At 36.6% G+C, this 144179-nt stretch overlaps 3 protein-coding genes across 5 annotated transcripts in view; 1 reads left to right on the forward strand and 2 right to left on the reverse strand.

Annotated features, from left to right (window-relative positions):
- Positions 1–2738, reverse strand: part of opn5 (opsin 5) — a 14184-nt gene extending 11446 nt beyond the window's left edge. The window contains exon 1 of the mRNA XM_084433289.1: positions 2384–2738. The gene's annotated coding sequence lies outside the window, so the exon portion shown is untranslated. The remainder of the gene's footprint in view (positions 1–2383) is intronic.
- Positions 2739–15547: 12809 nt separating this feature from the next.
- Positions 15548–80625, reverse strand: cd2ap (CD2-associated protein). Of its 2 annotated transcripts, none has more exons than XM_084431903.1 (19): positions 80305–80625; positions 64718–64878; positions 56520–56733; positions 54175–54275; positions 52053–52173; positions 50541–50707; positions 45785–45878; positions 45159–45253; positions 44042–44110; positions 43899–43952; positions 35283–35319; positions 33047–33109; positions 29970–30123; positions 29555–29661; positions 26295–26407; positions 25530–25616; positions 23542–23720; positions 21415–21478; positions 15548–17186 (listed from the first exon to the last, which is right to left on the reverse strand). In XM_084431903.1, the coding sequence occupies exons 1-19, from the start codon at positions 80306–80308 to the stop codon at positions 17145–17147; spliced, it is 1926 nt and encodes a 641-aa protein (XP_084288029.1). In that variant the 5' UTR covers positions 80309–80625; the 3' UTR covers positions 15548–17144. The 2 variants fall into 2 exon arrangements, with proteins under 2 accessions (XP_084288029.1, XP_084288028.1); XM_084431902.1 differs by lacking the exon at positions 44042–44110 and adding an exon at positions 44154–44252 and having other exon boundaries at positions 80305–80581.
- Positions 80626–84911: 4286 nt separating this feature from the next.
- On the forward strand, positions 84912–111943 carry tnfrsf21 (tumor necrosis factor receptor superfamily, member 21). Of its 2 annotated transcripts, XM_084433220.1 has the most exons (7): positions 84912–85283; positions 89692–89905; positions 90017–90322; positions 92562–93086; positions 104092–104357; positions 109337–109550; positions 110655–111943. In XM_084433220.1, the coding sequence occupies exons 1-7, from the start codon at positions 85203–85205 to the stop codon at positions 110882–110884; spliced, it is 1836 nt and encodes a 611-aa protein (XP_084289346.1). In that variant the 5' UTR covers positions 84912–85202; the 3' UTR covers positions 110885–111943. The 2 variants fall into 2 exon arrangements, with proteins under 2 accessions (XP_084289346.1, XP_084289345.1); XM_084433219.1 differs by having other exon boundaries at positions 89692–90322.
- The last annotated feature ends 32236 nt before the right edge of the window (positions 111944–144179 follow it).

Genomic DNA, 144179 nt, shown 5'->3' on the forward strand with positions numbered 1-144179 from the left:
GCGTGTATATATAGCCTATAGCCTACAGTATGTCAGGGTTCTGTCACTTCTGACTAGTGTATTTCTTGGTTCTGTTTTGTAATGTATTTGTGTGGGCGCGCGGCTTCGAGCGTGTCTTGTCTTGTCTTATGCCTTGTTACATGTGCGGGGAGTGGTGTTTCTGGACCCCGGCACAATCGTCTTGTCGTGTGTGCGTGCGGTTTCGAGTTCGCTCGGGCCATACGCTCTCCTGTCTGCATCTGTTGTGTTCTGTGTAGCACGCGGGTCATGTTTTCATCGGCCGCGTGCTTTCATGTCATGTGTAGTCTTGTACTGTGCAGCACACAGCTTGTGTTTTCCACTAGCTGTGTGCTTTCATGTTGTCATGTTTTGTGTGAACACGTGGCTTGGCTTGTCATGTGTTTCCTTTGTGCCATGTGCTCTCCTGTCGATTGTCTAACACCTGATTATTGATTAATTTGCCCCACCTGTCCTCCCTCGTCTCCCTATTTATTCTCCCCGTGTTTGCGGTCCTGTGCTGGTTCGTTGTCATACGCATGTCGTATGTTTACCCTTGTGTGTTCTTCGTCAAGTCCAAGTCCAAGTCTGTTTTGAAGGCTTTGGAAAGTATTAATTGCCACTCTGCCAAGTAATATCATTATTTTGATGTGTCTTCACCATTGACCCTGAGTCTACCCTGAGTTGTCCCCTTCAGGGTAGTTTTGTTTGTATTTTGTTTTATTTTTTGCTTAATAAAAGCCTTTATTTCTTCTGCGTTTGGGTCCTCATCTCATTTCCTCAACCCCAAACCGTGACACCTTATGTTCACATACATTCACTACTAAAGTCCCCATAGACTGCTTAAGGGTTGTCCTTGAGATGTTGACTTTTTTAGAATTTTATTTAACATTGTTAAAATCGTAATTTGGGAATAAATCAAAGACAAATGTCAATACATTTACATTTTCTTCAGAAGGGGGGTTTGAAGAAGTAGGCTACATCTGGGAACACAATTGCTTTGGTAGAGAAGACCTTTCCCACCAGGTATTTTAGGAGAAAAGCAGAACCAATTACTAGTACAAGACACACACTTCACAATAACTGCTTCCCAGTGCAGTAAAGGTACATTTGATTTTATAGCCATATTTTGTAAGTCTGGTACTTGCTTCCAATATATAGATTGTTTTTCCAGAATGGTGAAGACAAATCAAAATAAGGATATTGCTTGGCAGAGTGGCAAATAATACCTTCAAAACAAACCTTTATACAGCTGAAGACACTGAATCAGTCATCTAAAACTGAGAATGAGCTCAAAAGGACACAGTAAAGAATTGAGTTTCCTAACAACACACTGTTAGTCACTTTAACGCTTCTAGTGGATTTATGGATAACAAACATGGCTTAACTTAATGAGCATTCACTGTACTCTCTGGTGACACACAGCTTTTGAATTCATCTCCCGCGAGATCAGAGATGATGCTGCATCCTGCCACTTCATACTCGAGTTGTGAAAATGTGTGAGGTTACTAAACCATCAGTCTCCTCCCCCTGATAGGTTATCTAAATATGCAATTTCTAAAAATAGACTTAAGTTCTAAGAGTTGATCAGGACGCATGCAACAATCATTTCAATACTCTAGTCAGTTTTTGAAATCCATTCATTAAAAAAAAGAAAGAAAGAAAGAAAGAAAGAAAAAGAGTCAAATGTGAAATGCCCTAACAAGAGAAGTGTGACTTGCTATAAGAAGAATAACCATTCCTTTGTTGCAGTAATCAGAGTGGGTTGCAATAGCTGTGCACATCTGTCTGATGCAATGGCTAGTCCGGCAGCACGTCAAACGCTTTTATCAAAGTTGAAATAGAGAATATTTCAAGAACATTGAGACATTGTTAACAGATGTTGTTGATTTGATGTCGATGTCTTGCCCCTAAATATATTTCAAACTAATTGTAATGCAACGTAGCCTATTGTATTGAGCATCTCAAAACAGAATGTCTGGGGATCCATCTGTTACCAAACCAAAGCTGTCAGTCATCCAATCAGGTTTGTATAATTCTCCTTTATTAATAAACATGCACTATTTACTAATTACTATTACTAATACAACGAAGAACCCAATATTAAACATGACATTGTACAGGAGACTGTATAGCTAATTTGAAAAATAAAAACAAAATAAAAAAATAATTTTAATAATGGTATTATTTTAACAACAATGCTAAGGATTCATTTGCAACTTTTACAATTGTTTAGGGATTTTGTTTCACAACATTATTCAGTCCTCACCTACACACGATTGTAAGCTAATAAATAAACTACAACAGACGCAACATGTGCAGGCAACGTATTAACAAACCCACGGAAAGCGCTCATAATGATGTTTACTGAAAAACAAATGCTTACCTTGCTGTGATTCTTCAACCATCCCGAGGGATTTGAGCACTTTTCTCCCGTCTTGAAATGATCTTAAAATTGAGTTGGCAACTTCTCCATAATCCACGTTTGTAAACCACAGACTGCAACCGGTGTTGTTTCCATCTGTTATTAAACGCTTTAGTTGAGGTGCTGTCGTCTCTCTCTCTCTCTCTCTCTCTCTCTCTCTCTCTCTCTCTCTCTCTCTCTCTCTCTCTCTCTCTCTCTCTCTCTCTCTCTCTCTCAGGTTATTCAGATGGAGAGTGCTGGTCAAAGTAACTGACTGGCCATAACGCACTGACTGTTCTATTCGGTAAAGCTCCGCCCCTTTATCTGTCAATCAAGCAATCATGTGGTAATAACACACGTAGATAAATCATGCTATGGATTGGACACCAATATACCATAATTTATAGTGTCCATAATCATAATAGTAATGTCATTAATGTAATCATTACATTTCCAATAAATTCATATAGGCCTAATTAATTACAATAATAACAATGTGTAAGCAATAATTGGAGAACCATAAATTAATACTCATCTAATACAACAGAATAATAAAGCCTACCAATTCTCCTAACATTTTCACTTTTCTCAAAATACATGAATAATTCTGACGGTCAGGGGATCTCTGGATAATCCGTAATTCGTTTGTAATTATAAAACGAAAATACCGTTTTTCTGTTTTTTGTTTCAAAACGAAAAACCAAATAACCGTTTTTGGTGTCAGAATCAAAAAAAACGAAAAACCAATTAAAAACGGCCAGTTTTTCGTTTTTGGCGATCATTTTATCGTTATTCCTTTTTGAACAAAGAATGAAGAGAGTCTTTGAACTTCAGTCAATTCGTTTTTCGTTTATAAACCAAAAACGGAAGTCACCCCTTTATTCGTTTTTTCGTTTTTACAAAAAAACGAAAAAACGAGATTTCGGCTTGATTTTTCGTTTTTTAGTTCACAGGCAAAAAACGAATAAATAGGCTTGTTCGACTTGAACCGGCGCTGCACAGACCGATCGGTGAATGACATCAAAGTACCGCGAGAGCGAATAGAAAGTAGACGGATCCTTATGCTTTTGAATTTCTCTCGCGGTACTTTGATGTCATAAACCGATCGGTCTGTGCAGCGCCGGTTCAAGTCGAACAAGCCTAATGACTTCAAAATTCCTTTTCGGCCTGACACGCCCCCTTCCGCCGATTGGTCAAGCAAGTCTGATCATGTGACGTCATCAGTTGTCGCTCAGGTCTGTTCAACAAAATAATAGTCCTCTACTATGGCTACAGATTCTTAAACTGTACAGGGCAGGTCCTGTTGGGCTTTCATCTGTGCAACTTTACACAGAACAGAAATATTTACATCAGAAATATTAATTATTAGTCTGCCACCAGCCTGTTTTATTTAGCTGTGTGTGGTGAAGCTGCGGTGGGAGAGGCTCTGACCAATGTTCAGTCAGCAGTCTTTTCTTTTAGACGCTCCGTTTTGACACGGGATGGTGATTGCAAATACTGTAATGCGAATCGGCTGAGGGTGGGTACCAATGATGGTGAAATACATTTTTACTGAAACTGTAATCATATCCGCGACCCGCGAGAATGAGACAGATGATTGACAGGACGATAGCGGAGGCAATTAAAGGTGCTAGATAACTTCTGTTAACAAAAACATAAATAAAAAAGTGTTTAATATAAGTGACTTTGTCTTTGTTTTATTGTTTTTGTTGTTTTTAATCAAATAATTGTGAACCACAAACTGAGCCTTCCAAATATATTTTATTTATTTGTTATAATATGGGTATTTTATAATACAGCATAAATAAAAACAAACACACGTAATATGTATGCCTATAGGCAAAACACCACAGTTTCTTGGTTTTGTTTGTGTGAACTTTTATCCCCAACCATATTTCTTCATGGGCTCCACGCCAGGGGTCACGCTCAGCACCCCTACTTCCCATGGTAGGCTACTAACTGTAATTAACAGTATGCTGACCCAGTTTATATGTAAAATCTTTGGTATATGTAATCTATATGTAATATCTAAAAACACTTTACAGTGTGATGGAAATAAACTTTTCTTAAAGCGTCTTAGTTAAAACACCAGTAGTTGGTGGCAAGTCAGCCTGATAATGATTGAATACCAATTTACTAATTTAGGCTATAAGCAGATTACATAATTATACCATAAAAAAAAAAAATATATATATATATATATATCTATAATTATATATATATATATATATTGGTTGGTTTTTCGTTTTTTGATTCTGACACCAAAAACGGTTATTTGGTTTTTCATTTGAAACAAAAAACAGAAAAACGGTATTTTCGTTTTATAATTACAAACGAATTACGGATTATCCAGAGATCCCCTGACCTCTGACCTTTACTCTTCAAATTAAGTCTCATGCAAAACCTGTTGGGAACTGGAAATCCCCAGGCCAGATTTAAGCCTGAACAGCAATGAAATTGCATTTTGATTTCAAGCAAGTGGTTTAAATTAAACCAACAAGAAGTCATTTTAGTGTAAATTAAACATTCTTTAAGTTTAAACAGTCCTCAAATGATCAACTCATATGCACTGATGTGAGTGAACTAAACGCAAAATTACGGAAAAACATAGGCTACGGAGAGAGAGAAAGAGCCAAAGAAAGAGAGTGGTGTTAGAAATCAGGAATGGTGAGAGAACATTGTGCTTGGTGCGTTTTTCGCATTCAAACCAAACTTGGGTCCCCAGCCAGCAAGCGTGCTTCCCATAATGTTTATGCAATAAGTCAGTAGGCGGAGAGTAGGCGGTCTTTTGTGGCTGTTCTAATACATTCGACCACATGAGCGTCTACAAAAGCAATCCTGTCAAATGCGTTTTCGACTAGGGCTGCGTTCCAGTCCACTTTTAGACACGCACTTGCGAACTTCCCTAAGCACTTCCCCTCGGGGGAATCCCTGCCGCCATTTTGAAGTGCGTTCCACTTAGTGAAGTGGACGAGGGAAGTTTATATGGACAGACCCTCGTTTCCTCGATTTTGACCGATTTCGAGTCTACTTCATATGTAGGCTACACTTCAGGCACCTATATGTCCCACAATGCAGTACGATTGTGACGTCAACACAGATCTTGTCTAATCACCACCACCACAACAAACAACTCTTTGATATTAATTATATATATTTATTTAAAACGACCCAAACACACATATATACATTTGGATGCTGCATTAAACAAATTCTTAAAAGGAAATTTTTTTTAAATAATAAATCAACTCCATAGCTGATTACAAGTGATAAAGGACTTAGGACGTTCCAATTCAGCCCATTGCAGTTTCGGCCAGTAGTTGGCACTGGTGCAAGGTAAGCAATGACCTACATCCTTGTGAACGAGACGGAGGGAAGTTAGCGAGTGAATGGCATGACAATTTTGGACTGGAACGCAGCCTAGGCTACCTCTGGAAGTGGTTGAAAGTGGACAAGCTCAAAACCATTTAGACCCCGTTTACATCTGTATTTAGCATCGTCCACTTAAAACGCATCTTATAGCAGGTGTAAACAGGGCCTAAGCTCTGTTCAGGGACTCATTATTCTGTTTCTGTTTGTCAAATGTCTGTGAAACTTGTTTAGTTTATGTCTCAGTTGTTGAATCTTTTTGTGGACAAATATTTGCACATGTTAAGACATCTTTCTGGAAAAAATAAGAAAAAGAGAGAGAGGATTTATTTATTTATTTATTTATTTATTTATTTTATGCTGAGTGTAGCCTATATCCATTTAATCCTTTCATGCATGAATTATGACATCCTCAGTCAGGAATTTTTTCATATGTGTTTTTATTGTTCTTAGGGCATGAAAAACAATATTTAATTTTTTATTTTCTTTTAACACATTTTTCAAAAAGATTTATATATATATACGGCTTAAATTATTGCAAACACAATTAAGGAACACTCTATTTCACTCTTCTGTAGATTCAAAAGTCTCTCACAATCCATCACTCCCCCAGCACTAGATCCCATGCTGAATGATTTTGCTTAGCTTTACTGCAAACACTTTAACTTCTAAACACAACACAACTTCTTAATTTCAACAATAATTATGTAATGGCTGTGGAATGACAGTTTTCCACCCAAGCAAGCCCATTGACTGTCGAGACACTCTAGTTTCATTGTTGCTCTTTGCAGAGAGACTTCAAAAGAAAAGACTATTTTGTATGAAACCTGGAAAAGCACCCAGAGCACAAAGCCACAAGACACTGCATGCAGATGTACTTTGTTTTTTGGGTGCATGCAGCTTCATGGCACCTGTTTGCGTTTTTGGCTTCGATGAGTTGGGGCCAATGGTTCCCAGGGCCAAACCGGATCTCAGAGGGTACCTTGGACACTGCTCGGCGCTTCACTGGAGGTGTGGCATTGGGTCTTCCTCTTGTGCGTATCTTGGTAGAACTTGCATTCAGTAGTGCACAAGCTACTGATGCTTTGAAGTGCAGAAGGTCCTTATTTTCTAAGCCAGACATTCTGTAGAGGTGCCAGGCATTGACAATGGCAACATCCAAGAAGTGGAAGAACACTCGGATGTACCATTGTTTGTTCTTGCATCTGTGGGGGTGCATTGCCACACACTGATCCATGAGGTCCACTCCGCCCATGTGCTGATTGTACAGCTTTACAGAATATGGCCTCTCGATGTTGAGCATCCTCTTTTTTGCTCCATCTCTGGGCCACATCTATTGGGGACTTGCCAGTGCAGGACGAGGCCATGTGGATCACTGAACTATCTAGCCAACATGTGATGGTGATGTTTTGACCATTGCTGACAGCAGAGCAGGCTCCTCTTCCTTCTTTCTTGAGTTGCTTTTCACTCTTCAGTTTCTCTGGTGCTCCAAGGAGCCTGTTGATCCTGATTGTGCCGGTGCCATAGATGCCCCGATGTTGCAATGCCATGAGGAGAGGAATGGTGGAAAAGAAGTTGTCAAAAAACACCTTGTGGTTCTTGTGCTGTATGTCATTACAGAGGCGCAAAACTACATCTCCAGCCATTCATAGTTAACTGATCTGGCCACGTCCAGCTAAACCCTTGTAGACTTCAAACCTTTATCCTGAGGATCCTGCTCTCACCCACACTTTCAAACCTCAGGGTTTGGGTTTTTTGGGAATATACTGCTTAAAGGGGTCATATAATGCCATTTTTGTACAAGTTAATATGATTCTTTAGGGTCTAAATGAAAGTTTGTAATATACTTTAATTAAAAATTCTCATTAGTATTGTAAGAAAACACTCATTTTACCTGGTCAAAAACAGCTCTGTTTTCAGCACATGTGTCTTTAAATGATAATGAGCTTTGCTCACCCCGCCCCTCTATTCTGTGGCTGTTTTGACACAACACATGTGGAGTGTTGCCTTGACAACAGTTGAGGGTATATTTTGGAAAAAGAATGGCAGCGGGAGTCTCTGAGGACACATCTGTGCAACCGTCTCAATTTGAACCGGAGTCGGACCCGGAACAAGATGACGGCCCCGAAGAAGTTCGACAATTAAGGCTCGAACAGGACGTTTCTGAATGGTTGGTTAACGTAATGTCACTTTGATCTATCTTTGTATGTACTGGCAGGGTAGAGTAGTGAGATACGAACGTTATGTGTTTACTGATGTATACGTTAGTTCATTGACAGATTGATGTTACAGCTAATGGTCATGAAAAACCTTTTACTTTAGCTTTATACTGACCCTCGTTTATAAAGCAGTCTGGTGAGAAATGATTTGCGCAAACATGAAAGCATTGACGTTGATCGTGGGGAATATTCCCTTCGAAAACAAAACTCAGCCACTGCGTCTTCAGCGGTTCGGATTTAGGAACATCAAAATGACTGCTGTGTTCCTTATTACACCCAAGAACAGAACACCAAAATCGCTTAGACGCCATTCTGCTCCAGCGTATCAACAATGGCGGACTATGATGACAGCTCGCTCAGGGCGGGTCTGTGTTGAAACGCTGCTGTCAATTAACAATCGTGGGAAGGGCGTCCGACCGTGTGACGTCACACGGTCAGACGGCTCGATTTGAGACAGGGGAAAACATATAAGGAGATAAAAAAAAAACACTGGATGGATTTTTATCATTATATGTTGGTTGTGTACAGGCACTGCCAACACATTTTTCAGTACAATCAACTTGTAAAAGTGCATGTATCATTATATGACCCCTTTAAGAGACAGTCTGCCCTTGAAGGGAATGATTTGCTCATCTATTGAAATTCCTTCAGGCTCAACTGCTGAATGGAAGGTTTTCTCAAGAGCATCCAACACTGGTCTAATTTTGAACAGCTTATCAGCATTTCCGGCCTCCTGTGAACAGTAGTTATCAACAAAGTGAATGTACCTCAGAATCTCCTCAAATCTGTTCACTGGCTTGGCATTTTCTATCAAATAGACGAAGACCTTCCTCTGATGACCAGTACATTCTTGATCTTGGGTATCTGACGTATGACATCACCATTTTATTCCTAGGAAGATCTTCATTTCAGCATTTGTCAAGGCCAGATTTTCCTATCCTTTTTGGAGTGCATACAGGTTTGTATTGTGCACAATCTCATCAATCAGATCTTCTGGAAATAGGTGAATAAAAAAAAATCTATTGGTTCCGTTCCCTGGACATTCACTTTCCACTCTCCTAAAAAAGGAGGCAACTCTCCCTCAAACTGGTTGCCATAATTGGCTCCATCCTTGGCTCCTTCATCCTCATCTCCCTCATCCTCAGCATCCTTAGATCCCTCAGTCAGTACCCTCGTCTCAACTGTCACTACTGCTAGCATTAGCTAATCCTCCTCTTTCTGGCTGCCATTCCTCTTCACTAGCATCATCCTCACTTGACTCAGATGGTATTTCCTCCTCTATCCTGTGGGCCTTTCTATCATGCCCTGCTCTTGAGCTCTACACATATGCAAAAATATATATATACATTTATTTATAGCCAAAAAATAAAAAGTTACTGCAGATAGTATTTTCAAGAACAACAGTCACAGTAATAGTATGAATTGTAGCTGAAATATAGCTAGTGATGCATGATGTCCAATTTAGTGGACAGATGATTAATCAGAGTTTACCACAATCTAAAATCAATACTTGGAAAATGTAACAATGACAATTTTATCAATTTTTTTACTGTACCTGCATGAGTTTCCAAGAATAGAAGGATCTGACAGATATTCCAGAGGAACTTGGCATTTCTGGCTGGCTGTCAGCCATCTTGGTTTGGAGTTAAAAAAATCCACGTACAAGGGCTTGCCACTGGGTGGCAATGTATAGGATGATGCACAAGAGTCCACTGTAGAGGTTGATGTGCAACTTGCCATATAAAACCATGCATTTGCAAAAAAAAAAAATTTTGAATAGCTGTCCAGTGTCCACTGTAGTGAAACACTGTAGTGAAATGCGTGAAAGGGTTAATCATAAAATATTCTGCATCACTGAAACTTCATGTCCGTCCAGCTGCTGATAAAACGGAAACAACACATGGCTGCACACTGTGAAATGATGCATATTTCTGAACATGCTCAGGGGATTCAGGCCACAGATGCAGCGTCCTGTAAAATTTTACGCAAGCATCGGTCAGTTGCTGCCGTTCCTATTTTAGTTAGACTTATAAATTCACACAACCTTTGCTCTTTTTCCATGTTTAGCCAAAAATGATCTTAGAGCCAATAAAAACATGTTTTTCTTTCGGCTGCCTCTAAATAAACAGATTTTTTTTAATGTTTCTGGACCATGCATAATGATTAATTTTCAACTGTTAGAAAGGACTGAAATGCTTTATGTCTAGGAGAGCTTTTCCACTGATGAAAGTCTAAAAATGAATGCTGCATACACAGTTTATATTAAATAATTATATACATTTGTAGATAAAAGCAAATGTAAAATGTAAAAGCCTCTTATAGTTATATCTCAGAGGGGAAACAACTCCACACTCCTCTCATGCATTTTCACACTCTTTAAAGCACACATCCTGACATGAGCCCAAAGGAAAGTTTATCTAATTGAAATTTATATGTTTTAAATGTTAAATGTGCAAAATATAAATAGGCTATAAAATGTATTGTTTTAATTTGCTTCCTGACAGCCATAAACCCATTAAGTTTAGAAGAAAGCCCAAAAAATTCTGTTAATGTAAGCAATGCATTAGGGAATTGGATTAGGGTAATAATGGCTTCACATCCAGTTAGTTGATTCAGTGGCTACAGGCTGAGAGGATTTGACTTAGTGTGTTCAAGTTACTATCTCACTTACATGCGTATATAAATGAAAGCAATGTATGTCATTATATGTGTTAATTTGCATTATAATTGGCTGATGGTTTTATAAGGAAGGCAGTATTACATGAATAGCAATGAAAAGATGGAAACAGGGAGAAGATCAGAAAGACAGAACACATGCATGCATTATCAGAGAAAGATGTTGATAATCCCCACTTCAGAGGTCTGATGATCGGATGACTGATTGTTTTGATGATCTGGATGAAAATTCCTTGTCGCAACTGGAATGCAAAAATACATTTAACAGCTTACTGAGATCTTTTCCCTTACTTGGTGGGGCCGAAATTCAACTTCAGAGAAACAGCACTCATCTGTCAGCATGCACAACCATCTAAAGCCATAATCTACATGCTATACTGTAGTTTAAAGGAAGAGGATGAGTAGATTAACTTTTACCATACTAAAGGTAAACGTGGAGGACCACAACATTCTGTAAAAGTGAGATCAAATGCAAATATAGATCTGTCTGATTTTAGATCTGTCTGAAACTTAGACGCTTGACATCTCACCTTTGAAATGAGGTGAATTTACACAAACACTACTTCCTGCTTGCGCTGCTAGCCACATCTGGCGTATTAAATTGAAAAGCTGAGATGACAGGAAACACAAAAACATCTACAGCTGATATCTGAAATCAGTGTTTATCTATGTCAGTTAATATAGATATATCAGTGTTTATCTCTACACTGAAACATGTGACAACTAGCAAGTTTGGTGCAATTGATTATAAAATGTCAGAGCCAGAGGACAGAGTGCTTTTTGTGGAACAAGGTCCATTTGCACCTTTAATAGTGGCTTAGAAAGCCCCAAAACTGTTGGCAGCACATCAGAGAAATGCATTAGCAGATTCACACATATATTACAGCATTTTGAAGTAGTTGGCTGTAACGTCATCATGACACATGAAAAGGCAGAATAAAGAGCAGACCTGTAGCATTTCTCCACAAAAAGATGAAAATCACAACAATTTCCATGGGGGTAAAAGAGATTCACTCTTTAATGCTCTTTTAAACTTGACTTTCTTCACTAATGGATGAAACACAGAGATATCATTTCATATGTATAGGCTTGAAAATATAGTAGGACTAATGCACTATTACGCATGACTCCATTCAATCAGTGACTATTAAAAAGTATCTAGAACACAAAAACACATTCTTTTTTTTCTTTTTTTTAAACCTGGAAATAAATAGAACTGTTGATTTTTTTTTCAAACAAAGTAAAGTTATTGTGTACATGAAGAAAAACTAATTACTTTACTTCTTCCATTAAATTAAAAGTAGGACAAACCAAATTATGCTGTTGTGCTGATAATACATTTGTATTAGAAAAACTGAATTAATTTAGAAAAGTCTAGTGTTCTCAGACTGTGTTGAATAGTCACTTATCTACCAATTTAAAATGCATGTAATAAGGAATCCTGCCAAAATAATTAACTGATATGGATAAGACCCTGAAACCCAAGTTGCATAAATGAGAAATACGACATAACCAGCCAAAGAACAAGATGACCATACAACAATCTCTGTGGGTAAAAACAATAAGGCATTTTAGATATTACATATTGTACCTACCTGGCATCTTGTTTAAAAATATAAACTGGCTATTAAATGCCATCAAATTTTCATTTTAAAAGTCATTGCAAATAACTAATTATTGTTCAAATCACCAGGCATGATGGCCAGCATTGAATCATTTTATGGAAATAAGCAATAGGTCAGTAGGTTGATGCTTTTATTATACTGCATCTGTATGTGCTTGCTTTAGCATATTGTGTTCTCCAATATTTAAAGAATAGAAAAATGCATGACAATAAGCTTCAAGGTCAGCACCGCAGTCCATCTGGCAAAACATCTGAGAGTCCATGGATGAAAAACCTGTGCTTGCAATGTAATTTCTACCCCCAGTGTGAGGGGTTAATAAGCAAGACCTCATGAAAAAAAAGAAAAAGCAGTTACCTTTCAGGCACAGACAAATCATTTCTTTCCAACATTCAATTTTCAAAAGACCATTAAACCTCAAGCCACATTGTATTTCATTATCAGGTTACCTATAAACCTTCTTCAGAGCATCGCCATGACAGGTGGCTGTGAGGGATAGACTAGTTTTCAATGGCAAAAGATGTAAAAAACTCATACATCACTTATATATTAAACAAAATTATAAACGCAACACTTTTGTTTTTGCCCCCATTTTTCATGAGCTGAACTCATTGTTCACAAATCTGTCTAATTCAGTGTTAGTGAGCACTTCTCCTTTGCCGAGATAATCCATCCACCTCACAGGTGTGGCATATCAAGATGCTAGTAACCTGATAAGTTCTATAAGGGCCATTTCTGACGTGGTTTCTCAGAGTGACTGTGGATAAAGGGCTTTCGAAAGATTACAATAGTACAAATCACCGCGTTCAATTGTGACGGAAGCACTTTGAGGGTGCAATAATTTCACAGTAATGACTACAGATGACTGTGCATTATTCCTTTTATTTCATGCTAATAAAATCACCAAATAAAAAAATAAGTGGACATAAAATTCTGATTTGAGTCTAAATCATTTAATCTTACCCTGAATTGTCCGACAGATGGATTGCTCAAATTCCGGGTGTGGGTTACTTGGCCTTCATGTCACATTTAAAAACGTTTTGTAACTGTGCACCCAGCTTTTGCAGTGATCACTGCCCCAGAAAGGTTTCATTTTAGTTTACTGACAGCAGAGCTGTGATGTATGATCAGACACTTGAGTAGCAAGTGTGTAGTCAAGCATAATGAATAATGGATGAGCTTAATTCCATCCAGTACACTTAATAAAGTAGTACACAATCATCTCCTATCTATCAGCAACCTTCACTTGTTATAAACGACATAATTTGAAAATCCAATAATGTAATCATATGTTCCTGTTTCTGAGACTTTTAAATTGTGAAACAGAAAAAACAAAAAAAAACAAAAAAAACCCCAGCTAAATCCTTAACTATGGATGTGACCGTGACCATAGAATTTAAAAAAGGGTTTCACATTACCACACAAATTAATGGACACCATTGATAGTCACGAGTTTGGTTGAAGAAGGCTCTCTAGGAAAGAGTACAAAACAACTCTATGAGAATGACAAGACTCCGGTTAATGAGTTGTCAGCTGACTTATAAATGAAACTAGCTTTTCTGAATGTTCTGAGAACATTATTGCGTCAAAATGCACTCATTTGCCCCATTCTCGGGACCTCGGAATAAAAAAAATAAAAAAAAACCTTTTACTTACGATAAATGGCCAATGATCCTTCAGAAATCATTCTAAGATTTGGAGCTCAATAAACTTTTATTATTATTATTATTAACATTTTCAGGATTCTTTGATGCATATAATGTTCAAAAGAACATACTGTACAGCATGTATTTGTTGTTATAAAAAATATTTGTGAATTTTTTTGTAATCACTTTTGAAAATGGTGGATCCTTGGTGGATAATAATAATAAAACAATGTTAATGACTCCAAACTGTTGTATATTCTTATTGTATTAGATTATAACATCATATCATTAATTAATTACTTATAATGTTAGTTTCTACATAGTTGTGAAGTTGTATCAATTAAGTTAATGTTCCCAATCAAATAACAGTAACTGGTGTAGCTTCACTGATCCAGTGTTAGGAGGCTGCATCAAATATTAAATTAATAATATTTAAAAAGTTGTTTCTTTAAGGCAATAAGTAGATTTTAGTTGCTAAAGGCACAAAGGTCACATTCTCACAAATTGTGTGCATTACTGTAGTGGCAGCAGTTAAATTACAGGGCTGTCATTTATTTTATTTTTTTGGGCAAAAGTAAGTGCAAAGCCTGTAGTCTCATAAATAATAGTGCAGGCGTCTGAATAGCTGCAGCTTTTGAAGGGGGCATATTGTAGACCTGACAAAGACACGCGATTAAACATGATATTGACATCTGACTGGCTTTGTTAAGATCAGTGACGGATTGGATGGATCTGTGGTGAAAACACAGACTGAGCATCTCATGTGTTCTGGTAGGACACGTCATGGTGCTGCAGAGATGTACACTGGCTCTGAGCAGCTCAGCAGATGGAAAAGTGTGTCTCTCACAGCATGGCTCTGCGTATGGATCTGTCTGAGTCCAGCTCTGCTGATTGGAGACTTTCCAAGAGTTCCCTGCCTTTTGTAACTTGTTAAAGTGTATAATTATAACATCTCAAAATGCCCTCGTTCTCCGATTGAATTTGTCAATGCGAGAGCTAAAAGGCTGTATGCATATGACCTCCAGACATTAAGAATGGATCTGTAGATCTTCTAAAGGGGAAAGATTAATTGGCACCGAGTGAGATGTGAATTTAATCATCATTCTTTTAGTAAAACATTTCAATTCCTTAAGTGAATCATCATCCAATTTGCATGTCCTTATTTACCGCCATTATAATCAATGAGGGCTATATAGAATTAATTCTAACAAAATTGCAATCAAATTCAAATATGCTTTCATTTCACGTAGTGTTCTAAAATCATCTCAAGTGTAACTGTCACACACACACACACACACGTATTCATCACTGATGATAAGAAATGTTTCTTGAGCAGCAAATCAGCACATTAGAATAATTTCTGGAGTGGAGATGCTGAAAATTCAGCTTTGATCACAGGAAAATAGAAAACAGTTATTTTAAATTGTAATATTTAATAATATTACAATTTATTTTTTATAAAATAAAGCAGCCTTGGTATAGGCATAAGAGACTTATCCTTTAAAAAAAAAAAAAAAAAATTTCTTACTGACCCCAAAAAGAAAACAATTTCAGATATTTAAAAAAAAAAAAAAAAAAAAAAAAATCTTGACCAACTTAATAATCACAACAATCTCAGTAAATAAACATTTATTTCGTTTGGAAAAAAAATCTCAGCTCATGCAATTCAGTTTTAAATCATGTAAACAAGATCATTTTGATAGATGTTGTATGTCCACAACAGATCTTAAGAAATAAAATAATAAAATGGAATGTGTTCTACCCAATTTCAGACAACACAGATGACAAATTTCTCATGTACTTTCAAGGGAGATCCTGTAAAGTTGGAGCATCAGAACATGACCATATTCATTAAACATGAGGAAATGGAAACCAAAAAGATTTGTCTGTTTATTGCTTTAGAGATCAACCTGACATCCTACTGTATCAGCAACTCCCCGCACACTCTCACAGAGACAAACAAACAATCCCTGGTCAGGAATGCTTTTAAAAATTATGGAGGCCTGAGGAATTAAGAGGCCTGAGGAATGGGCACACTCCAGTGTACCTGAGAGTGTTTTATTGATTGCATAATTCTAGGATCGGAACCAATTCACTAAAATATCAATTTTGGTCAGCAGTACTTACTTCTACTGCACAGTTGTTATTAATGAGGTGAAAAAATACAAAAAAATACTCCTCAGAGAGCCACTCATTCCCTCTGTGCCAACCACCAGTCTATAACCTGAGGTGTTCATTGCTCAACATCTACATTTCCTCATGCCAGATGTTTTATCTAGCCAACCATCCATGTAGAAACAGCAGTCAGAGAGGTTTATGCCAAAAAAAGCCAAATGGATCTTTCCAATTTCAGCGTGGTTTTTGCAAGGGGGCGTTAAATGCAGAACAAAACCACCGGTATTCTATGCCATTAAACCGAAGCCTAAATTGCAAAATGGATTTCTGCCATTCGTATGGTGAAATGGCACCGCTTGTCGAAGCCACATTTTCTTGTGTTGGGTGTTTTAAACCAAAACACAGGTACACAATCCCAGTCAATCAGTAGACCATAAAAATATATCATGCTGTAGATCTAAGTATACACATATATATTTATATATATTTATATTGTATGAGAGCTCCCAGTATTAACACTTGTAAAAATCTTAACAGGCACGATAGTGTTACCCTGGATAGGAATGTTAGAGAAAAAACAAACAGAAATCTTCTCCCTTTTGAAACAACAACAGAATACATCATCACTAAGGAACCAAGAGTACGCCATACATTTGATAATCATCTAATGAGGCTAATATAGACAGAATGTTGCTGAGATCATGATAGTTTTCTTTAAAAACTAACCCGTCATAAAAAAACAAGGAAACAAGATAATCCCCCAACATTTATACAGACTCAGTAGTATTAAATGCATAATCTGCTGCACTTTTCAATAAGTGCCCAGAGTGCATATCCAGCACAGTAGTAAAGTAAGGCCTCAATCATGTTTTGTTGGCAAAAAGAAAAAAAGAGAGGAAAACAACCATATACATCTGTCATAATTACACTTTTCTAAACCTAGAAAAAACCTAATGTGCAAATATGTGAATCTTACAATTTGTGGAGTATGTCAGAGTGTAATGATGACGTGAATGATATCGTCCCTCCATCTGGAGGTCGCTTTCCACTCGTGACGTGACAGCGGAGCCATCAGTCCAGTTCAGGGAGTCAGATTTCATGTTGACTGTACAAGCTTCTTCAGTTTATCTATCTCCATCTGGAAATAAGCACACAAACATTTTAACATGGTGAAGTGTTGTTTGCATTATAAACCTGTTTTAACTCTTTTCCCGCCAGCGTTTCAGCACAAGCATTTTTTATAAATTTCACCAAAACTTTTATGTACCCAGAATATGTTGTTGTGTTCAAAGCTTGCAAAGTCCTACACCTCGTCCTGGGTCGACATTTCATTCGTTTACGTTAGGCAGTTTTAATTTATATGCTGTTTAATGTTTGATGATCACGTTAGCTTACATGTGCGTAAGCAATGCTTCTATCGCTTGTTTCTGCTTCTTCTTCACCTGTGTTTTGATCCAAAGATTCTGTACTATTTCAGAAGATGTATAATAGTGCAGCCTACCATATAAAAGTGAAAACATGGATTGCCGGAAAAGTTCGTCAATGGTGGGGAAGCGTTGTGTCATAAATTATAGTGGTGCACGATATATCGGCCGCCGATATAATATCGGCCGATATGGTCATTTTTTTACACATCGGTATCGTTCCGATGTCAAAATATGGGCGATGTGAACAGGCCGATATTTAACGTGTGAAGCTGAAGAGGTTGATGTGAGAGAAATACACATTTCATACAGATGACATAAGCAGAGAACAGTCTGTTTTCTTTCATTTTGAATTGTTCTGTTTAAAAATAGAAGTTTCAAGCTTTCTATATATGTCTCAGGTCTGTGAGGCAGGTAGGTTTCGGTTCATTTATGAGACGCGCTCCAGGTTCACGCGCCGTCGCCTCTGTCCTCCTGATTAAATATTTTCTAGTATATTTACTTTTTATTTATTAAATCCAATTCAATTCGTTGATGAAACATTGATCAAAATTAAGATACAATTAGGTTTCGGTTCATTTATGAGACGCGCTCCAGGTTCACGCGCCGTCGCCTCTGTCCTGATTAAATATTTTCTAGTATATATACTTTTTATTTATTAAATCCAATGCAATTCGTTGATGAAACATTGATCAAAATTAAGATACAATTAATACAAAACGAAATTAAATTTAAAGACAGGCTTTGTGCTTTCTGCTTGAGGTCTCTGTGAAAGTTTTAAAGCAGTTTTTAAGTGCCGAGAGCGCTCACGTCCGTAACATTGTTAATGCAGTCCAGTGCGACTTATGTTTTTTTCCTCCTCATGACACATTTTTGACTGATCGTTTTTTGACTCGTAGATATTTGAATATATTGCTTGATATATGATACCCATTCGAATTTGATTTTTCTCAAAAGTGACAGCGCGTGTGATTTGTGGATTCTGATAAGCGCGAGTGGAGAAACAGGCGTTTATTTATTCATTCTCAGTGTTGAGAAACGTAGCCTTCATGTGTTATTGTGTTAATAATAACTAAAGTAGCCTACCTAATTATGTTACATATTTAGTTTGTATGAAAACTATCGCGTTCGTTACTTATGGATTAAAAAAGTAGGCTACCGGTGCTGCGCGAGCTCTCTCTCACAAACACGGACGCGCGCACATAGAGAGAGAAGATAATTGTAAAATGAAAACGGGCTAAGTTTAAATTTTGTTCTTGCTTGTTTGTTTTTTTCTGTCAAAATGTCAGAAAGCATTTTGTATTATCCATCCGTGTTTTTAAAATTCGTTAAATGACGGACGTTTTACTGTTAACACAGCCCATATGTCGGATTCGTCTTATAGCCTACTTGTTATTATTTTTGACTCCTGTCTATTCATTGTCAACTGTTTTCTATAAATATGTTTGTATTGGCTAACATTTATTCAGCTGCGTGTCCTGTTTAAAATGTGCAATGTTCAAACGCAAAGACAGTCACAAGAAGCCCTTTTCCCTGTGGTATTTTTTAGAATAATATTTGGATATTGGAATAATAAATGAAGTAGCCTATCTTAATTGTACACATGTTCCTGTTTTTTTTGTTTTTTTTACTGTTTTCTAAGGGTTTCTTAATTTTAGACAAGTTGACCAGCACACATTATATGCAATGCAATGTGTGTATGTGTGACATATTTTGCACACAGGTAAAGGTGCCCAATATCAGTCATTTCTAAAGTAAAAAAAATGTGTTTTGGAAAATAGCTCTTTATTTGATAATCATTAAAATTTGTTTTCTATACAGAGATATCGACATCGGTAAATATCGGTATCGGCCATAACAGCAATATTAATATCGGTTATCGGTATCGGCCACAATTTTCACATCGGTGCATCCCTAATAAATTAGTTGATGTTTAACAGCAAGGTGAACATGATATTCAACATAAAATATCTATAAAAAACATAACGTAAAGTACAGATTACTTCTTATCCAAAATAATTAGTTAAAGAAGTCTTCCTTTTAAAGTTGTTAGCTTGTTCAAAGGCTGTTTCAGTTAAGGTAACTTGGATAAAGTGTCATATATCATTTTATAAAATGTCTAACATTGCATATTAAGCAAACAGATATGAAACAGAACATTTTACATTTTACAAAGCATTTCTTACAATGATCTTATAAAAAGCTCAATGAATTGCAAACATGTCAATTTTGACTCAAATTAAAATTTGACATTTTCTAAAGAAAATGATGAAAGCTTGCCTATGTCTTTGGTTACTTCAAATGAATTTAAATTCAAATTGTAAGTCTGATTGCTTAAAAAGTAATAGCACACAAACTGTGTGGGATACATAAGGTGGTTAAGAAAAATAATACAAAAAGTATGTTACAAGATGTCGCTATAGAGTATCTTCGCATTCCGTCGTTTTTATTTCCTTTCATAAATCAATACTATTGGTCAGCCTTCATATCTTTCTGTGGGTTTTGCAAAAACGTAACCAATGTAATCCAATATAAAAGAACTTGTGACTAAACCTCGTAACTCCGTTGGATCCTCAAACTGTCAGTCAAATCTCGTAACTCCACCCGCCCCTCTCATAAATGAAGTGCCATGCAGCTTCGTCTTTAATAACATGATATTTTGGCCAAATTACAGGAAAACCGATTGACCGCATAGCTACAGTAAACTTTATAACCTGTAAGTTGATGAATAAGCAATGCAATTAATCATATGTTGTTATACTATGGGGCTGTTGAATGCTTGATTCTGATTGGTTGACGAACAATCAAAGGTGTTCAGGGAAACGCACGGCTAAAGTAGATCCAGGCAGGTCTTGACCGCATTACAGTTCCATATAACTTCGCCAAATGATTTCAGTTGCACACCGACACTGACAAAGCAAATAAATATAGCAAACAATAGGATAAAACCGCAAATTATTCTTTGTTCTCTCTCTCTCTCCCACTCAAACACACATACATACAGTAAGGACACACACTCGTGTGCTGTCAGTGCTGCTCTGACGATTTTATCAGTAGAATATTAGCAATTTAAAATCTACATGACGTTTCTCACTAGCGAGCGCAGTTTCGCTATTAGTAGAGGCTGGTGCCGAACAATGTTGAGAGACGCACAGACTGAGGTAATTCACATATGCTTAATCTCTCTCTCTCTCTCTCTCTCATAACTGCATTAGTCTGCCATCAGTGGCTCAAGTATTTGTTACTAGCTCTAAAAAATTTTATGACAGATACCTGACAAACGTCTTGAAATACATCATCTGAACAATGTTTTGAGGTGTGGTAACCATAGTATAAGCAGAATAATTGATTGACTGTTGGATTATTAGAAAAATATTGCACACCCAAACGTGTAACGGCCAAACCGCTTCTTGGTCACATTACCGCCTCGGGTGTGCATTATGTTTCAAACAATTCAACGGCCCAGAGTCAATTATTTGTTACATGATATTATAATGACACATACAAGTGTCTGACTATTTATAAAGCCACAATATCAGCTTTGACAACAAGTGTTTTTTCCATTTCCTGAAAAGTAGCGTTTTTGGAGATTTTCACCAGACAGCGGCAAAGAGGTATATAACATTTTAAATCACCTCAATCACCTCTTGCCACAATCGATACCTTGTCCTAATTTGATGCCGTACCCCTTGGTGGCTAGTAGAGGTGGAATTCTGATTCAGTATAGTTAGTTTTGTGGTCAGTAAGTGGAAGAAACACTCAGCATGATCTCAGAGCCGAGTCCGACCCTTTGTGTTCACCCAGCTGAGTGTGGAGGCAAACTCATGGTATCCCGCCTACATTTCATTGCCCTCAGAAACCACACTCTTGACATCCATTCACATCAAACTAACAGAATCGGACAAGCCGTAAAGAGAAATTCTGATTTAAAGATCGCTTTACCTGCAGGGCCACCCGCTTGAGTCGCTCATCGTCCAGCTCTTTTCGGAGTTCGCTAAGCTCTCTCCTGCAAAGTTATGAAAGAAGTTACAGAATTACAAAAGAAAACAGAGGTTCTAAACATTAAGGTCGCGGGTGATTTCTATGTACTTTATCTTCACTGAGACGGAATGATCTTCCCAACCCTATCCAGACAGCAGAATCCCTGACAATATTCAAACAGCTGAAAACTCATCTCTTCTGAGAGCATTTATCTTCTTCTATGTTTTCACTACTTCTTGTATCCCTCCCTGTAGTGGTCGACCGATATATCGCCAAGGCCGATATAGCATTTTTTTTTTTAAATATCGGCATCAGCCGATAAGGTTTTCTGATTGGCCGACGTGTTGGAAGCGGGACTTTTATTTTGACGGGTGGCGCTGAGAACACCAGCGCCTAATCACACAGCGCTCACTCACATTCTCAGTCTTCATTAGTTTACGATCTCTGTTAGTCGTATCTAATACTTTGTTAGACAGAACTGGTAAACAAAGAAAGTAAATGGTATGCGAAAAAGTAAAGCGTTGCATTTATATTATTTGTAACAGAAAAGGCAAACAATCAGGCTAAAATTTACCGTCAACATTCAGCAAATGCGCATCTACATAATTTAAACAAATCTCTGAATATCTAATAAACATTTAATTTCACAAACCTTGCAGATTTAATCAAATCCAGCTGTGATATCTTGTGAAGTGTGCATTTGTAGCCTGCATAAACGTGTGACGGAAGTGCAAAGCGATCGAAAAACTTTAAATCCTGCATTTTAAAATATGCTGTGCTATATCCAGTTGCCCACTGTGTCATATTCATATCGTTTTCACTGTGTGCTGTATACAATTCTGTCAGGACCACTACTGTCAAATACGATTGACAATTAGCATACAGTTTGGATTGGCTCCGTTCTGGGCGAGAACTCCCTGCGCATCCATGCAGCCTAGCAGGGACAAGAGCAGGGAGAGCAGCAATAACCCCCCTTGGGGTAAACAGAACAGAACCAACATGAAAGTTTGCAAATATATTTAATTCAAGATTTTAACGTACAACATAATTCGAGAATTTTTTCTGATTCAAGGGGAATCAGAATGCCAAATCCTGACTGGGCGAGAGGAGGAGCTGGGGATGGAGGAGGGTAATTAGCTCCTGAGAAACGCGATAGCTTGAGGACCACAATGGAAATAAGTCCTGGACTTTATTGTGTTTTTATCCTCGATTGTATCTGATGCCTTTTTGTTTTATGTTTAAGGCTTCTTGATATAATTAAATAAATCAAATCAAATCAAATCAAAAAGCTGCTGATAATACCGAAGGAGCTTATATATGTATACGGTGATAGGCGTCGTATTCTTACAGGTAGATGTGGATCAGCTGAGGGTCAGCTGATGCGAGCTTGACTAACGTGACCTGCCAGAACTAACGCTACGCTTGATAATTAGCGTTACCTTGTCTTTATTTGAAAAAATATGATTACCAGTGCGCACAAAATTATCAGATTACTGAGTGCCCTGTTACAGTGTTTACTTCCTTTTTATTCACATATTCATATATTTTTAAACAATTACTTTATTTGTGAAAAATACTGTAATAGGATTGCAGATTCAAGAAGTTGCCATCTAAAGTATAAGCATGTTTATTTAACTTTATTTATATCATTTTTTATTTTTTATTTTTTTATATAAGGATTTGTTTTCTAATGTATTTCTAATGTATTAAATATTGATTAAAATAAATATAAAATAAATATATATATATATATATATATATATATATATATATATATATATATATATAAATGTCGGCTTTATATCGGCAGTCAATAAACCTGTTTTAGCTGCTACTTTTCTGGACAAGTGATACTTTTTTGATACTTGCATTGCTAGCATTTCTAAAGTTATTGCCTCTTTAAGATGAATCACTTTGATGAAGGTGCTTTGTATAAAAGCATCTGAAAAATGAATAAATGTAAACGTAGATTAAATTTTAAATGTGAATGAACAGCTTTTGTGCATTATAGACATAACTCGACCAGTAGAGAATACGAGAAACCAAGCAGCATGAAAAAAAAAACTAATACGCAGCGTTTCTACTTACGTCTGTTGTGTCTTTAGTAACCCTACAGACAGCATTAGCTCCTTCATCTGAGCCTTCAGGTCATCTAGTTCAGATCCTTTCTCCTCTTCCTTGTAAGGTTTTGGTTTGGGCTCAGGCATAACATGGATGGATGAAATTGCTTTAGGTGCCGTAGATGGTAAGGGCGATGAGACGGACGTCTGCAAGAAAAACAAAAAGTGTCTCAATAGTATGAAGTAGCAAAATAATTGTTTTTTTTTATGAATGCTTTTATGTGTGTTTAGTGGTGTACGCATTTCCTTTTCAAGCAATACAACTGTTACATCCTTTTACTGAAATACCCTTATCTTTTATCTGTTAAAATGTCTGAACTAGTTCCCTTATAGTCTGATGTACAAGGATGATTTCACTTGATTTGAGAACTTTACACAACGGCAGATGACTTTGAACCAACAAGCTGAGGTGTTTCCAGCTGAGAGGCTGATGTAATTTTCTAAATTGCAAGAAACCCCTGATTAGGAGGAACATTAATCACTACTCCACTTTAAATGTAATTAAATTAAATTACTAAAAATTAGATATGAACAAACCACAAGAAAAAGTCACACAAACTCAGAAGGTGGTCTGAGTTAATTTGTCCAAAGTTTGATTCGCTTATAATTCCCATTAATCAAAACGTTTAGATTTTTTAAGTTTAAGTTAAGTGCTGTCAAACAATAATAAAAAAATAAATTAATTGCAACTAACATTAAAGTTGATAAATTTTTATATTGTAATTATTTCACATTTAATCTCCATTTACATTTTAAATATTTATTTAATGGTATATTTTTATTAATTAATGCCAGTATAACTGATACCAATTCTGCAACTGATTTCATGTCAATTTTTTCAACATTACAGCATAACTGATGAACAGATTTCATTTAGGATTTTATTCACATATATTCATCAACTCACACACCAGTTGTGGTAAACGGGAGCTCAAGCATGTTCGTTTTATGCAGCAAGTTTGAGCTTCCGCAAGAACCAATGAGGTTCGTTCTCGCCTGTCAAGCAGGTTTGGTTGAGCTTCTGTTTATGTTCGCTGATCAATGTTTATATGTGAAAAAAAAAGTTATATATCTGAATTGTGTAACTGAATAGCTAACCAAAAGATCTGGTCTGATTATCTGTGGCTCCTTGAGAATAATACATCCCATGAAATTACGTTCTCAAGGGATTGTGAACAATCAACAACTCTGATACGATCTCGACTGAATGCCTGGCTCTTTATATGTTCATCATATAAAGCGATCGAGCCTCTTCAGTAAATCTGGACTAAACTGCTCAATTCAAATGGATTAGTTTAGCAGATAAATGGCAAATTAGGACAAAGCTGCAGTTTCAATTACATTTCTTTTAGCTTTTATACCTAAAAAGCTGCAATAACAACAAAACATATCACTGATCAAACTACAACCACATTATTTGCCAAAATTAATTTCAATATTAGTTTATTAGTTTTTTTGGTTTCATTCCAAAAACTACCAGGCACCCATTCACGACTACCGTACAATCAATAGTTCTCTTTTTTGACTGAGAGATTTTGACAGAATTACCAAATATGAGAACCATCTGTGTGAAACCAGACAGTGTTTCAGTCCACTTTACATAGGCTTAATGTAAAGAACACTACATACTAAAATACCAAGTCCTCAGGGCTGAAAAAGAAAAGCAAGGCATTCAGTCGAGATCGTATCAAGAGTTGTTGATTGTTCACAAACCCCTGAGAACGTAATTTCATGGGATGTATTATTCTCAAGGAGCCACAGATAATCAGACCAGATCTTTTGGCTAGCTATTCAATTACTTGACTCAGATATTACAGAAAGGCACATAAGATTCTTGCATTAAAGGGATAGTTCACCCAAAAATGAAAAATTCTGCTTTCATTCTAAACATGTATTTAATTGACAGAATCTTCTTTTTTTTGTGTACTATATATTCGAGGTAAAAACCTGATTTACCTTAAGCGAATTCTGTGCGGAAGGCACGGGGTCAACTTCATCCACTTCCTCGGTTTTCTCAGCTTTCTCGCCAATCTCCTTGATCGGCTGTAAGATGTTACAGAGTGTTTTAGAAAAACATGTGAAGAGCAAAGTGCAAATAGTGCTATACTTGACAAGCATCCCATCTGGGCTTTCATTAGTAAAGCTTTTTTTTATCCAGACTGGAGAACTGCATGATCCCTTCTCTATGCCACCCTTCAACATCACAAAAACTGCTCAAAATAGATGTATAAATCTAAAAACAAATTTGAGTGCTTATGGTAGCATAAAGAGATTTAGCAGATACTGGTTTGAGATTGTGGTCTATGTGACATCTGTGATTTCACCCATGACATTTATTGAACTCAAAAAAGAAAAAAAGAAAAAAAATACTAACACAAACTAGCACAACAATTTTGTGAACCAAGAACTTGAACATATATTTATTGAAGATTATAAAAATGCTGATTGGTTGATATAAATAATTATTTTGTGTTTTTCTTCTATCAAAACTGGCATTTAATGCATTTTCTTAATGAAATAATACAAATTACATCAATTTTAGTTCAGATAATCTCCAGGTGGAAGCATGGCACTTAATGAATGTGCTAAATAAAATAATGTCTTAATGAAATGTTATAAATAAAATGTTTTGCTTAAAAAAAAAAAAAACGTTTTATGTCATTTTCTATGACTTTTGCATTAGTATATTACTGAGAGACCAGAGCTCAAGCTTCTACTCACCGATTGGCCTCTGTGAGCAGGCGGTCTTCTCCCAGGCATCTTTGGTCGCTGTGCGGTAGGGTGGGTTAACTTCTCCGAGGTAGAGGAGACATCATCAAAACTCATGAGATTAACTATGGGAATAAGACACACAAAATATTTACTTCAAACGTGAGAACAGTCTTCAGTCACAAAAGTCAAACACGATCCATCTACGCTGAATTATAATTTAGAAGTTATATTTGAGCCAAAAAATGAGTTTGGAGCCAATTTAAAAGTCATATGAAGTAATAAAGTAAGTTTACACCCTGTCTAGATCAAAACCCAACAGAGCAGGAAATTACAATCATGACTGAGTGATGGGTATATAAAGACTGTGTCATGTTTGAATTTTTTTCAATCGATCATCTTGGTTTAGCTGTCAGTTTGATATCTTTAAATCTGGCACTTAAAATTCGGATTTTATATGCTCACCATTAACTACTTAACAATTGTATCACATCAGCCAGCCTCTGTATGGTATCTCAGAGATTAAAGACACAAATCACTTGCTTTTGTAAATACTGAAAAAAGCAGTGGCCATCTAACTAGATTTCCATGAAGTGGAAAGATGTCTTGTTTATTTTTCCTTATACAGAAAGTGACATAACCTGACTTTCTGATGGTCTGCTGCATTGAAATGCTCATGACCTTTTGTGAAGATGCGATTATACCAATTTTGGTGCTACTTTGGTCAACCTTTTAGAAAAAAAGAAGCTTTTATTCAAAAACAGTGAATTTGCTCAAACGTCATTTCTTTTTGATGTTATCATCTTTCTCATTGTTTCCTTTTCATCAATTGCCTACTTTGAAGCAATTTTTACAAATTTTTCAAGCAAAATATGGTGCCTTAGATTTAAAAAAAGTATTTAAACGCAGTGGCACACTGGAAGACTTTTAATTTTGAATCAAAATGAACTAGATATCAGAAAACCTCTCCCCTGTTGTCATCGGCCCTAAAACCAGTTCTCTTCAAAGGCTGTTATCACCTCGGCTCCACTGAACGATCTCAGCAAGAGACTGTGTCTACAAGCCTCAAAGACAGCACAGGAGACACTAGCCATTTGGTTAAAGACTATAGAGACAAACTCCAATACACAAAGGACATTTACTCCATTCTTACCCACAAACTTTTCCCAAATGTTTATAGTATTTCTCCTGTGTTGTATGCATGTCCCTATGTTTTATTAGCCTAGATGTGATTCTTTAGTTATGTTAGAGTAACTTCCAATGTATCACTGCTTTAATGTCTTCAAATCCCCTCTTTCTTAGTATCACAATAATCCCCTTTTTGATTTTATAATCAATAGTGTACAACATGTTTTGATAAATTGCATCATACATATTTGTACCATACTTTTGTGTAAGGACTGCACAAATTCTCCATGCCAGCATGAACATGCAAATGGATGGAACAAAGACTTTCTCCAGGTCATCTTAGATTGGTCACCTCAACAAATGGGTGTGAACTGATAGGACCTTTAAGAGTATCTGATTAGGTCAGATCTTTGCTCAATCTCTTCTTCCGGCAACTTCATCATCAAGTTAACTTCTTTGGATTCAACGTGGACCACCCCAAGAACACAAACGAACGCTTCAGCGCACTCCTGGCAAAATCATCAAGAATCTCAAGAATCTCCTGCATCTGGACTTGCTCAGCAACCAAAGTCAATGCAAGTACCTGTTCGCAGCCTTTAGATGCGTTCCTAAGTTATTGTGCCCCTTTAAGGTGACCCTGATTCTCTGATGTTTCTCGTAGGTTGTGGTTAACTGATTGTAATCTTGCCATTCTCTTTTCTTCTCTCTCTCTTTCTTCACTTTTCTTTACTTTCTTGATTTTGTATACAATCTTTGCTTAGTTCAGTTGTGTGTGTAGCCTACCCTAGTTTCATTTATTAAAACATTATATCAACGCTTTATTGTCTCTGTGTTTGCCACATATCGAAGTCACTTAAACATCTTGATCTAGTGATACCTATACTATTACCCTGCTAGAACTTTATTTACTTTAGCTGGAAAATGTTATTCTTTCTTGGCCAGGAAGATAATATATTTCCTAGGATTAATAACTGATTATGCTTTCTGTTCATTGGATGAACTGATTAAATAATTGTATTATTAATTCTGCTACCATCAATTCTAAAAAGAACTAAAATATTTATGATCAATTATAATCCGTTAAAATTAATTATAAATATAAATATATATTTTAAACTGTAACTCGTTACAACAGTATTACAAATTAATGCCAAAGAACTAATTTAATACAGACAGCTAGACTTAATTGAAACTTGTTATCAGAATAAGCATGAGCCGAGAGATTAGTTGCACTAATCAGCCAATTAAACACATTTTGATTACTCTGCAGTGATTATAATAGTTTATCAAATGCCTAAAATGTACCTCCAACTAAGATTCCTAAATTACCTCATCAAAAAAATAAGTAATTTAATTATATGAAATATTCTTTTTACAGCCAATATCTTTTAACAGCCGAAAAGACTATCATCTCCAGCTCAGGAAATGATTCAGAGTTAATTAATTTGTGATTATCACAAAGCAGAGACAAAGCATTCCAAGATTCAAAACTTGGTAAACCTTGAGAAATAACTTGCCAAAGACTTCTAAAGATATCCTTAAAAAAAAAAAAAAAAAAAATACACCCAAAGAGCCTACATAAATAATGACCAAGTCTCTTCTTTTATCTGTGGCTCCTTGAGAATAATAAATCCCATGAAATTATGTTCATGAATAAGGGTTTATCCCATGAATAAGGGTTTGTGAACAATCAACAACTCTGATACGATCTGGACTGAATGTGGCTCTTTACATGTTCATCATATAAAGCAATCGAGCCTCTTCAGTAAATTTGGACTAAACTGCTCAATTCATATGGATTAGATTTACGATCTCTTTATGAACTTTTTGAAGCGTCACAGGTCATTTTTAACATGAAACTAAAATCTTTGAAAAGGTGGCTGGTGCAGTATTAAGCACAAGATGGGGTGACAAATGGATAGAAGTAGGGCATGAAATCATAGAGATTACTAAGGATTTAGAACATGCCCTTTCAGTGCAAGAGGAATAATTCTGCTCCCATTTAGTGATCCGCAGTGCTTATCAACAAACAGAGCTAGGATTCACCCACACCACAGCAAAAAACACACTGAGCTGAGAAAAAAAAACACTGAGCGAGCCATGTTATGATCAATGAATATCAAAACCAGCAAAGAACAACTTACCCGTTTCTGAATTCTTCTCACCGCTGTCCACAACAGTGGATTTTGGCTTGATTGGTACAGGTTCGGTCTCTGACTTTGTTCGTGAGAGGGGAACTTCTCCATTGTGCCTGTGGGATTTAAGAAGCATCACAGTCACACTCTAAATGCAAAGCTATGTTGCCATATAGTCCTTATGCGATTATAATCATATTAAATCCTTATATGATATTAAATATTATAATATTTGGGTTAATAATAATAATAATAATAACAATAAATATTTGGCTTTTCAATATTTCAAATTAATAATTTTATACTTTTTATACAAAATTATACTTTAATATTTTATATAATACAAATATTAATATTCTAAAATATTCTGGGAATCTTCAAAAAAAAAAAAAAAATGCATTATAATAAAGCTTGTAACACTAACACTTGCTTGGCGGCTGGTGATGGAGTGAGAGGCAAGTCAGGTCGTTTTGTGTGGATGGAAGGACGCAGCAGTCCCTTGCTTGGAGGCACAGGCTTTTTCGGGGGGACGATGGGGCCAGCAGGTTTGGCTGGTTTCTCTGGCAAGGGCTTGACAACTTTAAAGACACAAATGACAAATATATATATATATATATATGTTTTGAGACAATAAATGTCTACCTAATCATTGTTCTAATTTGGATTATTAATTCATGTGTGTCTGATAGCTAAGAGATTTAATCATCTAAATGCAGGATATTACTATAAGGTTAAGCATTTCATATAGCTCTCAATCCTCTGAAACATGCTAATTGTATGTCTATTGATTCTTGGCACACAATCGCAAAAATCAGTGGAAACCCATGTGAACAGAAGCCACTTATTTAAGTAGTGGTGTAATGCATGTAATGTACTGAACTTCTCCTAATGACATGAGGAACTTTCATGAGCGTTCAACACTGACATGTATGTTTCAAAGTAGGTCAGGGGAGATTTTGGCAGGATGTTTTCACCACATCGATCTGCTTCCATCTTCACAAATCGACGCATTTTTTCATGTAATCACACTTTCCGATGTTCACATTCACAGTCTATCGGTCAATTTGTAACACTTGGTCTAAATAAGAGAGTCCAGCTTTCAAACACCACAGAGTTTATCAAATACACGTTCCAGTAGAGTGACATTCATATGAATAGAAAGTACTCGGCAGGAAGTCCTTGAGGCAAACACAACAGCAGATCCTCAGACATCCTGGTGCTCAAAGTGCATGACAGTTTTCCTACAAAGTCAACACTTACACAAAGTACTTAATTAACAGTATTCAGAGTGCACACACTAGATGACATTGATGATGCCCATCCACCTTGAGCTATATTATCAACTTCGTAAATTAGGAATGGTCTCGATACAGATTTCCTGCTTCAACTTTATTCCATTTCATTAGCTTTCCATTTAATATCTATAATTAAAGGTATAGTGGAGGATTTTCTTTTTCCGGGTGGATCATCAAGACTATTGGTCCTCCTAGTTGTCAATCATTCTGGTGATATGTTTACGTAAGGCCGTCGTACGTGCTCGTCCCTAGGTAGTTTTCGCTTTCTGCGCATGCGCACTTTCAGGTGTATATGTGTGGTGAGCCATTTATACTGTCTATGGTGGTGAGCTACGGCTTCAGCCATTCATTGAAGCTCGCCGTTCTCACCGGGTTTTTTCAAAATGTCTGAGGGTCGCAAGAGAAAAAGTGTCTACGAATTGTATGACAAGAAGAGAAAGGCCTCTGAAGAAAGAAACAAGACCAGAGTGTTTTTGGGAGAACATTTCACACGCTGGCGTGCGCTAAAAGCACAGGTTGGGCTTCCCACTGATGCCTCAGTCGCAAAGTTTCTACTCGACAGGTAAAGTTTGGCATGCCATTTGGAGAAATCCATTTAAAATCACTGCTAGTAAAAGTTAATGTAAGCTATGATTAGCGATGCTAGCCCTGGCACAAGTCACACACTGACAGCAACTTGTAAACAGAGCGTGCACGAGGAGAACTAGGCTCGTGCATGCTCTCTCGTGCACACGTTTAATAGGCGTTCCCTCTCGGGAGCAGGTAGAGTGTTGTGCATGTGCATTTTTTTTTTAAATTCGGGAAAATCCTCCACTATACCTTTAATTTTCAATATCTGGGTATATTTCAGGTATAATGCCCATTTTGCTTATATATGATAGAGCTGCATGATTAAACGTTTCTAACACTCACACAATCTTATTCCTAAATTCAATTCAATTCACATTTATTTGTATAGCGCTTTCACAATACATATTGTTTCAAAGCAGCTTTACAGAAAATGCAGTTTCTACATTATGATTTAGAGTAATCTGTTATCAGAGGTGACTGTGTCAAAGAAACGTCCATGTGTCAAAAACAGTTCTATGATCATCATAAAAAACAAATCATACAGTTAGCTAATATCATGTATTAATTTAGGCAGAAACAATGAGCTCATTAAAGCAACTGATACAACAATTTGGCAGTGGTTCATGTTGCAACTATTCCCGTCACTGTGCCAGAACATTCAAATCTGCGTTGTTGCTACCGCTGAGCCAGTGAGAGCAGTGAATTTATAATACGCTTCACAAACAGCCTTTTCAATCACACAGTATTGTTATTCCTCTATTAAAATAATTCAGATTATCATAGAAGTACTGGCTAAAAGTTTCTATAAACACTGATGTCTACTTAGTGATCAAAATAGAGAAAATCACTTTTTGAAAGTAACTCCCATCAATTTCATCGTTACACAAGTGGGTTGCAACAACCACCTTAAATGTTTCAAATGTTAAATTGTTTTATTTTGTCATTGAATCATCCATTCAGGAGATTCGTTCAAAAACGTAGTTTCATCAGAGTAGCAACAACACAACGATAAATACACTGACAGCCAATCAGAATCCTGCAGAATGACATCGTCCACTGGTGTGGATGCTTTACAGTTATTGTTCTTGGTGTGAAGAAAAGTTATTGTTCTTTATGCCCACCCAGGCTGATAAATAGAAAGTTTGAAAAAATCCTGAAATAGGATTTTTTTTTTTGATAATATTAGAAATTACTTTAATGCCACTTTTGATCAATTTAATGAATCCTTGCTGAATAAAAGTTTTTTTTTTTTTTCTAATAAAAATATACTGACCCTAAACTATTTAAAACAAATCAATTATCAAAATCAACAAAGACAACTACATTGTAAGTGTGGTGATGTCGGGTTCTTGCAGTGCACATAGACAGCTTATGCTTTATCAATCTAGTTGCATTGTGACTGCTTATCTGCAGTGAAGATTGGGTATGAAAGTGAAATGTCTGAAGGCATGAAAGCAAGAATGATTCTCTCCTCAGGTTACACAGACTCTTAATAAATGAATAAAAAGAAAGAGAACAAATAAGGGCCATGGTGATTTTTGGGTCCGTTAAAATGGGAATAGAACCGAAACCACAGTCAGCAAGGTCAATTTCAATTTGTGGTATAACAGAAACTGGGCAGCGAACCCTCTCTTACCTTTATCTTCAGGCCGTGGCTGCGGTTGCTTCTTGTCCACACTGGGGGCCTCTGGTTTCAGGACTGAGAAACGAAGCATATTGTCTGAGTTAACAATATGTTTTTAGGTACTACAATGGAGATACAGCGGCTCCAGATCCGGCAGATAAAAAAACAAAACGACTTCTGAGACAGGCACTTGAACAGAATAGGAAACATACAGTCTATGACTTGCATTTCCTGTGTGGGTTGGAAAGACAGACCAAATCTTTGCAACCCTCTGCAAGCTTTCTATAACTCAATTGGTATAATGCGGTCTGCTTTGATGCACATTTGCTTTTATTGTTTGCATGTTTCGCAGACAAGAGTTGCGAGGGACTGACTGACTGTTACAGCTGCCTTATCAGACTTCACATCTGCATTGCCAGATCATTTGATTTTGACACTCTAACAATTAGTCAACTACAAGTTGATGCATCAGTCTTAGTGGCCGTTTACACAACACTGTTTTCAACTAAAAAACTGACAACCGCGTTATAAATAATGTTATAAACAAATGACACAATGTTTTCTAGAAAATGTGTTTATGAATATATAGCTGCCATAAAGTTATATTAAAGCTGTAAATTAAATAAATTCAATTCAACTACATTATATTGAATTTAATCAATTTAATAAAATACTGTTATTTGTTTTATTAATTTAAATATTTTTTTTGCCAATTTCATATATATATATGTATATATATATATAATATATATATATATATATATATATTTTTTTTTTTTATGTGTCAATAAAAATATAGTCATGCAGCTGCTTTAAGACATGGCTAAAAAGTAATCCTCCAGAAAACACAAGCAATCTAAAATGATAAAAAGCAACTTAAAGGGTTAGTTCATCCAAAATTTTTAATTGTCATTAATTACTCACCCTTAGGGGCGGGCAATCTTCCAAAGATTTCATATCACACTTTTATAACAAACAATCATGATCCATGATCTGAATCCCTAACCTTCCCAATTTTGAGATGTACAATCGAGAATATCCAGACTGGAACAAGCCTATGGATTTATCCATTTGTACAATTTAAAACACAGTATTGCATTAAACAATCAGTTGTCAAAATAGTCATTAAACCTGAGTTAAACTTTAAAAGATGGCATAGCCTAGTCCTCACTGTATGAATTAAACATTGATTCTTATCTAAAACTACTTTACTTCTCTAAAATTACTAAAGTTATTAAGTCAAAAGCAGTCTTTTGTCTTTGTCTTTTGTTTAACATAAATGACACAGACAGCCGTATTTGCATTACACTTTAAGACCGAATGCATGGATCTAATATGATGACACGCATCCGATTTCTTTCCCAGTTGTTTATTCACTTAAGACATAACTGACTGTCTTTATGTAAATACTCACCAAGACGGTCATTTTGACACATTTTGTGTATATTTGATCGCATCGCGCACACAGAAACCGAGTGGGGATCAGTCTCTTTCGCAATTTAATGCGCTTTTAATAACAGCAGCTTTTAATAATAGCAGTAGACTGCATTTTACTACAACTTGGACATTAAGTTTAGACTTTTAAGCATGTGGCACAATGATCATTTATCAGGTTTTCTATTAATGACAGAATTTTCATTTTTGGGTGAACTATCCCTTTAAGCTAAAAATAATGCTTTTTAAAATGCATCCGTGAGTGTGTGGGCATGCATGGTCTCTGTGTTCAATGCCATAATTAAATATGCCAAATTATCTTGCATCCCCTCTAATCTTCTCACCATACACCAGCATACTTCTCTGAAAACCACAGAGGAAGCAGCTCAAATCAATATGCCATCTTCCACCAGTTTTTATCCACTCACATACTGATGCAGACATATTGGCATGTTCCCTTCAAGTACCACTGTCAAGGCCCATCAAATCATGTCAGCTGCCTACAGCTAACAACTGAATATCAACTAGCATCTTTTGAATCTTAAAGGTCAATGACAGGCAAAGACAAGCGAAAGATGTTTGAAGACAATGACCTTTAAACTTATCATAGGGATTTTGTGGCTCTTATCACATATGATTGCGAGAGTTATTGAGCATTATCTCAGCAACCAGAATACGTTTGATGACACTTTAAGCTCTTTTTATACCTCAGAGATCTCACAGCAGCTTGAAATGAAAAGAGAAGAGTAAAGTGATGTAATCAAATTCATGCAATCAGTGAGATGTGAAACGGTATGTTAAAAATTTGACATACCTGTGGTTTTGGATGGTGGTGGGGGCTTCTTTGGCTTCTGTGGAGAAACAACAAAATATGAGAATGCATTGAAAATCAATTTGTGACTGCTAATGAGAACTGACAGACTGTCACATGACTTTGCTTCCATTGAAGCACAACATGCTCTTTGGATCATTCTCAAATTATGCTGGAGAACATAGTTTTACCCAAACACAATAGTTCATGGAACTTATAATAATATTAATTTGTTACATTTATATAGGGCTTTTCTGGGTGCTCAAAGCGCTTTACATATGGAAGGGGGGAATCTCCTCAACCACCACCAATGTGCAGCATCCACCTGGATGATGCGACGGCAGCCATATTGCGCCAGAACGCCCACATTGCTTACTGGTGGAGGAGAGACAGAGTGATGAAGCCAATCAGTATATATGGGGATGATTAGGAGACCATGATGGACAGAGGCCAATGGGCAAATTTTTGCCAGAATGCTGGGGTTTAACCCCAACTCTTTTTCTGAAGGACATCCTGGGATTTTTAATGACCACAGAGAGTCAGGTCCTCGGTTTAACGTCTCATCCAAAGGACAGAACTTGAGTGCTGCTGTCATTAAAGTCAGCATGAAATGAAAATTCACTCTCAAGTTTTTTTTCCTTAATGGATGTAATAGAGCTTATTGTGACCACATCTTCCACCAGTTATTATCCACTCACACACCAACGCAGAAATATTGGCATGTTCCCTTTAAGTACCACTGTCAAGGCCCTTCAAATCATGTCAGCTGCCTGTAGCAGATAATCGGACATCAACTAGCATATTTTGAATCTTGAAGGTCACTGACAGGAAAAACGCGCAAAGAAGTTGTGAAAAAGAACTCAATTCAGTATCCATCCACTATATGAGATGTGCCCAGCACAGAAAACTGAGTGCGAGTGCAGAATTTAGTTTTTTTTTTCTGCGTCGTCTTGCGCTTGAAGGGTTTAAAACCACATTAAACTGCGCGCACAGGAATTGACAGGCGTAATCGAAATTTTAATTTTATAACAAATATCTGATTCCTGACCTTGAGTATCCGATTTTAGAACTGGAATCGATTTCTGATTCCCAACCCTAGTCTTTTCACAGGTCAGGTTAACATAACCCCTAGCGGCATAACATAATTAAAACAGGATCTTAAAAAGCCCAACAACCCAAAATCAGCAGGAACTGAAACATGAAATGGCTGAGGCTGGAAATCCCCCAGCCTCCTCTTTGATGGAGGATTTGATGACTTTCAGTGCCAATGAATCGGCTGCACTGATTACCATAATAAATCACCTCTATTGTATCACAGCATAAGTGAAAGTTCAAACAACAACATAGGCATAGATCAACATTTGCAACTGACATAGATATGTATCGTTTATGAGAAGGTCAGCATGATAACCTCTGTCATGTACATGATTCTGGTGTTCATTCACTTATGCATGAATGCAGATTAAGATGATTATACAAATGCTCTGCCACACTTGAATTGATGAATTGTTCACAATAAGACCAGGAACATGTAATAACTAAGTAAACACGGTCAATGAGGGAGAAGAAAGGAACATCTGAATGGATATCTGGTTTATAAGAATAAAGAGGGATTCAAAACACAGGGCAAGAAATGGCCTTCCAATAATTCAGAGAGACAATGAACAAGAATTTGTAAAAAAAAAAAAAAAAAAAAAAGCCAACTAAATTGGACCGCTCACCTTAAAGTGCCCCTATTATGCAATTTTAAAGATTACAAATTTTGTACGGAAGCCCTGAACCACAACGTAAAAAATAAATAAAATATTAATAATAATAATTATCTGTAAAAAAAAAAAAATCCCCCTAAAATTACAAGAATAAAGTCGTGGCGTTTCGAGAATGAAGTCTAAACATTTCAAGATTAAAGTCCAAACATTTCGAGAACATTTCGCTTGTGAAGTCGAACTGCCTCGGACATGGATCTAAACATAATAGTAGCTTTTTACTTTTATCTGGGCTTTCAACAAAAGGAAATTCTACAGGTGCTAATCTACCAACATGGCATTACCATTTGTTTTAGGACGTTACAAAATATACTGCGTTGGAATAAACTTTACAGGCAAACACTTTTCAGACTGGATGGAGGTAGCCAGCTTTATATCTGAGGAAATCAGGGGATCCGGCCAAATGATTGGATACAGAATGATGCACTTAAAATGAATCCAGAAAGGATTTACAGTGAAGAGGGAGACAGTACGGTTACTGTTATGCCTGGTTCAGATTACACGATTTTGGCACGATCCATTTGACGTAGGGTGTCGTGGGGATTAGTGAAGTGTTCTCAATCTCGACCCAGATGGTGGGGTCAATAGGCAACGCCATCTGGGTCAAGAACATCCACCGAGAACAGAAATAATATCGAAATATTTCGACTTTATTCTCCAAATATTTCGACTTTAATCTCGTAATTTTAGATTTAAAATTTTTTTTTTTACCTTGCGGTTAATGGCTTCCGTAGTTTGCGTCCAGGGTAATTTTCTCATAACATACATTTTACATCACCTAATTTGGTCAAAGGAGACCATAGGCTGGCAAGCCAATGTAACAGGAAGTTAGACTAGAATTGTTGACAACTTGTTTCGGTAGTTCAGAATCGATTCTTTCTTTTAGGAGACAATATATTTTTATTTGAACTGCACTTTGATCTTTAAAACTGTAGTCATTTTACATTCACAAACAGCTATATTACACACTGCATGATAGGTAATATTCGAAAAAACACAATAGGGGCACTTTAACAGTCACACTTATGTTGAACTAAAAAGAGAGAAGTCTCACTGGTCAAATTGGGGGGAAACCTAAAGAAAAATGTGGAGCAAATAAAACAAATGATGGCACCTCTCCATAAATCAGATTCAGCTTAAATGCCAATTTACTACAGTAATTGCACTGAAGTAAGATCTTAGTGAAGTGTGACAGTACCGTCACAGGAAGCTCAAGCAACCTCAACAGCTCACAATTTAGAAGAAATTAGACTTAGACCGTCTCTAACCAACCCTATCTATGAAGAAATCTGTTTGGTGCCAAAGAAAAGCAAAACAATTTCCTCTCCCTCAACATCAGAGACATACCTGGAAATCAAGGGCTGAGGGGTTAATGTTCAATCGCTCACAGCAAACAGAGAAAAGCAGTCAAATCCTGCAGATTGGAACTCTTTGTTCAAGTGTAAAATTACAAAAAAAAACTGTTTATTCAAATGTTTTTGCATTTCATAAAAAATAAAATAAAATTCCAGTTCAACACAGAGGCTGATGTGTGTAAACCAGTCAATTTATGCAATATATATACCAAGTTCTATCATGAAACTCTAGATGGCTAAGGCAAAACCTGCTGACAATTACATTGTTAACTACACGGCACAAGCTGACTGGTTCCTGTTGCATCTGTAGCCAATGAGCTTGCTGCTCAACATTTAAATAGTTGGTCAGTGTTTGCTGTAGCAGTTTGCAACGCGCTTTCAAGGTTCCTCTGAAAACCTCCGCCTTCCCCAGCTCAACCTGTATAGATCTGCTACGGGTAATTTCATAGATGCTAGTCTCTGTACCAGGCACGGCGCCAGGATTCCAGTTTTGGATGGGCCAGACCAATTGTGGGTGGGCCTTAAATTAAAAACGTTAAATAAAAAAAATAAAAAAACGTTATCCAATCACTGCTTGGATATATAAACTGCAAAACTATTGACTAATATAGCCTACTGTTATATTATCTGTGCGTATACATAATATAGATTTTAATAGCTTGATGCTCTTTAAATATTTTGTTGCATTGTTAAAAGTTTCGGTGCATAGGACAGACCTATTCGCGATCGCTCTCCATGGTTCTGACCAAAGAAGAGCGCTTTGGAATCTCCATTACGCATCATACGCATCATACTGGGCTGCATTTTCCAATAACATTGTCTCATAGCGCGCTACGAAGACTATTAAGGTATAACTTAACTAAAGGTATACTACCACTAAAGGTATATCATTGCTAGGCGTCTTCAGAGCTATCATCCACTCGCGAGGCAGAGGCGCTGGCGCCCTCCTAGCAACAGCGCTGTTTTTGGTAAAAAATTATTTTGACGACTTCATTAAGTTTTGTTTTATAGAAAACTCCTTTTAAAAGATTTTCGTTTTGTATAAATTGTATCTTAATTTTGATAAATGTTTTATCAATCAATTTTCCGTATTTAATAAATAAGAAGCATATACAAGCATATACAGCAGACAATGTAATAAGGCGCCGGCACGATCACTTGCATTGCACGTGAACTGGAGGGCGCCGAAACTCAGCTTGTGCCTCACAGATTTGAGAAATATGGGTTATCTATTACAGAAAGCTTGAAATGTCTACTTTTAAACGAAAATATTCAAACCAAAATAAATAGGCTAGGCCTACTCTCTGATTATGTAGCCTAATCCATGAAATGTGCATTTCTCTCTCGCATTGTCAACTTCATCTTTGCAGCGACACAGAAAACACCAGTTTATTCCTAAACAATTAAATGTCTCCTTGCTAATTTAGACACATTCATAATTACTTTAACCGGTTCTTTGTGGCAAGCTTTATGCGTGCGGTCATAACGCTTATTATCCTGTAGGATAGCAGCCTAAGTAATTAAATTAATATAAAGGGGCGATTTGTCCATGAATGGCTTAAATTAACAACTACTAGTCGACTAAAAAAAAAAAAAATTTGTCGGAGGCAGCCCTTATTCCACATATTTTCGAACCAGCAGCAGGCCATTCTTGGTTGAGCGAGCGACGCTACGGAATGAGTGAGCGGAGCGGAATATTCAGAAATGCGCTCTCCACTCAAGAGCTCTGATCGGAACAAACCCGAACCCCACTGTCTGCTGAACTTGCGCAGAAACATCCAAATAGACATAGCCAGCTTTTTTAAATTGTTTTTAAAACTAAACATTTAGACTATTTTAGTACAAATTATGAGCTTATTGACGATTTTTTATAATTCTTGACAAAATTTGAATATATTACGTTTTTTTTGTTGTTGTTTTTTTGGGTGGGCCTGTTGAAAAGTGGGTGGGCCCAGGCCCGTCAGGCCCACCCATGACGCCGTGCCTGCTCTGTACTTGCTAGGGCAGTGCGATTACTCGTATTTCAATTTCGGCATCCAACAATTATGAAAACAAGATAATCAAAGTAAAATGATTATTGTTCCGCTGCTGCATTCAGTCCAGCGCACTTTCCTTTCCTTCAAAGCGGTGTGCTTTCGTTCCTCCCCAAGTCAAATTTAACATCCAAATCAGCCGAATAAGTGAGTGATGTAAAATGCAGTCTACTGTTGCTAAACCGCGGGACGTGCTTGATATTAGAAGGTGTTATTAAAAGAGCATGAAGCCGTGAAAGAGACGCTGTTCCCTAGATGGCCTCCTGTGCTCGAGCTCCGAGACTGGGCGGAACCACGTGCATAGGCGAAGTATACCATGGGCTTCAGATAAGCGCCTAAACGGTCAAATAGCCAACACACAAATATGTCGAAATGCCGTTTTGGAAAGTATCTTTGCAAACACAGTCGTTTAAGCCTTAAAGGAGAAGTTCACTTTCAAAAAAACTTTTGCTGATAATTTACTCACCCCCATGTCATCCAAGATGTCCATGTCTTTCTTTCTTCAGTCGCAAAGAAATTAAGGTTTTTGATGAAAACATTCCAGGATTTCCCCCCATGTAATGGATTCTATTGGGACCCAAACGGTAGAAGGTCCAAATGACAGTTTAAGTGCAGCTTCAAAGGGCTTTAAACGATACCAGATGATGAATAAGGGTCTTATCTAGCGAAACGATCGGTCATTTCCAAAATAAATAAAAAAGTTTAAGTTTTATAAGCACAAATGTTCGCCTTGCTCTGTTCTGTGATGCGCGTTCGTGACGTCACGTAATACGCAATTACGTTGAAAAGGTCACGCTTGAAAAATTTCTGTCCTGAAGAAAATGTTCTTTTTGGCTTTTTAATATTAAAACACCCAGGATACGCACACGAAATGGGCATTTTAAACGATAAACTGACACAAATACATTTGAAAATGTGTATATGGTCCTCCTCCTGCACATTTGTAAACACGTCAAGCGTGACCTTTTCAACGTAATTGCGTATTACGTGACGTCACGAACGCGCATCACAGAACAGAGCAAGGCGAGCGTTTGTGCTTATAAAACTTAAACTTTTTTATTTATTTTGGAAATGACCGATCGTTTCGCTAGATAAGACCCTTATTCATCGTCTGGTATCGTTTAAAGCCCTTTGAAGCTGCACTTAAACTGTCATTTGGACCTTCTACCGTTTGGGTCCCAATAGAATCCATTACATGGGGGGAAATCCTGGAATGTTTTCATCAAAAACCTTAATTTCTTTGCGACTGAAGAAAGAAAGACATGGACATCTTGGATGACATGGGGGTGAGTAAATTATCAGCAAAAGTTTTTTTGAAAGTGAACTTCTCCTTTAAGTGAATGTAAACATTTGATAAAGAGTGTTTGAATTGTGTGTGGAACAGTATATTGGATCCGTGCAGCTCTTATTAAAGTGACAGCAGCCAACAAATACATTAACATTGTCCATCTCAGTTATATCAGTTTTTTTATAATATATAAATGCATTATTAATAAATGATAAAATAACAATAGATTAAAATCCCCAATATTGTGGTATTACCACAGCTTGCGTACTGTGTTTATTTGAATGCTCTATAATATGAGTCAACAACATTTATGACTCACTCACAAATAATAAGGATTCGTCTATATTTAATGTATACAGCAGTGTTATTTTTCATTTGATTTAGTTATTCAATTTCTTTTGTAGGCTATTACTCTATCTGAATACCACTGTGAGTTCATCTTCCTGAAAGTGAAAAACCTAAAGTACTGTTTGTACTTAGTTTTTTTGTTCTTATTTTATTGCTGACTGTTTACTTGCCTTCTGTAACCGTTTTGAATAATTTTTACTTGCATTAATTAACCTAGTATTAGTTTTTGCTGAAGTATCAATAACTGTAAACTGACGTTTAAAATTACTTGTATCATGAAATAAGACTTTCGTGTTAAATAATCGTGATTTCAATATTGACCAAAATAATCACGATTATGATTTTTGCCATAAACGAGCAGCCCTAGTACTTGCTCTGCAGTAGCAGCAGCATCAGGAGCAATAACAGCTGGAGCGTAGCAGCTCTTTTCCACCAACAACAAATACATTAACACTGTCCATCTCAGTTACCATGCTAAACTCTTCCAAGAGTTGCCTTGCCATGATAGTCATTTAAATATAAGGCAATGCAGACAACTACTACTGAAACATAAAATAATTGTAAAAAAAATTATAATATATAAATGCATTATTAATAAATGATCAAATAACAATAGATTAAAATGCCCAATATTGTGGTATTACCACAGCGTGCGTACTGTGTTTATTTGAATGCTCTATAATATGAGTCAACAAAAATGTACAGAAACTGCCTTTGTGTAAATGCCCTCTGTCCCCTTATTTCCTGATACAGAGATCACGTCTTATCATCTGAGAGGATGCTTATAGGATAAAGGATTGATCATGGGCTGCCTAGAGTCCGTTGGAGGAATGAACACTTTCACATCTTCATGAACTGCTCGCTGACCTCCACAAGCCATCACATGAGCTTCAGCTCATCACATTCTCACTGCAGTAGCACAAAGACAATCATTCAGGCCAATCAGGTTGAAAATGAAAATGTTAAGAAAAAAGAACGAAAAACACTTATGCCGAGAGCATATCAAACCATGACCCCAGTCAGTGGAGGGATTCACAGAATTTCTCCAGAAAATGGATGTGGCAGTGCATAACTTTTGCATGCACAAAACTCTGTTTGTTCTCTAGTGATGGTAGCTGGTGCTTTGAACAAATAATGTGCTCCTCACAATAAAAAATGGGGCCTTTTGTTCCACAGTTCGTCAAAAAGAGGTTAAACATGCACCCTTGGGCTTCAGAAGCTAGAATGAAGCTGTGTTTGTGAAACACATGGTGAAGATAAGTGGCTCCAATTGATTTAAATGCTTCTTTCAAGCTCAAATCCCCAACAGTGAATCACAAAAAGTCACATGTTATTTGATATCGTCGGATATTGTCTGGACTGCTGTTTATTTTTGTTCTTAAAGTCTTTGATCAAAAGGTTTAGTATAGGGGATTCATTGAAAAACAGGGATAGGAGATTTGGCTAAAAAAAAAAAAAAAAAAAATCTCTCAATATTTTTGATGACACTCGATATACACCACCAGTCAGAAGTAAAAGGGATAGTTCACCCCAAAATGAAAATTCAAAAGTTTCTTTCTTCTGTTGAACACAAAAGTAGATATTTTAAAGAAGATATTTTAAAGATATTTTAAGAATTTAAAGATATTTTAAAGAATTTAATGATTTTATTATAGTAAACACAAAGGATGAGAAGGTGTGTCCAACTTTTGAATGGAACTGTATTTTGAAATGTATGAAATGTAACAAATTGATATGTGAAAGGACTGCAAAACTTACATGTTTTTCCATTTAAAAAAGAAGTGTATTCCAATAAGCAATTTACCAACAAAAGAATATGCATTGCTTACCTCCTCTGCTTCCTGTTTAGGAGATACTTTAAAGGAGCCTTTGGATGTTAGTGTCTGTATAAACAAAGAAAATAATAGCTTTTGATTAGAGATTATTTTAAAAGTCGTAACTGTAGACTGGTAGTTTTGAGGTAATAACTTTCCTTTCTGCAATCTTTAAATTGCACGTCTGCACTGGGTTGTTCAATTTCCTTTCCGGATAATGAAGACTCCTAAGGTAGACATAAATAACAGCATCAATGAATGTAAATTTACCTCTTTGTCTGTCTCAGGAAGCAGAGCAACAAAGTTGTCTGGGAAAACTCCCTCTCTGCCGTTGATCTCTCCTCTCCACCAGCCTGGCTCTCCTGTGTCCTAAAACATCAAACCATCAACCACTCTGAACATAAATGGATTATTTAATGAAATACTACTCAACAATATGTCTTAAAAGCTTAAATACACATCATTATGAATGGAAAATGTAGATATATCCCTTGCCACTAGATGGTGGTCATGTATAAAACATTTTCCAGCTCTGATCTGCTTCCTGCTCAAGGCCTTTGACAAACAAAAGGTAAATGTGTGAAACGGTCTCCATGTGTCTTAACTTAAATAAAGCAAACACATCCTCGGATTTCTAACAGAACAGAAGTCATTAGTATGATATACAACTGCTACATTCTCATATAAACTTTCAAAGTGTCAGCAGATAGCATCAAACACACACAATATACACTACAAAACGCTTAGTCTCTGATCACTGTAGAATGATTTCACATCAGAATCCCCATCTGAGGGCTCTGTAATAGCAAAAATTGCATTATAGGTCATACAGGTTTAGACTATTTTCATCTTTGTGTGAACTTTTCCTTTAAACCATTAACAAGGGTGATTTCAATGCATAACATATCAATATTCTTCATAATTACAGTGAATAAATATGTAATTCTAACATGTACCATTGAATATACTTCTCTGGCATAGTTTGCACAAATCTAACCCTAACTCACACACCAGACTAAAATACAGTACATGATCTAAATGAAGCGATCAGAATTAACTGGTTTGAACGCCTTTGCAAAAGGTGGAGCCCTTCTGCCCAAACTGGTTTACACTGCTCCATGATATCTTAACACTAAAAGTAAAAGAGTTTATTCCCTTTTTTTTTTACCCATGTTCCTAATGTTGATGCTTTGCATTAAAAATGCTCCTTGATTATGTGTCGTTTATTTAGAGATCCCTGTGGTTGAGAAGACATTTTATCTGTCTGTTACATACCTTACTCAGTACGTGGATGATGTCACCGTCCTTTAAATCCAACTCATCTTGGTTAGTTGCTTCATAGGAGAAAGTGGCCTTGCAGTATTCTTTTACTACAGAAAGACAAGAAAAATAAAGGAATATACCCATGACATGAGTTACAATGATTTCTTATGTGCCTACAGCAGTCTCTTTACTAAAAACTGGTGTTGTAAAAAGCTGTGGAGTGCCTGAAGTGCCACATTGCCAAGTTATTTGCTCTGCTTGTGTTGTACAGACATCATTTAATGTTTAAAGTAATGGCAGCGCATATAGAAACTTCACCCAAAGGGATCTATAATGGCTGGTGAAAGCTATCTGTTGGCATTCCTACTTCCCCCTTGAGATCTGATGTTGTTTGCATAAGAAAATGCACTTCGCAACTCATTATATATTCATAAAGCACAGGCACTTTCAAAAACAGATAGTCAAACAGCCAATCTATAATTTGAGCTTCTATTTCCCGAGAGGAGGAAAACTCATGTCAACTAGTCATAATCACTGCAGTCGGATTGAGGCATTCATGTCTGGTCCATTTCCATAAATCTCCTATCATTATTTTGATTATCATATACAGCTTTATGTCAACCTCCCCATGAACTCACCTTTTCCTTTGCTCTCTGCCTCTTTTTCTCCTTTAGGGGGTTCAGGAGAGCTCAAAGGGGTGGGTTTTGTGGCAGATGGTAATGATGGAATTGGCTAAAATGAAGCAGAACCACATATGGATTTACTGACACGGCAGCCACACAAACACATGCAGTTGCACACTGGAAGGTACAGACTGAGACAGATCAGCCATGCCTGGATGAAAGGAATGCTGGGTAAACAACAACCACTGTTGCCTGTTACATATGTACAGAGTAAATGGGAAAGCATGGCAAATTTAGTCTTGAATTTTGCAGTGCACCTGCGCAAGGACACAAAACCCAATGTTTTTTTGTTTGTTTGTTTGTTTTTTAGTGAGTAAGCAAATAGTGAATAAGAAACCTACAGGTATTTAGTAAATCCTCTGACCCTTACATCACATGATGGCGAGTTTTAAATGACCTCTGAGCTCTTGATAATAGACGTAGTAGAAGATTACTACGACTATTACTACGTGAGTCATTCAGAACTAATCTGAATGACATAATGGGATGCAAAATGTGATAAAAAGGGAAAGAGGAAGTATTGGTTAAATGTAGGGATGTCCCGATCCGATCACGTGATCGGAAATCGGGCCCGATCACGTGGTTTCAGACTCGATCGGAATCGGACGTTACCTCCCGATCAGGACTCGGGATATATATGTATATATATTCTCATTATTTTTTAACACATCTATAGTTATGTGGTGGCACAGAGTTACGCCGGTTTCACACTGCATGCGTTAGCAGAGCGTAAGCAGCGCAGGAGCAGTGCGTATGGTGAGCAGGAGCAGGACACGCGCGTTTTGCTTTCACACTGGCAGCGTTTGTCACGCGCGGCTGAACCGCGGGTTGTGTACAGACTGAGTACTCTATAATGGATAAGTTGGCATTGCTTTATTTCATTTTCAAATACATTTAAGAGAAAAGACTTGTCAAGAAGCTTATTTAATAATAATTTCATTTATATAAATTTTGGTTCATCTTTGTTTTTATTGTTCTGGCATCAAGTTTGTTTTTGGACATTTGTTTTCTTTTGAAATTGCTGTTGGTCATTTGATCGACTGTTTAAAACAATAGATATCATCAATGGACTTTTTGGATAAAACTGCAGTGTATTTTGGCCATGATCAATGCATTGTCACTTTAATTCAGCGTAAGCGGCGCAGCAAAAATAGACTCGGCGCCGAAAGGATCGCGGCACTGCTGCTTCTGCTCTGCTCCTGCTACGCGCTGCCGCGCCGCCTCTGCGTGCGGTGTGAATGCTCTAATCTGTTAACATGGGCGCCGAAAAAAATACGCGCTGCACGCTCTGCTAACGCGTGCTGCAGTAGCAGTGTGAAACCGGCGTAAGAGTTAGGAGTGCAGTTCCTAAAAGCACATTACTGGCTTTGCAAAAACTGTGGCACTTTTATTTTTTTATTTGTTTACATGCCTGCTGGGTATTTTAAGGTGAGGTACTATTTGTTTATATATTAGACTTTTTTATATTTACTGTTGCACTAAAGTCCAAAAGTGAAGAATTTATGTTATTTATTACTTGATTGTTCAAGCTACCTCACAGAAGTGCTCTGTTTGTTAACAGAGTTGAATGTTAAAATAAGGTGAATTAAATAAAAAATAAGGAACATCCTGGATCTGTTTTTCGCTCTTCTTTATTCTTTTTGTATGTATTATAGAAGTATCGGATCGGGACTCGGTATCGGTAGATACTCAAAATCAAATGACTCGGACTCGGACTCGAGGGCAAAAAAACCTGATCGGGACATCCCTAGTTAAATGCATTAATGCTGTAAACAGAACTAAATTACTTAAAAATAAAATGGAAGGTAATTTGTGGCACATTTAACAACTAGGGCTGGGAAAAAATTAATCGCGATTAATCGCATCCAAAATAAAAGTTTGTGTTTGCATAATATATGTGTGTATACTGTGTATAATTATTTTGTATATATTAATACACACATATGCATGTATATATTTAAGATTTTTATTTTGTATATATTAATACACACATATGCATGTATATATTTAAGATTTTTATTTATTTATATATAAATTATTTATATTTATATATAATATAAATTATGTATAAATGTATATACAGTATATACATGCAAATATTTCTAAAATAAATACATGCATATGTGTGTATTTATATATACAAAATAATTATACACAGTACACACACATATAATATGCAAACACAAACTTTTATTTTGGATGCGATTAATCGCGATAAATTTTTTCCCAGCCCTATTAACAACTTAAATATGATGTACACTACCGTTCAAAAGTTTGGGATCAGTACAAAAAAAAACAAACAAAAAAAAGAATACTTGTAGTTAGCAATGATGTAACAAATTGATCAAAAGTGACAGAAATATTTTATAACATTATACATGTCTAAAATATTTCAAATAAATGCAGTTCCTTTGAACTTTCAATTCATCAAAGAATCCAGAATATAAAATATTATGCATTACAGCTGTTTTCAACATAATACAAAGAAATGTTTCTTGAGCAGCATATCAGAATGATTTGTGATGGATCATGTGACACTGAAGACTGGAGTAATGAAGCTGAAAAATCAGCTTTGCCATCACAGGATTAAATTATATTTTAAAATATATTAAAATAGAAAACAGCCATTTTACATTGCAATATTTTATCATATTGCAGTATTTTTTTTTATCAAATAAATGTAGCCTGGGTGAGCATAAGAGAGTTCTTTCAAAAACATTTTATCTTCTGAATAGAATTATTCCTAAGTGAAACAGAAAATTCAGCGAGAAATGTAACTAATCGTTATTTATATTAGGGGTTTCAAAACTTTTGAATGCAAAGGACCCTCAAATATAAAGGCAGCTATTAATTTATATAGATCTACTTATAATGTGTGCAGAAAAATAAAAAGTATGAAATTATGAAGAAAAAAATATTATATACACAAAAATTTTATAATAAAAATAAATAAATATTTGAACACATTACTAAAACATTATCTGGAAAATACTTTGCATCTTGTTTTCTACAAAACATTTTTATACTCAATATCAGAATATGAGAGAAACATTTTCAAATCAATTTAGATTTATATCTTATAGCACTTTTCAAAATATATATCATTTCAAAGAAAATAGACTTTCATTATATCCTAATACATTCAATTTTTTTTTTTTAACCAAACCCCATTGTATACCCCCTGATTATACAACATATTGCATTGGATCATTCTGTGATGCTTTTAATTCTTTTTTTTTTTAAACCATGATGCTGTTCTCTGTCTACTCCCATTATATTAATGAGTGTGAGCGATAAATGTTGACATATGGCATTAGAACAACACCAGGGTGAGTAAATTATGAAATTTTCATTTTAGGGTTAACTATTCCTTTAACAAAATGCACTTTTCACTTCTAGAAAAAAAAGTGTATTGCATTCCAGCTATTTGCAGATGTAACAAAAGGCCAGACAGGGATATACCGCTCTCAGACAAACGATAATAAGAGAACTAGTGCATGCCAGTATGCTTAAAAAATCAGCCACCCAAAATAATGAAGTCCAAAAATAGAGGCATAATGCCTAAAAAGGAAGGTCTCACCATGAGACTGTCTGCCTATATGTAATGTCTTGAGCAATCACTGGAAAAACTTGTATAGCAGTTAGACATGTAATTACCCTTCATTGCTCCATTGCTTATGGCTATGGGAATGGGCAGAACACATTTTCATACATTGGCAAGACAATGATATAATTTTATATGGCACTATTTTGTGGAAATGAAGCAGTAAGTCAAGTTAGCATTATTTAGTAAATGGATTTCCACTCTAATTCAAAATTATATAACAAAGACAATAAATTTAACCATTTAAAAGAAAAAGATGATGTTTTGCTATGGCTAGCAAATTGTAGTGCATCTTGCTGTACTACAACCTGTGACGTCACAGGGTTAGTTTTCTTGCCTGAGATAAACAGATACAACGGTAGAAAGACAGACAATAAAGGACAGATAGTGAAAGATTAAGACAGAAAGTGTGAAAGGTAGAAACTGGAAAGCCATAGGGCATCAGAAGAAAAAAGGGAGGCCACGATCGCATTGCTCCTGAATATAAAAAATTGGGTCTCTTTAACACATTAACACATTTTTAACACACAGTATTAGTAGACTGGTAGGGTTAGGGTTAGAATAAGTTACTTATAGTCAGTAGTATGTCTGCTGGAGGAGCATCACAATAAACAGTCAGCAGATATTAAGCATACAGTCTACTAATACTAAATACTAATGAGAGTTTTAGTATTCGAAAAACTACACAAGTGTCGAAACTACACTTTTTTGACGGAATTGTCACTTGCACAATCGGGCCAGCATTGCATCGTAACTAAAGTTGATCATTTTCACTTCTTTTTTTTATGTCTTATCAGTTTAAACATTCAAGCTGAGAGAGTTTATGGCTTCGGGAAGGGCGGATGTGCGCGTGTCATTCAGAGCACAAGACAAAATAACAGTGTTCTTGCAAAACAGAACATGGCAAAATAATCATTTTTACTTGATTGTACTATTTTGGTGATCGTTGGGAGCCAAAATCGAAATTCAATTAATTGCACAGCCCTATCCATTTTGATAGTGAAAATCGCAATAATAAAAGTTTACTTTGATGCAATTATTGGGATCGGAAGAGGTCCTGCAGTTAACAGGAAGGAAATACTTTGTCAGGCACAGAACAACACTTACTTTTTCTTTCTTTTCTTCGTTTACATTTCCTCTTTGGGAGACTCTCAGTTTTACAGAGCCCTCTTTGAATATGTCGCCAAAGCCAATGCCTATAATCTTCTTCGGTTGGGCCATGACCCCGTTGCCTGGGTGAGGGGAAGTGGGGCTAGACGGTCCATCTGTGTTATCTGTGAACACACACCTCTGTATGAGTACTGCCACAACAAGCATTACAAAGTTATGATGTCACTTGTGAAGTAAACACTGATAAAATAACTGATATTATTTAAAGGATGAGTTCACAAAAAATGAGACGACAGAACTGAAAATGAATGAATTGTTCTTACGAGTCTGATCTTTTCAATGAACTGATCTGATCAAGACTGTAAAACTAACCTGAATCATTTGTTCAGACAGACTGTTCGGTCAGTTGCTCATATAAAGATATTGTATTAAATCAGAAGACTTGGAATACAACACACAAGTCATATGGACTACTTTTACTTTTAAGTTTGAATCCCTCAGTGTCCATTCATTGTAATTGAGTGGTAAAGAACAACCCGTAAAATTTGAATTTCTCCTTTTGGGTTGCACAGAAGAAAGAAAATCATACAGATGTGTATCAACAAGAGTAAGTAAATTATGACATTATTGCTGTCACTTTTATTTTTGGGTGAGCTGCCCAAAGGTGCACAAAGTAAAAAAAAAAAAGTAATATGGCTCATGTTAAGATCACAGGATCAGTCGAATAGTACCCAGTTTATATTTTTAATCCTCCTATTATCCGTTTTACAATAAACTACGCAACCAGTAAGAGGGAATTTTCACTAAACAGCTAAATTTGGTTGAATATTATAGTAATTTAAACCAACTGTTTTTGATTTTATATTTTAAAATGTAATTTATTCCTGTGATCCAAAGCTGAATTTTCAGCATCATTACTCCAGTCTTCAGTGTCACATCAGAAATCATCCTAATATGCTGATTTGGTGCTCAAGAAAAATGAAAGCATTTCTTATTATAATCAATATTGCGGATCCGTGATTATTTTTATTTTTTTGGATTCTTTGATGAATATAAAGCTAATAAAAAAACAGCATTTGATTGAAATATAAATATTTTGTAACATTATAAATGTCTTAACTGTCACTTTTGATCTATTTATTGAATCCTTGCTGAATAAAAGTATTACTTTTTCAAAAATATTCTCACTAACCCCATCGAACAGTCTAACTGTCAGACGGCTTCAGTTGGCCTATATACTGCCTCAAAACAAAAATCAAGAACAAAAAGTTATGCTGACTGCAGATGCCTTGACTAGGTCTAAACATCTCAAAAAACACACACACACACACACACACACACACACACACACACACACACACACACACACACACACACACACACACACACACACACACACACACACACACACACACACACACACACACAACAACAAAGGTTTCTATTGAGTGTTTTCTTGTAAGGACATGTCCTCCCTGAAAATGCATCACATGATTAGCTGAGCAGTACCTGGCTCCTCTGTAACATCGTTGGTCTCGGTGTCTTCAGTTGAGTCAACTTCTTTGACAAAATTGGAAGGAAAAAGTCCAGACTTCCCATTCATGCTTCCGCTCCACCAGCCCTCCTCAACCTAAAAATCACTCACAGTCAGCACTTAATACAGGAACTGTCAAAACACTCAATTTCAACAGTGAGTTTCAACTGGTTTCACTTTAGGACCCAGATTTCACATTGAACATCAAGTGACAAACCAACACAGCAGCAAAATTATATAAAGCACAATTTGTTTAATTCCTCAATTGAAATTCATTATCATCACCCTGCAAAGTCCCAAAAAATGCATAAAATACAAATGGGCTCACATTAAATGTAGCCAGGCTTAAAGTACAATGTAAAAAAAAAAAAAACTGAAAATAAAACAAAGATAATTTTATTATCAACTGACTTTATTAATCAGTCAATGCTTTCTATCTTCTTTTTATTCAGCTACAGCGATAACAGGATGCCTTTGTCCACATTAGGGATTTCCTGGAATGTCATAAGTTATATTACTTTGAGGCATAATTATTACAAGGCAAATTATTACAATAGTAATATTTATTATTTTGTTTAATATTTCTATTTAGCAACAATAATAACCATAATAATAATAATTATTAGTCATTAATATAATAATATAATATTTAATATAATATAATATAAAAGCAAGTGTTGGGTCAAATTGTGCAGTCCTATAAACAAGCACAACCAATCGGGTATATATATATATATACACACACATATATTTTATGTTTTTGAAAGAAGTTTCTTTTGCTCATCAAGCCTGCTTTTTTTAATAAAAAATCCAGGGGGAAAAAACTGTAATATTTTGAAATATTATTACAATTTAAAACAATGGTTTTCTATTTTAATATACTTTAAAATATAATTTATTCCTGTGATGCAATTTAAAGCTGAATTTTCATCAGCCATTACTCCAGTGTCACATGATCCTTTACAAATCATTATAATATGCTGATTTGATACTTAGTTATTATCAATGTTGGAAACTGTTGTGCTGCTTAATATTTTTTGGAACCTGTGGTACTTTTTTCAGGATTAATTGATGAATAAAAAGTTAAAAAGAACAGCATTTATTTAAAATAGAAATATTTTCTACATTATAAATCTTTACTATCACTTTTCAATTTAATACATACTTGCTGAATAAAATGATTAATTTCTTTCAAAAAAGAAAGAAATTTGTTTTACTGACCCCAAGCTTTTGAACGGTGGGCAATATTGTTGCAAAAGATTTCTATTTTAAATAAATGCTGTTCTTTTTTTTTTACTTTTTGGGGATATTTAATTTGATTTTATCAATCAATAAATTCCACTAGAAACAAACCTTGTTGTATTATTTTAATTTAATACTGTGAAGCTGCTTTGATAAAATCTGTATTGTGAAAAGCGCTATACAAAAATACTTGACTTGACTTTTTATTCATCAAAGAATACTGAAAAAAGTATCACAGGTTATAAAAAAAATATTAAGCAGCACAACGGTTTCCAACATTGATAATAAATCAGCATATTAGAATGATTTCTGAAGGATCATGTTACACTGAAGACTGGAGTAATGTATATTATATTATTATTATAGTATATTATATTTTTTCATTAGGAAAAAATTTGTAAATCGCAATTTTAACCAGGAAAATCGTGCATCCCTAAAGTGAAGCATTTACCCTATGTAAGCCCATTTATTTGATTAATTTACTAACTATGCACAATGATATGGTTACTTACGTTGTTTTGTTTGCATTTAATAAAATAAATTCTAGACATCTGCCAGCCTATCAGAATAGACCTTTGACTTTTTCAAAACCCACTGGTTGAGATCCACTGATATGAATGAATAAAAGAATGTTTGGGGAGAAACTTTTATTAAAACTATAAATATACTACATTTTATTATTACCCCATGAGAAAAAGCTGAGCAAATGGGTAAATGAAATACAAGCAAATGATGCTCAATTTGTGAGAAATTAAAATTAAGGAACATTTTCAGTATCATCATATCTCAAACCACATGTACAGTGTGTGATTTTTTATAAACAGAGAATATACACAAAAGACAGACGCTGCTGACCTCCTCGGTGATGTCAATGATATCTCCAACCTTCAGTTCCAGCTCGTCTTCATTCAGAGGCACATATTCAAACAGGACCCTGCACTGACGCTTCTTGGGCTCTGTAATGAAAACACATTAAGTCACTATGGATCTGGCCTGACATGCTCAGCCAATAACAGTAGACATGCAAGGGATACATTTCCCCTAGCTACCTGAAGAGGGCTCAATGAGTGACAACCAACCAAATCAAGAAGAGTCTTTATTGAACCTGAATGCACACATGTACACTCTCAAACATAAACACCACACCCTCTCCTTGAGATGATTCATGTGCCCTTTAAAAAGAAACGCTGTAAGGGGGAGAATTACAGTGCGCACAATGAACTATAGGCCTACTGTTGTTTAACAACATACCGATTGTTCGGCTGACGAAACCTCTTTCAGAAAACAAAAATCAGTAGACCAAAACTCTACAAATCAGTTTTGAAAGTTTAGAGTTGTGACAATTACAAGATCTAAGAGCTTTATACAGTGCTTGCCACTGTAAAGACTGTAAGGCTTGTCCCTCACAGCTCTGTTCCATCAGTGCTAAGTCAACATGGTGTCTAACCTGACTAAGGTCTATTACATGCCAAATTAAGAAACATTAACGGTCACTAGCTGTGAAAAGGGTGCACTTATGCAACAATTATCAGTAAGATTTTTTTTTTTTTTTTAATGCATTTATTTAGCAAGGATGTATAGACAGTAAAGACATTTATAATGGAAAAAAATAGTGTGTGGGGGGTCCAATAAACTTTCTCAAAGAATCTTGAAAAAAAAAATCTCATGGTTTGCAGAAAAATATTAGGCAGTAAATCTGTTTTCAACATTTATAATAATAAGAAATGTTTCAAATCAGCATATTAGAATGATTTCTGAAGGATCGTGTGACACTGAAAACTGGAGTGATGGCTGCTGAAAACTCAGCTTTGACATCACAGGAATAAATTACATTTTAGAATATATTAAAATAAAATAAATAGTCATTTTGAATTGCAATCATTTTTCACAATATTACAGTTTTTACTATATTTTTGATCAAAGAAATGCAGCCTTGCTGAGCATAAGAGACTTCTTTTAAAAATCGTACCGACTTCAAACTTTTGAACAGTAGTGTGTATGTTGCTAACTATTGATGAGTAAAACTACATATTTTTACATATTCCTGTGACGTCTGAATGACAATTTGCCGAATTAGTCTTAAGAAAGTGATACATTTGATGAAAAGTAAGTTATTTCATAGTTATTTTTTGTAACATTACAAATGTCTTTTCGGTCACTTTTGATCAATTTAATGCATTCTTGCTGAATAAAAGTATACATTTTTTAGAAAATTCTTACTAACACAAACTTTTGAACAGAAGTGTCCTTTGGAGTATTATGTAAATACTGTAGTATGTGAACATAGTCATCATTCATTATCATGGTATTACTATCTAATTATACTAATGCACCACAGAACCGTTTAGAAGAGGGCCCGTCTGAACACTATCTTTGCTACATTGGGCAAAAACTAAACAAAATATCCAATAATTCCTCAAGGGTACAATGCGATGTACCTGCACAGAGGAAGAGAGGAAGCGACGCGCAACTACATTCCACTGTTATCACCGTTTTAGATGATTTGTTCAGCAGAAGCCTTGAATGTAGGATGGCATCACACTCGCTGTGTTCTGTGATAATGTTCCTTTGCAGCTGGAGAGGATCAAGTGGACTTCCTCTAAAATCTGAGACAGCCGTACACTCAAGTCTCAGACAGAGGAAATGAAAACAGGCTTCATGAGCCAAAAGGAAAGCTATTGCTGCCCACTACAGGCCAAAGCTGTTATCTGCTAAACTCTTTTTGTGCTAAACTCTAATTCCAGTCAAACAAACACCAGAAACATTTAGTAACGAAAGAATTTACCATATGCGGTAAATGATATAAAAATCATATCAGCCAACGGTGACAAATTAATGATAAAAAAAGCTATTAAACAATGACACCAATAGCTAATTAACATAAAAAATGCTGTAAGCCATGACGCTAATTTCCACTAGACTGAATTAGACCACCCCAATACATTGACCATGTGGCCTTCCTCCATAGACATGTCAGTCAACCCGACGCCAGCAAACTCAAATACGTCCAAAATGATTTAAAGGTAGAGAGCGTTTCTGATTGGATACATTTTATGAAGTGTGGGCCTTCTTTTTTGCTGTTCATTGTCTAGAGCATTCACAGAGACAGGTAGTATGAACATTTTATGTTTGGTATTCTGAACAAAATAGTTTACAGCATCTTTAAGTTAAAGAAATTTGAAATTAAAATAGAAACGCACTCTTTTTTGAGGCACGGGGTTGAGAATGGGGTTGTAAGCCGAGTCCTCCGGTCGGGATGCCGTAGGTACTGATCCTCTGAACCAGGCTTGCTACATTATTTGATGGTCGCCGCTGTAATGGAGTCTCATCCTTTGCCTCCTTCACTTCTTTAGCCTCCTTTACTTCTTTAGCCTCCTTTGGCTCCTCTTTGGACTTTGGCTCCTCTTTTTTCACCTGATAAAAAATTAAAATGAAAATAAAATCACAAATAATCTTGTTGATATGAATGAATATAGGTGGGTTGTATGACCAAAATCTTACACCATGGTATAAGTAATTTTATTCCTCAGTCACAATATATCATCAAAACATCAAGAAATCCTGGAAATTAAATGAAAATACTTAAATGAATATATTAAATAATCATATGGTAAAGCCTTTTTTTTTTTAATAATCCAGTGAATAAAAACACTGCACAAAGGAAAAGGTAATTTTCTGTTTATTTGGAACCTGATGGACGTTGTCTTGTACCCTTAACAAGTCATTTCTCAGAGAGCATTGGGCCTGGTCACTGGATATCACCTGGATATCTGATTTGGTAAAACAGTTCTAGTTACACGCAAAGTTCACGTCAACGACAGCAACAGATATGAGCAGTATTTTATTTATCATCAGCTAATTTCAAAATCAAAGACCGCAATGGGGGAGAGAGCGGCATCAGCACTGGCAAGATCATTTAGTCTCATTATAAAGATGACTCTGTGTTGAACATCTGTGACTTTGTTTAATTTGTGTCAGTTTGCGATTTGGCTTGCTGAAGAGATACTCGACTACTTATCTGTGGCGATGCATGTTGCAGTAGCGCTGTCATATCTGGCTAGAACATCTTATATAGCCTATAACACGCTCTCACATGTTTATTTTTTAACATTTTGGGATGAGTAAAATTTACATATGCCGTTTCAACAACCAGATGCATTTACACTTTCAGTTAACAGTTTCGTTTGGAACGCGTCTCAGACCACCTCCTGAAGTGGTTTAAGCAATCTGATATAAATCTGTCTCAAAAGCGTTTTGGTAGGCATTTACACCTGGTGTTTTCACCATCAGATAGCTATTTGATCAGAGACAATGCATGAATGACCAGGTGTAAACAAGCCCATTGATTTGTCTCTGTATTTACACATTTTATCACTCTTAGAGGTGCAAATATATCTACCATAGTGATAGAACTTATCTACCAAGCAGTGCTGCTTTTCTTGTTTTATAGATGCTGCATTCATTCCAGTTCAGTTAGTCTTTCATTCATTCATATATAAATACTGGCAGGGTAGAGTAGTGAGATACGAGCGCTATGTGTTTACTGATGTATACGTTAGTTCATTGACAGATTGATGTTACAGCTAATGGTCATGAAAAACTTTTTTCCGGTAAACGTAGGCTTGTCCGTGATGCGTAACGTTATCTATGCAGTGTTAGGTACAACTGTCAGGGCTGAAGCACTAACATTTTACTGATCTGTTTAAAAAATAACCAGTCTGTGAGACTATGACAGTCATTAGGCACAAGAGAACAGCATTTATCTGAAATGGAAAGCTTTTATAACATTAAACACTACCCTTCTAAAGTTTGGGGTCAGTAAGAATTTTTATTTTATTTTTGGGGGAAAGAAATAAAATAAATCAATACTTTTATTCATCAAGGATGAGTTAAACTGATCAAAAGTTACAGTAAAGACATTTATAATGTTAGAAAATATTCTATTTTAAATAAATGCTGTTCTTTTGAACTTTCTATTCATCAAAGAATTTTGAAAAAAAATTGTACACAACTGTTTTCAACATTGAAAATAATAATGAATGTTTTTTTTTAGCATAAAATCATCATATTAGAATGATTTCTGAAGGGTCATGTGACACTGAAGACTGGAGTAATGATGTTGAAAATTCAGCTTTCATCTGAGGAATAAATTACATTTTAAAATATATTAAAATAGAAAATAGTCATTTTAAATTGTCATAATATTTCACAATAATATATATATATATTTTTTTTTTATCAAATAAATGCAGCCTTGGTGAGCAGAAGAGACTTCTTTTAAAAACATAAAAAATCTTACCGATCTAAAACTTTTGACCAGTAGTGCGTGTGTGTATATGTATGTAGGGGCGTGTGTGTATATGTGTGTGTGTGTGTGTGTGTGTGTGTGTGTGTGTGTGTGTGTGTGTGTGTGTGTGTGTGTGTGTGTGTATATGTATATGTATATATATATATATATATATATATATATATATATATATATATATATATATATATATATATATATATGTATATATATATATATATATATATATATATATATATATATGTGTATATATATATATATATATATATATATATATATGTATATATGTATATATATATATATATATATGAAGAGTTCAGATGTAAAAGCCTCTAAGTGCCATCTGAAATTTTCATCTAGAATGATAATTTTTATCAAGCTCGTATATTTAAGTTCAGTCATTTCACTTAAATGACAATTAATAGGTAATTTTCATTGCCATTTAAGTGAAATTACTGAACTTAAATATACTGAACTTGATAAAAATGATCATTCTAGAAGAAAATTTCAGATGGCACTTAGAGGCTTTTGCATCTGAACTCTTCATATACACACACACACACACACACACACACACACATATTCATATACATGTACATACGTGTGTGTGTGTGTGTGTGTGTGTGTATACATATATAAAAATGAATGAATGAATAAATAATGAATAAACTGAACTGAACTGCACTGGAATGAATGCAGCATCTATAAAACAAGAAAAGCAGCACCTGTAAGTTCTGTTTATTTTACCATGAACTCTTTGTTAGGTTAAAATTGGCTACTTTAACACAAGTCACACCCACGTCATATATAACTTCACAGAAACCACCAACTAGCACCTACACATACACCTTTTTCAAACACATGTAAATTCCCAAACAGCACAGCCTCCCTCACACAATCTGAAAAAGCTGGAGAGAGAGAGAGAGAGCGCGCGACAGGCGAGAAACAAAGGAGTGATAAGATCTCCAGCAAAACAGACAGACATGTTCTCACCCAAAGTTTTCAACTCATCTAGTTGAAACTTGCTCTGTGTTTTCCCCTCTGAATGAATGGTATTTCTGCAAGATCATTCTAAAAACATTTAAGGATAAGGAGGATTCTAAAGTATAGGCTAATACTTCGTACTACAACTAACAAAAAAAAAAAAAAAAAAAAACACTGACCTGGTAGATCCCATTTAAGATTCAATTCAGCACTGAATTGAGAATGCCTTTTAATTTAAATTGAATTAATTAAGTTTGCAATTAAAATGTATGGTACGGCTGTCCCGATCAAGTTTTTTATGCCCACAATCCAAGTCATTGAATATTGAGTATCTACTGCGCGCGCACACACACACACACACACACACACACACACACACACACACACACACACACACACACACACACACACACACACACACACACACACACACACACACACACACACACACACACACACACACACACACACACACACACACACACACACACACACACACACACACACACACAGGTAGATGTAACCATATGTTACAATGGCAGACATTGTGTGGTCAAAATTATGAATATAGAACTACTGATATAAACTTGAACTTGAATATGTGCCTGAATCTGTACAGTAAGCAGAATAATTGCAACAAAAAGGAAAAAAAGTAGAGATAAGGTTAAAAAACACTGACCTGGTAGATCCCATTTAAGATTCAATTCAGCACTGAATTGAGAATGCCTTTTAATTTAAATTGAATTAATTAAGTTTGCAATTAAAATGTATGGTACGGCTGTCCCGATCAAGTTTTTTATGCCCACAATCCAAGTCATTGAATATTGAGTATCTACTGCGCGCGCACACACACACACACACACACACACACACACACACACACACACACACACACACACACACACACACACACACACACACACACACACACACACACACACACACACACACACACACACACACACACACACACACACACACACACACACACACACACAGGTAGATGTAACCATATGTTACAATGGCAGACATTGTGTGGTCAAAATTATGAATATAGAACTACTGATATAAACTTGAACTTGAATATGTGCCTGAATCTGTACAGTAAGCAGAATAATTGCAACAAAAAGGAAAAAAAGTAGAGATAAGGTTAAAAAACATGACATTCATGGTGTCAGAATGCCAGTCTTTCAGTTAAGTCCGAAGCACGACATAGCCCATTGAAACGCATTATGGCAACGACGTCTCAGATATTCTGAATGGCAGATAAAAGTAAACAGTAAATAAATGACTTGAGTGATCCATTACAAAAGTGCGCATCAAATATGCTCATCACGGAAGCATGTGTGAAACGATAGAACAGACCTAACTGGTTCTCTCGCATCACGCATGCCCATTTGAGCTGCTTCTTTCCCTTTTAATGGCGGTTGGCAAACCCACTTGAAGGTGCATACCGCCACCTACTGCACGACACCAGTGTCATAGCTGACGTAAAATAAAGGTTAATAAAGGCCTTCTGAAGTGAAGTGATGCGTTCGTGTAAGAAAAATATCCATATTTAAAGGGTAACTAAACCCCTGGTCAGAGCCTGACTCCACCCACTGGCAATATTTGAAAAATGCTGGAAAAGTGGGCAGACCCCAGCGGAGATAGAGGGGACAAACCGAGGGCGGGGCTGAGTGGGGGGCGTGCACCTGAGACCCGCAGTGACGGATTAATTGACAGCTGCTGTCAGACTCTAAAATGGAGAGTGACTCACAGGGTCGCTAGACGACGTGAAGGACATGCATCTGATGAGTTTTATCGAGTTGATGTCAATAGCGCACGCTCTATAGGCATATTCATATTTTACCGCTATGTGAAAAAATCCAGCAAAATGCGCCGGCGCGTTTGTCGACCCCAGAGGATTAACTTTAGCCTAACCATAAATTGTGATTAAAATATGTATGATCACTCACATCAAGACGCCGCTGCAGTGGTTGAGTCCATGCAGGAGGAGCAGCGTTTGGCACTGCGTCGCTTTTCAGCGCGAACTGTGTGGAGAAGCCCATTTCCACCTCTATTGCGCTGTAGAAACAATCCCGCGTTAAATGCAGGTTGCACACTTGAGCTCTAGGCGGGAACTCGCGGTCTTCCAGGCCAAGTGCATGCAACCACTGGCGCCTAATTTCCAAGTCTGCTGGAAAGCTATGCAGTCCAGCAGTGCTGTTGCAACCAGCAACTATCCACCTAAACTTGGTATGGGTCATCAGCACGATGTCCTGAAGGAGCCTGAGAAGTTTCGGAACAGCGCCACCTAGTGGTGAATTTTTTTTTTTCAAATGCTTATAACTTTGGGAGTGGTCGACTTATTTTCACGAGACTCATCTAATTAGACTCCTGAAACCTTGCCGAGTCCTACGATACCAAACATGCTAGATTTCGCCTTACGGTTTGTGTAGCGTTGTGATTTAGCGCTTAAAAAACATTTGGCTATATCTTCGAAACCGCTTGTCCGATCGAGACGAAACCACCGTCAGAAGTTTGGAAACATAGGTCGATAGCTATACGCCAATGCCCAAATGCGAAAATATTGATGTTTAGGGGTAGTAAATTCCAATCAAAGTCATGTGTCAGTCATTTTTTACGTGTTTTTTCATATAAATGTCTATAACTCCGAAGCGAATTGAGATATTTTCACCAAAATCGACACACATATGTATGGGATCATTCTGAGAACACGTAAAAAAAATGGTGTGACTCAGCCTCTTGGGTGCGCTATAATAGAACAAGACATGAAATTCCCATTGACTTCAATACAGTTTTGTGAAATAAAATGCTATACTAAACAAATGCATTGGTGTAATATTACAAAACTCAGAATGTGCCATCAGCACCATCCCCTAAAGGTATTCAAAATATTTCGAAACAGCACCACCTAGTGGTCAAAAGTTATAACAACATTTCCAAAAAGGCTAATAACTTTTGAATAAATCTGGCTATTGAAATGCCACTGGTCTTAATAGATTCCTTGGGTCAAGCCGAGAACATAGATACCAAGTTTACCTTATTTCTCAGAGCTTCCTGTCCGCCATCTTGATTTTCAGTCAAAACCTACTTTTTCGAACTCCTCCTAGACCGTTTGTCCGATTTTCACCAAAATCGAATCGTATCATCTCCAGACCGTGCCGACTAAAAGTTATGGATTTCGTGTCGATAGACGAAACCGTTTTCGTATAGCGCAGCAGCAAAGTTGAGGCATGATGCTAAAAGCACTATTCAGGCTTTATCTCTGCAATGCCTTGACATATTGACACCAAACTTTGTATGTGTCATTGTCACTTCACTCTGACCACATCACATCACTTTTGTAACTGCGCCACCTATTGGTCGAAAGTGATAATCCATTAAATCATATTTTAAATGACTTTTTATATGATTTTTCAGCCATTTCATCTAAAATCCTCTTTAAATGTATTTAATTGCTCATTGTTCCAGTTGGTCTGACACCTTCAGCCATGTTGGCATATCCTGTCATCTGCTTGCGCTTGGCCCCGATAATTGCTGCTTGCAGCTATATTTTTAAGTTATATTGCTTAAACCCATTTGATATACAAATCTCCGATTATTTTGTACCTGCTTTATTTAGTCTTTAAATAACTCACTTAATATAGAACTACCATGTTTTTTGGTATATGATACCATGTTGTTTTTGGACATGACATTTTTTGAAGTACCCTGAAGTATTATTTAATACTATGGTAATCATTCAGTACTATGTAATATATATCAAGGCACTATAGCATTAAAGTGCTTTCACAATAGTATCACTGAATCTCTCCAGTGGCCTTTTCAGCTGGGTTCAGATGGACTCAGACACGGTTTGGGTTGGAGAGACAGGCGTGTGGAGCTTTCCTGTAGGCTCCGGTGCAGAATGGAGAATGCCACAGGCTGCATCCGCTCCAAACTTCCTCTCTGAGATGCTGACAAACAAATTCCTTTTTCTTACTCCCCTCTCCTCAACTAATTTGAGGTCAGCTTTCCCAACCTTTTTAAAGCTCTTGATTTTCTTATAATAAAAAATAATGAAATACATTTGAATAAATAAATAAAATAATAAGTACTACTACAGAGATTATTTTAATGATGTCTAGGTTTATTTCAAAAGAATTTATATGATGCAATGCATCCAGAGCACATGATCTACTGTAACACCCTCATGCAGAAAACAAGTCACTCCTATTTTAGATCATTGATAAAAAAATAATATCAATCATGTCTGGATTAGTATATTAAATTACAGATGTCCTAAATTAAGAACTAACTTGCTTTGGAAACTAATCCTGGCTGAATAAAATAAAAAATAAAATCTTTACTCAAAATACAAATGTTCCAAAACCCAGCAAATTTACTTTCAACACACAATAAAATAGTGCAGTTTGTGTAAAAACTTTATTTAATTCTCTTTAGGTCATTTTTTTCCCTGTAAGTGCCCTTTAAATCCTGTGCTATCTGTGATCTGTCTGGTGATTCAGTGAAACGAGCAATCAAATGAAGTGCCACGTTTAGAGAAACTGAATGAAAGAAAACCACCTTAAGACAAAACATTACCAGTAACACGTCTTCCAGACACAACGAGCCCAAGATACGATCTGACAGACGAACTAAAATGAGCTCCTACCTGCTCGCTTTCCATGGTCCTCTCCTAAAACCACCTGAGTGCCGACTATCAAATCTTTCCGGGATCAAAGTTCAGTTCAGGGAGTGAAAGATTACCTCACACCCTCCTAAAGGATCTCCACAAGGAAACCAAAGCAATCATTTCCTGCCTTTGACAACATTTGCCATTACATCCGACTTTAATGTGGGTTTCCTCAAGCTGCCTCAGAAACAACTCAAAACACTACTTAAGACTAAGAGGTACACAAATTGAAGATGAGATTATAAATGCAATGACACATGCTAAGATTTCAAACAGAATTCAAAACTTGTAATGTAATACATAAAGATAAACATTTCCTTCCTATTAACTTTAATTTTTGGCCTTGTGCTAACCACAAAGCTTTTTAACCACCATTATTTCCTTATCACCTAACTTAAAGCCAATATACTACACATTCTTAAAATTACCTTTACAAAGTTGTCCGGGAAAAGGCCTCGTTTCCCATTGAGGTCTCCTTCCATCCATCCATCCTCATCGATTCTTCGCACATTTCTGATCACGTCTCCAAGCCTGAGGGTCAACTCATCTTCGTGGAGGGCTTCGTAGTCATACTCCACCACCACCTCAACTGCAAAGAAAGGAACACACTTCAGTCAGCGTGAAACTCATGCTGTGATCAAGCATCTGATAAAAAAATATCTGTGACATGCTGCCGGAGAAGCACGGATATATAAAGGTACTTAACAAGCACTTGTACAGAACAACACAAAGGCCTCTTCACTTTAAATAGGCGTACAAGCTGATAAAGCAAAACAAATCAATCAACCAATCACCGACAGGGGGTGGGTGTTGTGAGGTTTTGCGCTCGTGCACGGCTGCACGCGAAGTTGGAGAACACGAGCGCAAAACCTCACATCACCCACCCTCTGTCGGTGATTGGCTGGAACACAATTTATTTTGGTTTTGAGTGGTTGGTGAAACCAATTGTTTTTGTGTGCAGATCTCAGAGCCTAGGCTGCCTACAGAGACGCGGTTTTTTGACGGCCTGTTTATGGGACGGGCAGCTAGCGGATCGTTAGGAAAGATTAGATGAATGTGATCATTTATGTTTGGGCCTGAAATCGCTGATACAACCTTTAAAGGAACAGCTCATCTACAAATTAAAATGATGTATTCATTTACCCCATGTGACTTGGTATGTTCTGTGAAACGCATAAGTTGAATTTCTCTAGAACATCATGGCCAGTGGCCACTTTAAAAGCACCATAAAAGTGTCATACATGTAGTCAAAAAGTTATCTGAGCTACATGAAACATTAATTTGGGGATGAACTGATCCTCTATTTGACCCATTTTGATTTTGAGTTGTAAGAGATACCAGTTAACCTACAGTGAGGAAAATAAGTATTTGAACACCCTGCTATTTTGCAAGTTCTCCTACTTAGAAATCATGGAGGGGTCTGAAATGGTCATCGTAGGTGCATGTCCACTGTGAGAGACATAATCTAAAAAAAAAATCCAGAAATCACAATGTATGATTTTTTAACTATTTATTTGTATGATACAGCTGCAAATAAGTATTTGAAAACCTGAGAAAATCAATGTTAATATTTGGTACAGTAGCCTTTGTTTGCAATTACAGAGGTCAAACATTTCCTGTAGTTTTTCACCAGGTTTGCACACACTGCAGGAGGGATTTTGGCCCACTCCTCCACACAGATCTTCTCTAGATCAGTCAGGTTTCTGGGCTGTCGCTGAGAAACACAGAGTTTGAGCTCCCTCCAAAGATTCTCTATTGGGTTTAGGTCTGGAGACTGGCTAGGCCACACCAGAACCTTGATATGCTTCTTACAGAGCTACTCCTTGGTTATCCTGGCTGTGTGCTTCGGGTCATTGTCATGTTGGAAGACCCAGCCTCGACCCATCTTCAATGCTCTAACTGAGGGAAGGAGGTTGTTCCCCAAAATCTCGCAATACATGGCCCCGGTCATCCTCTCCTTAATACAGTGCAGTCGCCCTGTCCCATGTGCAGAAAAACACCCCCAAAGCATGATGCTACCACCCCCATGCTTCACAGTAGGGATGGTGTTCTTGGGATGGTTCTCATCATTCTTCTTCCTCCAAACACGTTTAGTGGAATTATGACCAAAAAGTTCTATTTTGGTCTCATCTGACCACATGACTTTCTCCCATGACTCCTCTGGATCATCCAAATGGTCATTGGCAAACTTAAGAAGGGCCTTGACATGTGCTGGTTTAAGCAGGGGAACCTTCCGTGCCATGCATGATTTCAAACCATGACGTCTTAGTGTATTACCAACAGTAACCTTGGAAACGGTGGTCCCAGCTCTTTTCAGGTCATTGACCAGCTCCTCCCGTGTAGTTCTGGGCTGATTTCTCACCTTTCTTAGGATCATTGAGACCCCACGAGGTGAGATCTTGCATGGAGCCCCAGTCCGAGGGAGATTGACAGTCATGTTTAGCTTCTTCCATTTTCTAATGATTGCTCCAACAGTGGACATTTTTTCACCAAGCTGCTTGGAAATTTCCCCGTAGCCCTTTCCAGCCTTGTGGAGGTGTACAATTTTGTCTCTAGTGTCTTTAGACAGCTCTTTGGTCTTGGCCATGTTAGTAGTTGGATTCTTACTGATTGTATGGGGTGGACAGGTGTCTTTATGCAGCTAACGACCTCAAACAGGTGCATCTAATTTAGGATAATAAATGGAGTGGAGGTGGACATTTCAAAGGCAGACTAACAGGTCTTTGAGGGTCAGAATTCTAGCTGATAGACAGGTGTTCAAATACTTATTTGCAGCTGTATCATACAAATAAATAGTTAAAAAAGCATATATTGTGATTTCTGGATTTTTTTTTTAGATTATGTCTCTCACAGTGGACATGCACCTACGATGACAATTTCAGACCCCTCCATGATTTCCAAGTGGGAGAACTTGCAAAATAGCAGGGTGTTCAAATACTTATTTTCCTCACTGTATGATGTTTAGGATCAAGAATATGCCTGCAAAGTGTCGACACTGATGATTTGTGAAATGTATACATACAGCATTGTTTTTTATTATGACTATGATGTTTGCAAGTTAACTTAAATTTTAGGCAGCTGCACAAACCCAAAATGAAAACCTTTTTTAACGCATTTCATTATGTATGAGGGTATTTAGATACTCAGCATAAATATTTAGTTTAGTTTATAAAAAATGTGTTCTCAAGTTATTTTTTGTAATGTGTGAAAAATGAATGTTAATTTTTTTTTTTTTTTTTTACAGATTTCTGGTTAATTGTATTAAATCCAATTAGGGTAAATTTTGTGCCTCACCATAACAATCGTACTAAGATTTTTAACCCAAACACAGGGGTTAAAGCGCTATCTAAAGTTCAACATGAACTTAACTAGTCCAATATTCAAAGAGTGTCCTAATATAGTTGGTTCTGACCTTTAAAGACTGAATAAACACATTCCGCACCAAGACCAGCAAAGAACCGTGTGGAAATCTAGGCCTTGCACTTTACAGCCACCATTGTTTGACCTCTTTTTTGAGCAAAAACTTCAAAACGGCTGGGCCACGGGCCAGCAGAGCACAGCCTATAAATAAAGTTTTACTCAAATATACTAGGTATGTTAATGGGGACAATGGAACAGCAATTTAACAGCAGGAATGACCGTATCCAAGCAAAGCGGTATGGTGTCCATCAAATTTTGAGGACAAACAAAATGACGTCAGAACAATGTGCTTTTCTCCGCTACCTAATCATTACCAAGGACAGCCAGACACAAACATCTCCCAGCCATTTCCAGAGTCTTTAAAAAAAGTGTACAGAGTTAGACAATGCATTAAGAAAATCCCTAAATCTGACTGTGAAAGTTGCACGAGTCTGAGAAGAATGTGATCGGCAGCATACGCACACAGTACCTCTGTTGACAGAGGTTATTTACACAGCGATGCCAGAGATAGCAGAGACTTCTCATGGAAAACACAGGGAAGAGGTCAGCTAGTCATCCCTACCTCAGCTGGTTATGTCTAAGCACAGTATTTCTACAAACAATATGTTACAGCTGTAATCATCAAATGAAATACCACGTACAGCCCACATATTCTGAGGAATTCTTTCAGGAGCATCTGTTGAGAGAGGCGAAATAAACCGGTTCAGGCCAACATGATGATGAAGAATCTGTGAAATATGCCCCGTTCACGCTGATTTTATCGGAGTAAATGCTGGATGTCAATGTTATCGTTGGGCTGTGTAACTGGCAACAGTTTGAAAATTTGATCACAAATGAGATGCAATGCTGTTAAATAATAATAATAATAATAACAATAATAATAATAATATCTGGTTTTTTGACAAGGTTTTCTTGCTGCTAAAAACATGGCAGGTATATTGCAACAGTGAACAATACATCATATTAAGGCTGTCACAATATCAAATTTTCACTACACAATTATTGTGGCCCGAAGAATCACAATAAAGATATTATGTCCAGAAATGTAAAAATAATAAATTAAATAACGCTACTTTTGCGTTTTCTCTTTTTAATTTTATGATGGGTGGCAACCAGCATTAAGGAGCAATACAGCCACCTGCTGTTTAAATGTCAACCGGTTCTGGCGCTGGATTAGCTACAATATTATGTCAATACCTGTGTACTGTGACACCCCAACATCATATTGTTTTTTGTGAATTTTGTATATCACAATTAGCGTTGGGAATCTTAGGAACTTATCCGGTTCCGCCTAATGATTCCGGTTCTGATTCCGATTATTAAATAACTAAAAAAAAAATTTGGACAATACTTAACTCAAACAATCCTTTTTGTGTTTATTATTTGCTGTCAAATGGATTTAACAGACTGGTAATAATGTCAACAAATTTAACAGAAATTACTTTTCTGAAGGAAAATCAACATGTCTGCAGTGCTCTGGGAGAGTCTCTGGGAGACCTCTCCTGGCTTCTTGTATCTCCAGCAGTGGAGAATACCTCTCAGAAGGGGTAGAAGATGCTTGACCACACATGTAAGATCCAGACAGGAGGCACAGAACTCTCTCTCTGCATAAAGCCTATTTACTTTTAAATAGTAATTCAGCTGCATGTACTGAAACACCTACCTAAACCATGGGGACTCAACGGTGGAAAAACGATGTACACCTTTCACAATAAATCTGGTACCAGCCCTGTGACACTCAGTGGTCATTTTCCCATTACTTGCTAAAGTAAACGGAGTAAAAGTCTCTTAAAGCTGCAGTCCGCAGTTTTTCCTCTTTGTCGCCATCTCTGTTCGAAATTTGCAATTGCAGTTATTCGCGGAATTATCAACTTTATGTGCGTTGTGCCTCAGCATGGCACAGCGCGGATGAATCCAATGTTTTGAGGAGAATGTGCGGCTGCCAGTCACCGCGCCAGTGTGGATGCTGTCATTTGTAGGGCTGTAATCAACCAAAGAAAATCTTGGTCGACTGAAGTCCTGAAATTTTCTACAAAAAATCGACTAAAAATTACGTTAGGAAAAAAACCGTTTAATTAATTAGCTGCGCACTGTGCGCAGTACTTGGTAGACTTGTTGTCCACCTAAATGAATTATAAATAAACATAAAAAACTAGTAGGCTATTTGCAGTATATTAAATCGTTTTTGACCTAATTATTTTGCACTGAAATGAGTCTGACACACGAGTCTGTCGGCTCTGACAGCGTTGCATCACGTGCACCTGCGCAATATCATAGCCTATGATTTCCGAAAATAGTACTATGTTGTCAACTAGTGATATCACAAGAACTTTTGAGGAATATGCAACATAATTTAGACAATTGTTTTTGTCATATGTATTATAATAACTGACAGACACTATCATTTCAGCCGCTCTGTGGAGCTCAGCTTTGCGGCTGAGACACGAATAGACTATTAACTTTTAAATAAATGCTGCCACACTGCCGATGTCTTTGTTGACATGGTAGAAGAGGACTGACTGAATATGAATTAAACGCTCTCACAATTAAATAAATAATATTCAGAAAACCTTCTAGTAGCCTACTTTCTTCAATCTGTCTCTCTTCTCCAGTGGGTTGGGCTAATCCAAAAGAAGTGAAAACAAGGGGGGTGTTCTGAAGACAGACTGTTACCTGTGAAACAGGGGTGCTCTGAAAACACCCCCATTAGCAATTAGTGCTTTCCACCTGATAAAATGAACGCGGCAAAAAAATCGACCAATCAGAATTTTGGTCGAGCCAGAACGTATCGACCAAATAATCGACTAATCGACTGGGAGATAACAGCCCTAGTTACTTGCAATCACAGATTCTACTTTTTGGGAGTATGACCAACATAATAATTTTCACCGGAAAATGTCGTCTGAACAAGTAGCCTAAGTAATATCCATTTTTGTTCTGACCAACTAAGAGGAAAAAAGCATTGCAGTAAATCGTGCCGATTAAATCTAATGATCGCTTATCATATCACGTCAAACCGTGCAAATTACACTTTGTTCTCAAATTGTTAATGTTAACAACATCAGCATTGCATGACTACATTTAATGCCCTTCCGATATTTGTCCTTGTTTTCGCATGGGCCGGTTGCAGTCTCTTTTTTTCTCCGGTGAATCTCCAGTTGTCACTGGTGATTGTCGTTTGAACCTTTCTGGATTCGCCATCAAATTGAAAAGTTTAGGGAGAAAAGGCTATAAATTTCCACCACCAACATCCTCACACACAATATAGCCTTCTATCAGAGACACCTTCTTTATGTGTACAGATGTGACGTAATGACGCAAAGACATGCTCGAATTTCCCGTGGAAAACCACCAGTAACACTGGAATTAAAAACATTATTACAAGCTTACCATTTTGAATCGAGCTAAGGCAAGCAGATAGTTTTGAACACTGGCTGATTATGTACTTGCTCAACAATTTATTTGGGATAATTTTGAACCCAAAAAAAGCTACGGACAGCAGCTTTAAGTTCCAGGAGGGGTTGTGGCACATTGCGTGGTTTCCGCACCATGTTTACCATCTAAAACGTAATGTACCAACAAAAACATAGAGTGTACCATTTGTCATTTTAGGTTTCAGAAGGGTGCTCGCAAGCGCCCCTTTTGCTGTCAAAATGGGAACTCTATACGCACTTTTGCCGAGCACGCACTGGTGCGAGCTCCACAGCAGGCACAACATCACTCCAGAACCGTTTTCGGAACCAAAACTTCTGAATTTCTCTCGACTCCCAACCTTAATCATGATGTATTTATCATGATGACGTGACATTTTAATCTAGTTGTTAGTTTGTATGGCTACCACCTTGGCCAGGTCTCTCTCAATGGGAATTTCATGGTAAAATAATGATTAAAATAAAATAGAAATAAAATAAAAAGATTATAAACAAACTTTTTATTTATTTATTATATTGCAGTATATGGGTAGAGATAAATCAAAAGCTGACATCCACAAAGGGCTTTGATTCTGGAGATTTTATGGCCAAACTGCCAAATGCGATCCCGGCATCAGACCCTAGTAACATTTCCAGGATAGGGAAAGTATACTCGCAATGTGTGAATTAATAAAATCCCAAGTTTTCCATATTTTAATATTTCAAATATTTCAGACCATTTCAAAAGAGGCAGGTCACACAAGGTCAAGCACCTTACAGCTCTCTGGGAAGTTTAAACAATAGATAACCAAGTACACGCAACCCAAGCCTTTTTGAGCGAACGCCAATCCATGTGCTGCTATCTTTCCTCTTAGATGGATCTGTTTTTTGCACTTTGTGAAGGCTGGCTGTCTCACAGTCATTGTCTCATCCGCTTCTTGTTGGTGTATTTTGAAGAAGACAAAGTTACATATAATGTCAAACCACCATAAATTGTAGGCTAGATGGTTTTGCTTCTAATTTAGTCTCGAGTCTGTTTCCAAATCAAAAAAAGGAAAGAAAAATAGGAAGAAGAACTTCCAAATTAACTCACTCCAAAGGCTTCATCGGTGTGTCACTAGACACATGCATCCTTTATTTTGTATGCAGGTCAGTGCAAATATAACAGAAATGCAGAGACTAACTGAGGTCAACTGAAAGTGTCTAGTAAAACAGCATGGCTGCTTTGTGTAGTAGCTCATGTATCCCATGTTGTAAGGACAGTTTGCTGACTTAGCCTCTCTGTTTTCGCCTCCCGAAGCATCCTGATCTAGAGCAGAGCTTTGCAGAAATTGTCATAATGACAAGGCAAGGCACGAATCCAGAGTACGACTCTGCTTTCATTTGCTCTTATTCCCTCTGCAGCCATTCAGAAAGGAAAACAGATTAGGTCATTTACTTCTCTGCTTTCTTATTGCCAAAATGTTTTAAAGCTTTACTCAAAATGCTATTAACAGTTGCCAGTTTGTGAATAACTGCATGAATAAGCCAGGCCACTGAAATTAAACAAAAAAACTGAAGACAGTAGAAAATAACTTAGGTCTTGAGTCCAAGAAATGATGCCTTAATAATTACTTAAGTTTGAGCCAACAAATACAATCTTTGAAATTATCTCTCAAACTAATTTCCATAGGTGGAGCTGAAGTAAGCGGACCCTTGTTTAGTCTAAACTTTGGGAACCGTTACAGATCATAGATGGATCAAAGAGCTGAGAAACACACACAAGCACTATAATGCTTTCAGTGTAGGGTTGCAAAGGGGCGGAAAATTTCTGGTAAATTTCCGGAAAGTTTCCAGTAAATTTCCATGGGAAGTTAAGCTGGGGAATTTTGGAAATATTCATTACCACGGCAACCACTTGCGCGTCCACTCTGAAAGTAACTGTACACATAAGAGACGGATAGATACATTATTTAAGGTTATTTCTATTCGTTAGAATATTGATATATGAACTTGTTGTCAAGTAAGCCCCGTTGCGAGCAAGAGCAAAGGCTCTCTAAACTTTCAGTGTGCTGCACTGCTCTAGTTGACTTCTGCGCCTTCCCCCCCGAAAATATCACGTTAATTTTGAAAACATAATTCCTTTTGTGGATCCTCTTGGTCTTTCTTCATGTTCCTTTGACAAATATCAGTGTCTCAGTCTCACGCACGCTGCACGTGAGTTAACCACGCCTACTTATTTACATGTTGCGGTATACACGGAATAAAAAAATCTGTTACGGTTGACATTTTCTTCCGCGGTAACGATATATACCGTCATACCGCCCAGCCCTACTTATGTGGTAAATAGTTATGCTAGCTTATTTAGCATCTAACTTATCAGCTTACTATCTACTAGATGAATACATTTGTATGTGATATTTGCAATTTAAACATTTAATAAATATATTTCCCCATAATATCATCAAAACTTACTTCACTTTGTTTAGTCCACAGGCTCAAATGTGTGCCTTCAATAGTCTTGTGCTTTGGGCTTCTGTACATGTGATGGAGGCATGCACAGTGCCAGTAGGGGGTGTGGTCTCAATAGCCATGCAGTAAGCAGTGTACTATGTGCATGTGATTGAGGAATGGCATGGATATTCAAGTGTATTTGAATGGCATCTGTTTGTTTTAGTCAAGATTATGCTAAAATATACTTTCCTCAACTATATTTAAGTTCCCTATGAAGAGCCAACCTTCAAATTTGAAAATTCCCAGTTTATTCCCGTTTATTCCCATAAATTCCTGTTAATTCCCTTAAATTCCCATTAATTCCCAATGGAAAGTTTCCATCTTTGAAAATTCCCAGAATTTTGCAACCCTATTTCAGTGTTCTTGCCATCTTAAAGTAATAGTGGAATTATGTGGAATTAATGAAAATGTCAATAGTATCATCATCTGTAATAAAGAATCTTCAAGTATTTGAGTTCCATGAAAAATAACTGGAATTGGTTTGGAATAAGTTTGGAGGTTTCGAATAAGTAGTATACAATGACAAAAAAAAAAAATTCTGGGCGAACTTTTCCTTTATATTACGGCCAGACGTGTAAACATTTTAATGACGACTTTGCCATTAAAAAGGAGAAAGCATGTCTAAAGGTCCATACATTTAAAAGTTTTCGGTCAGTATTAAATAATTAATACTTTTATTCAGCAAGGATGCATTAAATTGATCAAAAGTGACAGTAAAGACTTCTTACAAAAAAAATCTATTTCAAATAAATGCTGTTCTTTTGAACTGTCTATTCATCAAAGAATTGCACATAAAATATCATGGTTTCCACAAAAATATGAACCAGACAACTAGCTATTTTCAACATTGTTAATTATAAGAATTGTTTCCTGCATCAAATCAGCATATTAGGATGATTTCTGAAGGATCATCATAACACAGAAGAGGAGCATGTCACAAAAATGTACCGAAACTCAGCATATAGGCAAGGCAACTTGCCTCGCAGATATGAGAAATGTAGAAACCTTGAAATGTATACTTTTAAACAAACCAATTCAAATAAAAAACAAATACTCTCTGATTATGTGATCTGCATGAAAGTTGCATTTTTCTCTAAAGGCATATCCACTATACTTTGTATATTTTTTACATTAAGATACATTCCCATGTGATATGATCTGAAAGCAAAACAACTACACTTTTAACATCAGTCAAATCAAGCATTTTTTTTAAATACATTTTAACAGGTAATTAATTTAGAACTAAAAGTCTAAAACGTGGTAACCATCTACGAATGAAAATGCATTTGTCATTTTAACAGAACTTATGGGTTGTGATGCTTGAGACGTTGGTCATTCAGTATTGCGGGGGGGGGGGGGGGGGGGGGGGGGACTGATAAAATAATACTACTACTACTAATTCTACTACTAATGACAATATAAACAGAGGTGCACATAACTTTTTTGGTCTGGTTCTCATGGTTATATAGCTTTATAGCATGGTCACAAATTATACCGTCATACCGCTCAGCCCTAATTAGGCCTATATTAAAACCTCATTATGGTTTTGTATTCCCCCCAGTATATAGCCTATTAATATAAACGTGCGATTAGTCGAATAATGGCTTAAATGAATGACCACTAGTTGACTAGACACATTTTTAGTTGGGGGCAGCCCTAAAACACAGTCGCTCATGGTTTACGTGAACGTAAACAACTGGGAAAGAAAACAGATGCGTATCATTATATTGGATCAGTGCATTCGGTCTTAAAGTGACAACAGCCTAATATTCCTGATGCTGTCTGTGACAATGTTAATCAAACAACAAAATACAAAGAGAAAATCACTTTTGTAGTTGTAACAAATATACATTTTATTTAATTTATACAGTGAAGAACATGCAGTGCTATTTCACATTTGACTATTCAATTTCTGTACCTTAATACTATTAGACTTACCTGACAAACATAAAGCACTGTTTATTTCGTTTTTATCTTTGTTCTATTGTATTTATCTGTGCTTGTAATTTGTTTGTTAGCCTATTTTCTATGCAGATTCACTCCCCTACAAAATCACCCCAATCATTCTAGAATTATAAATTTTTTTCCCCAAACAGAGCTATTTGAGTCATCTGGTGATATTTATCATTTATCATATAAATCATAATGATATATATATTGCAGAAAACAAAATATCACTATGTCAGGGTTTTTTTTTTCGATATTGTCCAGCCCTAGTAACTTCATTACTTATCTATATTATGAAAAATGTTGACTACAACGCTTAGGCCTGAAAGTCAGTCCATGCCTTGAGCTGGCATGTATGCTGTTTTTTTTTTTAGTTTAACAAATGTTTTCAACATTGTCTGTAGAACCTCTCATCCGACCTATGTTAAATAAATAAATAAATAAATAAAAACTGGGGTTGGTTACTTAACATTCATGTCAGTACAAATAGGAAGCTCTTGGACCAGATTTTCTGCCTATAGTCAAAAGTCTAATTATGCAAGACTAATTAGCAACAGAATAATGACTTCCCAGCTCTAAATGTAAATTCCTGCTGAAAACATTCTTGATACTGAACATAAATGAAATGTGCAGAGGTTCTATTTTTAAAAACCATGTGCTGACAACGTCAAACATCCATAGAAAAATTATTTAGAGCATATGTTAACTGTAGATGCGAAAGCCAGCCAGCCACAGCGTGTGTGTCGTGAACCAGAGTGGGAGGTCAGACGTTAAATGGGTCAGTGGTTTAATAAAATAAAACTACTACACTAAACAAAAACACACACATACAATCAATATGTGACTGGAGCTCAGAAGAAATAGAGCACCTAATATGGGACACTTCATTTCAATTCAACCTCATAGTGCCCTCAAGCAGTTTGGACTTAGCTAATCAAGATCCTGGCTGACACAAACACACACACACACACACACACACACACACACACACACACACACACACACACACACACACACACACTGTGAATAAACTAGTTCTAATTTAAAGATTTGAAATTTACAAAGGAGGAAGCAGAATTTAGACCAACCAGAAGGGAAGTTCCTACAGCCCTCCAAGAAATAATTTTTTTCCAACATTCAAACATGAAAAGGTCAAGTTATAAAGTCCTTTTGACTAACGTTGAATATGGCAACAACAACCACCATCAAGACCTTAAACAACAAGTTATTTTTTGTTGAAAGGACAATTATTTTGGCTCAATTAGCCTGCTACTCCTCAAAGTCAAACATGAAGCTGCTTCCTTTTTGATTTCTCCAAGCATAAACATTTGTTTGTTTCAAAAAAAATAATACACTGGGGCCAAAGTCTGAGACCACAGCCGAGATTCTCAAGCATGTCAGTCAAACACAAAATCAAATCTAAGATTATTATACATACTTCAGATGTCAACCAGACTCCTTTCTTCAAAATCACTTGGCACAATAACTAGTGCAGTAGCCAGCATGCAGGGAGAGGCTGCTGAGATTCTTTACATTTTTCAGCTTTGGGGTTGTTGTTTTTTTGGATGATGTCAGAGCAGTGATTCTCATACAAGGAGAACTGGTTCTATATTGTTTTAGAAAAATATTTAAATATTTTCAAGCAGCGGTTATTATTAACAGTTCATCACCATCTGAATTCTTCCACTAATGTGGAAAGAACACCATACTGAAGCATTCTTGATAGTGTCTCCTTCACCACTACTATAGTGCCACGGCAAAAGAAATGAGTGCTTGAGGAACTTTATGTGATGCTATCAGTTCAAATCAGACTAATCACTCTCTCACTCACTGAATCGATCATAATGGTTCTTGACTGAACTACAACAGTAAGATTTCTGTTAAGAAATTAATACTTTTATTCAGCTAGGAAGCATTAAAATGATCAAAAGTGACAGTAAACACATTTACATTTTTACAGAAAAAAATCTAGGCTATTTCAAATAAATGTTCTTTTGAACTTTCTATTCAAAGAAAAAAAAAATTATACACTTTAAGTTAGACAGTTAGTTATAGACAACATTAGGGTGTAACGATACCCTCATGTCTCGATTCGATACAAATCACGATACAATATTATTGCAATACTCCCAAGGTAAAAGGTTAACAAAAAATTAACTGTTGATTAACATGCTAAATTTGGTATTACATTGAATAGACTTGAATAGACTTAGACTTGGTGCAGCTGGTAACCCAATGCACAGGACAATGGTGACATCAGAATAAAAATATTGACGATTCTGAAGCTGAAAATACATAATTATTTTAGACGAATATGCTTTCACTCTGACTAGATAGGCTATATATTTAAAATAATGTCGGCCATTTTTTACTGGTAACAAAAAACATTTGGCATTATAATGACCCACAAATATTCCCCCATTGCATTTATAATACATTATATTCAACATTATATATAGTAGTTTAATATACTACTGACAGAAAAAAAACACCAAACTCTGTAAAGATTTTTTTTCCCTTGCACAGTAATTTTCATTTTAGGTGAACTACACACAAAACAGATCGTCACTATCAACAATGCATATTGTTGAATTTTTGTATTGCGATATTATTGTGACACGATATATTGTTACACCCCTACACAACATAGTTATTTAAAAATTTTATATTTTTTATTTGATTTTTGATCAGATAAATGCAACCTTGGTGAACAAAAGAGACTTCTTTCAAAAACATAAAACTAAATATTACCAACCCCTAACTTTTGAACGGTAGTGCAGTTAGTCCTAAAAGATTAGTTGATGGAATTGTTAAGCATTAAGTAATCAGAATGGAATCTGACAATTTGAACAAGAATGGCTCAAGTCAATTCTATACAATTCGCATTGCTACATGAGTGTCCTGCTGGCAAAAAGAATGTAGTTGATCTATCAATTAAAATCATTGCATTAAGAAATATGCAAACTACAACAGACTTTTAGTACAGACAAAGTAAAACTCTACTACTCAACTAAACATTATTAGGCCACACTTTAGCTGTTAATAAAATCACTAGACCTGTGAACAATATTCCCACATGAGAGGAAGAAGAACAGATCAGTTTTAAAGATCCCTTTTGAAACCACACATTCACCTATTTTCATTTCGCCTACACTGTCTGCAGTCAAGACCTGACATGACCAAGCGATGTCCACTTGCACCTGCGCAAAGTACACTTATTACTCTAACATACTTCCATACTTCCTGGTGGGTTCAGTTTCCAGTCCTGCGCTTACATAACTTTGTGACAACATGATGAATTACTGACGAGAGAGGAGGGGGGGCACTCAAGGCCACGAAAGCAACCTGCCTGCCAGCCAGACATTCACTCTAACCTACAGCTGGGAAAACAAATGACCATTATGCCCCATGTAACATCTAAAAACCCAAACATTTCCTTAGAACTTTTTCTTTTAAAAGTCAATGCTTCTGTACACACGAAACACTAACAGAAAATGTATGAGGGACATGTTCAAACACCTCTTCCACTACAGGTTTGAGATCAAAAACTCTGCCCTAGAGTTAAGTTATACCAGGAGCTGACTTCACATAAAACCCATAATTCAGACTATAACATGGGCGATGAAGAAAGATCTAAGAAAGTTTTGACCAACAGCCATTTTTACCGGTCATAAAATTTACTTTTGAATGTGCAAATCGCTTCTGGCTACTAACAATACAAGCATGAGCCAAAGTCTTGGTCACCTGACAGAGAAAATAGCCAATAAAACAAACACACCACTGACTCCCTCACTAAATCTAGAAGTACAATAAAAGTAACTGCTAATGAGAATACAGTAAGTTTAATTGGAGTCAACAACCTGAAATCGAGAGGAGTAAAATTGGAAATGAACCTAACTCAAAAGAGGATTTGTAGACAACTCATAACATTTGCACTTTATTCAAACCAGCTGAGTCGTGCTAAAGAGCATGACAGTGCAGAACAGGTACTAACCTAACGTTTTCCACTACATTTGTTTACCAAATACCTACCTAACTGCAACAGGGAGGTGCTTCTTATTAGTTTTTGTTACTGTTTAGCTGATTCTTATTAGTCGTACCGGTGGTTTTGGATTTGATAATGACACCAGTTATTGTTGTTGTTATTAATAATAGTAGTAACTCTATTAATGGCACAGGAGGTCATGTGATGTAAACATGACGGCGCCCTTAAGGGGGCGACCCGCTTCTTCTTAATTAAAATAGCTTTTCTCGAAAACTGACATGGTCTGGATTTTTCATCTTATGTGAGTGTACATCATTGTAATGGACCTGTCAAAAGTGCAGTTTATTTATTTAAACGTAAAATTGTATTCATCAATTAAAAAATTACTATGTACACCTTTAAGGGGGCTTCTTTGGAACAGAGCCACAGCAACTAGTACAAACTGTTTTAAAACCAATCAAACAAAGTCAGTGCCACTTACATCCGAAAGGTAAACAATAATACTGTAGTGGAAGGGCAGGGATCATTAATCTTGACGCAAAACGAATCGAATTTACTGGTTTAGACAAGCCTAGCCAGTTTGCGACACTGGCGCCTAGTCAAATTTCCATTTGATCGTAAGTTTTTTTTTTTTTTTTTTTATTCAACTTGGATACAGTTTCATTTTTGTAAATGACGCTTAAGTGACTCGTTCGCGCTGTTTCCTTGGAAGCTGAAACGCGACACTGTAACTGATCGAAAATAAGCGAGTTGAACTCACCCATACTGTCCTTCGATACGAGACCGTCTTGATCTGATGTGTACAATCTGCCGTCCTAGCTGATGTTAGCTAGCAGACTGAATGCTAGCAGTAAATCCTTGTGCGTGGAATCGTGTTGGTGAAGTGCTTGTTAGCGAGTTTATTTGCGCTATTAATCCATTCGACTTGGTTTAAATGTCGGCCTGGTGTTAAACTGTGAGGTATGATTCTTAAGAGTACTGTGCAGGAAGTTATCCCGAAGTCTCCACCTTTCTTAGATTTGCCTCCGCGATATTTCAACGGGAGGATCCCGCGAGAAGTCAGGTTTCCTCGCTGGAATACAAGAGGCTGAAGTGTGACATTTCAGTGTAAATTGAGTATTCAAGCATAAATGTTGCTATCCACGCAAATCTTGCAGTGATTTAACTACATATAAATTAAATTAATATATCTTTATATATTATGTACAAGCCTATGTAGGCTACTCTGCGATTATGTAGAGCATTGTAAACCAACTGGAAAATAAATTTTATTGTATTTGAAAAATAATTTTACATAATGTATTAGCATTTTTTTAAACATTTTTTATTATGTCTTAAATATTTTAGTACAAAAAGCAATATGCTACATTTACATTAGGAGTGGGAATACCAGTCATTTGCAGTCACTTATTATATTTTTGTCAACAGAGTAGCCTATGTAGGTTTGAAGTAGGCTAGCTGTGAAATCTCGTCTTCGCTCAGCTGAATGTCTCTCTGTGGCTGAATTATTTGCATTCAATTTGGCTATTAAGCTGTAAACTGAAATTGCCTCAATCAAAGCCAATTTCCATAAGCATGTACTTCCCTAAGTTTTTATGGCTTGTTTGAAATGATATCTTCTCTGCTTGTGTCCATGATTACACAACAACCACAAACAATTACATTAATTGTGAAAGATTATTTGCATCAAAACGAAGGGAAAAGAACCATGGTAGTTTGGATCACATTGTGCTTTGGCACTGTTAAATAACAAAAGAAAATAACAAAGAAGAAAAATAATAAAGCAAAATAGTCAGATTATGTTATCATGTTCGAACTGGATATCTATGAGAAAACTAACCAAAACCTTAAGAGAAAAATACTCCATCATTTTGTGTTGGGCTTCAAAAGAGGCTTCCTTTTTTGCAATCTGTCATCAAGAACTGGTTTAAAACTTGTATATTATATGACATTTCAGTAAATTATGATTAATCTGCTATTATTATTCTTCACACACAAATAAAAAAAAAAGCATAATGACATTTGTAGAGAATTAAAATAATAATAATATAAGAGTTATGGAAAAATATCATGCACTTAAAAACATCTGTGTTCAGAAAAAGCCAAAAGATGGCGTCAACCCACAATTTACATCCATCTAATAAACATCTATCTAGTGGGGTCATAAGGTCCAATGGTTTCCACTAGAAATGGAGCTCCAGAATGAAGTCATGCTTTCCATGTCTTCCCTAATCCCAAGACATAAACATCACTGAAACGTTATGGGTTGTTCCAAAGCACAAATTGTACATTTATAAATGTCTATTTGATCCTCTCATAAACACAGTTCAGACCTACTATCAGCATTCCGAGACTGTTCAAGGGCAAATGGCCTTAAATAACCTTAATTTATTATTTTATTTTATTTTGCTATTTTACCTTCTGTGGTAGCAATTCTTTGAATATATTCCTGTGGTTTTTGTCTCTCCCTGCTGGGCACTCAATGCAATTGTGTAGACTTGCACAAACAGAAGTTGCCTCCTTTTATACCATTTTCAATCTATCCTAACTAAACTTAAATTAATTTTAAGCTGCCTTAATATCAACTGGGGGGGGGGGGACTAGCCTCAGTCTTAGAACTCCCTTAAACCCAACATCAGTTGTAGAAACTGCTTTTTATATTAGATCAAATAAGGTCGTTAATGAAATTCTTTTTGCCAGCAGAGGGCAGAATATGAACAATCTACAAAACTAAGACAGAGTGGAATGACACTGTATTTTCTTTTACTTTAACGGTATTCCTTCTTATTTCATCTTTTATTTACTTTCTGTTCTCCAAATGACTTTAAATGTCTTTTTGTTCACATGAAATCAAATGGTGCTATGTGCCAAAATATAAAGCAAACTCTTTATTGATCTTCATTGATTGAATGTACAGTACATGCAGTTTCAGGCAGGTCATAGTTATTATAACATTATTTTAAAGATGTTTTTGTACCACAAAGCCTCAAATTGACTTCAACAGATTTGTTTTATGCTAAAAACTTTACACATTTGCATAGATTGGAAAAGAGCAACCCATCAGCTTAGTAATATTATATTATATTATATTATATTATATTATATTATATTATATTATATTATATTATATTATATTATATTATATTATATTATATTATATTATATTTACAAATAACATTTAGGCTATTTTGAGTATTACAGTTCTAATTATTTATGACTGGCATGTAAACATTTGGTTGCTTCAGATATATTTGTGAACACTTGAGATACAGATGCTCTCTTTATCCCTTTACATTCTGTAACAAATAATCTAGTGTCAGCCTACATAAATATATCTAGTAAAATGGAAAAACTTTAAGTCCACAGTGTGTGTAGAATATAGCACTAGGTGTGTGGTACAAATAGCCATATTGTTGTGCATTTCAGCATGGATGCACTAATGTTAGTCAGACCGAGGCATTTCTCTTACCCTATCATCTAAGTCAACCCACTTAGAGTGATTTCCCGAGGCAGAAACTGTGTGGCACGTGAGAGCATTTCCCCGTTTCATCCTTTTAGCACTCAGTTGCACGTGTCGGCCTGTCCAGATGGTGCGCTCTTCATCTGCCTGTGGCCTCTGAGCTCTGCCTGTCTGAGACTGAGACACACTGGAAATGATCTTCTGTCCTTGTGCCAGTGACACAGAAGAGCATTCTGTTTGCATATGTCTGAGGCTTTACAATGAGTGTTTGAATGCGGCACTTTCTTTCAAACAATAATGCAAATGAGACTGGACAGTGTAGCCATAGGCATACATACAAACATTCCTACATTGTACATATTCATGAACTCATAGTTTAGTTATACTTTAAAATTGGTAATTTATTATGATTATTTTATCTATTTTTTTAATATATATATTGTGTTTGAATATATTTTAAAATGTAATTTATTCCTGTGATGGCAAAGCTGAATTTTTTGAGCATCATTATTCCAGTCTTCAGTGTCACATGATCCTTCAGAAATCATTCTATGCTGATTTGCTGCTCAAAAAACATTTCTTATTAATAATGTTGAAAACAGTTGTGCTGCTTCATAATTTTTTGTGGAAACAGTGATACACTTTTCAAAAGTTTTTTTAAAGAGATTAATACTTTTATTCAGCAAGGATCATATAAATTGTGACAGTTGACATTTATATTGTTACAAAATATTTATATTTAAAATAAATGCTGTACTCTTGAACTTTATATTAATCAAAGAATCTTAAAAAAAAAATTATCACAGTTTCCAGAAAAATATTAAGCAGTTTCATTAACTGTTTTCAAAATGTACTGTTATTTACAAAATAACTGTTTTAGAATTACCAACTTGTTTATTGTTTGAAAGTTTGTCTGTATTTTTATCTTATGTTTGTTAAAATTTGCAATAATACAATAATAATAATGGATGCAGACAATTCAGCTTTGCATTACAGGAATAAAATACATTTTAAAACATTTACACCATGATGTCTTGAGAATCAACAAATATGCACATTCAAAAACCCTATCCTGAAGTCCATCCATAGATAAATTAACTGAAAAACCATGGTAACCCCAGATTAATGTTTTTTTATGACACTTTTACATTTGGTCTCTCCGCATATCTTTAGTATTTAGTTCATCATTGATTACTCAGTAATTAAAATAATTGTAAAGTTATGTAAAGTCTATTCACCCAGATTGCAAGCTCATGTAATCATTGAAACCCAAGTCCATTTACTCACTGGTTAGTCAGGAAACCCCATGAGTCATTCACAAGCATCATACATAGATAGCTCATTGAGTCAACAATCAAGCATTGTAAACTGTAAATGACTGCTTTAAATAATTTTACCTTGTAAAGCTGGACATATTAAATGATATTCAGAAAAAAAAGTTTTAAATGAAAGTTTATTGAACAATTAAAATATTTTTACATTGTAATAATATTTCACAACCTAACTGTTTTTACTGTACTATGTTTATCAAATAAATAAATGCAGCTTTGGTAAGCATAAGCGACTTATTACAAAAACATTTTACCATTTTGACCGATAGAGTAAGGATAAAGTCGCATTGTCCAATTTACTGTAATGATTTGCTACAATGTGTTCCAAAATGTTAATAATTAATTTTGTGTGGTAGGCTACACCCGGGACAACCGCCCGGTACACCACCTGTGCAACAACTTTTTAGTCTAAAGCCGTGTAGGGTACACTACTGTACACTTTACACTACATCAGCCCCAGTATCTTCCCGGAAACCGTCTCGGATCAGGCCTGTGATACGGCGAATATGAGCCAGTGGCGAGTTTCGCTCGTGACGTGTGTCGCCAGTTCCCGCCCATCCTCCGCAGCTCGTCTTTGCGGCACAGGGAAGAGAATCCGTAACCTGGACAAACAGCAGCCAGACTTCAGTCCACAGATCCATCCATCATCGCTATGGGAATTATAGCGTTCTTCTTCCAAAACGAAGCGCTTATCCCCTACTACTTGAAACCCGTCCACTCCGGGCAACAGACTATAAAAAGGCGTCAGTGGACGAAATTTGTGCACTGAGGGAAGACGCCAGCAAAGGGACAATACCTCACAACAATGTGGGTGTCCTGTTGATGCGGAGATGCTGATGCTCCACCTATGAAGCCGAAAAGTAACAGATGTGGACCTGGGCATATTTAAACAAGAGTGATTCCATTGGGACGATGCCTGGGAAAATGTCTATGACTTGTTCGCTGATGGTAAGTCAAGGATACATTTGTTTTCGCATTATGCTTCTCTTGTCCTCTCGAATATTCTGGCTTTTGTTCTATTTAAAGGGACAGTAGATGTACCTGGTGTCGCACTTGCTGTAATACTACAGTGGTGAGGATGGAGTCCAAACAAAAGATGAAGACAGAATAATAAATCAATTATTTTTATTTCAGAGATAATGTCACTGTGGCGCACCTAGGTTTAAGGCAGCTTAAGATAATAGAGCCTGGATGGCAAATATTGTCATTGTTGCATATTGTTTGTGTGACAGTTTTTTTTTAAATCATACATTAGTCAATATTTAAATATTAAATAGCTAAAAAAACAATTCTATGAAATGTTGAATCTCTAAAGGTTAAATTAGGGACACAACTTGACCTATTTTAGGAGATGTTAAAACGGCAAGTATGCATTTTGTGCTTGAGTATACATTTTAAGAGCATTTGGATTTTTGTTGTTCATTATTATGACTTATTATTCCTATATATCAGACATTACAGACATTTGCGTTACATAAAATACAGTCACTTAATATCCTTTTTTAATATCCTAATATTAGGCTATGTATCATACTAAAGATATCTACATGACTTAACATCCTTATAGTCATGATTTTAATGTAATTTATTTAGTATTGTATATTTTATGAATACCATTTATCATTTTAAAGACATTGGCATGACTTATGTCATTGTATCAGAAGCGATGGCTTTATTGTTTTGAAGATACTCTAACATGACTTAATATTCCCATGTAGTATGAAGTCAGTTGAGGTTAATTTGGTTTATCACATCAGACTGGCTCATCCATTAGCAAGTCTTTATCAGGGGACCATTAGGCTAAATCCCTTAATGTAGCTCAGTTTTCAAAAATTGGATTTAGTTGTTTGATATCAGTGTGGGCTGATATACATTATTAGCCTCACAACGCCAGAAGGATTAGGCTAGCAGTTTTCTCTGTCAGTTTAAAGCATCCATGCACCGTTGAAAATGTATTTATTGGCATAGATGCAAATGATGCAATGTTTTTGGCAGGTGGCCTGACATTTGCAGGAATATTCCTTGCTCATTCATGCTGCCTGCGGACTCATTTGGTTGTTGTCGATTATAAAATGGGCATGAATGGCTCCAGACAGGGAGTGTTTGTTCTTGCTCTGCAGTCTTCAGTTATGATGTGTCGGAGGTGTAACAGGTGCCCTGTTTTTGTCGAGCAGAGTCTGGCACATGGAATCCCTATGATATAACATCTGTCCATGTGTCTGTTCTTGTAGATTTACACCCTATGCTGTCTTGAGAATCAACAAATATTCACATTCAAAAACCCTATCCTGAAGTCCATCCATAGATTAATTAACTGAAAAACCATGGTAACAACAGATTAGTGTTTTTTATGACACTTTTACATTTGGTCTCTCCACATATCATAAGTTATGTAAAGTCTATTCACCCAGATTGCAAGCTCATGTAATCAGTGAAACCCAAGTCCATTTACTCACTGGTTAGTCAGGAAACCCCATGAGTCATTCAGAAGCATCATACATAGATATCTCATAGAGTCAACAATCAAGCAGTTGTAAATTACTGCTTTAAATAATTTAACCTTGTAAAGCTGGACATATTAAATTATATTCAGAAGATGTTTTTTATTTTTTTATTAAAGTTTATTGAACTTTTAGACACATTTTTTTTTATATGTAGTTGTTGTTTTGTATCATATTTAATATATCAGGCTTTTATGCATAATATAGTATTATATAATGAAAATATGGAGTCACACTTGAGGAGGGAGAAAAAAAAACACTCAATATTATTCAGAGGCCCAAATTGAGCAAACTTATGTAATTTGCTTTAGTTTCTTATATTTATATGCTATATGAGAGGAAATTCTGATTGCTTTTAAGTCAATGAGGTTTTTCAAAACTGTATAACTATCACTTGTCATTCTATATCTCCCAATAATAGGCTATGTCTTATTCAGATTATATTTAAATGCTTAGTTTTATGATTAGAGCTTGTGATCAGAAGGCATATGTATTCATTTGTATATTACAGTTTTTTCAGCAAAGTTTAATCATCTAAATAATTCAGAGGCCTTAGAATTTCATGTATCAAATATGATACAGTAGGCTTTATGGTCAATATCTTTTGATCATTTGGTTTTCTGATCAGCAGAAGAGAAAAGTAAGTATTACTCTTAAGTGAATTTATGAGTGCATGAAGAGATATTCTGGTGTCTTTAAAAGTTGCACTTTGAAAGTCACAGCTAGCCAGTGCCAGTACTCGAGACATGTCGAGACATTACACAGACATGGACGGTCGAAAATGTGAATACACTCTCACATAATAAGTCATATCTATATAAGCTTTCATAAAAATGCCCAAGACTGTATATTAGGTTTCATATACAAGTGCCCTTGTTTTTGGGTGGGATGAGAAGGTGGAGTTGTAACATATCTTACTGTTTTGTACATCATGTCTATCGAAACCAAGAGTGCGTGAAAAAGTGTTCCTCTTATCTTAGGTTGTTCGTTCCTCTTTTTTTCAAAGCCGGTTGAAAGAAAACTCGTGGACTTGAGGCAACAGTGTACTCATTCTTGCTTTAGTAGCACACTAAGCGAACAGACATTGTCCTGTCATCAGTGAAGTTGTCCCCCTCGCTGGCCTACTTCAAACCCTCGTCTGTTCTGGTCCTCTTCTAGAGCTAAGGCCGCTGGGAAAGGACAGCTTTGCCTAATCGCTATTCATGTTCAGTGTGTCCTCCTGAAACAATCCCCATCACCTCACGAAGAGCAACACGTGTATCCGAGCCCAATCGGTCTGGCATCGTCCTGCGGTTCCCAGCGATGTCAGTATGTGCTGGCTGGAGAATATTAATGTCACGTTTGTTTTGATTCAGCCCTCCCCGTATTAGCAAGGAAATTAGTCTTCTGTGCTTTTATACTTCTTCTGTGCGGTCTGTTCTGTTGTTGAGGAACTGTAATAAAACTCCAGGGGATTCACGATCAGCAGTTAATAGAACTTTGTGTTTAGAAACTGATGATGCAGCGAGGCCCTTGTGTGTTGGATGTTCACGCTTTCCAGGATCATATTTTTTGGTGACTACTTTTGTACTGAGCCCAAGATGCCTGTCGTGGCCAAAGCCCCATTTATGTGCGGAATTAAAATGTGGGCTAGCATCATAAAGAATATTAGGTGCAGTTCACATGCTGTGCAGTCAGCTTTGCTGGATGTGCCGGAGGAAAGAGGGGCACCGTTATGATCGGAATTTGGCTTTCAATGGGGCACGTTCAAGCTGAAGTAACTTAAGAGCGGCTGTGTTTACAGGCTTCTTGTCATTAAAAGTTATTTTTTGAAGGTCACCAGGCTGTGAGAGTGCTGTCAACACATTCCAGGGTTCAATGTTGTTGAAGTGTTTTTGCATGGGTGATTTGCTTCAGACTGTGTAAATGTTATGCAGACTTTTATTGTCAGTGTTTTAGAGGAGAATTATGACTTGCTCACATTTCTGGCTGCTCACATAGCAGACTAAGGATAACATGCATGGCGATCCAATTCCACTGCATTTTGATCTCACAATGTAAAGTTCTTGAGGTCATCTGGACCTTATATATGACATCAATAAAGATATTTCATAATGCGCAATACCTAAAAATTGTTAAAAGTGATTTTTCACTTTTTTGATACAATCAGTCAATCAGATCTTTATTATTAGCCCAATGGACACTTGTTTTGTACAGCATACTCTTTGTTTTATCAATTCATTTTCATTGGTTAACAGTCAATACACACATTAAGACTAACAAAAGCAAAGCTCCCCACCCGTCCGGGACAGTGCACATTAGTGTTTTTCATTGCATGGAGTGGCTAAACTTTACAGTTAAGGCCTGATGAAATTGAAAAAAGGAGAACAAAAATGTCTACTTTCCCTTTGGATGAAGTATTTTGAATTGTATTTGTATTTTGAACTGACATTGTGTGCACAACAGCGCATGTGCGAGTGACTTGAACGCTTGAAAACAAAGTCCACTAGATAGTGTGCATGCACTGAACACTGAGTTTTTCCGCCCTCACGGCCAAAGGAGTATAGCTACCTAAAAGGCTCGTGCACTCGACTGTGGAATGCAGAAAACATTTAGTCAGATTTTCTTAAATTAGCGACTCTTCCGAAATGCCAAATTTGTCATGTAGTTGTTAAAAAGACATAAATATGCAGACATCAGAGAAAAAAAAAACTTTCCTTCCCAGTACCAGTGGCCTTTATTATTATATTGTTGACTCTTCTTACAATACAAACCGATGAGACAATGGTCATTCATGCTAAAAGGACAATATTGTGTGTTTCGATTGCTTGTATAGTCATTGTATAACAGTCTTCTTCTTGTTCTTTCATTGTTAGCTTCTGCTGGTCGGTGACGTCTTAACCCACACACTGACCCCCAGCCCGACCACAGAGAAGCCCTTGTCTCCTCGGCACTACCAACACATCGACCCCGCCACTGGTAACAAGCTGGTTTGCGACAAGTGTCCGGCAGGCACCTACGTGTCCTCCCACTGCACAGAGGCCAGCATACGGGAATGCAGCCCCTGCCCGGACGGCACCTTCACCCGGGGTGAGAACGGAGTTCAGCAGTGTCACCCCTGTCAGAGAAGCTGCCAAGCCCCTTTTGTTGAGAAAACTCCCTGCACGTCCACCACTGATCGGTTGTGCATGTGTCCGCCAGGTAGCTTCTCCCAGGGTGGAAAGTGTCAGCACCACTCATTATGTCCACCGGGGTGGGGCGTCCGAAAGCGAGGAAGTGAAACAGAGGATGTGCGCTGCCGGCCATGTCAGCGTGGCACCTTCTCCAACGTGGCATCAGATGCACTGAGGTGCCGAGCTCACTCAGATTGCGCGTCTTTGGGCTTAATGCTGCTGATTAAAGGCACAGAGAAGACAGATAGTGTGTGTGGCCCAATGAGTTCAGTCTATGTCCTACTTGGAGAGGCCTCCGTTTCCACGGTTTCCAGCACTGAGTCAGCATATAGAGGTGAGAGTGAAAAAGCTCAATGTAGAGCTATTCCTTACTGATTAGAGTGTGTCTAGAGATAGATAGATAGATGGATAGATAGATAGATCTAGCTAGATAGAGAGTGTTTGTTGTACGAGTGCTTTCATCCCTGGTTTGGTTGTTACTAAAAGCTCCCTCTGTTCAACATGATTGCTCAACCCTTTCATCAACTTCCCTAAATTGGTGTTTAAAAACGGCAGTGGTTGTATGTGACGTGAATATATGGTGTCCACCTCAGCAGGGTTTCTTTAGAGGACTTTTTTTTAGTCCTGTATCATGTAGCTGTTTATGAGATAAAATCCTCCACTTAGTGTCTGCTAGGCATTTGAAGCCCTAATTCTATAGCCTACTGTCTGGATAATGTTATTATAATAATACATGCACCAAAATCATTTATCATCTTTTAATTTACACCTACACTACTGTTCAAAAGTTTTAGGGTTGATAAGAGTTTTTAATGGTTTTGAAAGGGGTCTCTTATCATTGCTGCATTTATTTTTGTCACATGATCCTTCCCAAATCATTCTAATATGCTGATTTCAGGTCAAGAAACATTTCTTCTTATGATCAATGTTAAAACTGCTTAATATTGTTGTACAAACCAGAGTCCTGCACGGGTCCGATTTTGTAAATCCGCACCCGCCCGTGCCCGCAGTGCTTAAAGCCGCATCCGACCCGTTTTCCGACAGCAGCACTAATTAAAATCCGCACCCGACTCGACCCGCTTAAAATAGAACCGACACCCGACCCGCAACCGAAATAAAATCAGTTTAGACTATCACATTATCGACACACTTACAAAAATGTTTATTGCCAGGTCATACAGAAGTTATTACACGACCATTAACACAAGGACAACTTCAGCCGAAGCTGTCAAAAGGCCGGTACATTAAGAACATGGCTAACGTTACCACAAAACTGAGTAGCCTAAAATAACATTTTACCAATTGAACACACGCGGCTACAACACTATATCTGCCACGCAATTTCGTCTAACCTACATCTGACAATTTTGGGTACAAGCACGCCCCGCACACCACACATACTTCGATAGAACTGCTTGGTTTGTTACGACAGTTATCTGCGTGCTTCCTCAACGATGAAGTTCCACATTTGCGGCTATCCAACACGAAAATGCATGCAGCAAAGCCTTTCACAATATTGTTTTCTTCAGAATACTCCATATTTCTCCCACACACTGGACTTGATTTTTGATGACGAATTTGTCGTCAACTTCACCATCTCCACTAGCTATTCTTTTCTTCAACTCCTCAGCATCCATTTCAACGACTGCAAGCAGATCGCGCGCGCGGTTATGATGGATTTTTAAAAGTGAAAGTACGTAGACTCCTGGGAGGGCGTGGGCACAAATAAACTGATGTGGATTTTAAATTATTTTATCAACTTGAAAGACAGGCATATTTTTGTAGATGTGTTCCTAAAAAATGCATATATTTTATTATTTTTACGTTTGCACGTGATTGTTTTAAACCTGTGTTTAGACCCGTGTTTAGCCCGTGTCCGACCCGACCCGCACCCGTATCCGACACAGTTGTATATTTTTCACCCGTTTGAGCAAAACGGGTACCCGAACCCTTGCAGGACTCTGGTACAAACCATGATACCTTTTTTTTCAGGATCCTTTGATAAATAGAAAGTTCAAAAGAACAGCGTTTATTTGAAATAGAATCTTTTGCACCATAATAAATGTCTTTACTGTCACTTTTGATCAAATTAATGCATTCTTGCTAAATAAAAGTATTAATTTATTTTAAAAGAAAGTATACTGACTTTTGAACAGTAGCGTGTAAAATGTGTTGATATATAGGCTAATATGTAAAAAATATATAATAAAAAATGTGACATCGTAAAAACAATGTTTCACTGAAACAGTAGTAGAAGTATTGACAGTAGTATTATCCCCCTGTTTTATCTTACATTTCCATAAGAGAACAATTTCTGATTCTTCAGATTGCATTGACTAGTTTTTGGGTCAGATCTGAGCAGTTAAGATGAGAAATCCATGAGAGATTATGTTGGCTTGAGCAGCATATATCCACTTTACTCTCTACACATGCAAGCTTGATGCTGGATTAAAGTTTTAGATACTCTCCCTTCTGGTTTGTTGTCTAGGTTAAGCTCATCTTTAGGTCTGTATTTAATTCTCTCTCTCTGTCTCTGTTTTTGCCTGCTATTAAATGATCCACTCTGCACACAGCAAGTACTGCAGTTTTACCAGCTGCAGAGACTCAGGATGTAGCCGAGCCAGCCCTAAGTAGCACAGAAACGTCCCTCGGCGCCGAAGACATTCCCACAACCACAGCTTCCTCCAAGGCTAGTGAGGAGGATCCAGGACTCTTAATCGCTGCAACTCAGGACCTTCCTAAATTGCAACACAAGCTCTCCGTATCACGAGACCCACAGCTTGACAACCAACAGGCTGTGGAAACTCTGTCTGAGGGCAAGGCCCAAGGTTTGGGTTACCGGCCTATCCGCAGGGGTTCGCCGAGGCCTAGCACGCACAAGCACTTTGACATCAATGAGCACCTACCTTGGATGATAGTCCTGCTGCTTCTGCTGGTGCTGGTAGTGATCGTGGTATGCAGCGTAAAGCGCAGTTCGCGGGTACTGAAGAAGGGTCCAAGACAGGATCCCAGTAGCATCATGGAGAAAGCCATCCACAAGAAGCCTAGCTCTCCAGCGCAGACCAAGGAGAGGTGGATCTACTACTCAAATGGACAGGGTGAGTTAAAACCGTGATTAAACAACACGAAAGCATAGAATTACAGAGCCTTAAATGGACATGGTGATTGAAAAAAAAAAAAGAGATGGAAGGAAACATTATATTTCAATACTTTCATGTTCTCTCTCAAAACTTTCAACAAAGTTTTTCTGATGGAAACAATATGAGGTGGGAGAAATAACTATATTTCAGTGCTTTTTGCAGGTGAATGCAAATATTTTTCTAAAGAACACAAAAGCATTGAAATAAAAATTTTCCTCCAATCTCATGTTTTTTTTTCATCACCATGTCCTTTTAGGGGGTCTTTTTAAAATAAAATTTCCTTTTTTTAAATCATTTTTATATGAATCATTTTGCACCATTTTTGGTCAAAATGTTTAATAAAAAATGTCATAAAAATACCTGATTAAAGGTATAGTGGAGGATTTTCTTTTTCCGGGTGGATCATCAAGACTATTGGTCCTGCTAGTTGTCAATCATTCTGGTGATATGTTTACGTAAGGCTGTCGTACGTGCTCGTCCCTAGGTAGTTTTCGCTTTCTGCGCATGCGCACTTTCAGGTGTATATGTGTGGTGAGCCGTTTATTAGGGCTGTGCAAATATATCGATACAGCTAACTATCGCGATATTTTTTTTCACGATAGTGTATCGATATTTCAACCTCTAGTATCGATATTTTTAAATAAATAAATATATTTTTTTTAAATCATCAAATCCCTCTGTGTGCGTCAAACGACCTCCTCCGCCGCTGCTGTAGTTGTCGCTGACTCGCTGTCCAGTATGAGGCGCCGGACTGGACAAATGCGAAGCGAACTGCGCGCGAGAGAGACCGAGGGTGTCAGCGCGCGAGAGAAACCGAGTGTGTCTGCGTGCGAGAGAGACCGAGTGTGTCTGCGCGCGAGAGAAACCGAGTGCGTCTGCGTGCGAGAGAGACCGAGACCGAGTGTGTCTGCGCGCGAGAGAAACCGAGTGTGTCTGCGTGCGAGAGAGACCGAGGGTGTCCGAGCATTAGTATTGGTACATACATAGTAATATAATTACTATATAATAAGAGGCATGGAAGTTCGATTAATGGACAACAATAATCAGTACAAACGTCTTGTTTTGAACTATTGTTTAATAAATATAAATAATTCCAGCACATAAACTTCCATATGGAGGATTAAATAAGATTGAATGTATGTAGTAAGATTCCATAACTAATCACTGACACTGTACCACAACCGCGTCAAATAACAATGATTCTGAATTTTATTCACCAAGTCATGGTGTCCGAGCATTAGTAGGCTTATTTGGTACATAGTAATATATAATTATTATATAAGAGGCATGGACGTTCGATTAATGGACAACAATATAAATAAAAACAACAATTAAATTATTATAAACAATAGTTCAAAACAAGACGTTTGTAGTACTGATTATTGCTGTCCATTAATCGAACTTCCATGCCTCTTATAGTATATAATATTATGTACCAATTAGGCTACTAATGCTGGGGCACTTTCAGTCTCTATCGCTCGCAGACACACTCCGTCTCTCACTTACTGTCGCTCGCGCACGCAGACACACTCGACACAATGCAAATACCTTTGCGAATAAATTGGAATTTAAGTTTTTGTCTGCTGAGTTATCAATATAATGTGATACACATACCAGAACACCCCAGGTGGTACATAAGTTGTATATTCAGCTCTATTTTTATTTTATTTTTACATTTTTGATAAAATAAAAAAAAGTATTGCAATATATCGTAATATGTATTGTATTGTATTGTATCGTATCGTGATATATCGTATCGTGACCCATGTATCGTGATATGTATCGTATCGTGAGGCCTTTGCCAATACCCAGCCCTACCGTTTATACTGTCTATGGTGGTGAGCTACGGTTTCAGCCATTCATTGAAGCTCGCCGTTCTCACCGGGTTTTTTCAAAATGTCTGAGGGTCGCAAGAGAAAAAGTGTCTACGAATTGTATGACAAGAAGAGAAAGGCCTCTGAAGAAAGAAACAAGACCAGAGTGTTTTTGGGAGAATATTTCACACGCTGGCATGCGCTAAAAGCACAGGTTGGGCTTCCCACTGATGCCTCAGTCGCAAAGTTTCTACTCGACAGGTAAAGTTTGGCATGCCATTTGGAGAAATCCATTTAAAATCACTGCTAGTAAAAGTTAATGTAAGCTATGATTAGCGATGCTAGCCCTGGCACAAGTCACGCACTAGGCTCGCGCATGCTCTCTCGTGCACACGTTTAATAGGCGTTCCCTCTCGGGAGCAGGTAGAGTGTTGCGCATGTGCATTTTTTCAAAAAGTGGAGAGGGCGGTTCTTTTCTAAAATTCGGGAAAATCCTCCACTATACCTTTAAGATGCCAGTCCAAACAATTTAAAAAAAATAACTTAAATTAAAAGAATTGTATTGCCAAAGTATGTTTGTTTCAGACTAGGTGTGAAGAAGTTCGTAGACCTAGAGATATTTTTTTATTAAATCTGAAAATTAAATTCAACTTTATACTAAAATTATTTAACCAAATAACTTAAAGGTGAAGTGTTTATTTTTTCTATGTTAAAATACTTTCTCCTATCCCAGGTAATCTATAAGTAAATCATTCATAGGTTGATTTTCCCAGAAAAGTGTAAATACTGTGGTGGTTTCAAAACATTGCTCTGTTTGTTTGATCCCAACCAGCCCAGTATAGCAACAATGATTTAACCAATGGCATGATTTTGAGGCATGGCTATTTGTTTGGCTGATCAGTGGCTTTACACACTTCTAGATTGCTGAATTGCATAAATAGATTTTTGAAATAGTGTTTATAGCTAGATGCTTTGGCAGATGCCAGACACTCGCTTTACAATATGAAAAGTGGCACAGTGAATTGTATCTGTGAATCTATCATCACATCAGTGCTGTTAATCCCATTTATTCTGCTCTAGAAAACTCAATATTGTATTGAGGACTTCAAAAGTTACGCAAACAAGGCCAATGTCAAGATCACCTCTCTCGTTTTCTGTCAGTCACATGATCATAAAGAACCTGATCTCTTTCTGTTTCTCGTTCTGCTACTTGGATAGCCTTTGCTTTACTTCTCTGGGGTTTCCCTTTTATTAGGCTATTTATTTCACACTCTGTGCCCCATAACCTGGTTGTTACAATGCATCAGAGGCTGCTAGGTTAGCTGGGACTGTTGTGATGGGTAATGGTTTATATTGGCCTCAGATATCTGCCTGTGTGTGACTGCTTCAAACATGAGCAGTTGGAACCAGATTATTCCAGTTCTTTGTGGTATAGCGTTAGAGGAGTTTATCAGCGGTCATGCCCTTGTGGGAGATGAGAAGATGGACTGAATTATGTGTCTTGAGAGATGTCTGAATTCAGCGTATATTCTGCTTGAGAAAACCCCTAACCATAAGTATTGGGTATGTAACTCGTTCCACACATTTGTGCTACAGACGTGACTGTTACCTTAAAAGGATAGTACACCAAAAAATGAACATTTTGTCATCACTTACTCAGCCTCAAGTTGTTACAAACCTATGAGTTTCTTTCCTCTGTTGAACACAAAAAATATATATTTTAAAGAATGATGGTAGCCATTGACTTCCATAGTAGGAAAAAATACTATTGAAGTCAATGGATATTATTAAAGGGTCTGGTTACCAACATTCTTTAAAATATCTTCTTTTGTGTTCAACAGAAGAAAGGAACTTATACAGGTTTGGAACAACATGAGGGTGAATGAGTAAATGATGACAACATTTTCATTTTTGGGTAAACTATCCATTTAAATTGTGTGGTTTGCTGAGAGGAGGTGTGCTATTACTTTTAAAGCATTCACACTTACAATTTATGGTAAGATGAACAATAGAGTGAGTAAAAAAAAAAAAGTAGGCCAGTAAGGAACCATGTAGCATGATTCATTGCAAAAAATGTCCATTGTCTATAGTGTAGTGATGTATAAAGTAGGGGTGGGAATCTCTAGGCACCTCACGATTCGATTCGATTACGATTCAGAGGGTAACGATTATCTATATATATATTTTTTTTGACTACTTGGTACTTTTAAAGCAAAGTATTTATGATGACCCATAAATAATTTACTTCCAATACTTCCTATATTCATTTTATTAATAAAACAAATGGAAGTAATTTGGCAAGTCAACTGTTAGGTTACATTTGCCAGCATATGTCCCAACCAAAGAACCAACAGGAAAATAAATGTGTGCCTGTACTAGCAGCATACTTGTAGTAAATGAATACAAACTTCAGCATATTCTGAATCTCTTGCATTTATTAATAGACTTCTAACCAACATTCTCCTGTAATTTCCAATGAGCAATATAATCCTTCAGACAAAAAACAAAACAAAAACATTTTGCTGTAGCAAAATCGCAAACAATTTTCGTTCAAAATATATAGAATTATGTACCAGCAGCTCTCATACAAACATAATGCTTGTGGACTTGTGGACGCATATTCTGAATAATTAGTAACATACAAAGCCGCTCTTATACACAACTAAATAATAAAGTTATGACTTGAAATGTTTGCTGTATACCACAATCAAAAACAGCTTATACAAAAAAAGTGAATGAACATCTGGCATTGCACTGACTGTGTAGGACAGTATAACAGATCGGTTTTACAGCATATTGATGTGAAAACTAAACAATACAGAAAGCAGCTCTCATACAAAAAATACTTAATAGGTCTCAATGAAATTGGCAATTTGCCATACGTTAGCTTTTAACGAAGAGGGTGCCGTTCGAATTTGTCGCTCAGCCATCATGCGTCTCTGTTATGTGCACGCCACGGACTGCACGCGCACGCACGCGCACTGCACGTTAGAGTTCCGCCTTTTGCGTTCCGTCAATATTACGTTATTAGGAAAAAAAAAGTTTTTTTTTTTTTTTTTTTTTTTGACATTTGTGAATCGATTCAGAATCGTCCACGTCCGAATCGCGATGCATCTAAGAATCGATTTTTTCCCCCACCCCTAGTATAAAGTAGCCTGATTACGTCAGACTTCTTACTTCCGCTCAATTTCATTTCGCTTCTGTACTCAGTCTGAGACAGCGTAATAGCTTTCCGTTTTCCTCCGGCCTGAAAACAGCCGGCCAATCAACGAACAGAGGGCGGGCTGAGAGCCGTGACGTAGACACTGATTGTACCGTGGATGCGTAGATTTACTTCACATAATCTGCAAAAGTCGTTCACAGCCATGTTCACTCCGGTATTTCGCTCGATGGTTTTGTTTTCGCATCATACTACATGTGTTTACAGTGGAAGTTAGATGCGGCTGAGCATGCGCATAACACACGCCATAACCAAACGTTATGTGATTGGCTTACGGGAACCAATGATTTTAAACTTCAGACAAGCGCCTCCCCGCGAGAAAGAAAACGCTTTTCAATTATGCCATGCCAGACTCTGTCTACGAAGCAAAGCGAAGTAGCAGAGTTTGGTATTACCAGGCTAAGTATGCACAACTCACACAGAAGTCAAACCAAGCAGTTTTGTGTTGGTCAAAACAGAGGATTCACATGACCAAATAAACCTGATGAAAAATGTGCATGGGGAAATCATTCGCCCTTATGCGAAATTCCTAATCACGTGGATTCCTATTGAAATGTCTGGATTTCGCCACAAATTTGCCAAAAAATGATAAATATGTCCACACCTTAACACCCTAGCAACCTAACACAAGATTCAAAAAGTTAATTGGCCTTGAAAATAGTGGGATATCAAGGAAAGGGAAAACAATGACCTGCTCACGAGGATAAAACGTAAATAAAAAGAAAAAGTTAAACACTTCCACCAGGTACAAAAAAAAAACATTTGCACTATTTTTACTGTGGTGTTTTTCTCCCATGCACTCTTAAACGTGAACAATTGCGTTGTTTATTGACTTCTGCGAGCAAATCATTTATTACACGCTAAACTAATATAGTAGAGCCTCCTCGAATCATGTTAGAAAGCACAGGTAACCTTTACACAGCCGGTTGCCTCCACAAACACAACAAAACATTTCCCTAATGCATTCAAGGTGTGTAATTGGGCGGCCTGAAGTGCATGTGCATGTGTGTCCGTTTACTACATTAGTGAAATAATGGCCATAAAGGGCCGCATGGGAAACATATATAAAGATGAAGGAGCGATCGTACAAATAATGAATTCTTTCATTGGAGGTATAACAAAGCACGCATAGCGGAGATCAAAGACGTAGAACCACCCGCATGTACGCCCCATATAACAACCTCTGCAATAGGTGTTATCTATAAAAGCCCACTGCCCAGAATCAGGGTGGGCTGGGGCTTTTATAAGAGATGATTAGGACCTTCATGGGTGAGCCTAACTCTGCCAGCATTTTGTGTAAGAGTCAGGGAAACTCGGGGGAAGCTTGTAGGATCCCCTTGCGAGCAAGCCTCCCCTGGTCTTCATCATTGTTTTGATGGGGAAGTGGTAATTACTGCGGCTGGTATCGTGTATGAGGTGTCAGGGATTTATGGGATGACTGCGTTGCTGTGAGACATTCCGGCAAAGCCACCACAGCGACTCGCTAAAAAAGGGGAAGTCCTGACTCCCTTTGAGGATCCCTTTGTTTCCCAGCCAACCTAGACCTGTTGCAGCCGGTTTGCCACCTCATTTGATTTCTCATATGAAGATGTTAAGGCTTTGTTCTGTTGTAAACGGCTGTGGCTGATAAGCTTTTGTCCTTGTACATGTAAATGATCCACTGTGTTTCCTCACTTTCACTTAATGCCTTTTGTGTTGACAGCTGTTACTATGATGCACATAGGGTGGTCGATCACAAGTGGTCAGCCGTTTACACCTGGTAGTGACGCGTGTCTCAAATACGTCTCCTTTAAACACAAAAGGATGATTTTTTTTGACTACTTGCATCACTCGCTATGTCACTGTGTTACTGTATGTATTTTTGAATATTTTTTCAAATATTATTGCATGCATATAGGCAACATTTAAGGGTACAGTGTGTAAATTTTAGCATCTAGTGGTGAGGTTGCGAATTGCAACCAACAGAAGTTACGGTGGCCGACAGGAAAAGATATTGTCGTTTGAGACGGCAGAGAGTAGCCAGTTAAGCAATGAGGTTTCTTTACAAAGATACATTCAGAAATTATATTTACTTAATTATTCAGTAAAACGATATGTTATTGCGAATATTATTGTTACTTGTTCATCATTGTGTCAGTGTTTTATTCGCTGACTTTATCTAGCTTCTTTGCACGAAGAACAACATAGTGACAAAACGCGCTCTGTAGAGCAGTTTGTCCGTTAAGGGCTACTGTAGAAACATGATGGCGCAAAAATGGCTATTTTAATGTAAGGGTGTATTTAGATAGAAATGGCTCATTCTTAGGTAATAAAAACATAACGATTCATTAAGGAAGGTCTTTATACACCACTGAAAACATAGTTATGTATATGATATTGTATTTCTGTCAACAGATCCTCCTAAATATTACACAATGCACCTTTAACATTGAATTAAATGTGAAATTCTGATGGAGAATTTTTTTTTTTTTTTACAGTGTATATAGTCACATAGAGTTCAAGAATAACATTATAGTTGCTGACTGAAGCACATACAAGCCTTGAAACATTTGTAAACACGCTGTACATTCAGATAGTGGTGGCACATGTTTTCCCAGCATTCCATAAAAGTTGCCTTCAGGACTAGCAACCTAGTCCATTACGCAGTACAGTCATAGACAAGGGAAAGTATCACGCAACCTATCGACTTTGGCCTAGATCGCTCAGACAGAGCACTCTGTCATGCCGGAGCGACCTCTGGAAACGACAGGCGAGAGGATGGGCAGCCCGCAGGCTTGGCATTTTTAGATCCGCAGTACAGTCAGTGGCACGCTAACCCTCAGAGAGCTTCACTCAATTTGCTACAGATGGATCCCAAATAAGACAGATCTGGCTTACAGATAGATGCGTTAATACCTTCCAGCAGCAGTTGTCCCCCACAGTCATCCTGTTACGCTGAACTCTCACGTTCATCTTCAGTAGACACGAATTCAACATGGATTGATCTGTGTTGTTTTATGTTGGGTCCTCTTCATGGAAGATTACATGATTTATAATGTGTTCTTTGACAAACAAGAGTTTTTCATAAACTATAGAATGCAGTTATTGATATTACCGTATTGGTTACACTTTATATTAAGGTGTCATTGTTACAGTGTAATTATATATTTAAGTACTGAGTAATAATAATTGACTACATGTACTTACTATAGGGTTAGGTTTTGGTTGAGGGTGAGTTGCATGTAATTATGCATAATTTACTGTTATTACTATGTAAGTACATGTAACATAGGCCTATGTAACAAGGACACTGTAAAATAAAGAGTTACCAAAGTATTAGGCTATTTTGTTTTATTCGACATATTTAATACTTTAAAGTTGTTGTTTTTTGTTTTGTTTTTTTAAATACAGCTGTTTAACAGCATTTAACAGTTTACAACTATATGGGTATTTTTTCACTTTTTTAATAGTCTGCTTTTACACAATAATTACCAAGCGGGTAGATATAATGAAATACAACTAGATTTTTACATTTTCTAAAAAATAAATAAAATAAAAACGTGGAAAAAACCAGATTGGTGCTTGTCATAAAAAAATCACCTTAGCTTGGAACGCATTGTATTCTGATCCATAGCAGTATTTGTTTAGTATCATTGATATGGCTCGTGTTCTTCATTGTGAATATATGGGATTTTCCCACAAAATTTGGGGGAGGTATATATTGGTGGAGGATATATTCATGATTTATCATTCATGTCTATAGCACACATGGTGCTGGATGAGTTACAGTACTTGCTGGAGTTTAATACTTTGGGGAACATTCAGATCCCTAACCCTAAGTATGACCGTTAACAAACACCACTAATAAGTATCAAGTGGAAATATGCAACATATCTGCATATCGTGCAAGCTAAATCATTAAGATTGCGCTCACATTTCTCTGAGGTTCACTCTTAGAAGGATTCCCTAGGAGGCAACTGTTTGTCACACTACACCAAGTATATAAGCACAGGCATCAATCTAGGTCATTCTTATGACCTTATCCATGGGACAGCATGTCCCACAGAAGCCGCTGGTGTACTGTAACCCAAGAGTGCTGCCCTTCTACACTGTATGATGCCATTCGCTAACTGTGTCTGTCTACACTATACTGCGCCAACTGCACATCATGCTGACTGCATTACATTTCCAAGACACATTAATGGTTTTGGATACAGCAGATACAAAAGTCAATGCATACACTACCGTTTAAAAGTTTGGGGTTGGTTTTTGAACAGATGTCTCTTATTCTTAAAGGGGCATTCCACCCATTTGAACATTGTTTTTTATTTAAAGTGGGTCATATATGTAGTCGAAATGTAAAATAAATTTTGAATTTGGTGCCTTCGTGACCGAGGAAAGACAAAAAATAACTTCAGGACGCATTTGTATGAAAGACAACAACTCCCACAATGCACCACATTGCACAGCTCCGCAAGCCACTCCCACTAATCCAGAAAGCGCATATCTGCCTATAAGAGAAATCACTCTTCCGTCTACAAGGCTAGCTACCACCAGAGCTTGAAATTCATTTCACATTCACACAAAATGTCTAGTTAGTTGGCGAACTCATTACTCCTCGTTTGTATTTCTTTCGAAAAGGTGAATTATTGCATGGTACCTGGATGTTCAGTCAGAACATATGCGGTGCGAAACTAGGATAGTTCTCAACACAAACGTCCGTGTCCTCGTCTGATTCAAAGATTTCGTCCAGGAGAAATTGTCATCGTTGAAATTCTTTGCCGCAGACGGTCTCTATCTCTGTGTTCGTAGCGGTTCGTAGTTGCATAGTGAGATCACCGGCGCCACCAGTCCGCCCTAACCCGAGCCAGTCCGGGCTCCTCGTCCGCGGCAGGCAGGTCTTCTGCCTCGGCTGCTCTTCGCTATAATGCGGCTTGTAAAGGTAGCCACAAACACCTGATTCAAGCATCAGAATTCCGAAATCCTCTTCTTCTATATCATATTGAGCACTCTCCTCCGCTATTGTCATAACTTTACATCTGTCTCCACAGCGCCTGTTAGCTTAGCTTCAAACAAGATGGAGGATATTGCTTTCAGTTTCAGAGAGTAAAGTCCCACCCACTGATCTGTAATAGGTCTGTAGCGTGAGCGGGTCCCGCCCCCTGGGAAAGATGAGGAACTAGTGCTTGTAGTCTCAACAGAAATCCCCCCCTCTTACACTTCCTCCTACAATGACGCAAAATGACGATTTTTGCGTCATTGTAGGAGGAAGTGTAAGAGGTAAATAACGGATTTCTCCCGTCTCAGGGGAAAATGAGAGAGTGTTGCACGACCATTCAATAGTATGACTGGGTTTCTAACAATGCAAAGCTTAATGCAAATGGGTGGAGTGTCCCTTTAACCAAGGCTGTATTTATTTGATTACAAATACAGTAATATTGTGAAATATTTTTACAATTTAAAATAACTGTTTCTAATTTAACATTTATTTTAAAAGGTAGTTTATTCCTGTTATAGCAAAGCTGAATTTTCAACATCATTATCATTATGGTCTTCAGTGTCACATGATCCTTCAGAAATCATTCTAGTGTGCTGATTTGGTGCTCAAGAAACATTTCTTATTATTATCAATGTTGAAATCATTATTTATTTATATAACTATATTTTATATTGCATATGGTCAGGATTCATTGACAAATAGAAAGTAAAACAAATATTTAAAATGGAAATCTTATGTAACCTTACAAGAATGTTTTTACTAACGTTTTTTATCAATACAATGCAAAATTGCTGAATAAAAGTATTAATTTCTTAATGCATACATACTGCCCCCATATTTTGAACTGGACTGTATATCAATATATGGCATGCTGCACTGTAATATATCGAAGGTTCAAACTAGAGTATACAGTAGATGAACATAGGATTGACCTTTGCTCTCATTCTATAGGTGTTGACATCTTGAAGCTGGTGGCAGCACAGATTGGCAGTCAGTGGATTGACATGTACAAGTCTCTGGCCAGTGCCAACGAGCGAGAGGTGGCCGCCTTTTCCAACGGCTACTCGGCAGATCACGAGAGGGCGTACGCTGCCCTGCAGCACTGGACCATACGTGACAGTGACGCCAACCTGGCTAAGCTGATCAATGCCCTTCACCGCCAACGCCGCATTGACGTGGTGGACAAGATACGCAGTGTCATGGAAGACAATCCTCAGGTGAGCATCTCTAGGTTTTCAATTGACAATGAAGTGTTTCTTTTTTGCAAAAACATTTTCAGTCACAGACATCATTGTAGACGTGAGCTTTTTACAGTAAGTGAGCCATTTTCAGCTGGTCATGTGACCTCAACTTAGCAGCACCCATGAGGCAACATGCTTCATGTAGAATAAAACAACTTTTATAAGGCTACTGATACAGCTGGACTCATTTTCACATGTAAGGTGAGAAAAGAAGAAAAAAAAACTATTATTTTAATAATATTTGTATTGTTTTATTGAATATTTTATATAAATATATATTATTATTATTAAAAATATAGAAATATATTTTATTCATATAATTAAAAAAAAAATAAAAAGAAAGTTGATTAAATTGTTTACATTTTATGTTTGTATTAGCAAACATTTTTCCTGTCATAGTCAAGCCACAAGCTGCTGTATTAGTCAGGCCACGATAATTGATCAAGTTGTCATGTGTGTATAGTCTTACATAACACTCACGCCCCAGGTCTAATAACACTCTGTTTGGATAATACGTGTGCAGAAGGTTAAACAAGCCACATGAGTGCCTCATGACTCCTGGCTGCATCCCATTAAGCTGCATTACTAATGACAAAGGCCTGACTGGCTACCGGAGATGGAGGATCAGTCATCAACTTTCATTTTAGTGTTTCAAGCCTTTCCTGTGTGCAGATTTGATAAAAGCCAGTTTATTTACTCTGTCCTTGTCTCAAGGTCACTGTAGATGGTGAAGTTAAGGCTTTTGGACAAATTTTGATGCCACTGATATAACCAGGATAAACTGAGATAAAACTCTCAGACATATTTATATGCCTGCCTGTCAACGCCACCTCATAATCACCTAATTGCCAGTGCGGGTGTTGACTTTCACTGAACTTGCGTCTGTAAAGGTAGAGCATTCTCAGAGCACATCTTGTTCACCTTTTTAAAGCAGTTCTCCATTCATTCACATCACTCGTCCTCATGTTCAAAATTTGAAAATGATTTTTGAATCACTTAATATTATAAAACCATGACAATGAATATTTTTATCAATAACTACTAAGCAAAATTTGGTCCCAAAAAGATATTTGAGAATCATTGAATATTATAAATAAACAAATTTTAATCTAATTAAATACATGATGTGCCAATTAATTAGTCTAATTAATTGCAAGTTAAATGCGCATCAAATTTGTCTGAGAAATTACCCCCAAAAGATAATTTAAAGTCATCATTTAGTTAAGTGAGAAAAGCATGAAAGTGACCATTTACAAAAATTACATAGAATTTTTTTGTTGTTGTTGTTCAACATCATTTATTGCACAAAAACCTTTAAGCTACAATGGCCATGAATTATTATTATTTTTTTTTTTTCATCTGAATCTGAATTGGTATTTAGATATATTTATTGCAGCTCAGATGTAGCATGAATGCATTAATATTTGCATGAGATACATTTTTTTAATGGGTTTTAAATGGCTATTAAAGATTTAATAACTTTTGGGTTCACTCAAAAATGTAAATTCTGTCATCATTTACCCTCATGTCATTTCAAACGAGAAATGTGTCAATTGTAACCAAAACAGTTTGGTTACCAACATTCTACAAAATATCTTCTTTTATGGTCCATAAATGAAAGAAAGTCATTCAAGTTTGGAACAACATGAGGGTGAGAAAATGCTGATGGGGCTTTTATTTTTGGGGTGAACCATCTCACCACGTGTTTCCAGATCAAATCACTTGTATCCCATACTCCACAGTGCCACAGCACGCATAACCTCCCGTCAGGTGAATGAACTGCACATGGTAAGGAAGAGGCAGATGTTCGTGTCAGATTAAATGTGTTAAGGACATTTGGTCACTTCGAGGCCCAGAAATGTCTGGAAAGTAAGGAAGGAATATGCTAAATTTAATCAAACATTTAGTCTCTTGTACTTTTTAATTTCATATTCATTCTGATTATCTCTGGGGTTCTTGTGTTGATAGTTCTTTTACTGCCAACGAAACAAAGGATACAGAGTCATACATACTTGTACTCAACATGCAAGCAAACCTCAGATAAGGGCCCTCAGAGGATAAACACACCCAGCGCTCCACTTGTCGTGGACGCCAGCCAAACAGCCCCAGAACTTTTAGACACTGTCACCAGCACTCAGTCTGTCCTGTGCTACTATTTATATACAGCATTTTGACAGGTTTTTCCAAGCCACAAAGAAGTTTTGGTCATTTAAAAAAAAAAAAGTATCATGTTAAAAGTTCCACTAGCAAGCTTTCTATAGTCAGATGTGGACCATGCGCTGTGTTCTGTAGGTGGTCTTGTTGAGTCTGGAGCAGTGTTAGCTGCGGTTAATAAGATCAGTGTGTGAGTGACACACTTTCCACATCTGTGGCTTGTGTCCTGGTGGTTGATGGCACAGCGTTCTTGGCGGCTCCCATGTTGTGGTTTCAGACGTTTGCCAACAGCTTTTCTGCTGGATGTGAATAGAAAAGATATTTGGGTATACGCCCATCCTTCTTCCTGCGACATGCAACTTGTCTGAACAGTAGACTGTGTCCTCAGAATAATGCGTTTGTTGGTGTCGTTGACACTAGACCTTAGATATGGAAACGGGGTCAGTTCTAATACAAACAATATGGGTTCTGCAATAAGATCATGCTGATATGTGTACATATATACTGTTTAAAGGTTTTGGATCTTTTTTTAAAGAAATGTATACATTTTATTCAGCAAGGATGCATTAAATTGATCAAATATGACTCTTACATTATTAAAAAATATATATCTCAAATAAATGCTGTTCTTTTGAACTTTCTATTCAAAGAATCCTGAAAAAAGTATCAGGGTTTCCACAGAAATATTAAGCAAGCTCCGCTGTTTTCAACATTATTAATAAGAAGAAATGTTTCTTGAGCACTAAGTCGCCTTGTCAAGACAAGAATTAATTACATTTTAAAATATAATAAAATAGAAAAGTTATTTTAAATAGTAATAATATTTCACAATATTACTCTTTTTACTGAAGACATTTAAAAAAAAATGTTGACATTAGTTTCTTTCAAGCACACTAGACTACTGTAAAAATCTCATTCTTAGTATTGTGATTTTAACCCCCCCCACCCACAACTTTACAGTACATAATTTTATTATTATACAATTATTTGTATTTTTATATTTGTACAATTAATTTGAAGTACACATCATGGTAGTGCTTGTTGACCTTCGCATTACATTACTGAGAATTTTGTGGGGAAACGTTTAATTGGCATGAAAATAATGTCAAATTTTAAAGAAAAAATAAGTCTTTTTTTTTTTTTTTTTTACTTTTATGGGGGCATTAAGCTTTTGCAGTTAGATATAAATGGGTAAACATTTGCCAGCAATGCACACCAGAGAGATGCATCTGTAATTGACACAGTCATTCTGGTTTCCCTTGTAAAAAATGTCTATTTTTGTATCTTGCACGTGCTGCGGCACACTCGCTTCCTTCCTTTCAGCACCAATAGATGACTTCTGGGACAGGGTGGAGCAGTCTTATCTGTCAGCTTAGTTCTTACTGTTTCAAGGACTATTTCACCCAGTTTGAAAATTCACCCTCATGTTGTATCAAAATTATGTGACTTTCTTTCTTCCGTGGAAGATAAATCTTTAAAAAAAAAAAAAAAAAAACCTCTGAAGTCATCACTGTGAGTTGTCACATTTAATTAATTTCCCAGAAAAACTCTCAAATATTTGATGTACTTTTGCAATAGCATGAAAAATATCAGACGGAAAAAAATGCCAATGGTCTGTAATGCTGCATTACTCATATATTAACTTTCTTGGCCACTTGTGTTGCCATTTCACTGCTTTATTGGTGGTGTCTTTGAGTTCAGAGCTGTTTTTCTCTATGTGGGGTGGGTGACTAATGAATGACTAAATGTGATCTCTCAGAGTGCCACTCAGAGTAATGGTCTGCTTTTCTACGTGCCATTGATTATTCACTGCTTATTCCAAGGGAAACTTTCCTGGAAATGGAGTGGTTTCCATCTTTCCTACAGTTCGGATCTGCCACTTCAAAGTTTGAATACCTGCCCAGGCTTTTTATATACGCTTCCCTGAATAGCTTATGTCAGGATTTCCCAACCTGGAAATCACCACAGTTTTTTTAGTGGCCGCCAAGTCTATTTGATTGTGATTTCAGCTGCTACATTACAATCAAATGATTTCCAGAGAACCCTGTTATTTTAAGCGCTAAGCATCTTTTACTGACCTTTCCTGTCTCTAATGTTACTTGGCAATGGTTGTATTCATAAATATCAAATTTGATACTTATGAATATGAATATCAAATTTTATTTTTATTTTATGGAAATTTTTGAATTTCTATCAAACATTAAAAAGAAAGCTTAGCTATTGTATCTTTGGTAATGTTATTGTAATGCCACATTGGCCTTTAGTATCCAGTACAGACTAAAGAACAGTACTAGATTGTGGTAATAAAATCCGGATTGTACCGACTTGTTGTGAACTCATTCTAGGAAATGCACTATTCATGTTCAAACACATTGGCATAACAAGTATGGTTGTGAATGTAACACAGGCTATGTGCTCTGTGGGCAGTGAATTTCTGGCTGTACTTGATCTTTTTCATCTGTCCTCCCATGACGCAAAGGGCAGCAGGGACAGGACTCAAGTGGGTGGTCCAGGTCTGCGAAGGCCGAACCCTTTGTACCGACCCGGCCATGGGCACATAGTGATACACTTGTAGAGCCCACACATTAATACAGTCATCGCTGTCTGTCAGCAAAGACCCTCATTCTTCCAAATCCATTACTCACATAATAGTTGTTCCAAGAAATCTTTGTTTGTCCTGACAGACTACACTTGTGAGTTCAGAACAGCTTGAAAAGGAATCTCTAAACAAATATGTGTGTGCCAGAATGATTTTCTCATCGCCGTCATTAACATGTACTGTGACACCTCTTTTGCCGTAGGTTGACCTGAACAAGCTAATGACGGCTGTGAATGTAAGCCATTGTCTGAGCCCCAGCCATAAGCCTTTAGAGTCGCCCGGTGTGGTGGTGGAGCAGTCCCCCATGGAGCGCACCAAGGGATTCTTTCCCGACGAATCCGAGCCACTGCTGCGCTGTGACTCCACTTCCAGCAAGGACTCTGCCCTCAGCCGGACGGGCTCTTTTATAACCAAAGGTAAGAGCACGTGGATAAACAGGAACACAGCTAGAACAACACACCAATAAGAGTTGGTACTTGGTAGTAAAAAAAAATCGATAACAGGGGTGTCCAATCCTGTTCCTGGGGGGCCACTGTCATGCAGAGTTCAGCTCTGACCCCAACTAAACACACCTGAACCAGCTATTCAAGGTCTTACTAGCCATGCTAGAAACTTCCAGGTAGGTGTGTTGAGGCAAGTTGGAGCTAAACACTGCTGAACACCCCCAATCTATAATTATATAAAAATCTATCTTATTATTATTATTATTATTTAATTTTGTTTCTCGTAATTTAACAATTTAAATTAAAATTTAATACAATTTAAATAAACTTTAACATCATTTAAGTGCCCTGAATTCCTCAAAGATATAAACAGGTTTCCTCAAATACTTCAGTGTTGTTTGATGATCTTTATTGTGATTAAAAGTAATTTCTTATAGTTGGCCTCCTTGTGAAAGCTTTATGTTCCTGCATCATATGTTTAACCGCTTTAAATATGCAAACGATTAAATCATAAGAAATGTTATCATTGATACTTTTATTATGTATTAAATGTTATGCTATTTTATTTTATATTAGATATATTTATAAATAATAATACATAATAATAATAAATTAATTTAATATTATTTAAATAATATATATATAATCAGACATAAAAACAACTAAAACAAATATATTATATACATATTTTATTGTTTTAGAGATTTCTTTAATATTATGATTATATTATTTCTATAGATATTATTATTTTATATAGATAAATCTCTCATCTCTGTCTCTCTCTCTCTCTCTATATATATATATATATATATATCGATATTCTTTTGATTTAACCATTTAAATTAGTGTAAGTAATTAAATTAAAGTTTAAATTATAATTTAAGTGTCCTAAATTGTTCAGGTTTCCCCAAACATGCGAAAGGTATTGTAATTTTTCACAGTATTGCCCCCTTGTGGATGCTCTATGTTCTACCATATATTGTATTCAATATTTTGCACTTTTCTTTTAGTAATTGATCGTAAAGAGTATAATGAATAATTGTGTTAATGGCGACGCTGGATTCTTCTGTCCCTCAGAGAAAAAGGACACTGTGCTTCGGCAGGTGCGTCTGGACCCCTGTGACCTGCAGCCCATCTTCGATGATATGCTGCACATTCTCAACCCCGAGGAGCTCCACGTCATTGAGGAGATCCCGATGGCGGAGGACAAGCTGGACCGCTTGTTCGAGATCGCCGGGGTGAAGAGTCAAGAAGCAAGCCAGACGCTACTCGACTCGGTCTATAGTCACTTGCCTGACCTCCTTTAGACCTTTACAACATCTCACTAATGTCAGCTACAAAAGCAAAGTGACGGACACACAAATGTGCGCTCACTCCGTTCCATTGTGTCCTTCAGTCACGTGCACGCAATTTTAAAACCTCTGGAATGCTCAGACGGGAGTTCATCTGCACATCAAAAGCTGCTCCTAGCGCTTGCATTAGCGTGAATGAAGCGTTCTCTGGATACAGATGGTGTCAATGCTATAACCTCTCTAACATGCAGCATATTCTTGCACACACCTCAGCATGATGTCTAACTCAAAAGCTATGTGATGTAAATTATAAACCGGTTTTGTAAATTGTTAAATCAACCATTTAGTCCCTTGACCTTATTTTTATTTTATTATTGCTACTTTTCAACTTAACACATCCTAATTAGCAAGGTATTTTTGTTCCTTTTTTTGTTCACAAGTATTACTACTGTAGCTTGTTTAGATCATTTGTTGTAACTTTGTTTGTGATTTATGTGATTTCAAGGGCATTGAAAATCATTCCTACTGGTTATGATAGAAATCATGGCTGTGGATAATGTGCATTCACTCTTAAAATAAACTCCCTTCCCATGTGCTTTTCCAATAAAAGAGGACAAAAAACAAGTATGATTGCGAAGTAATTTCACACAGGCTAGAATACCACCAAAAATTAATTTCACAATATTTAGATGTAGCATTTCAGTATTCATACTGCAGATATGTGGAACAGAGAGAATGTCTCTGTTAAACTCTGTTAAATCAAGTCACTCTGGTGCTAGATGTCAAACTATGGGATAGATGTTGATTTTATCCTAATAACAGGGTGTTTCAGGTCGCTTGGCCGAAAAAAAAAGATATAGGTCAAGACGAAATAGCAGTTCGTAAGTCTCCTGGATCTTAGAAGGAGTGTCGGATGAGCTTTTTAGAAACAAACAAGGACAAAATCATGGAGCGGAAAGATAATATGTATTCTTATGGCTGTTTTAAAGTGTAACACATGTAACCAAGACATTTATTATTATTGTTAATTATCATGTAACCTGAGAAATCAACAGATTAAAGTTTTTGTCATAATTTGTGGTTGTTTTCATGTGGGTTTCTTATGAAGAGTAGTCTTAAATTTTGCTTTGTCCATGAGCTGCACTCAGTTTTGAGTGGCATAAAAATGGCAATATATCCCTTTAAGTTCATTTTGTGGCTCATAACCTATTACGACATAATCTTGAAGTTTGTGGAGATGTGCACTTTGTTGTAAGCATTCTCCCTCTTGAGCAATTTACAGGGGTACATATAGGGTCAATCCCATTTCAGATGGAAAGAGGAAGTCTGTCAGGTTTATAATGATGACTGACAGATGCAAACCATGTTGCTAATAGAATGTTACACAAGAAAGTGCCTTTCCTCAATGTCTGAAAAGTTAAAAATTAAAAAGTTAAATAAACCAATTTTTCAAACCAAGTTATTTTATTTGAAAACTCCTAATTATGATGGCTAACATTCATTTCATCAACAAAATAGATTGTGTGAATTTTCAGTTGTAAACTTCGGGACACTTTCATTTAAAAAAAGGAGTGAATGAATGAAAGGAAAGTAAAAGAATGCAGTCAGTGCAGGAAATCAATCTCTTGTCTGGTTTCTGTAACATTTGCAGTCATCCACTTTACAAAAAGGTCTCATTTGTTGACATTAGTTAATAACATTGAGCAATATGTTTTTAAAGCATTTATTAACCTTTGTTAATGAAAATGTTAGTTAACAAATACGACTTTTGATCTAAAAATATATTAGTACACTTATAAATGTTGAGATTAGCATGATCTAATATTAATAGGCTAAATGCTGTCGAAGTGTTGTTCGTTGTTAGTTCATGTTGGCCTGGTTTAGGACAGGGCTTAGATTAAGCCTTAGTTAAGTTAGGACATTTAAGTACCTTTTATAAATGTGCCTTAGAAAATAAACATTACTAGTGTGCATAGCGGGATACACACCAGTAATAATAGTTAAATAATGAAACCTTACTCCAAAGTGTTGCCTATTATTTTTACTTGGGTATTAAGCAGTAAGAAAACTTACCAGCTGAAAGACATTACTTGTAAGTGTATTATTCTACTCAGGCAGGCATGTTTAGCATTATAAATCTAAAATATACTTTGTCTATCATATGCAGATTTAAGCTCTACTCACTGTAACTTAACCTAGTCTTTATAATTGTGATGAGTTTTGAAAAGGTGCACTCATTAAGAAAACTATTGGATAAGAACTGTAAGGGGGAATTTTGTGTAGGTGGATCATATCATATAATTTTTAACAGTATGAAACAATTTTTTTTTTTTTTTGCTTGTGTTCATGATCACGTCACTTCTGTTGCATCAGTGTTCATTATGCCTGTGTTTTGTACATATGACAGCTCTAACCCTTCCAGGGTAAATGCCAACAAAACAATGCATCTGATCCATGAGTAAGTAAGTATGTATGTATATGTATATGTATATGTATATGTATATGTACACTCACCTAAAGGATTATTAGGAACACCATACTAATACTGTGTTTGACCCCCTTTTGCCTTCAGAACTGCCTTAATTCTACGTGGCATTGATTCAATAAGGTGCTGAAAGCATTCTTTAGAAATGTTGGCCCATATTGATAGGATAGCATCTTGCAGTTGATGGAGATTTGTGGGATGCACATCCAGGGCACGAAGCTCCCGTTCCACCACATCCCAAAGATGCTCTATTGGGTTGAGATCTGGTGACTGTGGGGGCCATTTTAGTACAGTGAACTCATTGTCATGTTCAAGAAACCAATTTGAAATGATTCGAGCTTTGTGACATGGTGCATTATCCTGCTGGAAGTAGCCATCAGAGGATGTGTACATGGTGGTCATAAAGGGATGGACATGGTCATAAACAATGCTCAGGTAGGCCGTGGCATTTAAACGATGCCCAATTGGCACTAAGGGGCCTGTGTGCCAAGAAAACATCCCCCACACCATTACACCACCACCACCAGCCTGCACAGTGGTAACAAGGCATGATGGATCCATGTTCTCATTCTGTTTACGCCAAATTCTGACTCTACCATCGGAATGTCTCAACAGAAATCGAGACTCATCAGACCAGGCAACATTTTTCCAGTCTTCAACTGTCCAATTTTGGTGAGCTCGTGCAAATTGTAGCCTCTTTTTCCTATTTGTAGTGGAGATGAGTGGTACCCGGTGGGGTCTTCTGCTGTTGTAGCCCATCCGCCTCAAGGTTGTGCGTGTTGTGGCTTCACAAATGCTTTGCTGCATACCTCGGTTGTAACGAGTGGTTATTTCAGTCAAAGTTGCTCTTCTATCAGCTTGAATCAGTTGGCCCATTCTCCTCTGACCTCTAGCATCAACAAGGCATTTTCGCCCACAGGACTGCCGCATACTGGATGTTTTTCCCTTTTCACACCATTCTTTGTAAACCCTAGAAATGGTTGTGCGTGAAAATCCCAGTAACTGAGCAGATTGTGAAATACTCAGACCGGCCCATCTGGCACCAACAACCATGCCACGCTCAAAATTGCTTAAATCACCTTTCTTTCCCATTCTGACATTCAGTTTGGAGTTCAGGAGATTGTCTTGACCAGGACCACACCCCTAAATGCATTGAAGCAACTGCCATGTGATTGGTTGATTAGATAATTGCATTAATGCATTAATGAGAAATTGAACAGGTGTTCCTAATAATCCTTTAGGTGAGTGTATATGTATATGTATATGTATGAAGTTATATGTATATAAAGGATGCAACAATATAGTTAGCCCATGGTTCAATACATAGACCTACATCGTTTTTTTTAACTACGGTTTTCGGTTCGTTCGGTTCTGATGGCTTGGCACATCAGAGTGTTTTTTTGTTTTTCTATGCTTAGGCGACAGGAACAGTAAGAGGTTAAGGAGAAAAAAATACTATTTATAAGGCATGGCAGAGTGCACTGGCTGTCTTCATCCCCAAGGAAAAGGACTCCAGGGAAATTGGCCAATTCCGGAGCATCGCATTGCTCAACGTCAAAAGCAAGATTTGCTTCTCCGTCTTAGCAAGAAGAATGACCAACTTCTTGCTGGAGAATGGGTATGTCGACACCAGCTGCCAGAAGGCAGGGGTCCATGACTTCACAGGGTGTGTGGAACACCCTTCAGTAATCTAGGAGCAGATTCAACGGGCCAAGCGGGAAAGATCGCACTTGAACCTGCCTGGTATATTTTTCTAGGATTCCAGTATTCCTTTTTAGTATGTACTGAAATGGAAAATTATTCAAATTGAAAAACATTTGCACCTTAAGGACTACTGTCCTGTTTTTCTTTTAATAATTCCTCATTAAAAAAGACCATTCAAGCAGCACATTTTTAATAATTGCTGTCTGTGGTTCTATATGGGCAGTGGAAATATTTTTAGAAAAAATAAATAAATAGCTCGTAGCAACATTATGGAAAAAAATAACTATGAACTAGTTCATTTTTGGAACTGTGAACTTAGTTCAAAATTTTGAAGTATGACCTATGAACTTAACTAGTTCATTTTAAAATTTGTGAACTGAACTTTGAAATAGTTTATGTAGAAAGTGAACTTTCCCAACACTGGTGTAGACTCACGGGCACACACAAACAGCCAATTTGGAAAGAAATCAAATGGATAGAAATTATTTAAATGCAAAACCGATGATACTGAGAATTATGGCATCCCTAATATATACTGAGTGTTATTGGGTAATTTATTTTTTAATTAAAAGGAATTAAATATTTAAAAGACTACAAGGGATTTAAGGGAATAACAAAAAAGAAATAAGAACGGTAAAAGTTCCAGGTCTATAGTTATTAAGTAATCAATTTAAACAATTTGCAAATAATAAAAAATAAAATAAAAACATTCACTCTTATTTGTGTCTGATATGTCAAAAACGCAAAACATGAATTACATATAGCCTACATGTTTTCAATTCAAAACGATGAAAGTTAAAAAAAAGTTGAGTAGCCTAGTTTGCATCACTGGATATTACTGTCGGTCGCTACTTACTCGCCATATACTAGGGATGTTACATATGACAATGAAGCTTCAAAGCGTGTATCGAGTTCGCGGCGCAATTTCTCATGAAGCTCTGTGCCGGAGCGCGTAGCCTACTGTTTTCAGAGAAACACGTGATCAACGAAAAACGAAGCCTCACTTTCTTTCCAGTCACGTGAATGCTTCACTCTGCGTGTCGGAATCTTTGAACCCAGACCACTACTCTAGCGGTTTTTGGAAAATTAAGTCCATTTAGGCCTACTAAACATATTTTTTTAATAATAGCCTATGTTACATGATCATATATTCTGCCATTTAAACAGCATATAAATCATAGAATAATTAAACCACCATTTGCTTGCATCAAGCAATTAACTAATTAGTATTAATGTAGGCCTAATTGTTACATTTAATTTATTGGCACACTTTTATATGTGAATTATATTATCTGAAAACTGAACATTTAGCATTGTCAGGCTTTTATTTGTGCTTAAAGGTTGTATCAGCGATTTCAGGCCCAAACATAAAAGATTCATCTAATCTTTCCTAAGGATCCGCTAGCTGCCCGCCCCATAAGCAGGCCGTCAAAAAAAAAAAACGCGTCTCTGTAGGCAGCCTAGGCTCTGAGATCTGCACACAAAAACAATTGGTTTCACCATGCAACCACTCAAAACCAAAATAAATAGTGTTCCAACCAATCACCGACAGGGGGTGGGTGTTGTGAGGTTTTGCGCTCGTGCACGGCTGCACGCGAAGTCGGAGAACACTAGCGCAAAACCAAACAGCACCCACCACCTGTGGGTGAATGGCTATTTAACCAGTCACAAGATGATGGTCCTGTTTTCAACACTCTTGATGCTTTGAATCTTTTTCCGGAACAATCAGGGGAAAGCCTGAGTGCTTCATGAGGCTTCATTTGCCCATCCCTTCCATATACTCTTTCACTAGGCTACTAAAAGGAAAGCGTTGCATTGGAATTCGCACTCGTCTTCTGTGAACAGTAAGCCCCGCCTTCTTTGATTTGATTGGCCAGCTTACTCATTCTGACAGTAATGAGTGCTGTTACCATGGCTGTTACATGTGTCTACCTTGGACACGATGTTGTCAGAAAAGGTTACATTGAGGTCATGACAAAATTTGGTGTTATTGGGGCGGCAAAAGACAACACGTAACGAGTCCACCTGGAATTTGTTCACTAACCCTTGGAACACACCATAGCCTACATGACTTGAATTTGGAAAATGTCATTTCGTCTATTTTTAATGAATTTTTGAAATACGCAAATCTATATAACTTCCTGGTCATGTGACCTGATGATGTCACACCACCTGGGATTTATTCACCAACCCTTGGAACACACCATATACAACTTGGATTTAGAAAATATAATTTCGTCTATTTTTAATGAATTTTTGAATAACGCAAATCTATATAACTTCCTGGTCATGTGACCTGATGATGTCACACCACCTGGGATTTATTCAATAACCCTTGGAACACACCATAGCCTACATGACTTGAATTTGGAAAATGTCATTTCGTCTATTTTTAATGAATTTTTGAAATACGCAAATCTATATAACTTCCTGGTCATGTGACCTGATGATGTCACACCACCTGGGATTTATTCACTAACCCTTGGAACACACCATACACAACTTGGATTTAGAAAATATAATTTCGTCTATTTTTAATGAATTTTTTTAAATACGCAAATCTATATAACTTCCTGGTCATGTGACCTGATGATGTCACACCACCTGGGATTTATTCAATAACCCTTGGAACACACCATACACGACTTGAATTTGGAAAATGTCATTTCATCTATTTTTTTATGAATTTTTGAAATACGCAAATCTATATAACTTCCTGGTCATGTGACCTGATGATGTCACACCACCTGGGATTTATTCACCAACCCTTGGAACACACCATACACGACTTGGATTTGGAAAATGTCATTTCGTCTATTTTTAATGATTTTTTGAAAAACGCAAATCTATATAACTTCCTGGTCATGTGACCTGATGATGTCACACCACGTGGAATGTATTCACCAACCCTTGGAACATTTTTACAGGTTTTCTAAAGTTTTCTATTTTTTATTTTTCTAATTGATATTAAAAGAGGAATTTGACAAAGCTGTGAAATTAGTCCATTATTAATTTGGTTGATTTCACAAGTAATGACCATTCACATTAAGAAATACATGTTTTGTCATATTTTCAGAGAGGAAAAAGAAATTAAGTGCACACAGTTAGCTCATGACATCCCTTTATTGCAGAAAACATACAGAAGTTAAACAATCAAGAGTTTGATTTCATTTTCATCTGTTTCTTTAAATATTAACAAATGTGACCTTATGATCTTGGGATTTTGTAATATTACCGTTATGTAGTATAACAGTGAAATAAGTAGTTACATGTCTTATAACTGTAAAACCAAATGCTATATTTCAAAAGGCACCAGAGTTTTTACTAAAATGCAATTTTGATGTTAATAACATACCAATTACACTTGTACACTCATAAATAGGTTTTACTTGGTACAATAATAATTTCTTCCTCCACAAGGATTAATGCACAATTTGGAATAGTACTGTAAATAAATCAAGGTTAGAAACAAAAAAAAAAATTTAATGACAATTGGTTTGGTTGAGGAATTGATTAAAGATGATGGTATAGTTTTATAGAACTTACAAATATTTAGCCAATATTTAATTGTATGCAATTCCCAGAGAACTTTTGAGGCTTATTGGATTAGAGACACTTGAAGTGCCACTTCCCAATTTAGGCTGAATAATAAACATTTTTTAAGTTATGGATGTAATAATTGCTTTGTCTAAACAAAATATATTCTTGCTATATTCAAAAAATACATTGAACTTTCTGTTCAAGAAACATGTTTTAGATTGGAGTAAATTATAGATGACACCTCATAGATATTCTATAACGAACAAAGTTAATGAGTTTTCATATAAGATAAATAACATTGAGTAGGCCTACACTCATTAGACACTTGTATTTTAAAGTTAATGTGGAAGACAATTGTATATTTTGTGCCCATGAGACACTGATATTGAAGCTGATATTGTTTGTTTGTTTTTTTGAAGAAAGTGATATTAAAATGTTTTACAATTGATATAGATAAATATTTATATGTGATTTCATAACTATTATGGCTTATTACTAGGCCTATAACCAAAGTGGACTGAAAAATAAATGTTTTTAAACAATTTTAAATTGACATTAACATATATTTGGAAACTATTTATAAAAGTAAAACTTTAAAAGCAATACGAACCATGCAACTGTTTAAGATAATTATGTATTTAATGTTTAAAAAAAAAAAAAAAAAAAAAAATCCATTGCCACTATACATCGTTTTGATGTTTTCTAAAAAAGAGAAACAAACAACATCAAACAAACAAATAAAATAAATAAATATATAAATAGAAGGACATCTCTATTCATATTAGATGTGACGTGATCTATCATTTTGATATCACAATGTTTATTTATAATGCTTCATTCTCTTTCTCTAAAGTAATGACAGAAAAATGTGGAATTTTTTTTGATAAAAAAAAAGAATATATATATATATATATATATATATAAAACAACAAAAAGTGTTAATGACAGCCAGCAATTAAAAAATTGTGTCAGGAAAAACAACAACAAAAAACAATCTAATAAGCCTAAAATTAAATTTCACAAAAAAGCAGAGATTTAGTGGAAATTTGTTGTCTTGGTCAAAGGAGCAACACAAAATGATGGGCCATGTCACATATTTACCATATAGGCTAACTGTTTACCTGTTGTTTGTCCCTTTTTAGTGAGTCCTGCACAACACACAGAACCATTCCGTCTCAGTACTGCACGGTAGCTGTAGGCCTACACAGAAAATGGGAAACCACCTACAACACCTGTCACATTGAATCTGCAAGAGAGCAAAGTCATGATCTTAAACTTCACTGTTTTGTCAAGACCTGTTATGTTATGTTTTTATGTTTCTGGATGAATTAATCGCGAATGAATGCAAGCAGTACTTTTGGGTTTTCAAACCTGTCCTGGAGCCTCCCCAGCCCTGCACATTTTGTTTGTCTCCCTTATTTGACACACCCATTTCAGGTCTTGCAGTCTCTACAGGTTTGAAAAGCCTATACTAAAATCATGTGCAATGCTACATCCGTGCCGCTAAGTGTCACTCATAGGCTAATAACAACAGATGTAGTTACTCACTGCGGTCAAGCCAGAGTGGGTCAAGCGAGCCGCGGTTTGAAAATACCATAGACAGTATGGAAAATACACGGTCAAGCCAGCCGCCAAAAAAAAAAAAGCGTGTGCGCCTATTATGAATACGGTCATTTCAGTAACAGCGCTTTCAGAGCGCTCGAGTTGCCCATCTATCTATCTATCTATCTATCTATCTATCTATCTATCTATCTATCTATCTATCTATCTATCTATCTATCTATCTATCTATCATTTCTTTCTTTTTTCTCTCTCTTTCTTTCTATCTATCTATCTTTCTATCTATCTATCTATCTCTTTTTTCTTTCTTTTTTCTCTCTCTCTTTCTATCTATCTATCTCTTTTTTCTCTCTCTTTCTTTCTTTCTATCTATCTCTTTTTTCTTTCTTTTTTCTCTCTCTCTTTCTTTCTATCCATCTCTTTTTTCTTTCTTTTTTCTCTCTCTTTCTTTCTATCTATCTATCTATATCTCCTTTTTCTTTCTTTCTTTTTTCTCTATCTATCTATCTATCTATCTATCTATCTATCTATCTATCTATCTATCATTTCTTTCTTTTTTCTCTCTCTTTCTATCTATCTATCTATCTATCTATCTCTTTTTTCTTTCTTTTTTCTCTCTCTCTTTCTATCTATCTATCTATCTCTTTTTTCTCTCTCTTTCTTTCTATCTATCTATCTATCTCTTTTTTCTTTCTTTTTTTCTCTCTCTCTTTCTTTCTATCCATCTCTTTTTTCTTTCTTTTTTCTCTCTCTTTCTTTCTATCTATCTATCTATATCTCCTTTTTCTTTCTTTCTTTTTTCTCTATCTATCTATCTATCTATCTATCTATCTATCTATCTATCATTTCTTTCTTTTTTCTCTATCTATCTATCTATCTATCATTTCTTTCTTTTTTCTCTCTCTCTCTCTTTCTATCTATCTCTTTTTTCGTTCTTTCTTTTTTCTCTCTCTTTCTATCTCTTTTCTTTCTTTCTTTTTTCTCTCTCTCTTTCTTTCTATCTCTATCTTTCTATCTATCTATCTATCTATCTATCTCTTTTTTCTCTCTCTCTTTCTATCTATCTATCTATCTATCTTTTTTCTCTCTTTCTATCTATCTATCTCTTTTTTCCCTCTCTTTCTTTCTATCTATCTATCTCTTTTTTCTCTCTCTCTTTCTTTCTATCTATCTCTTTTCTTTCTTTTTTCTCTCTTTCTTTCTATCTATCTCTTTTTTCTTTCTTTCTTTTTTCTCTCTTTCTTTCTATCTATCTCTTTTTTCGTTCTTTCTTTTTTGCTCTCTCTTTCTTTCTATCTATCTTTTTTCTCTCTCTCTTTCTATCTATCTATCGTTCTGTCTATCTCTTTTTTCTCTCTCTCTCTTTCTATCTATCTATCTATCTCTCCTTTTTCTTTCCTCTCTCTCTCTTTCTATCTATCTATCTCTTTTTTCTTTCTTTTTCTCTCTCTTTCTATCTATCTCTTTTTTCTTTCTTTCTTTTTTCTCTCTCTCTTTCTATCTCTCTATCTATCTATCTCTTTTTTCTTTCTTTTTCTCTCTCTTTCTTTCTATCTATCTCTTTTTTCTTTCTTTCTTTTTTCTCTCTCTCTCTCTATCTCTCTCTTTTTTCTTTCTTTCTTTTTTTTCTCTCTCTCTTTCTTCTTTCTATCTGTAGGCTAATGAGGAGTCATCGGATTGAGGATCCATCTGCAGCTTTATTAACACAGAGTCGAAAACAGGTACAAACAAGGTCGAGGCAGGCAGCAAACATTCACAGAACAAGGACAGGCAAGAGGTCTGGGCAGGTAGCTGACAATCGTAATCCAAAAGACAGGCAAAGGTCGAGGCAGGCGGCAAGGAATCAAACAACGAGAAACAGTCCAAGATCAAACACAGAAAATAATCCACAGTAGAAAACGCTCAGAAATGATCACCACGGCAAATCAAGACTTCGCAACGGTGGTGTGTGTGTGGAGTGTTTAAATAGTGTTTGTGAGATGAGCTGCAGGTGTGTGTGTAATCAGTCCCAGGTATGAGGGCCTATGGGATTTGTAGTCCGAATAGCAACAGTCAATATTCTGGTGAGAGCTCCCTCTGGTGACCTAGAGGAGGCGGAGTGGAAGCCTCTCCTGTAACACTATCTATCTTTTCTTTCTTTTCTCTCTCTCTCTCTCTCTCTCTCTCTCTCTCTCTCTCTCTATCTATCTATCTATCTATCTATCTATCTCTTTTTTCTCTCTCTCTATCTATCTATCTATCTATCTCTTTTTTCTTTCTTTCTTTCTTTTTTCTCTCTCTCTTTCTTTCTATCTCTTTTTTTCTTTCTTTCTTTTTTCTCTCTCTCTTTCTTTCTATCTATCTATCTATCTTCTTTCTTTTTTCTCTATCTATCTATCTATCTATCTATCTGTGAGAGACGATATAATAAGATGTCATATTTCAAGAGTTTTTGTACTTTACTCTGTTATCCTTTTAATTCACACTCATGTTGTCTTTGCAAGTTGTGTATTTCTTTGACTAATGTTTTTTTTTTTTTTTTATAGGTCACATCTAGAGAATTTTTATGTAGAGGTTTACAACATAATTATTTGAAAACAAAAAGTAAAATAAAATATACATTCTTTCTAAATACATCTTTTGTTTTTGTTTTTTCATATATATTTTTTACTATATTAAAAGTTTCTGGAATTCAATGTCCCACCTAGTATGCACACCTCATATCAAATTATTTAACTGCAGCATTTTGGAGATATGTCACATTTTACTACTTCAGATGCCTATAAAGAACTAATTTCTAATAAGTAGAGAAAACGAATGGTCAGTTCTTATAGGGGACGTCCCATACAGTATGCACACCTCATATCAAAACATTTTACTGCAGTGTTTTGGAAATATGTCACATTTTACTACTTCAGAGGCCTATAAAGAACTCATTTCTAATAAGTAGAAAAAAGTAAATGCCAGGTCTCATAAGGGACGTCCCATACAGTATACACACCTCATATCAAACAAATTTACTGTAGCATTTTGGAGATATGTCACATTATTCGACTTCAGAGGCCTATAACGACCTCATTTCTATTAAGTAGAAAAAAACAATGGTCAAGTTTAACACAGGACGTCCCATACAGTATACACACCTCATATCTAACCATTTTACTGTAGCATTTTGGAGATATGACACATTATTCGACTTCAGAGGCCTATTATAAAGACCTCATTTCTAATAAGTAGAAAAAGGTTATGGTCAGTTTCTATAGGGGACGTCCCATACAGTATGCACATCTCATATCTAACCATTTTACAGTAGCATTTTGGAGATATGTCACATTAAGTGACTTCAGAGGTGTATAAAGACTCTCAGCTTCTCACACAAGAAATTGTACAGTACATACTTTACTGACAAGTTTTATACTTTTTTAATAATTTCCATTTATTAACTGAAACACTATAGGATTTTTTTTTTTTAAACATGCAATTTGTTTATTTGAGCGATTTGTTTTATGAACAACATCAACTTTTAGAAACTCGTCACAAAAGACCACACACATGCACAAACATAAATAAAAAAGCCATGTATTCCTTATACCCTGCTAAGAAAAAAAAATATACAATAAAATCTTCACTTTACATGGTAGTGAAACAATAAAAAATGTAATAATCAAAGCAATGAAAAATTAAACTGAAACCACAAGATATTTCACACATTTGTTGCATGGGTCCTATAAAGAAAAATTAAACATACTTTCCATAGAGTAATTTTACTTCCTAAATTGAATTCAAGAAAAAGTCAATTCTTTTTTTAGATTTAGCCAATACAATTGTGGCACTTCCAGTCATCATTCCCAGTAATGGCATTTTGCGGTATCTTCACACAGTTAGGATGATACCACCCCTTGCACAAAGAACATTCAACCATTACTTCACTGCAGTGTGCAGTCCTGCATATGCAGTACACATTCACATGTGTTTGTCCTGAATTTGCAGCACCAACTCTTGGCTCTGTTTTAAAATGGATTTGGCCTTTCCTGAAGGAAGTTAGAAGTTCTGTCCTCAACCGGCCCTCGCGGAACTTGCAGTTTTCTGGCCTCAGGTTGCAGCACAATGCAAATGCAAAAGCAATTGCAAACAAACCACAGTTACTACCATTCGACTGATGTTGGACAGCAGGATAAATAACCGTAAATTGGTCTTCCTTTGGCCTAAGTAACCATGACAAAATTTGTTTGTCTTTGTTGTTCAGCACTGTTGAAAGACTATCATAAATGCAAACCTGATTGTTCCGGCAAAACAGGTTTCTAGCAGTTACCCAGTGGTTGTCCCCAGTGTGTAACATTTGTACAAATGGGCTGCTTGGAGTACCCACAATCCCTCCATTATGTAAAACACTAAATAAAACACTTGACTGAAAGCCATGAATGTGAGGGTACTCGCTTGCAAGCAAGTATGATGCGAAATCCATCTCATCAGAGCTAAGCCAGTGGTACGGATGAAGAACAGCAGTCATTTTGCTACGTTTTGGGACCTGTGGAGGCCGTTGTAGTCTTGCTGCTGATTTTTTTTGTGAGGGGTCTGCTCCTTGCCAGCATGGTCCATAGTTCTTATTTACAGACGTTGTTGTACTCCCAGGTTTTTTTGGGATGCCAGTGCTCCTTAAAGGTTCCTGTGGAACAGATATGTGTATTTTCAAAGTGTGATAGCTAGCTAGAGAAAAAAATGCACAAGCGTGGTTTCTCATAAGCAAACTTAAGAGATTACAACTTTACAAGTCACATCGATGTCACGTGTCTTTACGGCATTTTTACGGGTTGTGTGTGAACGCACTCTCTGATTCCGGAAAATCAGTGGGAATGAACCAAAATCAAACGAACCCGGGTCAAATCCCGGGTCACTTTATCCGTGTATTTACCGGAATCTCTGTGTGAAGGGGCTCTGTGTGAAAGCTGGAAGCCCAAATTATGTACAAATAAACAACTAAATAGCCTACTTGAAATCGTTTAAGTTGTGGGCCCTGAATCTATAATCTATGGAAGTTTAACATTTTGAATGGAATTATGGAAATAAATAAACTTTTCCATGATATTCAAATTTTTTGGAAAGGGTCTGTAGCCTATGTGTGTGTACATATATATATATATATATATATATATATATATATATATAGACGAAATAGACGAAATGACATTTTCCAAATCCAAGTCGTGTATGGTGTGTTCCAAGGGTTGGTGAATACATTACATGTGGTGTGACATCATCAGGTCACATGACCAGGAAGTTATATAGATTTGCGTATTTCAAGAATTCATAAAAAATAGACGAAATGACATTTTCCAAATCCAAGTCGTGTATGGTGTGTCCCAAGGGTTAGTGAATAAATCCCAGGTGGTGTGACATCATCAGGTCACATGACCAGGAAGTTATATAGATTTTTTTTATTCATAAGAAATGTAACAAAAACATTTTTTTCACCAATCTAAGTTGTGTATTATATGCTGCATGTGTGTATAAATACATTGTTGGTCATTTGAGGTATTTACATAAAACAACCACAAAGTTAAATAGATGTATTTCATTTAAAACATTCAGTTTAATTACATATGTATAACAGATATATAAATCATATACAAGTAAAAAATTGGCTTAATCTATTTTTAATCCATTTACTAACATCAACTACATACGTAAACGGATCACGTTTTTAGTGTTTTTGTGGAATAATGCACATACTTTACCATACCATACCAACTTTATTTGTTAAGCACTTTACAACAACCAAAGTTGACCAAAGTGCTGTACAGAAAAATAAACATAAACATATGTAGCCTACAATTAATAACCACACAATAAAAACATTCAAAGTAACAAATTAAATCAAGTAAATGAAGTCGACATCTTACTAGGTGTCAAAAGCCAAAGAGAAAAGATGGGTTTTAACCCTTAATCAGTGTTAAAAAAGGATAACACTTAAGGTGTTTGGGGTCATTTTGACTAGAGGTCGACCGATTCATCGGTCGGCCGATTGATCGGCCGATTTTTTGCATTTTTAACATAATCGGCATCGGCCAATATCCAAGTGTATCAAGCCGATTATTAGGCAGGCGCATCTGTGGGCAGCCTAGTGTTGTTGTTGTGGAACACGCGTTCGACGCATGCTGCGCCTAGAGTCATTCTCCAGCAGAGTGAGCAGACCTCATCCAGTGCTTAAGGAAGGAGCTAAGTTCCTTGGAGAAAGCTCCTTTATATATAATTAAAAACTTTTGATATGTTACTGCCAACTAAGAGAAAAAACATGAATAGGCGACATGACGTTCGGCTACTTTGAAATTGATAGCGTAGTTGAGGTTGCATTAGCACAGCAGAAGGGTTGCGATCATGTCACAATAAGTAAGCAAGAATTTACAGACAGTGAATCTGAGACTTTTATTTGTTCTGTCTGTGTGTCTTATATTTGAGAGGGTTGTCACTCAATGCAGAGAAATAAGTAATAAAAAAAAGAGACCAACTATATGCTAGTGAAGGACTGGCTTTGCTTTGCTAGGGTTGGGTAGCTACAGACAGACCCAGTGCTAATACGGCACTGGTGCCTTAACGACCGTTATTTACCGGACAACGCGCATTTCTGTGTTTCATATCAGTGCTACTGTTATGCCTGTGCTTCTCTTGGATGCTCTGAAAACGGACGTTAGAATAACAGAAGCATCGCTTCGCTGCACTTGTCACTAGTCAGCAGTTAACTTTAACGTTCCGTTAGCTAGTAGCTGGATTAAACACGGTTAAAATGCTGGCCAAACAGTAGTGTAATGTGTGACTGTATTTCACTGTAGACTAGGGGTGGAACGGTACATGTTTTCGAATTGAACCGAAACGGAACAGGCGTCACGGTTCGGTGTATAAATTTCCACGGAGAATACACGCTATAAAAATAAATAAAACTCGCGTGCAAAGTAATGTGGAACTACTGTTAGATACGCGGGTTCTTTAGGGACACCTAATCTGTAGCTCCGCTTTAGCTCTGGCTGCGATGTAAAGATTGCAATGCGTTGTGTGTGTGTGTGTGTGAGAGAGAGAGAGAGAGAGAGAGAGGCGCGGGCGCGATCGAGATCGAAAAGTCGCGTGTGTTTAAAGTCGCAAAGTGTTTACTTATATTTGTGTGCAAACGCGCGCGCGTGTGTGTGTGTGAGGCGCGGGCGCGATCGAACAGTGGAAACATAAAAACATACTCCGTCATTTTGTTTATCAGGACATCATTCAAACTGCAAAGTGTTTAAGTTACTGTTAATTCAAATGTTAAGGAAAACAAATATATTAATCTGAAATGTAGCAAATTAATTTTCAATTCATTCAGGTACAATTACCAAACATATCTCAAGTTCTTTTTGTCTTTTGTACAAGTGCAGATTGGTAAAGTGTTCAATAAATGTTTTTGTTGAGAAATCTTGTCTATCTTAAGTAATTATTTGTGTTACATTTTATCTTTCAAATAGAGGTTAAAAACAAGCACATAATCGGCCAAATATCAGCCAAAATAAATCTGCAGCATTTATCGGCCATCGGCCGACCCGGATTTCAAAAGATCGGCATCGGCCTGAAAAAAACCATATCGGTCGACCTCTAATTTTGACCCCAAACTTTTAAAGAGCAATTGCATAAGGAAATATAAAAAAAATATAAAATAGGAAATATGGAAAACTATATATCATTTTTTTTATTTACTTCTCAACTATACATGTATGCTGTGTTTTTGTGGAAATTTTGAAGTTTTTTACCTATTTACTGCACAATTACATAACTAGGCCATAAATTGGCTCATGAAAAATGATTTTTTAAAGAAAAAATCACTTAAATGATGATCTTAATTAAATCTAAATAGTTTTTGGACATTGCTCTATGTGTTAGGGATAGAATACTGCCATCTAAAGGTTAGTCGAAAAAAACTTATTTCTTATGGGTAAGGAATTAATGGCCAATGGCCAAATGTATCCAATAGAGGGCCATAGAGAACCATTCATTCACTCATTCAACTTCTCTTCACAACTTTGATATATATATATTTTAATATAAACATTTTGAAATACATAAAAAATCAAATTATTATTATCAAATTAATTATTAATTATTATAATTATATAATATTAATTATATAATTATTATCAAATTATTAAACATACATTTGCAGAAACATTACAAGTCACCACTATGACATGACTGTGTGTGTGTGTGTGTGTGTGTGTGGGAACAAGCTTGTTCCATGTTGCATATGTGACATTTTTCAGATTTATGCCAGTTTTGTTTATTTTATTTGCCAATTTCTATAAAAATGCTCTCTGTTGCAGTGACATACATGTGTGTGTTTGTGTGTGTTTATGTGTGTGTGTGTATGAGATAGAAAGTTCGTTCCACTTTGGGTTTATGCTCTAGGACCAGACCTTGATTTAAATGTAATTTTTTTTAGATTTATGCCAGTTTTGTTTATTTTATTTGCCAATTTCTATAAAAATGCTCTCTGTTGCAGTGACATACATGTGTGTGTTTGTGTGTGTGTGTGTGTGTGTGTATGAGATAGAAAGTTTGTTCCACTTTGGGTTTATGCTCTAGGACCAGACCTTGATTTAAATGTAAATTTTTTTAGATTTATGCCAGTTTTATTTATTTTATTTGCCAATTTCTATAAAAATGCTCTCTGTTGCAGTGATATACATGTGTGTGTTTGTGTGTTTGTGTGTGTGTATGAGATAGAAAGTTCGTTCCACTTTGGGTTTATGCTCTAGGACCAGACCTTGATTTAAATGTAAATTTTTTTAGATTTATGCCAGTTTAGTTTATTTTATTTGCCAATTTCTGTAAAAATGCTCTCTGTTGCAGACACATACATTTGTGTGTTTGTTTATGTGTTTGTGTGTGTGTGTGTGTGTGTGTGTGTGTGTGTGTATGAGATAAAAAGTTCGCTCTACTTTTTATTTATGCTCTAGGACCAGACCTTGGTTTCTAAGTAGAAATTTTCAGATTTATAATGGATTTACTTTTATTTTTTTGACAAATAAAATAAAAAAAAGTAATTTTTTTCATTTTCCCATTCATTTTCAATGTGGGGTCATTTTGACCCCAAACACCTTAAATGGTACTTTTTTTTTTTTACACACCTTTAGAACAACCAAATCAAGCCCAGTTTTTTTGTGCATGTTTAGATAGATTATTTAGGAAAAGTCACAGAGTTTCATGCCTTTGAGATGAAGTTAACACTTTTAAAAAATGAAGGAAAAATCCATTGGGGTCATTTTGACCCCAAACACTGATTAAAGGTTAAGAAGGGTTTTAAAAACAGATAAAGAAGAGGCCTGCTTAACAGCACGGTCCCCTCTGAGCTTACGCTTAGTTTTAGGCAGGCACAGTCAGGAGCAGCTGATCATCTGACCTGAGAGCGCGGACGGGTTTATAAGAGTGTAAAAGCTCAGAGAGGTATGGCGGGGCAAGACCATTTAGTGATTTAAAAGCAAATAACAGAATTTTAACCCTTTAAAGCCTGACACATTAAAAAAAATGGCAGGAAATTATATATTTTTGGAAATTAGATGTTTATTGAGCCTTGAATCAAAAAAAAAAAATAATAATTTGCCAACTCATTTTGTTTATGATATATTTTTTGTATCACATTTGATACATCAGGCTTTTTGGGAACGTTTTGCTTACAACAGTGTAGATTTTAGATACAAAAAATCTATTATGCCTTTAACAGTTTGAAAACATAGCAGTTTCTGTCTTTGTTCAGGCAAAGATGCACCTTACACTTCTCACAGTACACATGTGAGAAGTGATTGTTGGTGCAATGCTTGCATCTTTGCACCAACAAAGTGCAAAGATGCACTTTGGCGGCCTATAGCTTTTTTATTTATTTATTTGATTTATTCCCATTCGGAAAGATTTTTTTTTATTACTAAGCAACCACTGAATGGAACAACACAAATTATATATCATTTTAAAGCTTAGGATCTCAGCTTTTTAATGCATCTGATTACATTTATTAACTCCTAACGAGTGCTGAGTAATCCCTCTAAAACCAAGTGTACTGCCAGCAGGCGCCACCTAGCTGCGAAAATATTCATTACCATATTTTTCAAAAATCTTGCCTTGATTAACACAAAGTTGATGTCATTTGAAAGCTTAGAGTCTGAACTTTACAGTGAATGTATCCACTTTGAAAAACTCTTAAGTATTGCTGAGTTATTTGCTGATAAATAGAATTTCTTTTTTTTTTCATAATCTATAAAATAATGTACTGCAATGTGTCAAAAACATCATACAGCTCATGAAACATTCTCAGATAATTGAAAATGGCACTTCATTTTTTACAGCATATTATTACAATTAAAATGAGCCCAAAATTAACATAATCTATTGCTTTTATGACAAGATATTCTTCATGGAGAAAAAATTGCCCATGAGTGGGTGTCAAAGACTGTACAAAAAGGCTCTCTTTTCCAAATGCTTTTAACTTTTGATTCCTTTATCCAAATTTTTTTTTTTTCATCCAGATGCAGCTAACATAGGGGGACTTCACTAAAAAAGAAATTTCCTCCTACCTTATTTCCTTCCTGAGTTATTCCATGACAAATAAGAAAGATAATGTAAATGTGAAAATGGCTGACATATGTATGTATTTTTTGTTTTTTTTTCATTGTATTGTTTACTGTATTACTTTTGTCGACTTGTCTTTTTTCTGTTGTATATTGTTTTTTTGTCTAATAAAATAAAAAAAATAAAAAAAAAATAAAAAAATAAGAAAGATATGCAAAATCATAATAAAAATTATATATATATATATATTGTCTTTTATCCGCCGTTTCTTGGCAGGACAATGTCCAAATGTAATGTAATTTATATTTTCAAAAAATGTAAAAAGTGTTCTTTCAAACGATACCTACCTTTTGACTCTCCTTGCTATAGTTTTGGAGTTATTATGATTATATAATTTTTATATAGTTTGGGGCAAAATTTGCTGTTTCAGTCTTACCAGTTCATTTCTCTCTCTGTGTGTGTGTGTGTGTGTGTGTTTGTGTGTGTGTGTGGGGGGGGGGGGGGGGGGGGGGTGTCTTATTTGCACTCTTGATGTTTTTTAGAGTGTCACCCCTTCATTGCTGTACACTTTTTTCAGCACAGTGGCTGATCTGTAGCTTGTACCACCAAAAGTTTCTCTGAGTTTTCCTATTTTTTCGTATTTCCCATTCATATGTCGCCCGTTTTCGGGCGGGAGGAAGCTAAGTGTGACTTTTTTTTGTACGACCCTTTAACATATCAGAATCATCTCCTTGATTTTTTGTGTGTTCATATAGGTAATAAAACAAAAGTCACCAAGTTTCACCCCCATCCGATGAAGCAAAAAAATTAAACAATTCGAATCGAAACGTTCAAGTTTTCGCCCGTTTTCGGGCGAAGAAGCCCAGAGGGTTAATATGGCATTTCAGTCATTAATTGCCATTAATTGAATCATCCCAATATTGTGTGTGTTTGCATTGTGGTAGTCATAAAGTAGATAACATTACTACAATTTGACATTACTGTTTAGACATAAAGCACCATTAATACCTGCAGTATCAAATTTGATACACAATTTCCAACACGATTTACTTGTAATTTAACGATTAAATTATTAAGTAATTATGCATTATTTCAATTCAGAAAGTGTTAAATTAATTATATCAGGCGCAATCCAATATTATTTTTTACCTTAACAACTTGAAATTAGCTTTTATTTTCCTGCCGAAAGCGTCTGGCTTGATCCAATCGCAGCCGCCATTTTGAAAAGCTAAAAAATCACCCCTCTACTGCCTGCAGTACAGTGAAATTCCACAAGATGGCAGAATACACGTATCAAAAAAATAGATACAACAGGTTTTCAAAGAAAGTATTGCCCTCACTGATTCAATATATGTCTTAGAAACTCGTGTATCAAATATGATACGTGCGGTTTTAAAGGGTTAAAATGGATCCTAAATTGAATAGGCAGCCAGTGTAATGAAGCTAAAATAGGGGAAATGTGCTCATGTTTACGTGAGCCCGTTAAAAGACGTGCTGCTGCATTTTGTATCATCTGGAGACAGGTGATGGAGGACCAACTTTGTTGCCAATTTGGCACTTTTGAGACACTCCTTAACTTGAAGTGCCCAAGTGGGGATCGTTGTGAGGACTTTTTCACTTACAATTCTTAAAACAATTACATCATCGAATAATATTAAAATTCACTTTTGACATTATGCTTTACAATGTGACCTAGACGAGACACAGCATCATCCAAGACTATTAAGCCATTACATATCAATTAATGCTGCAGAAAAGATCGAATGTCTAACGAATGTCCAACATAAAACATACTTTACCGCACCACCCGCAGAGTCTAGAGAGCCGCCTGCTGCATCAAGCCCATCTGCCCATTGCTTGCTTCACCCCAGCGGAGTCTGGTCGGCCTTCCTATTACACCAAGCTACCTGTTGATTGTTGTCCTGCACCCGTGGAGTCTGGTTGGCCTTCCTATTATACCAAGCTACCTATCCATTGTTGTCCTGCATCAGCGGAGCCCAACGAACCGTCTACCGCATCAAGCCAACTTGCCTGTTGTTATCTCACCCCCCGGGGAGTCCAGTAGCCCGTCTGGGATACCAAGTCGACCGCGGCCGCTGTCCCACCCCTGCGGAACCCAAAGCCCCATCCGACCACAGGCCGATCGCCCTTATTGCTCCGCCTTCCTTCTACTCCCCACAGACTTATTTAATAAAGAAAATCTCATTGTTTTAAACGACATTCTTTTGCCTTGGTATTTGTGGGTGGGATACGTCGTGTTGTTCCTCAGAGGAAGAGTCAGTGGTGAATAGCGCCCCCTGCCTGTGACATATGACTGAGCATCCTGGATTGGAGCCTGTTTGTTTAAACGTGCATTCTCTTCAGAATGCATACATTTATTGAGCCGACTATGGAAACTTACGTCTACGTGGAATTGTACAGTAAGTGTCGATGAATAGTGTTTTTAAATGTTATGTCAAGTTTTTATATTTTATTAAAGTTTGAAAATTTAATGCAGGGCTATATAATATATTTACATCTACAATCAACCTACACATATTGACTGCACAAAAGTAGAAAGTTACCTATATTCTGAATTGCAACCATGAAATTGACAACACATATGGCAGAACAAGCTTAATATTTATTAATATCACAATACACTCTGCAAATACAAGAAAATTTCACAATTTGTATAAATAATTAGTGGATGGATTTTACTTTATTCTTGTAATTAAATAAACATTGCAGATTCTACAAAACCAATACATACTGTAAACAAACAAGTATATAAAATGTCAATTATTCACTATAGTAAGAAATAACTTTAGGAGTCTTAGATTGTGCTTGTCAACAGCTCTATAGAATTATAAGAAAGCACAAAATGAAGCATAGGTTGTGCTATAAAAAACAAAACAAAGACATTGCTGAAAAATAAAGTACTATCTGTACATTGACCATGTGCCTGTGTTTTAGTCGTTACAGGTTTCTGGCATATCGCTCCTTTGTGAGCTGGTGCTGGGGTTTCCTTGGCCATCGGGTACGTGTCGTGATTCCAGCCTGTGTAGTGATGAGGGTTCGCCGTGAGTTTCCAGATGATCAGGGCAGATATGTTGGTTTCCTACCAGCTGATGATTGAATCTGGACACCATGGTCTGGCCGCTCATACTCCGCACAAAGGTCTGATGGTATGGGTATCTTAAGTACCTCATCCATGTATGGAGCAGGGTCCACAAAAACATGCTTGTTTGATCGTGCATTGTCCTTTCCTGGCCTTTGGAAAGTTCACTTTGAATAGTGGATGTCCTGTTGATGATGTTGCTTGTGCACGAGGTGCAGCCAGGTATAGTCTGCAAGTGCATAGACACAATTCAGGAAAATAGCCTATAGTGATGTAAAGTTATTTTAACAGCAGTTCAATTACCTGCACAACATTCCAAGAAATGGGAACACCACATTTTTGGGGGCAAACCGTAGAATGACACTATGAAATGACTCCAAAGATGAAGTCTGGTGATGTGGACTTAGTTTGGTGATGTCCTTCAAAATCCGCGTGTTTGTCATCACTTTCTCCAGCTTGTAGAATGCCTGAGTTCCTATGAGAAATGATACAAAAATTGCATTATTTGCAACTAATAACTTTAATTTTAGGTTATTTACACTTCGACTAACAGTCCCTTTTGCATAAAGTGTCCTGTTGCATAAAAATAATATTTGTTAACAGTATCATACCGGCAACAAGCCACTTGTTTCTGTCTCTGCTTCCCTTTAGAGGATGTAGACGAGCAGGAAAGTTTGGATCCTCATGAGTGTGTACGTTCCTGACATGGTTCAGAATCGATTTCCATTTTGCCACTCTTTCTGGTCCAGTGGTTGAAGATGATGCAGTCCAGTAAATATGGTTTTTAATGCTTCTCTGCCATTTCCGTAATTTTTCACAAGTCTTTCATCTGGGAAATGTTTTCAAGTTTCCTCGCAATCCCTGTAAATAAAAATATAGACAAGCATTTTACTGCTGAGAGTAAATACAGTGATGTTCACAGTTTGCCAGTACTAAATATTTGTGATATGCCTATAAAATGTCACAATTTCTTAATTTTCATATTATACCCACTTATAAATCTATGTTATTGAATTTGTACGATTTATAATGAATAAAACCTTTTTCGATGTGCCACACATCATAAAACTGGTTGATGTTACGTTCTCTGAGGTACTTTTGTATTTGTGGGTGGCGGTCAGTTACAATACACTCCAGAGTAACACCACAAGCTTCCAACAGGGCAAGGCTCCTCTGTAATCCTTCTTTTTCCATGTGGTAGTTTCCTCCCACTTCGTTACTCTGAAATAGACAAGTAGGGAACGAAACAATCATCTTAGACAAACCAGAAGTTTTAAACTTCTCAAAATGCAATTTTTTTAAATACTGATATTTCGTCTCTCCCACCTGAACCAGCTGTGTATCCACAATGGTGTTGGTCTGAAGGTCCATCAATGTATAGCTTCCAAACTTTGCTGAGTGGCCTTTGAAAGTAATATTACACAAAGCATTATTACCACGAGTGCATCGAATTCAGTTAGATACTACCTATAACTACTATGCATGTTATGCTTCATGATCCGGAAAATACCCGAGCATCCATGCATCCTTCTTATTTACAACTATGTAACTGGTGAGTCAGCCCTCATGTCACCTCCAACGATGACCCTTTCGCTTTCACTCAGGCGATCTAGCGTCTCATTTTGCCAGTGCGTCCACTTGTGCACTATAGCTGGCTCAACGTACAATCGGGAATGGCGCCAAAAGGTGTCATACTTGAAAAGCTGCAGATTCATTGTAGAGCATATCTGGTGACACAAAAAGCGGCCAAGATTATGTAGCCCATTATTAGTTTTAAATAATACATTTTAACATGGTAAAGTGTTAATAAAAACTTGTTAACGTACTTGATATTTCATTTACCTTTTCGAATTTGTAGAATGAAGCCCCACAAAGATATACTGCAGCAGAAACATGGAGGTTCCCAGCTGGAGTACTGCCTAGAACCGGCTGGCTGTTCCATTTGCGTGAATACTGACAGTTTTTGCAGAGTTGGTCAACTCATATAAAAGTTCCGATTTTTTGAGAACGCACAGAACAGCTCCGCTTGCAAACCGGGCACACCTCAAACAGCTCCGGTTTTATGAATGGGACAAGATGCTTGAGCACTAAGAAACAAAAACTCGTATTGGTTAACAAATATTAAATACAAAAGTAACAAAATATAATTATAATAAAAATAATAAAATTCTGAACCAGGGGTGTTAAACTCAGTTCCAGAAGGGTCAACAGGCATACTTGATCTTTTTTAATGAGCCTTAGAGAGTTGATTAGCTGCCTCAGGTGTGTTTAATAATGATTAGAGGTCAACTCTGCAGTGCTGTGGCCAACAAGGAACTCAGTTTGACACCCCTGTTCTAAAACAAATGCACAGTTTTGAAACTTACGACATGTCTGCTGTCTCCGTTAAAGTTGTGTCCATCTCTGCTGGATCAAATGTATAATCTTGCTCTTCAGGTGCTACTACAGATGATGTGTCCATTAGGGTTTCTTCGTCATCCTCTTCCTCCAGTTCCACACGAGGTCTCTTTGAAGGCCACTTTATAGGTGTAGAGGTCCTAAATATTAAACCAGCTGCTGGTGACAAACTCTCAATGTCCGAAAATGTATCTGTCGTCTGGACACCTGTAATATACAAAGTAGTTGTGTGTTACTGTTATGTGACACTTATTGTGTAACAAGACTAGTTACAGGTCCTCTGTATAAGCAGTATCATGTAATACATAAACATACCTGAACATGAAACGTCTTCATTGATAACTGAGTACCAACAGACTTGGTCAGCGGTTTTGCGTCTGTCTGGCAAGCAACATATCTGGTTTGGCTGCTCTGTTCTGAAGTGCTGTCCTTTACAAATAAAGATTCCTATCAGCGCGATAAAAAAATAACAACATAGCTGGACTCATGGTGCTATCACAAACTTTATAAGTCTAACATGTTATTATGAACTTGACAAATTCAAAGGCAATTTGGAAAACAAACGCGTAATACTTCTAGATGTGTAGCTGGATCACGAACAGTTGGCACTGCTACATCCTTCAGGAGCAATTTTTTTGCAAAACCTGCTTTATACTGAGCCTCATTCAAAAAGCTGATTGATTCGAAACTCGACAATGATTCGAGCAGACATAAACGAATTTTGGTAGAGTTGAGCGAGCATTTTCTTCAAAAACAAAATTAATCCACCTCGTCTTCAGTGGTTCAGATTTCGGGAGTAAATAGAGAGAGGCTATGTGGATTATTACATCCAGCCATGCAACACCTACAACGCTTGGGAGACATTCTCGTCAGTGCAGCGATGGCGGATGTGATGCCCGGAGAAGAATCTGTGGAAGCAGTTCTCCAGGATATGGAGCGGCCTGAGGATGGAACATTTCAAACATCAAAAACTGTTTTTTTTTTATTTATTTTTTTATAATATTAATTATCAATGTCAGTGGTCACATCAAATTGTTACTTTGGTTTCACTTTATTTTGGTCCCTTTAAGACATTCTATAAGTCTACAAGTAACACTGCACCTGCATGTCTACTAACTCTCATTAGAGTATTAGTAGAGTATTAGTAGACTGTTAGGGTTAGAATAAGTTGACATGTAGTTGAAAAGTTACTTATAGTCAGTAGAGTGTCTGTTCCTAGATCCATTGTTTTATTTTAAAAATGTCAGCGCTGGTCGAGAAAATAATATTATAATGGGGGAAATAATTTTAATATTCTGTAAAAACCAGCCTTATTTTGTAGTGGAAACCAAGATAATACTGTTTATAATAATGTTGGAAAAATAATGATTTACCATTATTATATAGTATCAAGCGCTATATAAATGAAGGTGATCTGACTATAACAATAACATTACAATGAACACAAATTTGAAAATCTCACTACAAATAATCCAGAATTTAAGACAAAAGATAATAATCCTTTTGTTACACTTCCTCACACCTGAAACTGATTGAGTGAATCTCCTCAGCTTCTCCAATCTAGTGTAGTCTACGATCAAACCATTGATGTTGTAACATCTGCTCTAAGCTGGGGCGTTTAGTTGGATCCCGGGCTAGACATTGTCTAATCAGATCCCTGCAGTCTGTACACATTTTAATAAGGAGAGAGATGGTTAGTCATGACCATGTGACCTGGCATATGCTGGCTCGCTATACGTTGAGCTACAGTATATATAAAAATTCTGACACACTACAACCTTTAACTTTCTGTACAAATCGTTTGCTTTATGTGTGTTTATCAATGTTTTCATCATTATTCACTCACATTTGGATAAGTTGGGGTTTTGAAATGTAACTTTGGCTTGTGTGATTTCCGTTCTATTAAGAAAAGGAAGACATGCGTTCGACAGCCTGTACAGCAACACTCCTAGAGACCAGACATTTGCTGGGACGGCGTGGAATCGAGGTTCTGTAAAGACTTCAGGTGGGCAGTATTCCGGAACTCCTGTAAGAAAGACATTTGCACATTGTTGAGCTTTTTTTTTTTTTAAAGCATCACCAAATAATTAGTAAGTCACTACCGTCAGGTTTCCACACTCCCAAAATGCTCACCCCTGTATATTTTGCTCTCGTAGCCTTCACTACTAAATAGCTGACCGCAGCCAAAGTCTATCAGCTTGAGCTCTATCGTGTCTTTCTTAAACAGGAAATTCTGCGCATGAATGTCATTATGGAAAACACCACGATGGATGCAGTGTTGCACTGCCCGCACAGCCTGTCTCATGACGACCCGTGAGAAGCAGTCACTCCAAGGTTGACGAGTGATTGAGTCCAGCAAGCTCTCGCAGGGCTCCGGATACTCCATAACCAGAGTGAATGATCTAGGATGTTCAAACCACTCGTACAGTTGTATGACGAAGGGGCTTATGGGTTCTCGCCTCATCAGCAGCAGCAGCGCCACTTCTGTAACGAGAGGTTCGGGATTCCCAGGCTAGAGAGAAGAAGCAGACAGAAGGTTAGCTGGGTAAAAATCTGAAGAAAACATCATTTTGAAATGTACTATTCTTTGATCTTTTTAGATGCGTTTAAAAGAGCCTTTTCAGCTCAAAGTTATTTGGTGCCTTCTAGGCTTATTTGTTGATCACATTTATACCTAATGCTTCCTATGGGTGTATTAACTACAGTAATCTGCACTTAAACAACTCGATACACATTCAGGTTTTGGCCAACTTACAATATTAAGATAGCAATCGTTGTTAATCTTGCGTATCCGCTTGATGGCAACCTGCACAAAAAAAAAAAAAGACCCAGTTTCAATAACAGTAACAGTATTAAAGCACCTGGCCTTGAACTAAGTATTAAACCATCTGTAAATTGTTTTAAATGTGTTTTGATGCATGCAAGAGCAAAATGTTTGTACAATTCAGTAAGATTTACCTTTTTGCCATCAAATTTGCGTGTTCCCAGGAACACGCTACCAAATCCTCCGGATCCAATTATCTTTTCCACGTTATAGAAAGACTCAAAGGACTCTGAAAAACAAACAGAAAAATATGAGACAATTATTAGCTTGCTAGATCCATTGTTTTATTTACAAAATATCAGTGCTGATTGAGCAACAGTAAACCGGACATGTTAAAAACTTGACTCAGGTATGCATGAAATAGCAAAATCTCTATCTGTAGACTTTGCACTGTCCAGCCTTATTTCAGTCTCACCTGTTGAGCTCTTGTTCACTGGAGCAGTTCGGCCAGTTGATGTCTCTGTTGGCTCGACAGGAACTTGACCCGGCAGCGGAGGACACAGAAACCCTTTGAGACTGTCGGACCTAGACAAACCCGGTCCTACCTCAGGGAGGGACCAAGCTAAAGATGACGTGATGCCCGGAGAAGAATCTGTGGAGACAATTCTCCAGGATTTGGAGCGGCCTGAGGATGGAACATTTCAGACATCAAAAACTGTTTTTGTTTTATTTAATTTTTTATAATATTAATTATCAATGTTAGCGATCACATCAAATTGTTACTTTGGTTTCACTTTATTTTGGTCCCTTTAAGACATTCTATAAATCTATAAGTAACACTGCACCTGCATGTCTACTAACTCTCATTACAGTATTAGTAGAGTATTAGTAAACTGTTAGGGTTAGAATAAGTTGACATGTAGTTGAAAAGTTACTTATAGTCAGTAGATGTCAGCGCTGGTCGAGAAAATAATATTATAATGGGGGAAATAATTTTAATATTCTGTAAAAACAAGCCTTATTTTGAGTGGAAAACAAGATAATACTGTTTAAAATAATGTTGGAGAAATAATGATTTACCATTATTTGGCTTGACGCCGTAGTGATCTGCAGCAGGTGATGATGGTTCAGGAATAAAAGGCTCCACAACATTCACAGCACTACTGGAACAGCAGCTGAAAACACCCTGCGTAGCCTTCCAGAGCCTGAGGCAAAGACCAGGTCTCTTCCCATGTTCTGGAGCTTTTTCTGAAATGAAGAAAAAACTAATGAAAACAACTATTAGACCCATCTCTGACGTCAAGTATGATTTTGATGATGCTCATTTGAAAGCTGACAGCGGGCAGTTTATTGTAAATGTAGAATTAATTATTGTCATAATGAAAAAAATAGTTATAAATAGCTTCAAAGTTTTGTAAAGTTATTAGAAATGTATTTTTATGAAACATTTTCATGAAAATATAATTGAAGTTGGCATTGTATCAATCTAGAAATGCACTGCAGCTAAAGCCACATGTCTGACCATGTTATATTTAAAATCATTCACATTCACACCTCTCCAGCCTGGTTATGGCTCCAAATATGCATTTCTTTTGTCTGCATTATTACGACTGGCTATTCACAGGCTATTCATAGGGTTTCAATCCCTAATTTCTTTTATCAAAGTTCTCACTTCACATTTGAAACTGTATCAAATGCCCTTCTGGAATAAAGAAACATTTCAGTAAGCATTCCTATTTAGAAAAAAATCCTAAAAGAATAACTGCTAGGTGGCAGGTGCACCTGGGGCGAGCTAGCATGTTAGCTTAGCACACCATCAATACACGACAATTTATGAGATTAAAACCATGTTTGTGCTCCAAACTTACTTTATAACGCAAGTCAAGTGTTTTAAATAATCTTCTGTGATCTAATTTGGCTTCAGATAAAAAAATCAGACAGAAAATATATTATTTTATAGTATTCTGCACGATGATAAAGTCTGTATCGATTAGCATTACATAATAAATATAATCTATTATTATGAAAATACCTGCTCGAAGAACACAGGCAAATCAAATATCATTGCAATCATCAAAAACCTTCAAAACGTCTCTGTTAGCTTTGAACATAGATATCATATAAAGGCTAGATGTCTTAAGGCGGAGTCACTTTCGGCATCACCGGCGGCCATCTTAGGACAGGACTCTGTGAATTAAGGTGAGTGAGCAGCACGCACACAAATCCTCTTATCTCGCTGAAATCTGGACGGATTTACAAACGGTTTGGTTTCTTACAAACGTTATTAACGTGGCTATAATTCTGAATGCTTAAACATTTTGAACATAATTATTCATATGTATGCAGTATAATAGCTACATATCTGACGTTTATAACAAACCAAACCGTTTGAAAATCGGTATAAAATTGAGCAAGTTATGGTTATTTAAAAGTACATGCACCATGTTATGAGTGAACGAGCATCCTGTCTTAAGATGGCCGCCGTGTGCGGATGTCGAGCTCCATTGGCCAGCAGCGCGGACGAGACATCTAGCCTTTATATGATATCTATGGCTTTGAATGTGTTCGGGACTTCCTGGAATGTCACATGATTATGGCTCTTCTTAATCTGTTCTATATATGAACTATACTGTGCATAGAGCGCCCTCAGGCTGTTGGTATGGATTGAAAAAACAGTACATCAGAGTATCAAGCGCTCATAATGATTACATCGACGCATTTGGGTATAAATTCAATAAATATTATTCCTGTCTATAGAAATCTGATGTAAACCTATGAGAATCTATCAATATTTCTCCAAATCTGCACATTTTTGAGCTAAAAGCCCTGAGGGACGTTGTTTTGTCAAGCGCTGTCATGACAACAGCACAGTTTTTTTCTGAATGGGAGATGATGACGCGCATAATTCATATTAAAGGTATGGACGCATTTTTTCATTTCATAACTCCTGACACAAATTAAGACAACTGTCACTATAAGTTTCTCAGAATACAATAGTGGTCAAATACTGAAACTTGAGTCTTATATCTTTTTAATGATGTATAGTTTTTCAAGGTATAACATTAAATCTGATAGTAACTTTGAACAAACAAAAAAAAAAAAACCGCTTCAGTGCGTCCGTGCACTGGTGAAGCTTAACAGGTAACGTTACTTTTAAAAACAAGCAGCCTACTTCTGTACTTTTACTCAAGTAAAAATCAGTCCTTTCAACTTTTACTTGTAACTGAGTAATATTTGACCAGTAGTATCTGTAACTTACTTTCACTCAAGTAAGTTAAGGAAATTGTGTAACTTACTTTGTCCGTCTCTGGACAGCGGATCCTGATCACCCATCATGTTATTGCGAGCCATATCCTCCTCCAAACTGCAATAAAATAAATACAAAATACAACACAACACAATACAATAGATATCTCCTCAGAAATACTCCCCTGAAAAAAAAAAAACTCCTTCTAAAATAAGAAAAGAACAATAAAATAAAAGTATTCTCAGAAATTATATGACTCTATATAAAGGATATATTCTCCGATGTCCTTCTAGAATAAGTCTCCTCTCAGAAATCCAGAAAACAGCTTGAAAGTCTCAAGTTTCGCACAGAAAATTCTCTGCAAAAGCCTGTTAATTCGCCTCGTCTCTCAACCAAGGGTCGATCGTGAAGTGTAGACAGATATATGCAGATTGCAGAATTCATAAGACGCGTCGCCATAGCAACTAAAATTCGAATCACAGCATGCACACCCAGATAGCGATCGGTTCAAGTGCAGAATCCATAGCACGCGTCGCTAACGTTACAGCATCTAAGATTTTAAAACACTACGCTTGTACAGACAGCGATCGGTTCGAGTGTAAATTATGCAGTCAGAATTCATAACCTTCGAATCACGCATGCACGCATGCATCGACTCTGATTTATTAAATAGTTATAAATTTAATGTTGACGTTTTCTTTAATATGATATTCATTCTTTCAGACCAGTTTTATTATTAAAACCGGTGGAAAAGGGCACAAGGGAGAATAAATTGGACATCATATAAATTAATTTAATAGGCCTATTTCACAAAATGGCGACCGAGACCGGAAGTAGGGTTGGATTTAGCTTTAAAGCAAATGTCAATAGGCAAGTCCCCGGGTCACCTCAAACTTTTATCAATTTTTCTGGGAAGATATAAAATAATTATTATTTAATGCCCTAAAAGAATGTACTGAAAACAATAATTTGATGACGACCATGAAACAAGGTATTATTACTTTGTTACCCAAACCTGGAAAGGACAAGATATATATTGATAACCTGAGGCCAATAACTTTATTAAATGTGGATTATAAATTATTTACACGGATTTTTGCTAATCGGTTGAAGAGGGCATGGGACAGATAATTAGTTAAACTCAGTCAGGATTTCTTAAAGATAGATCTATACACAACACCATTAGGCTGGTTCTTGATTTACTAGATTACAAGGACTTTATCGAGGACAATGGTTTCATATTGTTTTTAGATTTCTACAAAGCCTTTGATTCAGTTGAACATCCATTTATAATCAAAACTTTAGAGCATTTTGGGTTTGGGTCAGAATCTATTAAGGTGGTTAATATGATATATAAAGATATTAATAGTTCAGTTTCTCTTCCACAAGGAACGTCAAGAAGATTTGAGGATAAACGGCAGGGCTGTCCGTTCTCCCCTTTATTATTTATTCTAGTTGCAGAATTATTGGCGATTTTTATAAAAAAATTGAGCCTTTACATGTGTTAGGTAATTAGCTGGCAGATGACACTACTATCTTCCTCAAAAGTTCAGAACAGATCCACCTCGTTATTGAGAAGATTAAGGGGTTCTCTACAGCAGTGGTTCTCAGTCCTCGGGACCGCTGCTCTGCACATTTTGTATGTCTCCCTTATTTAACACACCTGAACCAGATCATCAGCTCATTAGGTGAGACTCCATTAACTGAACTGAGTGTGTCAGATAAGAGAGACCTACAAAATGTGCAGAGCAAGGGGTCCCAAGGACTGGAATTGAGAACCACTGCTCTACAGCATCTGGACTACAGTTAAATTTAAAGAAATGTGAACTAATGGCTATACATGAACACCCTCTAATGGATCTGCATGGTATTTCAGTTAAAAAGGAAGTGAAATATTTAGGGGTAGTGATAACCAGAGACAAAAAAAAAACAGAGAGGAAAAAAATATTGAGGTTGGCA

The sequence above is a fragment of the Rutilus rutilus genome, assembly GCF_951802725.1.
Source record: "Rutilus rutilus genome assembly, chromosome: 15".
In the NCBI taxonomy this organism is placed as follows: Eukaryota; Metazoa; Chordata; class Actinopteri; order Cypriniformes; family Leuciscidae; genus Rutilus; species Rutilus rutilus.

Excerpts from the sequence above, each read along its gene's own strand:
- cd2ap (XM_084431902.1), bottom strand. Across the intron at positions 50,708-52,052 it reads CGATGTTACAGAGGAGCCAG|ATAACACAGATGGACCGTCT; the intron begins GTACTGCTCAGC and ends GTGTGTTCACAG. Across the intron at positions 45,254-45,784 it reads GGCAGAGAGCAAAGGAAAAG|TAAAAGAATACTGCAAGGCC; the intron begins GTGAGTTCATGG and ends GTCTTTCTGTAG.
- tnfrsf21 (XM_084433219.1), top strand. The coding sequence starts at position 85,203 with ATGTGGACCTGGGCATATTTAAACAAGAGTGATTCCATTGGGACGATG. Across the intron at positions 85,284-89,691 it reads CTATGACTTGTTCGCTGATG|CTTCTGCTGGTCGGTGACGT; the intron begins GTAAGTCAAGGA and ends TTTCATTGTTAG. Across the intron at positions 104,358-109,336 it reads TCATGGAAGACAATCCTCAG|GTTGACCTGAACAAGCTAAT; the intron begins GTGAGCATCTCT and ends CTTTTGCCGTAG.